We start from the raw sequence: 124317 nt of genomic DNA, 5'->3' as shown, positions 1-124317 counted from the left end.
AAGGTGTGATACTCAAGATTTGTAACAATTAACCAAAAAAGCTAAACGGTCCGACCTAGATTATTTCATTGTTATTCAGATTCTCAAATTTCGTTCCGATTGATTAAGTTTTGAAGGAGGAAAAAGTCGAGAGCGGAACCTCGATTTTAAAGATTTTTTGAAATATCTTTTGACTGAGTTGTTCTTAATGGACAATTTTTTTTCGATAAATCTAGTTAATAACACTTGTATATTTAACTAAAATTCCCAAGTTGAAAGGGGGGCTCCTTTGCATCTTAGCATTTTCGCTACCGTATCCTCTTAATCGATTTTCGTTTTAATATTTTGTTTCACGGGTACAAGTACAAATGTTATAAAAAAGTACAAAATGACGACAACAATGTATAAGGTACAATCTGCAATTTTTTTTTTCAGAAAATTGCACCTTACCCACCAACGTACAAGGTGCTATCTGCTACAAGAAAAAATCGCAGATTGCGCTTTGTACGTTGTTGTCGTCGAATTTGTCACCTACTGTATTAGCAGGGGGAAATTAGCTAAAATTACGGCATAATTAATGGAAGGTTTTTTTAAATTGAAATATGTACGTTATAGACCGAAGTTATTTTTCATCAACCCTCCCCACTCCCCCCTCCTCTGCGTCACCCCTCTACCCTCCCTTAAAGTGCCGAAAATGCGGTTTTTCTCGATTTCTGTCAAAACTGTTGAAGATACAGAAAAAGCGCGTAGGAACGAAGTAATCCTTAATAAATTTACTACAAATCATTCATTAACACTTTGGTTCTAGCACTTATAGTTTACGCGTGATCCGTCACGAAAGTTGGTCCTTTGCTGCAATCTTCTTTAGTGAATGTTAAGTTTTCGCCCAAAATGCATACGAAATCGTCGAAATTTGTTTGATATAACTAAAATATTGTAACTCATGACTAAAATAAAATTAAGGGGAAAAAATCACTACCATGGGTGGAATTTCCAATATGTCTTGGAATTCCAGTAACTATTTAAGACGTAATATTTTCACGGTAGTAGTCGCTAGGAGTACCATTGATCTATATAGTGTATCTATGACTGGGGATGAGCTTTTGGTAGCTGTTGGTAGAGCCCTGGAGTATCAATCCAGTAGCCGTGAGTTCAAGTCCCACCCATGGTAGTGATTTTTCCCCCTGAAATTCATTTTCAGTTTATAATATTTTAGTAATATCAAACAGATTTCGTAAGCAATTTGGGAGAAAACTTAACATTCACTAAAGAAAATTGCAGTAAAGGACCAACTTTCGTAATGGATCACGCGAAACCTATAAGTGCTAGAACCAAAGTGTCAATAAACGATTTGTAGTAAATTTATCAAGGATTACTTTTTTCCTACACGCTTTTTCTGTATCTACAACGGTTTTGTCAGAAATCGCGAAAAACCGCATTTTCGGCTATTTAAGGGGGGAAGAGGGGTGACGCAGAGGGGGGAGGGATGGGGAGGGTTGATGAAAAATAACCTCGGCCTGTAATGTACTTATGCCAATCAAAAAAAATCTTCCATTAATTATGCCAACATTTTCATACATAACTTTCCAGAAGCAACGGACTATATACCTACGACCGAACCTCGCTCGGAGTTCCAACTCGAAAATTTTCGTTTTCCGGGACCTAAGAAGCTAGATCGATGTTTCACCCCCGAAAACTCCCACAACCAGTGAAATCGTTAGAGCAGTGGCCGAGATCGCAGGTATATGTATGTATAATAATATACATATAGGTACCTATGGCACATCTCGGACACTGGCGATCAAATAATGCGCGTTCCTAGCACACAGTCTAAGCTCGTGTAAGTGAACGCGTACTATGCTTGTATGTGTGGGATATGACAGGTCGACTGGTCGCGTTTTTTGACAGGTGGTAACTGTGAGGTAACCGAGAGGGGGTGGGTGGCACTTTCAGCGGGGAGCGGGAGTGGCCATACTGTACGATAGTACTCTTTATTATACTGTGCCTATGGTACCGTACAAGAATTGCTCGTTGAAGGTATTGGATATTTTTAATTTTTTTTACAGTTTGGAATAATTTACGTACCTAACTCATGAAAATGTTAATAAAAATGTATCTTATGTATTTATGGTTATAGTAACTGTTTGTGGCGCTGATTACTTTCTCCATACAATAAATGTCATTTTGTATGACTTTCACGATGATCATGATGGTAATTACAATTTTGATCGTCGTCCTCCTTCCGTTATCCCGGCATCCACGGCTTATGGGAGCCTGGGCTCCGCTTTACGAGAGCGACTGCCATCCAACCCGAAGGGTAACTATGCCTTGTTGGAATTAGTCCGGTTTCCTCACGATGTTTTCCTTCACCGAAAAGCGACTGGCAAAATAAAATAAAAATAAAAAAATAAAAATCATTTATTTCAGACAATACAGTCCATAGTATGTTAGTTACAGAAATACTTAAATTACTATGTTAGTACTTAAACTAAGATGTTGGGAGGTCCAGTGCCTAACAAATGCACTATCCCATCTACCTGCCACTACAGCTAAGAGACTGTGGCGACTGTCGCGCACTCTGCGGAGCGTCGCGGCGCAGCGCTTGCGCAACGTCGAGTGGAACCCGTCCACATGCGCGTCGGCGAACATGCCCGACGCGCTGCAGTAACGCGGCAGTCTCAACAGTACCCTGAACGCATCATTGTACTGTACACGTATGGCATTTATAGTACGCTGCGTATATTTCGTCCACAGGCTGCAGGCGTACAGCGAAGTACAGTAAGCGCGAAAAAGTGTTATTTTAACTTGCGCTGTACACCTGCTGAACCTACGGGCGATCATATTAGCCCTAATAGCTAACGCTCTGCGCTCTCGCTCAATGTCTTCGTCGTCACGAAGGTCTTCGGTGACCAAATGCCCAAGATACTTGAACGTATAAACCCTCTTTAATTGTTCTCCATTCAAACGAATGGGTGGGACGTATGATGGGCATTTGCTCCCCGCCTTGAAGATCATGTACACACTTTTTTCGACGTTATATCTTAGGTTATGTTTTTTGGCATAAGACTCGCACTTTTCAATGAGTATTCTTATACCACCGACCGACGGGCTCAGCAATACCATGTCATCTGCATAACTTATGTTATTAAAACACACCCTATCTACATGACAACCAACATGGGTATTGCTGAGCTCACCGATCAGGGCATCCATATACAAATTGAACAGCTTCGGAGAGGTCAATCCCCCTGCCTTACCCCACACTCGAGTCCGTACTCGTCGGACATTACATCACCCCACCGCACACTATTTCTCTGGCCAGAGTACCAACACCTAAATATGCGCGTGAGTTCTCGTGGGAAATGCACTTCGTCAAGTTTTTTCCAAAGTAAATTGTAATTAACAAGATCGAAGGCTTTACTGAGGTCTAAGAAACACGCATAGATAGGTGTCTTCCTACGCGTATAGTACTCTACAGCCTGCTTCAAACAAATAATAGCACTTTCCGTCGATAAGCCGGCACGGAAGCCGAACTGCGCATCGTGCAATTTTAAGTACTTATCTAACTGTACGTTGAGCAGGCCGTCGAGCACCCTCGCTACAATTGTGGCCAGAGAAATAGGCCTATAATTAGAACTATCCGAAATGTCACCCGTTTTATTTTTAATAATAGGTATTACAATCGCTTTCGTCATAGGCAACGGTAGGTAAGAGTGACATATGCATAGATTGTAAAACATTGCTAGTACTCGAGGCAGATGAGGACCGGCAAACTGCAAGTGCTCGATGCTCAAATTGTCGTGACCGGGTGACTTACCCCTTTTCATACCCTTAATTATTTTGGCAACATCCGTAACGCTGAACCGTGTGTGCGAGTCCCCGACCAGTTCTCCAGCATCGAACACCTGCTGCGGCTCGACCTCAAAGCAAAGATCAAAAGAAATTTCGCACATATGTTCCGAAAAACTCATTGGTACGAGCCGGGGTTCGAACCTGCGACATCCGGATTGAAAGTCGCACGCTCTTACCACTAGGCTACCAGCGCTTCCAGATGGTACAATTTTGATAAAAAATGTCTATTTTTGCAAAATGTACAAAGCCCAAACAACATGTAAACCGATATGACACGTAGTCCACAAGAAATTATAGCGAAATGTGAACTTTATCACTGTACTACAAATGTCTGAAAATCACTAATAAATTACCTAATTTACCTATGATTTGATCCGTAACACACAGTGCAGACGTCCAGACACAATTAGTATTACACCACGGATACCAAATGTAACAACATTTGTAGTGGTATTAAATTCTGTGCCCTATTTTTAGGTAAAAAGGTTAAAACTGTGTTTAAATATTTTTGTAAATTCTATTTCAATAACTTGCCATATTGTTAACCGGATTGAATGTCTGATAATCCAAATGATCAAATTACATGAGTAAGTAATATTTACCTAACTTTCCATGTATTTTGTCACTATCAGTTGATTGACAGTATGTTACGCCAGTTTTTAGTGTTTCTGGCAATATGTGCCTTTACCACGGCTTTTTTACAAGACAAGGTGAGATTCCATCGATTTTAAAACTATTTTAGCGTCTTTTAAGCGTTGTCGAAAATTTTGAAATATTAAAAATAGCTTGAGTCAACGGTTGCGTCGAATACCGACGCTCAAAAGATGTTATTATTATCCTAAACTAAAATAAATAAACCGGACCCGCCCAGTATCACTTGCGCTTTGACCGTTGGCCTGAGATGTCCCTTCTTACAAGTAGAGGTTGGACTTTGAAGAAAATATTTTAAAGAAATGTATGAATCATTTGTCTCATATTTTACAGATAGCAGAGGACACTGCAAAGAGAATTGCACCCAAATTCAAACGCAAATTGACGAACGTTCTGATGAAACCGGTCGGAAGCTCAGTTCGGTTAAAATGTGCTGCTGATGGTATGACATTTATGTCTCCTAACCACCCATAACCATGCATTTCTGGGGCTAAAAGGAAGTAATGTTTTCGGCAAAAACGTGCTTACATGAAAGTAAATGGAGGATTGTGACATTTGTTTTGAAAAAGTCAAGTCATAAACTAACCTAACCACAAAATTAAAATTTTGAAAAAACCCCCGACCGACATAGAAGACCGATTTTCATGAAACATAGCTAAGAACACTCCCGACTAACTCAGCTTTCAAACAAAAAAAAACTAAATCTAAATCGGTTCATCCGTTCGGGAGCTACAATACCACAGACAGACACACACACAGACAGACAGACAAACAGACAGACAGACAGACACGACAAACTTATAACACCCCGTCGTTTTTGCGTCGGGGGTTAAAAACCAATTTCGTCAGCAAAAAATTCGTTCTCTTGTTTATTAGTTTTTTTTGTTCTTCTTTCTGAAATTGACATTTAAAAGACGGAGTTAAAGTAGAAAGTAAAAATACTTCGGTAAATTACTGAATTAGGCTAGGACCTTTTTTTATAAAAAAAACATTCATCATTATATTACCGGTCCGGCCAAGTCGGTAGTGACTCTGCTTGCTAACCCGCGGTCCTGGGTTCGAAAACCGGTAAGGGCATTTATTTTTATGTGATGAGCACAGATATTTTTTCTGAGTCATGGATGTTTTCTATGTATATAAGTATGTATTTATCTATTTAAGTATGTATATAGTCGCCTAGCAGTAGCACCCATAGTACAAGCTTTGCTTTGTTTGGGGCTGGCGTTGATTTGCGTAAGGACTGCAAGGTGTCCCCCAATATTTATTTAATATTTGTTAAATATCTCATTCATCATCATTAAGTATTCTCATTATCTATTTTTCTGATTCTAGGCAATCCAACGCCCAACATAACTTGGTCAAAAAACAATGGTCCTATAATAAGGAGATACTTTCAGCCCAGATACGGGAAATGGTCGGTATATTTCGAGGAATTAGGAAAACCTGACGATGGGAACTACACATGTCTCGTATGCAACGGGTTGGGCTGTATTAGCAACACATTTGTTCTTACTGTCGTTGGTAGGTATTTTTTTTTACTAGCTTTCACCCTCGCTCGCATACAAACGGATTGAAGACTATGTCACTCTCCATCCCTTCAAATCATCATCATCCTTCTTGCGTTATCCCTTCAAATATCTCCACTTAAAAAATCACGTGAATTCGTCGCTCCGTTTTGCCGTAAAGGACGGACAAACAAACAGACACACACTTTCCCATTTATAATATTAGTATTGATTTTGCTCCCTGCCGGCGTACCTGATGTTTTATCATTTATCGCGCGACCATGTTTGCCTGCCTGGTGACACAATACTATTTAACCGCCGCCCCAAATCTCCAGCAAGGTGGTTCTCAATTCGTCTGTATGTTTATTTTTATTATTTTTTTATTTTTTTTAATGTTTGTTCCACGATATCTCCGTCGTTACTGGACCGATTTTGAAATTTTTTTTTTATTGAATGTATATGCATAAAAATTGGTCCCATTTTTATCAGAACTCAGTTCTGATGATGGGATCCTGGAGAAATTGAGGGAACTCCTCAAATCTGAAAGGCATATTAGATATGGTGATTTTTGTGTTTTTATAAGAACAGCATACATTTGGTGCAGTAGAACTGCTGATGATGGTCAGAACGAAACTCCTCAAATCTGAACGGCACACTTATAGTGACCTTTTTATTTTTATAAGAACAGCATGCACTTACGTCCAGAACAGTGACAGTTGGTGCAGTGGAATTGCTGATGAAGATCAGAACGGAACTCCTTAAATCTGAACGGCACGCTTATAATGACTTTGGTATTTTTATAAGAACAGCTTGCGTTTATGTTCAGAACAGTGACATTTGGTGCAGTGGAACTTCTGACGATGATCAGAACGGAACTCCTCAAATCTAAACGGCAAATTTATAGTGACTTTCGTATTTTTATAGGAACAGCATGCATTTAAGTTCAGAACAGTCACATTTATTTGTTAGGAGATTTGTTCTCTTTGTTATGCTTACATATTGAGTTTTCAAATTTTGTCAAGCTCGATTTCTTATAATCGGATATCGGATTCATGAGGAATTGAGGAAAGTCTTCAAACCTTAACGGTATACGTATATTTCATTTGTATTTCCATGAAATAATCAAAGATTTACACTAAAAGCAGTTTAAAAAAATACCTACACATTTCTACATAATCCAACATTCGGAAGTACCTTTCACCAGAACCACAAAAGTGGCGTGATTGTATGGTTGTTTTTTTTTCACCAGAACCACAAAAGTGGCGGTTTTTTTTCTTAAAAATTATTTCAATGTAAAAAGTTGAGCAAGTCAGATTGTTTTATATTTATAATGTTATAAGTAGGGCCCGTAACTTTCATGCCGATGATATAAATTTGACGTCACGCTGCATATGGGAGGATTCAAGAGTTTTATTTAATGAATTAATCATTAATCAATTTAATTTAACACCAACCAACCTGTAATTTACTTTTAATTAAGTTCGCAAAAAAAAATCATCAATTTCAGACATAATAAATGAATTTATTAGTGTGAGAGATACACTTTCGAAAATGACATTTTTACATATTATCGGCTACGCTTCTACGAGCGGTGAGACAGTCGGGTTCTTGGTAAGAAAAATATTCAAGTTAGTGCCAAGTGATTGACGGCACATGTCAAAACAAATAACATTAGGAATTGGTAAAGTGCACACGTAAACACGTGTTCAGCAATTATCTTTGTTTTTTTAATAGCTCTATAACCGCAAGAGTTAAGACGCTAGTTTCTTAGAGAAATTGATTGTATTTGATGTAATTAATCTTCCCTTAAAGTTAACGGAATTCAATAAAAACAGGGGTATGTAGTGTGACGTCAAATTGATGTCATCGGCATGAAAATTACGGGCCTGGCCCCGTAGCCGAATGGCATTTCTCCGACGCGAAACGAAATCGAAACGCCGCGAAAGCTAGTCTGGCTCTGTCGCGCCAACACGCAAGAGCGATAGAGATAGATATCTACTAGCGTTTCGTTTCGTGAGCGTTTGTGCCATTCGGCTACGCACCCTGGTTATGTTATAAGCAACGAAATCATTTTTTTTTCTCATAGAACGCTACCCCTCGAAGCCAATTATAAAACACGGATATCCGGGAAATATAACAGCTCTTGTCAACGATACGATAAAATTTTCGTGCCCAGCCGTAACCGATTTTTAACCTTATTTGTACTGGGTTAAGGCCTATGATAATTTCACTATTGCGGACATAGGACTGTATGAACCGACGATACCAGGAGTTGAAGTAAAGGTTAGTTTCATATCATACATACATACATACATACAATCACGCCTGTATCCCATAAAGGGGTAGGCAGAACACATGAAACTACTAAAGCTTCCGTGCCACTCTTGGCAAATAAGGGGTTGAAAGAAAACGAAACTGTGACATTGCAGTGACAGGTTGCCAGCCTCTCGCCTACGCCACAATTTAACCCATATCCCATAGTCGCCTTCTACGACACCCACGGGAAGAAAGGGGGTGGTGAAATTCTTAACCCGTCACCACACAGGCCACTATTCATATCACTATTCGAATAAGTGCGTTTTCACATTATCCGATCCGATATCGGATGTCGGACCGATATCCCTTACATTACAGGCGCCATCTTGGATTTTTTCCATTGAAATCCTGCCGTCATCCGATATCGGATCGGATAATGTGAAAACGGACTAGCAGTGGGCAAAATTGCTTTTTGTCCACGAGATCAAAGCAATGCTTTCGTATGTCTAGTCTAGCGGACGTACTATTACCCTATCGCATCGGTGTGTCTCTACCGCACTTAGGGTCCCCCCACATGTAGCGTCTCGCGAGCGTAACGTTGGAACTGTATGGCAAAGCCTGACGGCGCGTCGGCGCGACGTCTACGCAACGTCGATGCGGTGTCTCTTTCCATACAGCTGGCCCGACGCTACGCTCGCGAGACGCTAGATTTGGGGGACCCTTAGTCCGTTTTCACATTATCCGATCCGATATCGGATGTCGGACCGATATCCCATACATTACAGGCGCCATCTTGGATTTTTTCCATTGAAATTCTTCCGACCTCCGATATCGGATCCGATAATGTGAAAACGGCCTTACACATAGTGCGTAAAGGCCAGCCTGACGTGTATAGGCCTTATCACGAACCGTGCTTGCCCTCTCTGTGTTCATCTCTGAAAATTTTGTGAGTAAATTCAGTAGGTAGTTTTTTTCCGTCAGTTTCTTCAATTTCATAGTTTATTTTTATATTCCAGAGTGACAACCCTGCAGACGAGTTTGATACGCTCACTGTGGCCAACGTAACCCTATCGGACCGAGGCTGGTACGCCTGTGTTGCCATTAACTCACTCGGAACTACCACGGCTATGGGATACTTGGCTGTCTTGGAAAAAACTAAATGAATCGATTAATTTAAGAAATGCATGATATTATATAACAGGGGTAGGGCATTATGTATAATGCCCGGGCAATTTAATGTTTTTTTTTTTATATTGGGGATGTGTAAGGTTACACAGATCAACTTAGCCCCAAACTAAGCAAAGCTTGAACTATGGGTGCTACGCGACGATATACATACTTAAATATTGTAGATAAATACATACTTATACACATAGAAAACATCCATGACTCAGGAACAAATACAAATATCAAATAAATGCCCTTACCGGTGATTCTCCAGGATCTAGCAGGCAGGGTCACAAATAAATGCCCTTACCGGGAATCGAACCCAGGACCGCGGCTTAGCAGGCAGGGTCACTACCGACTGAGCCAGACCGGTCGTCACGTATTTAATAGTCATTATCAAACTGCCCAGTCGCAATGGCCCCTGGCCACTGCCACTGGAATGCCACTGGCCACTGGAATGGTGGCAATTCATAATGCCCGGGCATTATGTATAATGCCAGATTTATCCCTTGGTCCATAACATTTATGTGTAGCTTATCTTCAAAGTTCGGTATCCATTCTGCCATTTTCTGTCCAAGTTTAAGGTTGATTAAGTACTTATTATATAGTCTGTGGTTATACCTATGCTGTACTATCAGCTGGAAAAGTGCATGGAGAAATTATGAATGAATTCATTGATAAATTCGCCATGCACTTTTGCAGCTGATAGTACATTCAAATTCGCCGGTTTATATTCTGGTAAAGTTATAAAAATAAAAACGCGTTCAACATCGGTAATGAATTTATTTTAAGACATGATTGAATATGTAAAAATAGAAATATATTTTAATATGTAAAAAATATCCGTATTTTTTTAGGACAGTACCTTTAAATATTTTTAGCTTTCATTAGCTTTATCTTAGAGTAAAAAAATACTTAGTACCAACTCGTAACTACCTAATTAATGTGTTTGTTTCGACTTACAAGTTGAAACTTACAAAAAATGAAATTCGAATCCAATGGCGTCTATCGAATTTCCGTGAGCTTAGAGCGTTTTCACATTATCGATCTTACATAAGTGTATATTGGATTATTGGATGTAAAGAAAATGTCGAAGGCAAAAATCAAAGATTTCATCGTAGTCATCGATCAACTACTAGCCGGCGTATCATACTTCCAATTTTATCACTTATCTATGTGGATGTATTTAGGATATCTGTTATACATCCTAAGTATATGGGATCGGATAATGTGAAATGCACCTAAGATAAAGTATGGGATTGGCAATTTATAAATTGGTCAAAGTCTGATTAAAAATGTCAATGATTGAGTGATTTCTTACAGGCACTTCTATTTCCAATCTAAAATGCCTAGATTATTTAATTATAAGTTGGAAAATCGATTATTTGGATTTAACAGACTCGTTTCACGAAATTGATCATTTCAAATATCGATTTGAAGATGAACGCTTATCTGTTTGCGTTGGTTATTTTAACCACTTTAAAAATAAACTGGGTAAGATCTCGTTACTGATATTTTTCAGTGAAATATTTTTTTTATAAAATATTTTTCACGAAACTGTAGCGATGGCGGCAAATCAGTATTCTAAATCCATTTCAAATCCTATAAAAATGCACGAATAAAGCGCATGGTTTTTAGTCTGCGAAAATAATAAGCAAGTCACCGGTTTCAACCGGTATTTTAGTGACAAAATCCCGTATGTGAGATTCAAAAATCAAATTCACGTAAAAGCGCCATCTAGCGTAGCTTAGAGTAGTTACAATATGGATAAATAAAATCTATCGTTCTTTTGAAAGAGCCTTAATTGAAAACTCTATAGGGAAAATTCGGGTAATTTCAACTAAAGCAAACCAGAAATGACTATTGTCAGGAGGGCGCTGTTATTCTGTATACGCGGTGACGGTTCAGTTTAGTATGAAGAAAATAGTTCTAATGAAATTCCGCAAGATGGCGCGTAGTCCTATATTTCTGGTCAAGCTTTAATCTAAATTTTTCATGTTTTACTTTTTATAGAGTGCCATATGTGTCCAGTCACATTTTGATTCTTTTCCCCTCACTAACTCGGAAACACGTGTTTTGTCCTTTAATACCAGCGGTTAAAAACGCATTTTATCCACTAGTGGGTAAAGTAATTTGACCTTGAATAAAGTCAAATTAACTGCTTTAAAATTGATAATAGTAGGTGAATCTAGTAATAAAGATGATTTACCACCTGTGGAACTACTGGAAGCAGTGATAAACGCACTTTTTGCGTTGTAGTTTCCTCGCTATAGTGAGGGGAAAAGTTTTGTGTTACACTCGGGTGCAAACGTATTTTACTTCTCGTGTGTTAAAAAACTCGCAAGTTCAGGATTCTATTCTCGAATCACTCGCTTCGCTCGTGGTTCAACTATATAATCCTTTCACTTGATCGTTTTTCAATTTCACACTCGGCGTTAAAATACAACTTTGCCCCCTTGTATAACAAATAACTATTAAAATTACCCACCAGTCAAAACCTATATTTAAAAGTACCTTATATTCAAAATACCTAAATATGTGGTATTGATCATTTAAATAAGATTAAGCAAGTATAACCTAATAACCACAAAATTAAATTTTGAAAAAAACCCCGACCGATATAGTAGACCGATTTTCATGAAACATGGCTAAGAACACTGCCGACTAACTCAGCTTTCAGAGAAAAAAACGAAATCTAAATCGGTTCATCCGTTCGGGACCTACGATGCCACAGACAGAGACACACACACACAGTCAGACAAACAGACAGACAGACAGACACGTCAAACCTATAATACCCCGTCGTTTTTGCGTCGGGGGTTAAAAATAATATAATTACAATACATAAGTTGACTTATTTTCTCATGAAATAAAACTATGGAAACGGATTAAATCGCGTATAATGAATTTAAAATACATCCCGACGTTTCGAACTCTTTACAGCGTTCGTGGTCAACGCTGTAAAGAGTTCGAAACGTCGGGATGTATTTTAAATTCATTATACGCGATTTAATCCGTTTCCATAGTTTTATTTCATGAGTAACTATCGCGGTAACCGAAGACAATATTATGACTTATTTTCTGTTTAGGGTTTCAATTTAGCCATTGCAGACTATGAAAATCCACGGAGGGACTACGATAAGATGACAGATGAACCTTTTGTAGAAGCTAATAAGGTGTGTATGTAATACTTAATGGTTCCTTTTGTACCTTTTTGGTACCTACTTAACGCTAAGTCCGTTTTCACATTATCCGATCCGATATCGGAAGTCGTAAGGATTTCAATGGAAAAAATCCAAGATGGCGCCTATAATGTATGGGATATCGGTCCGACATCCGATATCGGATCGGATAATGTGAAAACGTACTAAGGGTAGGTATGTCTTATATTTTACTTCCAATTGTTATTATACATTTTTATTTATATTATTAGGAATTAGATATCTTGATCATGTTAGGTATCATTGATCATTTAAATAAGATTAAACGAATTATTTTACAAAAAAAAAACAATCAAAGAGGGAGATGGAACCTGGAGGCGCAGGGAAAATAGGGAGCTGGAAGAGCTTATGGCGGTGCCTAACATAATTGGCGAGATCAAAGCCTCCGACACGACTCCGCTGGCTCGGCCACCTGGAAAGGATGGGAGAGGATCGTGGTGTGAGAAGAGCATATGTGGGACACCCGGGTGGAAAACGTCCGCGTGGGCGTCCCAGATATCGCTGGTGCGAGGAAGCCCTGAAAGACCTGTCCGCACTCGGTGTACCCAACTGGCGTGAAGTGGCGCAGGATAGGGCAGAGTGGCGATCTCTTGTGCCGGAGGCTTTTGGGTTGCTGAGCCAGTGAAGTTAGTAACTAAACGAATTATTAATGACATTATCCGTCGGTCCCTTGCAACCATCAATGTGCCTGATGCTCTCCTTGAGCCGACTGGCATAATCAGAGATGATGGCAAGAGGCCTGGTGGAGTGTCCTTGGTCCCTTGGAGTATGGGACGAATGTTAGTAACTGTTGGATGCTACCTGCGTAGACACATTGGCACCGTCTCACCTCCAGCGGACCAAGTTAAAAGCGGAAGAAAAGTCTTGGCAAGGAATACCTTTTTGTACCTTTTGCCGTAGAACCTCTAGGTCCATTGGGTTGTTCACAGAAATCGCGAAGCGTCTGGTTGAGGTAACTGGTGACCGAAGAGCTGGCGACTTCCTCGCACAACGTCAGCATTGCGATACAGCGAGGAAATGTCGCCAGTATCCTTGGTACAATGCCTCAAGGGCCTATTTTAGACATTAGCTAGCTATTAAGTTTATTCTTAGTTTCTTATATTATTATGTAAATATGTTCATGTAAATAAAGATATTTCAATTCCAACGAATTATTTAATTTTAAATAAGTAAGTCCAATTTATTTTTTCTTCTGTTTCTAGGGTTTCGATTACGCTGTTGCAAACGAAGATCCGCGGAGGAGCTACGAAGAAATGACAGAATTTCCTTTTGCAGAAGCTAAGGTACGTACGAACAACCAATTTGAATCATAGGCCACTAGAACCTTGTCTTATTGACACGGTGCATTATTGACCATAGAAGTCACTTTTGACGTTGACTGTGAAAAGGTTCTACTGGCCTAGGATTGAACTTGATGGGTGAACCTGCCGAATCCTTCAAACCTACACCGAATCAGACGACGCTGCCTTACGTCGTCGTCCAAGTCTAGTTTTTAATATGTGAGTGTGTTTAGTAAAATGTCCCACTTTGTCGGTTACCATTAAAGCGAGATTTACTTGTATCTTTATATGTTTCCCCGTGCACACTCACAAATGTAACTTGTATTGCAGGTGAAATACCATCGCTCTCGCTACTGCATTACCGCCTTCGGAGATACTAATTGCGTTCGTATGGAAGAGGTAAGCATGAAGACTTTAATAAAGAATTAACGTGTGTCCACTGACATTATCTACGGCACTCAAGTAATGTGAAACGTGGAAAATATTTCGATTAGTTGAAGTTAACCGATAGTTGAGATTATCCTTTGTAAGAAGCTATATTAAAACTCTCAAACATAATAATATTGAATTCCATGTTTATCCCATTATATGTACATATATACACTGGTCACATTTGGCACGCGTGTTGAGTGGATGGAACATTAATATATGGCTCACAAGTTATTAGTGCATAACATGAAAAATAAGTTTTTTTTGCAAATATGTGCCGCTCCACAACCGGTATTCGTCTCTAAGGATAGGCGAGTAAATAGCCAGTGTGTAAAACGTTCAGCCGGTGATATCGACACCTGACCTTTACTCAGACCTTCCCGGGATTTTTGCAAATAAAAAAATCATTTTTGGCACAGGCTTTTATCGCCGACTGTACCTTTCTTTCAACAGTCATGTACTGCTCTCCGAGACGTTTCTAAAAACCCCTTACTCGATGGGGATACGACGTTTCATAACAGAGTTCCTATGACCTCCTTTCGGCTCCATCATCAGATAAGCTCCATGATACCATAATATTGCATTGTCACGTGATTTACATTTGTGTGCAAAATTGCAGCTCAATCGGAAACCGGAAAGTGGGTCAAATTTAGCTTCTACATTTTGACCCAAACTAACACATTGGTAAAGGCTTACTTTGCTATTCGAAAACAGATAGCAAAATTTCATTTTATCCACAAGAGTGCAAAGTAATTTCATACAATTTTTTTTAACTTGAAATATTGAGCTGGCTGGTAGAATTACCTATAAATTAAATGATGATTTTGAATCATAAATATTGAATAAATTTATAGATTTGATTTATTTTGATGTTTTATAGTCATTTTGTTCGTGTTGGTGTGGTGAAAAATTTTGTGTTTCACTCGATCGGCGGCAAAGTTTGTTTAACCTTCGTGCATTGAAACCCTCGCAACGCTCAAGATTCCACTTTTTGAACCAGTCGCTACGCTCGCGGTCCAATATTGGAAGCTTTCGCTTACTCGGGTTTTAATATTGGTACGTGCGGTTAAACAAATTAAACAATAACTAACTATTTATTTATTTCTAGGAACCCGGGGACGCCGCAAAACTGGCGAAGCTCTACAGAATAGTAATGTCAGGCTACGACAGCAAGGCTTTACGCACCGGCCAAAACATGAAGTCTAGTATCCGCTCCATTTCCGACGTTCTAGGCCAAGATTTCAACATGAACGCACTGAAGAAACTTCTCCAACCCAAAAGAGTTCAAAGGAAGAATGTACAACCGGGAATGAAGCAAGTTCTACCGTTTTTCAGAGAGTTGCCTACTAAGATGCATCAGAAGATTGGTCTGCAGAAGTTTATAAAGCAGAAGCCGCCCCATGTTGCCCCTGTGCCTAGGAGGAGGGGGCAGGGGGGTGCCGGGTCCATGATCGACCCGTTTTCTATGACTATGAGCTTTAACCCGATGCGTAGGGTCGGTGTGGTTGGCAACTACCCGAGCGAGCGGAAATAAAGTTGATTTTTAATTTCAATAAAGGAAATATCATGTGTATTATGATTTTGTATTTCCTATAGGCTACTTGCCTCTTAGTCAAATTAGCTTCTTTTTAAGTACTGTCAAAACGAATTTCAACGTCGTTGCTAATTAATATGAAATCGAATTGAAAGACGTCACGGTCAATTCAGTAACTGTATACACCGTGTTTCACTTAACACTAAAAACCTGAAAACCGTTTGTTCAGAATCGAAAGTGGAATCGATTGAGCTATATCTTGATGAGGGTAATTTTTATTTAAATTAGTATGATTAATTATTTTTTACGTGCTTATTCAATTGTACTCGTAATACAACATTGTGTATATCGCATTGCTAGAGGTTGTTTACCTTTTTCAGTATTTAGGGGTATTAATACTGGCTGGTTACTTGGGCGATTATTTTTTCCGCTACGAGTTTGACGTTGTTTGTCAGTTTAATCTTAATGTTTATCATAAGTCATAACAAATTGAACTCTTACCTAATTACAACCTTGTCATTCTGAATATTAGGTTTAAATTTGCTTAGTGCGATTACCTGTCCAATTTGAAGTTTACTGTGACAAAGCACTTTAAAGTTTTACAATGACATCTTAGCTGTCTATTGATAAACCTTATGTCGTTGCCGTAACGTACACAAATAAATAGTTTTATGGTTTATGATGGTAGTTAGCAATTATTTTATTGAGTGTAGAGCTAAAAGTCAAGTAGAGCTGTACAGAAATCTAAAAATTCAATTTAGATGAGTTTAAAAAAATAAAAATCAGTTGGGGTGTCTGAGGTTTTGAGTGATACCGAAAACACGTTGTATATTTCTACCTGACTTATTAAATAGAAATTGGATTTAACCCTTCAAGTCCCAGCGACATCATATGATGTCAGTAAAATATAAGGAAATACATATAGATGCTTGGGGCTCGAAGGGTTAAAAATAATGTTTTATATTTATCTGATGCTTTATTTCGTGCATGGTATTAATAGTTATTTGTTTTACAAGGGGGCAAAGTAGTTGTTTAACCGCACGTGCCAATATTGATACATGAGCAAGCGAAAGATTCCAATATTGAACCGCGAAAGTGGAATCTTGAGCGTTGCGAGGGTATCAAGGCACGAAGGTTAAACAAACTTTGCCACCGAGTGAAACACAAAATTTTTCACCACACCAACACGAACAAAATACTGACTATAAAACATCAAAATAAATCAAATCCATCAATTTATTCAATATTTATGATTCAAAATCATCATTTATAGGTAAAATCTAGCAGCTAGATTAAGACATCGAGTTAAAATTTGTATAAAATTACTTTGCCCCCTTGTGGATAAAATGCAATTTTGCTATCTGTTTTCGAATAGCAAAGAAAGCCTTTACCAGTTGCTGTGGTGAAAAATATTTTACTAGAAGTACAGTCAAGTTCCCTATTGCACGAGATTATTATGAAAACAATGTGTTCAGTACAAATGGTGTTTTTTTAAGCACTAGTGCGAAAAGTGGTTGATTATATGCCAGGTCGAAATGTCGGAGGACCCTCTGTACTGAAAAACGTCTATACAAGTGTGAAAAGGAACGTTTCGAACTTCATCTTTTCCGCACTTGTGCCGTAATGTACTATTTTTTTACACTTTGATTTTGAATCATTGGAGCGACAACAAGCTACTCGTGTCTGCGGGAATGTTTCAAAACGAAATTTACTTATCCTCTACTTAGCAGATAAAGATAAATTAGGGCCAGTTGCATCAACCACACAACATCAGGATTATACCAGCGTAGCAAATACATCTAGAGTGCGGCGGAAGGGTCCTGGATTTTCCGCTACCTTCCCCACAGACAGTCCGTTTGCTCTTACGGCCCAAAAATTCTTTTTTTTTTTTTATGGGATAGGAGGCAAACGAGCAGACAGGTCGCCTGATGGTAAGCGATCACCGCCGCCCATGGACACCCAAATAATTCATAGCCCAAATTTCAAAAAAAAAAAAAAAAAACGTCACGCAGCAGGAGTCTATGGAAATTTCTATAGAAAAAAAATGCGAACGCTTTTCGTAACACCACAGAATATATAAAAGTACAAGTACAGAAGGCTCACTCTCAACAACCTGTCGTCAACGGACTGCATGCGACATTGTGTTCCATTGCGCAGCGTGAAGGTTGTCAAACTTTGTGGGCCGCAAACTCGCGGCCGTCGAAATGTACGGAAGAAACGCGGAGTGAGCCGCCCCTGGTAACACCTGGTAAGGCCGGTAACACGGTCTTAAAAATTCATAATCTTAAAAAAAGTGTATGTGCAGTTCAAACTGACTGACAGATCTGTAAATTTGCATACAAATCTTTTCTAAGATTATGTGTCAGCCAAAATGAAAGCCAAAATGAAACAAGAAAATCACTAGCATGACATTTTATTAAAATAATTGCAAATGCTTGATTTTCACTATAAACTCTTACGGACTAAGTGATTTAAAAACAGGACCTGTGGCGTTTTTTTACTTTTACTATCTTAGTATCAAAGATTTAAGATAGCTCCAAAGAACTAACATTCAATATAAGAACACCACAATACAAAGACACATATTCCAAATTTTTCTACAATTTTGTGACATCACAAAACTGGCCATACTTATTCACTGTATAAAAGAACGCCATTGTCACAAAAAAAAGTAAAAATGTGACCAGTTGTTAACATTATAGCAACTCTAAAAATGTTACCAGTATAATATAATACACAAATAAAATAATATAAGTTCTATAAGTCGAAAAGTCAATAATTATCACACAACGTTATAAATAATTTTCATTATAATTAAATTACAAGGCAGGGAAAATTAAAAAGGGGGATTAGGGAGGGATATCTCATCCCTCCCTTAAAAACAAGTCAGTACTTAATTCGAATCTGATTCCAAATGTGACAATGAGGAGGCGCACTCAAAGATAATGACAGATGGCGCCACCTTATTAATTCATTGCACAGATAAAGAATTTCATACGTGAGAGCGAGAAGAAGATATCTTTTCTCTCACACACATATGAATGACAGTGACATGCCTAGACATTTTTTTTTGTTTCGGGAATTTAGAACTGTGCTCTACCATATCCTCGAGATCCCGGACATCCCGGAGAAATCATGCCTAGACACTAGCACAGGCGCCACCTGACGGGATAAAATGTCAGTGTGCCTCCTCATTCTATTTTGATTCGTAAATGAAATAATGTTTATTTTATACAGATTAAGAAGTTAACTAGACAACGCTGCCGTTGTTACTAAAATTACTTACTATTCTGGCACTAGATAATGTGTTCTAAAATACTTTGCAAAAAAATATATAAACTCGTATCAGAAAATAACGTCGTAATTACGGGTATAAGAGCGCTTTCACATTATCCGATCCGACATTAGATGTAATCGTAGGACCAATATCCATACTAATATTATACAGAGTGCCCGGTAATTAATGGACAACCTTTTAACTACCAAGAGAGCACCTTATACTGGTCCAGAAAATAGACTTTATGGTTTAGTAAAAGTCGCCTGGTTTTCGAGATATTCACACTTTTTAAAATTTTAATGAATATTAATGGACAACCTTTTAACCACCAAGAGGGCACCTTATACTGGTCTAGAAAATCGACTTTAAGGTTTAGTAAAAGTCGCCTGCACCACCATGCTTCCCGTGCTGGTTTTCAAAATTTTCACACTTTTTAAAATTTTAATACTACCTAAAATTTTAAAAAGTGTGAAAATCTCGAAAACCAGGCGACTTTTACTAAACCTTAATGTCGATTTTCTGGACCAGTATAAGGTGCCCTCTTGCTGGTTAAAAGGTTGTCCATTAATTACCGGGCACCCGGTATATGGGAAAGTGTGAGTGTCTGTTTGTTTGTCTGTCTATCACGGCAAAACGGAGTGACGAACTGACGTGATTTTTTAAGCGGAGATAGTTGAAGGAACGGAGAGTGACATAGGGTCCTTTCTAACGTGAACGACGCCGCGGAAAAAGCTAGTTCTATACATATAATAAGAGCGTCATCCTTTCTACATCCGATATCGGAAATCTAAAAACGCTTCTAACACAACGATAAAATTTTGCTTATAAACTCAAACATAACTAACAAAAAAATACGACTTCAAAAAACAAAAAATCTTCCATTATGCGCAGCAACTCCAGCAAGGGAGGGCCCATTTTATAATACATACATACAATCACGCCTGTATCCCATAAACGGGTAGGCAGAACACATGAAACTACTAAAGCTTCAGTGCCACTCTTGGCAAATAAGGGGTTGAAAGAAAACGAAAGACATTGGCGCATTTTTTATTTGGCTTAATAAGTCTTTTCGCAAAGTATTTTAGAACACAATAAAACTAACCCTAAATCGGTCACACCGACTCGAACGCCATAAAAAAGTGTAAAAGCTACTCACTACCTTACCTATAGGATCAAAATGAGATTTTAAAGCCTATTATAACTCTAGTTAGAAATCGATGACAATATCAACATATCATAATGATAATATCTACACGGACTTGATTTTTTAAATTGCCATTTAACACTTAATGCGTTTTGACATTATCCGATCCATCATTTGAAGTATCTACCGAAATCCTATTATCCGTACTAATATTATAAATGGGAAAGTGTGTGTTTGTTTGTTTGTCCGTCTTTCACGGCAAAACGAAGCGGAGAATTGACGTGATTTTTTAAGTGGAGATAGTTGAAGGGATGGAGAGTGACATAGGTTACTTTTTGTCTCTTTCTTACGCGTGCGAAGCCGAGGGCAAAAGCTAGTATTTTATATGAAAGGCGCCATCATTGACATCTTTCCTACGTCCGATATCGGATCGGATAATGTGTAAACGCTCTTAGTTCGCCGAATACATCAGAAGACGTCCCCAGCGTAGCAGTGACAAGCTAGATATAGCATATTAAATGCTATTTTGATCATGATGTTGTTTTAGTTGTCTACACAATTTAAATGTACTATTGCAAAATGTATCCAAAGTCTACAGACGATTTTATGTCTATATTTGTGAGTGTGTTTAGTAAAACGTCCCACTTTGTCGGTTACCATTAAGGCGAGATTTACTTGTATTTCTATATGAATAAACTGATGAAGCGGCTTTATAGCAATCGACAAAGTGGGACGCTTTCCCGTGCACACTCACATTTATGTAAAAATTAATCAAAATCTTATGTTATGGAAGGGACTAGTTCTATTTAGTTTAAAACCTTAGTGTCATCTGAAACTGTTTGAATTATTCTTATAAGCCCAAATCAGTCTATAAAAAAAGGAATTTTAAGTGTATATATTTATTTTTTTATGTAAAAAGAAACATAAAAATGTTTCCTTTTAACATAAAAAAAAACCGTTCGCAGGCGTATCTGCTTGGCTAAAATTAATGAATATGTAAATTATATCAAAAAGACTTATAACCTATAAATGCTTCGTCTGGTATCTTGGAAATGTACAAAAACATATACTATACATACTAATAATGATATAATAAAATTAATTTGAAGTTCTCAAATAAAGGAAGTTTTTTTTCACTTGTCAGCGTGGTACCTTTTCTTTGAGAACCTCACATATAATATAAAATACTATAAAAAATCTTAGAACACCAATTCAATAGTAACGAATATAGTAAAATAATTATAAAAAGACAGAAATAGTTGCAGAAACACGGATATTAAAAGTTAAATGACTGAAAATTTTGGCTATTCAATTTGCTACAATAATTTAGGATTTTCGTTATTTAGTGAACTATTTCAAGTAAAATTATAATTATTCGTTTACTTTATTACAGCATAAGCCTTGTTTGAATAAAACCTATATTTTATTCCAAATGTAGGCCAATCCATATATTTTATATTAAAATATAAACAATACTAAGTAAAAGTTTAATTTAGAGCCAATTTTATAAATAAAATTCTATACAGTTTTTCTTACCTAAATATAAACGCTTAAGTACTACTGTGATCAGGACGTGCAAATTACATCAATATCGGACGATCAAAATGTTTGACAACTACCTACTGACGGCCATTTTATATTTCAAGTACGTTGCAAAGGTAACTGATCTCATGCATTCACTCATTTACAGTTAGGACAGTTATCTCTGCAGCTTATAAAATAGTCATAGACAAATAACATTATGATGCGTATCATACAAAATATCATGTTAGCAATGACAGCTAACTGGGATAAGTTCGTCTTTGTACTTCCTCCTCTTTTTTTATATTTGATATCTTGAATATTTATGCGCACTGCCAAGGAGTGGAATTCCTTGCCGGCGGCTATATTTCCGAGCTCATATAACCCGGCAACCTTCAAATCAAGAGTAGGCATCTTCTGGGAGAGCTCACTCCATCGTAGGCCACGTCTTTGCCTTTGGCTAGTCTGTGACCAAGAGTGAGCCCATTTATAATTAAAAAAAAATATATATATATATATTTTTTATGTTGGTGCTGGTGGTACAATAAAGACGTTACTTAAAGGGTGTCCCAGAAGTAAAGAGACAACTTTTTAATGTCGTACTGGCCGAAAACAGATTTTTCAAAAAAAAGAAAAAACTGTCATGGCGACTGACATGAGCAAATACGTCAAATTATTCGGCATTTGCGTATTGGTTTCATAAGATTTTCGAAAATGAAACGAGCTGTATATGAGCTATTCGCGAAGCGAGTTATTCAATATTACGAGTGTCATGGTAAAATAGACACAATACACCATTTTACACAAGAGGGATCGAGAAGAACGAGCTTATATCGAATAATTAAACGTTTTGAAGAAACAGAAGAGCAAAATTTCAAAAGCCTACCGGGAAGACCACGTGTAGTTTCGACGGCTCGAAACTTAAATAAGGTAAAAAAGGCGTTTAACCAGGCTCCCTCGATATCTGTCAGAGCCGTGGCGGATAAATTAAAAATATCCAAGTCTAGTGTATCTAGAATTAAAAGGCACGACCTAAATATGAAAGCCTATGCAAAGCTATCTGCTCCCAAGTACATTAAAGACCAGGAGGTGCGTGCTAAAAAAGGATGTCGTAAAGTCTACGCGAAAACATTGAAAAAAATCCTTATTATTGATGATGAGACATATGTACCGGTGGACCCGAGCGATGTGCCTGGAAAGCAATATTTCCACTCAACCACTCGAGACGCTGTGGATTACACGCAAAGAGTCTTGCCAAAGGCTAAATTTTTTAACAAATATCTCGTTTGGCAAGCGATTGACCAAAACGGCAATATATCTGAACCTTATATTTGTACTGGATCTATGAACTCAAAGGTTTATCTCAAGGAGTGCATAATTAAACGATTGATTCCGTTTATAAACAAATATCATCGCACGGAAGATGTTGTGTTTTGGCCGGACATGGCGACTTGTCACTACGCGTCTGAAGTCACCCAGTACTTGGAGTCCACAGGGATTGAGTATATACTCAAGCGTAATAATGCTCCAAATGTGCCCCAAGCTCGAGGAATTGAAATGTTTTGGGCGTTATGTAAGAAAGAATATAAAAAACGAACAGATAAGCCCAAATCAATAACAGCTTTCAAACATCGGTGGACCAGATTGGCAAAAAATGTGGCAGCTAAGTCAGGAAAAGCTGTCATGCGGCGAGCAGCAATTAATCTGAGAAAAATTGGGTACAAAGGCGTCGTTGGTGCAAATTTGATATAAAATGTTTAATTTTATTATATTTTTAATTTTTATTATACGTAACTTATTTACTTTGATCAGTTATTTTATTTAAAAAATCAATTTATTATTGTCTCTTTACTTCTGGGACACCCCAATACTTACATAGATGGCGCTCTAAAGTATAATAGTAAGTAAATGATTTTTAAAGTGACTACTAGACAATTTTATTCAACTACTGTATAGCGCCATCTAATTTAGCTGTCAAAACAGAAATATTTTTAGAAATTTACGAATCTTAGTATTATTTTCTCTATTACATGATCGAACCGTCCTTAGTTGACTAAAGTTTGTCATTCACTTATACTATTAGTTAAAGTATGGACACTAAGCATATAGACAATCGTACATTGACCCGACATTTTCTATCTCCATCCTTAGCGCGTAGTAATATTGTTGTCTCGCTCATGATCAATGTCACTGTACGAGTAAGCCAACATTATTAAATATTAAAATAGGGTACTTTCCGTTACTTCAAATGAAATAATTTATGCAGTGCACGAAATTTAGCATCAAAAAATTAGACAAAAAAATATGGACAGTAATTATTTTTAAACATAATTTCTATTTAATAAGTCAAAGAGAATGATATACAGTAAATGAATTGACCATGACGTCACTCCTCACGATTTCATATCAATACCATATTAGTAAATCGTTTTGATGCGAAAAAAATGAAAAATGCCGGGTCAATGTACGAATTTCTTCCTGTCTAGCGTACTATACGTAAAAATGTCAAAATTCTATAAAACTTATCTAATATGGCTATCAGTCTTAATTCTAATCTCTTTATTTACAAAATGGCAGTATCGTTTAGCTTTCGTTCTCTTAAAACTACTTAAATTTAATTATAATATGACTTAATGTAAGAAAAGTATAATAAATGTAAATGCATCAAAATGACATAAATATCTAGAGCTACGCTTAATACTTTAAATATGATCGCGTTTCGAGAATTTGAGAAATTACTTATGTATTACTTCTGCCACACACTCGACGAGCGGCGTGGAAAGTAGGCAGAGGCATAGTGTGGGCGCGCTACTCGTCACGCCGCTCGTCCCGCCCCGAGCGCCCTATTTTGTCGGTTTTTTGGCGCGAGTCGGCGGGCCGGCAACAACCTAGTGCAATAATCGCGCGAGCAGGGCAGTGTGTGGCCAGAGAGGGCAACATCGCGGCAGCGCGAGGAGCATAGTGTGGCAGAGGCATATTAAATTAAATGATTACAAAATGGCATCAGAAATAAAGAATCTATAAATGTTAAACGGCTAAGCTAGGTTCAAATTACTGTAACATTTTTTTAAATATTAATACTAATAGGTGGCAAACAAGCACACGGCCCGCTTGATGGTAAGCAGTTACCGTAGCCTATGAACGACTGCAACTCCATTGTTTTATAAGAAATCTGGTTAAGTCTGTAAATTTTCTTAAACTTCGTTGTTATGATATTTTTAATGCAATAAATGTCTTAGATTGAACCGTAAATTCATGAAAATAAGTGCGTTTTCACAATGTTCCAATAACGGAAGTAGGAAGGATTTCACAGGAAAAAATCAAAGATGGCGGCGTAAATATATGGGATATCCGACATCCGATATCGGGTCGGATAATGTGAAAACGCTCCAAGGGTCGTGTTTATATGTGCGATTGTTCACTTTTAATAATTAATATAAAATAGTTATTGTAACTGATTGTTGTTGAAAAGGGTCTAAACGCCCGAAACAAGACATTCCAAACCGAACCTTATAATAATCTGTTTAAGAGTTGTTTTCCTGTGGAGTCTCGGCTGAAGTAACTGCTTGTAATACAGCATCTACCTCGGTACAGATCGTTTCAAATTGTGGACGCTCTGACGGGGAGTTGCTCCAACACCGTTTCTGAAAAACAACAATAGTACTATGTACGAGACTAATATAATGAGAAATTGGAGTCTTAGAGTAGCAAGAATTTGCAAAAAAAAAATAGAGGAAGTGAATCTTCGTAACATTTAACCATAGATTAAATATAAGAAGATCATTCCATCCCATACATTAAAATGCGACCGCCTAAGAACGCGCATACACTACACCGCACATAGATGGAGCCACAAAAAAATGTCTTTTTTTAGTATTTGGAATATTTTATGCGATTTCCACTCGCGAGATCTTTCAATCCTAATAGGAGAAAAAAGTGTCCCGTGGTTTTTTTCCCATTCCGTTACCATTTTTTCATACATTTTGTATGGCGGTAACGGAATGGAAGCTCTGAAAAATGTATGGAAATCTTGGGACACTCTTTTCTCCTATCAGGATCGAAAAAAAAATACCCATGTTACAAAAAAAGTGGGGTGGACAACTTTGAAAAAAAAAAAAAAAATGTCCCTACTACTACATATAGAGATTACAAACATACCAGCTCTCTCGTGAAAAAATCTACCACCATTTGGCATTAATTGGTAAATATAATGACTATCTTACCAGTAAGTTAGCAAGCGCTTCGGGCATCGAACCCGGGACCGTCCACTCGAGGGTCCCGCTCTTTAGTCGCTCGAGCACTGAGTTGTCGTTCAATTTGGCGAAAGGAAGCTCTGCCTTAGTGTAGATCTGAAATACCAATAACATTCAGCCGTTAAGATTGAATTAAAATTAAAACAACTTAACACACCTCGGACGCTAGCGATCAAATATATTAGAGGTACGATTCTTAGTATGAAGTATGCAAATCCTATATAAATAATACTTGATCTCTACTAATAACAGGTACGATTAATATTGCTTAATCTTTGATATTATTAGCGCCACCTAACGGCGAGTAGCGTTACTAACCTCCCATACTGTGGCTGCAAACATGTACGCATCTGATTTGGCAGAGTATTCTCCTTCTAAGGCTGCTTCTGCTGGTAACCAGCGGAGCGGGATCACCTGAAAGAAATAAGTGGCTCATACAGGAACAGAACACAGATAATAGGCTACTTGCCTCCTAGTCAAATCAGCTTCTTTTTAAGCACTGTCAAAACGAATTTGTAAGTCGTTCAATATGGAATTAATATGAAATCGAATTGAGTGACGTCACGGTCAGCTTATTTACTTTATATATTTCTATGTGATTTATAAAATATAAATTGGAATTAAAAATAATTTCTGTCCCTGTTTTTTTATAATTATCTGATGCTTTATTTTGTGCATGGTATAATAGTACATTACGATACAAGTGCGTAAAAAAGGAAGTTCGAAACGAGTGGCGATAAATTAAAACACGACCGAAGGGAGTGTTTTAAATCGACACGAGTTACGAATTTCCTTTTTGCACGTGTATCGTACGACGTTTTTCAGTACAGATGAGCCTTCAAAGTTTCGACCTGGCATATATATGAACCACTTCTCGCACTAGTGCGTAAAAAAATATTGTTCATCACATTTGCTGTTTAAAGGTCTCATTGCGTCTATACGTGTACTGAAGAGTAATGCACTATTTTATTCCCAAGGGAATAATGGATTTAGTTTTAAAAATTAATACAATCCGTACAATACTTCAGCCACTTCAGGCATAGGATGTTTCAATCAGCCAAGGATTTTTTTTGCACAGCAAAAATTTGACTATTAAGCTATAAAAAAATATAATACTTTATGAAAAAATGCATTTTATTTATGTTTTACTACGAGTATTATTTCAGTGTGTTTTACATTTATTATGTAAATTTCACGTAGATAAATCGTTATAATTTGCAATCTGGCAGGAAATTGTGACGGCCATCTCGATTGCGCTTGACCGCGTTGCCATAGCAACGAGCAGTACAACACCGCCATTCATTGAAGATTTTGCCTTATGGTTTTTTCTTCTCTGTGTTTTCCTCTCAAATGTAATGAAAAATATTGTGTGTAACTCAGGAGGTAAGGATTTTGTAAACTCGTGTCTATAACTCTCTCCAGCCTGCGGCTGTCGCGAGTTAAAATACTCGTCAACAAAATCCCCCTTACCTCCCTTGTTGCACAATATACTATTATTTTAAGTGCAGTCAAGTTGCCGATTGTCATAGATTCGCATACAATTCAAGATCGTCCTGCAAGTAATGTCATAGACCATATACCTGGTCATGCCGCTTGTAGTAATGTGCGGTGTCGGGCCCTCGAGACATGGCCGCCATAGTGAGTTTCAGCCGCAAAGTTGACGAGATAGCGCAGTTGCGAGCCGCGATGTCTCTGTAACGAGGAAAAATAAACGTTATAAGTTTTTAGTCCCACTTATTTTAAAATTGACAAATGTATCACTACACTCTTACACTCTTATGGCTATAGGTATGGACCAAATAGTCTTTCCAATAGCCTTAGCCTCTGCAATCGCGTTTAGTTACCTTTAAAGAGGATCGACTATTATAGAGAGTTACTGTCAAAGTAAAATGTGTAATCACAGTGCATAGACTGCCATCTCTCGACACAAGCTTAAAACTTTTGAACCTCGGCTTTGACAATTTGGCCCGTATTGTTAGCTTGATATGTGTTAAAATGTCAAATATTAATATTAGCGCCATCTAGCCGAGCGTTCTCCAAAGGTGTAACGCCATTTAGGCCACCGTACCTTTTTCTCTAGAGCTTTGAGGTACGTTTTTTTCTTAGACGTAATCCGTCTATACGGAGTTACATATGTCTTTGGTTACCTTTAAGATCCAACCGACTGCGCCAGGTTTTTTCAGTTGTCCCTTTACTTTTACTAGCTTTTCTCATCTCTTTCTTTTACAGGTTAGATATTAATTGTTGGTCTATCTGTGTGAGTCTCTGGTTGGCCAGTGCAGTGACAGCGTGAGCCAGCTGACTAAGAAGGCTTGATGTTGCGGCGACAGTGGCGCTGCGCTGGCGCCAACTGTGCTAACTATCGTATATGTAGAGTTTACTTGTGTGAGTTGCTAGATGGCGTGATGTTAGTGAACTGTTGTTGATCTGAGATGGTTTGTAGGAGTAATATGTGTGTGTGAGTTTCTGATGAAAGGTCCTAAAAGAGGCTGGGATATCACTAGTGTCTTTACTCATCACTAAAATTCGTGTCATTGACGAAGGCGCGTGCTTTGATCGGCATTATAACGCTTTTGAATATTAGATTTCATAAACAAACGCGTCATTACGAATGACATGATCCATATATGGATCTTTAAGGTGATATAAGAAACGTTTTACCTTTAGAATCCAACCGACTGCGCCAGCTCGTTTATGTGTTCCTATCATTTTTTTAATTTTTTCTTCTAAATTATACTGTGTTATATATACCTGTGTGTGAGTCTCTGGTTGGCCAACGCAGTGACAGCGTGAGCGAGCTGGCTGGCCAGCAAGGCCTGGTGTTGCGGCGACAGTGGCGCCGCGCTGGCGCCCGTGGCGCCGGTGAACTGGGCTGTTTGCTCCGCTGTGGTCGCTTGCAGGAAGGTTTTTAGGTCACCCTGTATACAAACAATAATTGTTAAGACTATTGGATAGGTGAGGTGTCTCCAATATAAATAAATATTGGAGACACCTCACCACAGTATAATAAAGAGTACTATCGTACAGTATGGTCACTCCCTCTCCCCGCTGAAAGTGCCGCCCACCCCCTCAGTTACCTCACAGTTACCGCCTGTCAAAAACGCGAACAGTCGACCTGTCATATCTCACTCATACAAGCATAGTACGCTTTCACCTACACGAATTTAGAATGTGTGCGTAGGAACGCGCCTCTTTCATATATTTGATCGCCAGTGTTCGAGATGTGACCTTACACAGATCAACTTAGCCCCAAACTAAGCAAAGCTTGTACTATGGGCGCTAAACGACGATAAACATACTTAAATAGATAAATACATACTTATACATATACATAGAAAACATCCTTGACTCAGGAACAAATATCGCACAAATAAATGCCCTTACCGAGATTCGAATCCAGGACCGCGGCTTAGCAGGCAGGGTCACTACCGACTGAGCCAGACCGGTCATCAAAACCAGTAAAAAATCTACAAAAAAACTGATACCTCGATTACGTATTTGCTTTACTTTCTCACTTTAGCGTACCAATGAGCACACCACTCCTTTCCGAATAGAACAGTAGGGCAATCATGGTCGCGCGATAGATGATAAAACATCGGGCCGTCCCTATCGCACTTACAAATAGTGCGACAGGGACGGCCTGCTATTATATCATTTATCGCGCGACCATAATTGCCTGCCTGAACGTGTATACTAATTAAAGTCGTTACATAGCTTTGGGCTACCCCCGATCTTCCCTCACGGCTGTCACGGCTATTTTAGTAGGTTAGGTTAGTTAGGTAATTTCCCGTCCTAGTGACTGTGACAGTATTTTTGTATGTATTTCATACTGAGGTATATTGTTTTGGTACTATGTTTAAGGTAGGCACTTATTAGTTAATTCTAGGATCATCGAGATTATCGAGATGATCCTACCGAGCGCGCCAGTACCGATTATATTTCTTATTGAAGTTACCTAGATTTTTCCTGCAACCTGTTTGGTTTGGGTGATTTAAGGTAGTTTAGTGGTTATAAAACTTACCCAGTCAGTGTGTTCGAGTATCATAAGATGCGACTCAGCATCGCTGCAAAGTACGTAGTAAGTCTTCATGACGAACGCGATCGAATTATTCTAGTTGGCGACGGAATTATATTACTCTAGCTTAGAATATATATAACATACTTAGAAAAATAAAGTGTGATTCAGGATCATAGTCTAGTCTAGTTTTACCTGGATGATCCTACCGACTGCGCCAGTACAATTCTGTTACTTCTTGTTGTTATTTAGATTTTTCCTTTAGCATTTAGGTAGTTAGTTAGTTTAGAAGGCTTACCCAGTCAGTGTGTTCGAGTATCATAAGATGTGGATCAGCATCGCTGCAAAGCGCGAAGAGCCGCGCAATGCCTTCATGACGAACGCGCCCGAATAGTTCTAGTTGGCGACGAAATTCTGCTCCGGCCGCCTAGAAAAAATACAAATCTATTCGTCAGACTTCAACAAACAAAGAACAATTACTTTTCTATGTGTCATTCACCAGCAAGAATTCTAACTAGCTTGTCGTAAGTGAGCTTTCATAGATTATTCATATGAATATACAAGCAATGCTCGTTTTTATTCTAAGCAAAAAAGTAGGAATTTAGACTAGATTGCAACACATACAATGTTTTAACGTGATATTAGTAAAAATGTTGAAATTTCTAAATAAAAGAATTCTATAATCTAATTCATAGTAAATAGACTTGGAATCGCGACACAAAAAGGAAAATATAATTCGGGACTCGTGCAATAAGAGTGCAATAGACGTCCTTAGACTCTTCTTGCAAAGTGAATTGAATGCGCAATTGTTGCAAACTATTTTTATTTTTCAAAACCGGTTCAGTAACGACGGAGATATCGAATAAGAAACAAAAAAAAAATTAAAAAAACATACAGACGCATTGGGAACCCCCTCTCTTGAGATATGGGCGGCGGTCAAAGACATATAGATAAAGTCTAAGAAAAAAACGTACCTCAGTACCATACAGAAAAAGGTACGGTGGCCTACGTAGATGGCATTACACCTTTGGGGTACGCTCAGCTAGATGGCGCTAATATTAATATTTGACATTTTAAAACATATCAAGCTAAGAATATGGCCTAAATTGTCAAAACTGAGGTTCAAAAGTTTCAAGCCTGTGTCAAGAGATGGTAGTCTATGCACTGTGATTACACATTTTACTTCAACAGTAACTCTCTATAATACTCGATCCTCTTTAACGGCGGTTAAAAATGGGAAAGCCCACATGGAATTCAACGCTGCTAACATCTTTCCTTTTAAAAGATTTTTTTTTCTGAGATATTTTACCAACATAAATAGTTACCTCATCCTTAGAAGTGAGAGCCTTGACTAAAACAGGGCGCAGCCGCGGCGCGGCGTTGGTAGCCGCTGAGCGCGCGCGCTTCAGTGCCGAAACGTCGAGGCGCGCTAAAGACACCTCGCCGAATTCACCGCGACCTGACAGTGAGATTACATTGTAAGAATAAGGAAATCTTACTACGCTCATTATGATAAATTTCAACTTGAGATTTGGAATGTTACCTGTTGCCATTTTTTCTAGCACATTTCATGAAAATAATTGTACAGGATTTACGAGCTGACTTTATTCACATACATCATAAATAAATAAATAAATATTACAGGACATTTTTTACACAGATTGACTTAGCCCCACGGTAAGCTCAAGAAGGCTTGTATTGCGGGTACTCAGCAACGATATATATAATATATAAATACATATACACATAGAAAACATCCATGACTCAGGAACAAATATCTGTGCTCATCACACAAATAAATGCCCTTACCGGGATTCGAACCCAGGACCGCGGCTTAGCAGGCAGGGTCACTACCGACTGAGCCAGACCGTAATCACTGTTCTTTACCCAATGTGATTTGTTCAGTAAGAAGCGTCCGCGGGGCGGCGAGATGCTCGAAGCCTCGACGCGACGCTCGGGATGCGGCCGATACCTCTGACGTGTCCGCACCTGAAAATATGCAATGAGATATTAAAATTTTAATTAGAAAATATTTGATAATGTTAGAAGGGGGCATATTGTCCCATAGCTGTAAGATAGCTGTAAGAACCGCTTTTTGACACATGACAGCGTCCACAAAACGTAAACTCGCGCAACCTAATGAAATTTTAAATAAAATCCTGTAATAATATTTTAAAAAATCAAGTACTTAAACACAATATTTCGCTTACTTTAAACATAATCTGACACATGTTACATTTTCGCGCATCTTCGTTAGTGAGTATTTTACGATATTCATTTATCACGCAGGATTTACTTATTTATTCATTTTTATTTTTAAACTAGTGCTGTGGCAGAGTCTGTCATTTCGATTCAAATGACATTTCAGTAAGTTGATAGAAATAGTATATTTGTTTAAGCGCCTCCTTGTACATACATATGGCCTAATCGATTCAACCAATTCGAAATTAATCGTTAGATTTGTCAAACGATACGTCTTAGCCACATCGCAACATACTTCAAAACAAATGTGTCAAAAATGTGAACTTACAGCTCCGGGACAATAATAATATGTTTACAGTGAGGGCCAGTATTGAGTCTCGAATGAAATGAAAGAATCATGTTTTAAGGTGCGTCTACGCTAGGCGAGCCGAACACGAGCCGAGCACGAGCAGAGCACTGTGATTCCGCCGTAGGCCATTAATCGAAAAAAGTCATGAGCTAATCCCGGTCTAAAAGGTAAGTAGGATGATTAACTAATAGAGGATCTATCGAAAACTATAAATGTCACAATAATACATTGCAGTTATCATTTGCATTTGTGCAACGAAAGTGATAACATCTAAAACCTCATTAGCAGTGCACTTCTGACGCCGTAACTTAATCAGTTTGTTATCGTGTATTATTATTATTATTTGTTTATTAACACGTGGTGAAAACATGGAATTGCAAGAAGAAGGTATGTACCTTATTTCCTAATATATTTTATGCATATATATGTGTGTTTGAATTTTATATATATTTTCTACGAGAGGTCTATCTTTTTGTAAAAAATATTCTTAACTAAAAAAACAATTTGAGTTATACTTTTACGCCGACCTGTGCCGCGGTCGAGACATACCTCATTTAAAAGCTCAATCTGTTCTTAATAAAGGCTGTAAGTTTCATCGTCGTCTGTTGTCGTCTGTTTGAGTTCCATGGGTACTGACGTATAAGTGGAGAAAGCCAAGAAAAATAAGATTTTTTCTAAAATATTAATGTCTTTGTTATAGGTAATATTACGAGATGTGCTATTTCAAGGCGTACTATATTTGATATATGGCACTCCAAACAAGGCACAGAAAACGAAAAATCTCAACATGTTCTGGATACTTTGACTGAAATGGCACCTCTATCTCAGAACATTGAAAATATAGATATGAAGATTTTAAGTATCAAAATTCGCAATTTATGCAAACGATTTTTGTGTTATTGGAAGAAGACTTAGACTTGTAGTCAGATTAAACTCATAGAAAAATATGCAGATTGGCTTGCTATGATGGAGTATATCGACGTAATTCAAAGTATTGAGCCGCGTATTTTGCAGCAGAATGATAACGTCGATTCGTTGCCTTCCTGTTCGCGTTTCTTCATGAACTCAGATATTTCTGCTGAAATAACTGGTATCAAGAAGGAACATCTAGATCGATGCTGGACTATACTGCAATGTTTGAACTCGGGATATAAAATTAATTCGAAAAAATTTAACGATTTCGCTATAGAAACAGCTAGGCAGTTGGTTCATGAAGATAACTACAAATGGTATAAAATGCCCGCTTCCGTCCACAAAATTTTAATTCACGATCACGGTGCTGATATTATTAATCACAGCTTGCTGTCAATAGGGGAGCTATCTGAAGAAGCAGCTGAGGCGACTAACAAATATATTAAAGAATATCGGCGAGACCACACACGAAAGATGAATCGCGTTTTGACGAATATAGACTTGATTAACAGGCTTCTACTTCATTCAGATCCCTTAATTTCAGGTCTTAGAAAATCACCTAAAAAAAAATGACAGTATTATCCAAATCAGTATTACATTTGTTATCTTTAAGTAAGTAATTGTTCTGTTAATAGCTTTATTATTTATAAGAATTATAAGTTTACAAATATACATTTTTATAACAAATTATAGTGTTTTTATTTTTATTTTTTTGTTTTATTTGATGTTTATTATAAACAAAAAACATTAGTACCACAATCTTACTAGTCAATGTTTCATAAAATTATTTTAACGACCTTTTTACATATATTACAGACCTATGTGTTTAATATATATTAAAAAAAATTAATAAATTTTATCAATTTATATTACTGTCATGGTTTTATAACGTTTTTAATAGATAAAAACCAGTATTTCGCGATGTAAGTATTTATGGCCGCCCTTGTTTGGGAGCGGAATCACCGTGCAGAGCTCGAGTCGAACACAATTCGTCTAGTGCGTACCGACTTACAAGCCTCGAACGAGCGCGCTCCGAGCGTTTCGTTCGTGCTCGGCTGCGTTCCGCCGGCTGTCGGCTTTTTTAACGAACACAAAGGGTAAATTGAAATAGATATCATACACGAAAGAAAAAACGACAAGGCCCACTGGTGGCCGAGCCGGGAATCGAACCCGGGTCTTCAGCTTACGCGGCTAACATAAAGGGATTTGCTTCGCGCTTGCAGTGCGCTCGTGGACGTGTTTAGTGACAGACGTCGGTCGCTCGAGCCGAGTATCATGGAAAAGTGGACTGAAGATGCTTCCTTGCAATTAATTGAGTTATATCACAATTCGCAGCCGGCATCGTCTTGGCCTTTTTTGCTGAATACTGCTATAATAATCGCTGCAATAGCAGCGGCTGCTGCAATATTATTAACATCGTCCATATTCGCCAAGTGCCGCGAGCACACTGCGGAAAACTACGTTTGAGGTAAGTGAAAGTTGTAGGTTCGTTGTACGTCCACACTTGACTCTGAGTCTGCGAACGGGGAAGCCGAGCACGGCTTCGCTCGTGCTTTGCTCGTGCTCGGTTCGTCTAGCGTAGACCCACCTTTGGTGGTAATAATATTGCCAACATATGACAGAGAACTATGCTCAGATGCCGGATAACATGCTCCATACAAGCGGATGGTTATAAATAACGTCCGGTTTCTGACGTAGTGCGCCATTTTTTGTCTGGTAGTGAATGAAAACGATAAAAAAACCATCAAGCCTTTGAAATAACGTAATACAAACCGCTGTCTCTGTCGTGAGGTAGTTTCCCGTTGGGTGCTCCGTTGGTCTTGGGTTTGTCTTCACCTTCCTCCACCAACTTCTCGCGCCCTTCTGCCATTTCTAGCTCTATCTTTTCACCTGTGATAACATAATGTTAGTATAACATTTTTTATAATAATGGTTTGGATGATTTTAGAAACTGAAAAATAAATGCTTAATTTTTTTATCCCATTCTGTTATTATTTTTCATTGACTGTACTTGGTCTAAAGGTAACGAATGATAAGGAAGAATTCATGGACTTTTGAGGCACTTGTTCAATATTAGGATCGACAAAGTTCGTGATTCCGACTTAACGTAAAAAAGTACTAACTTTAAATAATCCCCTTTCCCCTTTATCAATAAAATCTTAGAAAAGTTTTAGGTAAATTTTAAATTTATAGGTATACAGGTAAAGGTGCAGTCAAACCCTGTATAACCGATTTCCCAAATATAAGTTCTATAGATATAAAAATAAAAATCATCTAAATGTGTCTAACCTCTGTATGTATTTCGTAGTACATTTGGATTCTGTTACTTTTAGTTGTCAAATTTCCATCTAGATGTCGCTGTACCGAGTGTCAAAAAAGCTAGATCGCGGTGTTAAGATTTTTCCGAGAAACATGACGTCTAGAAGGAAACAAACCATAGTCAAGCTTTTCTATCAGTTATACCTCTATTGATTTAATACATTATTGTTTAGTCAAGTGTGAGTGTTTTCTTTTTGGGCCTTTTTACATGGTCCTACGAGTCGGATAGTTCGGCTAGTGGATTCGGTAATCTTCGGGCCACCGGACGCCGGTCAGGGTAGTGGATTGCTACCAGTGGTGTTAAGGCGAAGAAGAGCCTATGTCCCGGAGCAACGTGTGACGTAAGCAACGTGTGACGTCAGCGGTGAGATGCAACAGTGTGACGTAAGCGGATTATATGTGTGACGTAGTGAAGTGACAACCGTGAGTACTTTAAATTATTACGTAGTGCAACTGTCAAAAACTTAGTGAAATTTCAAGCAATTTGGACTTAGAAAAATTTCATCAAGTTTGGACTTAGAAAATTCGTAGCAAGTTTGGACTTAGAATAGTTTCGAAAAAAGTGGAACGACGGGGAATCCACGCCCAATTTTGCCTAGATTGTACTAAGTTCCAAACACTTAGAAAATTTCACTATGGAGGCTCTTATAAAAGTGCAACAGGACTTGTACTTGAGAATTGATAAGGCAAAAAGTAACTTTAAAAAATCACCCAAGGAACGACTTAACTCTGCAGATTACCTCAAAACAAGAATAGAAAATTTAGAATCTTTATGGAATCAGTTTATGACAACTCATACTCAAATCATTAAAGAGTCTAGTACACTTGAGTTCACCGAGTATATAACTGAAGACATATATTCTAATGCGGAAGAGTTATTCACGGATTATAAGTCGGACCTAAAGGCTGCCTTAAGCAAATTAAATATTTACGTTCCTGCTAAGAGCACTGAGCCTACCACTGTTGAGAATAAGTCGGATGTTGGGCAAGGCAAGTCAGTGATGGTCAAGTTACCAAAGATTTCAATTCCTACGTTTTCTGGCAATTATTCTGAGTGGACTAGCTTCAGAGATTTATTCACGTCGCTCATACATAAGAACAGAGATTTAGACGACGTTCAAAAATTGCACTACCTGAAAGGTTATTTGGTTGGTGAAGCTGAACAGCTTCTGCGTCACGTACAGATCACGCAAGATAATTACAGCGCATGTTGGGAGAAATTAGAAAAGCGCTACAATAATAAGAAGTATCTTTCCAACTGCATTCTCAAACGCTTCATGAGTCAGAAGAATATTATGACAGAGTCCGCGAATGCACTCAAAGAATTGCTGGATACTACGAATGAGTGTCTAAATGGATTAAGCAATTTAGGCATCGACACAACTACATGGGACATAATTGTGATTCATATAATTTGTCTGAAATTAGACAACGAGTCTAGGAAACAGTGGGAACTTAAGGTTAGCGAGTCTTCTGATGATTTGCCCACACTCAACCAACTTCGAGAATTTTTAGAAACCCGATTTAGGGCATTAGAATGTTTGGATGGGAAATCATCGAAGACCAGCTTTATCCCAAAGAAACCCAATGCACCATGTACTACTAACTTAAAAGTGCATCATGTAACCGAAGTTTCTTGTGGCTATTGTTCTGAGAATCACAAATTGTGTAATTGTAAAGGTTTTTCTAAAATCGATGTTGATGCTCGACGTGATTTCATCCAGTCCGGTAATTTCTGTTTTAATTGCTTAGGTTCAGGTCACAACGTATATTCCTGTCGCCAATCTACTAGATGCCGAATTTGCAAGCGCAAACATCATTCTTTATTGCACCCAAAAACGAACACTCAAGCAACCGATTCTCAAGTCAAACCCAATCAATCGGTTGAAGGCGATATTGTTGCCCATGCAACAACAGCTCCATCATCATTGTGTGATGAGCCCAATAATGTAACAACTTGTTTTTCGACCAGTCGTTCGTGGTCAAGTTTTCTTGCCAACGGCTTTGGTTCAAGCTCAGTCGAAAACTGGTTCAGGTATAACCCTCAGATGTTTAATCGACCAATGCTCGGAAGCCTCTTTCATAACGGAGTCTGCAGCACAACTGCTGGGACTTAACAAGGTTTACCATAAGAGCACAGTCACGGGACTAGGCGGTGAAGAGAGTTCACCTGTGAACTCTAAGTCGGTGGTAAAGGTAAAAATTTCATCACTCCTAGAACCTGACTTTGAAGTGAACGTGCATGCTCATGTTTTGGGCAAGGTAACATCGAATCGTCCGAGGAAATTTATAGACATTGATTCGTGGTCAGATCTGTCTAAATTAGATTTAGCAGATTACACATTCAACATTCCCGGGAAAATCGACTTGCTTTTAGGAGGAGAGGTGTACGGTCAAATACTGTTAAACGAAATGATCAAAGCTCCACAGGGAGCACTCATCGCTCAGCGAACGTCTTTAGGCTGGATTGTTTCAGGGCCAACTCACCTAGGTGAGTCGGAAATTCGTACAAGTGTTAGCGTTAATCACATTCATTTAGATGAAAACGAGCTGCTCAAGAAATTTTGGGAACTCGAGGCTGACCATAATACGACAGATCCCAAGCGTCATTACAATGAAGACGAGAAGAAATGTGAAGAATTTTTCAATGCTACCACTGAACGTGATAGCACCGGTAGATACATTGTGAAACTACCATTTCGTGATCAAGACCCCAGTTGCAAACGTGGAAACTTTGTGCCTATTGCAACTAAGCGTCTCAACCAATTGGAGAAGAGGTTTGCAAAAGATGCTGAAATGAAGAAACGCTACTCAGATGTCATCAATGAGTACCTTGAGTTAGAACACATGGAAGAAGTTCCTCCAGAACAGGAGAACAACCCAGATGCAGTTTATTTGCCACATCATGCTGTCATCCGAGATGACAGATCGACGTCAAAGCTGCGTGTGGTCTTTGATGCTTCTTGTCCTGGCTCCAATGGCGTTTCGTTAAATCAAGACCTGTTAGTAGGTCCAACTCTGCAACCTGTTCTGCGTCATACCATCCTTCGTTGGCGTTGCCATCCTATATGCCTAGTCGCAGACATTGTTAAAATGTACAGGCAAGTAAAAGTGCATGAAGACGATGTTGATTTTCAGCGCATTCTATGGCGTGAAAATTCGGGGAGAAGATTAAGCACTTGAGACTGCTCCGAGTCACCTTTGGTACGGCCTCAGCACCTCATCTTGCAGTGCGTGCGCTTCAGCAAGTAGCCCACGATGAAGGAGCACAATATCCAAATGCTGCTGATAGGGTCCTCAACCATTTTTATGTGGATGACTTGTTAACAGGCTGTGAATCCGTGGATGAAGGTAAAGTGGTTTACCAAGAGATGAATGAACTCTTGCAAAAAGGTGGATTCGAGTTACAGAAATGGAGCAGTAACAGTGAAGAATTAATGAGGCATATGAAAGAAAGCGATGTCAAAGAGGAAGGTAGCTTACAGCTGAAAATAGACGCTGTCATGAAAATCCTAGGACTTGTTTGGAATCGCCGAAATGACGAATTTGAATATTCGGTTCAGCTACCTCCACTCAAAGTTCCTGTAACTAAAAGAAGTGTCATATCTGACATATCAAGGTTGTTTGATCCGCTTGGTTGGTTGGCTCCAGTGATCATCGTAGCCAAGATATTCATCCAGAAATTGTGGCTTTCGGGAATCGAATGGGATGATGAAGTACCACCACAATTACTGAAGAATTGGCTAAGCTATAGGGAAAGTCTAAACCAACTTACCGAATTCAAGCTACCCAGATGGAACCATGCTAGTTCTCATGTGACTGCAGAACTGCAAGGATTCTGCGACGCTTCCAATGAAGCTTTTGCTGCTGTTGTGTACTTGAGGACAATAGACGAAGAGGGAAATGTACACGTGTCACTCATCACATCCAAGACGAAAGTGGCACCAATTAAACAAATTTCAATTCCACGTTTGGAATTGTGTGGGGCTGTACTACTCACGAAATTACTGATGGAAGTAGCCGACGTATGAGTATTAACAAGGCAAACATACACGCTTGGACTGACTCTACAGTAGTCATTTCTTGGCTGAACAGTCGTCCAAATCGATGGAAAACTTTCGTCGCAAACCGGGTATCTGAAATAATAACGTCAGTAGAGCCACACCAATGGTCCCATGTCTCGTCGAAGGATAATCCTGCAGACTGCGCGTCTAGAGGCACACAGCAGCTGAGCAAAGAAGAACTGTGGTTAGAAGGTCCATCATGGCTGAAAAATAAAGAGATTAGTTACAAGAAACCAAACATAAAAGATACAAACTTAGAAGAAAGGAACACTAAAGAATGTTTCGTGAATACTCACGATAGTAATAATGTCACAGCAGATGCTGAAGAGACTCTCATTTCAAGGTTTTCGAAGCTGTGGAAACTGCTACGCGTTCTGGCTTTCTGCAAAAGAATCTTTAAATATGCTAAAAAAGAAAAAGTGAGTTTATGGTTAACAAGCAGCGAAATCCAAGAAACTTTGAAGACTTGTATAAGGATAGTTCAAGCGAATCACTTCAAAGAAGAGCTGAAAAACCTGAAAGAAAACAAAATGATTAATAAAAAGAGTCAACTTACCTCATTGAACCCGATTGTAGACGAAGATGGTGTCTTGAGAGTTGGTGGAAGATTACAGCAAGCTGGAATCACTGAACAAATGAAGCATCCAGTAATAATTCCACATAAGTCACACTTCACAACGTTAATATTGGACAATGCGCACGAAAAAACTCTGCATGGCAATCCACAACTGATGCTCAATTATTTGAGATCCAAATATTTTGTGATTGGAGCAACCAATTCGGTTAAATTATTCGTTCGTAAATGTGTGACATGTGCTCGCTACGCCGCTGCAATGAGACATCCACTGATGGGACAGTTGCCGTCAGTTCGAGGAACTGTCAATCGCCCTTTCTTTCAAAGTGGTGTAGACTATGCTGGTCCAATAAACATGCGCACCTCAAAGGGAAGAGGCCACCGCTCTTACAAAGGCTACATTTGCCTTTTCATTTGTATGGCTACAAGAGCAATACATCTTGAAGCAGTCAGTGACTTGACAGCTCAAGGCTTTATTGCAGCCTTCAAACGCTTTACCGCACGACGTGGTCACTGCGCCGATTTGTGGAGCGACAATGGAACAAACTTCGTGGGAGCTGCTCGTGAGTTGAAGCACTTGTACGCCGAAGAAAAATCAAGCGTAGCTGTAGAAATTGCTGATCAGCTTGCCTCAAACTCCACTAATTGGCATTGGATTCCTCCACACTCTCCAAACTTCGGAGGTCTCTGGGAGGCGGGAGTTAAATCCACAAAACATCACCTCAGACGAGTGATTGGAAACTCCACTTTGACGTTTGAAGAAATGTCCACAGTTTTGGCTCAAATCGAAGCATGCCTTAATTCTAGGCCTATGTCAAGAATTAATAGTAGTAACAGTGATGATCCTATACCTCTCACTCCTGGGCATTTTCTGGTTGGAGAACCTCTAATACTTGTGCCAGACTCTAACTATGAAAGTACCAATGTTAGCAACTTAAGAAGATGGCAACTAACACAGAAAATGGTTCAAGATTTCTGGCGCCGATGGTCGCGTGAATATCTGACTCAGTTTTACCACCGTTATAAATGGGCTCATCAAACACCCGAGCCAGTGGTAGGTAGTGTAGTGTTAGTAAAGGAGGATAATTTGCCTCCGGCAAGATGGTTATATGGTGTAGTCACTGATAAGCACCCAGGTCCGGATGGAATCACTCGAGTAGTTAGTTTGCGTTGTAAAGGGAATATTATAAAACGATCTGTTGGCAAACTGTGTTTTTTGCCAATAGAAACTTAAGTTTTTCTGTTATGTTTATAATTTGTTTCTTAACAAATATAGGTTGAGATTTTATTTGGGGACATATATGTCAAATATTTGTTCTGTAAAGCTAAGCAGTGTAACAAATTTGAGTTATTTTGTTGACAATGTTAATGTCACACGTTACAATTTTCTTCCACTGTGTAATTTATTGAATTTGTTATAGTCAGTTGCCTCATGGTGGGCGGAAATAAGGACACTTGTGTTATTATTGTCCTTGGTGGGCGGAATGTCTAACCTCTGTATGTATTTCGTAGTACATTTGGATTCTGTTACTTTTAGTTGTCAAATTTCCATCTAGATGTCGCTGTACCGAGTGTCAAAAAAAGCTAGATCGCGGTGTTAAGATTTTTCCGAGAAACATGACGTCTAGAAGGAAACAAACCATAGTCAAGCTTTTCTATCAGTTATACCTCTATTGATTTAATACATTATTGTTTAGTCAAGTGTGAGTGTTTTCTTTTTGGGCCTTTTTACAAAATGTATTCAAGAAAAGATGATTTAGGGCCACTTGCATCAACGAAAGGAGGGTTAACCCGAGGGTTGACCCACGATTTTACATGGAATTTGATAGTTGACAGCCCACTAACTCTGAGTTAAGTGGTTGGTGCAAGTGGGCCTTAGCCACAGATTATTAATAAGTTACTAACGTAACAGATCCTTCAGTTGCCCTCAAAATGACATATAACTACGTTTTCTTTAACTAATACTAATAAGTTACTACGTCAAACTCAAAAGAATAGTAGGAACGCTGAATTCGAATGAACGGCTAGCGTATAGGTACTTAACGCGCGAACGCGAGCGAGTGACGTAGACCTGATTTAGTAGTTAGCGCGTCCTTAAGGGGCTGACAACACCCAAATGCGCAAAATTGATGTTACTTGCGCAGTTTTTTAAAACACACTATTAGTTTTAGTAAGGCAAGTAAATTATACGTTATTATTCATTATATTTCAACGAACATAGCCGTACTCGATACACGATTGAATGAAATCGGCTCGATAGAAAAAAATGCAAAGATTGGTCTCGAGTTCGTCATTAAACGGTTCTATGTCGTTCAATTATTCACTTAGTTGTCTTTAATTAAAATTACAATAATGAAAATATACATATCTAAAACACTAACGAAACATATTGCACAAAGTATGTTATCTTTCTATTTTATTTTAATATCTTTCCGTACTTTTGATACCTAACCGTCCTATTTTAGCGACATCGCGTTCTCACTTACTCCCATACGAATAGACAGTGTACGCTAGCGTCAAGGACATTGGGTGTTGTCAGCGTCATAACTTACGAGTCAAACGTGATGTATAAACCTGAAACTTGACCAACACTCACTGGAACTTAACACCCGTAATAAGCTCCTTATTGCATCTCCTTCTTAAATGTTCTCAATTGTATAGTTACCACGTAGACGCCTTTCACGTCTTCTTCTTCTGCAGTACAGCATCAGCGCCAGAACCAGCAGCATGTACCCTGCTGCCACCCCGGCCGCTACTAACACCGCTCGCCCTGCTCCGGATTCATTTCCACCGTCGGCGTAGTAACCCTCTACAAAAAAAACGATTAGGGTCGCCATGTAAAGCGAGAGAATGAAAAAAAGTTAATATTTCTTAAGAACTGCTTGTTATTCCTAACCTATAACGTCTAACTTGTATTTTACACGGATAAAACACAAAAATAACCTTTCCACAAAATTTAAATTAAAAAAAAACCCCGACCGTGACATAGTGAACCGATTTTCATGATTTTCATGACACTCCCGAATAATTCAGCTTTTAAAAAAACTAAATCTAAATCGGTTTCTCCGTTCGGGAGCTACGATGTCACAGACAGACTGACTAATAGTCAAATAGACAGACAGACAAGTCAAACTTATAATACCCCGTCGTTTTTGCGTCGGGGGTTAAAAAAATCACATACGAATCCTTTAGAATTTTGGTAAAAAGGCATTTGATATGTGTTACTCAATTGCGTTACTTAGAAGAAGGTCATGTTCAACAATTTATAACTACAAAAATTAGACAATAGACAATTAACGAAAGTATTACAAGGACTATAAAAACTAACGATAAATCATATGAGTAACATCTGTCAGTCTGTCAGCGGTATAAACCCTGCGCACTGCAAAATAAAAGTAAATCTTTACCTGGATGTACTGTAAGGATTAGTTCCGTGCGCGCCATACCGGCGGCGCTGCCAGCCGTACAAGCGTAGCGATCTGAGTCTTCCCGTCGCGCTGAGCGAATCCATAGAGAACCGTTGTTTAGTAATAACATTCTGCAAAAAAAGATGTTTTAGATAAATAAAATAAATAAATATTGGGGCACCTTACACAGATCAACTTAGCCCCAAAGCTTGTACTATGGGTGCTAAGCGACGATATACATACTTAAATAGATAAATACATACTTATATACATAGAAAACATCCATGACAGGAACAAATATCTGTGCTCATCACACAAATGAATGCCCTGACCGGAATTCGAACCCAGGACCGCGGCTTAGCAGACAGGGTCACTAATAACTGAGCCAGACCGGTCGTCAATGCGTCCATAAAACGTCTATTCCTTCTAAAATAGCAATCGCTTACAATACAATTTATACAAAACGGTTTTTTTTTTTTCAAACAGATCAACAAGAACCTATGAACAAAAAATCCACAGACTTAAATTTACTAACATTACTCGTATGAAATATTAAATTTGTGATCTTACCTTGCATGTGTTGCATTTACTCCCCCTTCGATGTCCACTCCATCTTCTGTTAATAAAAACCAACGTTTAAAATTCTACCATGAAAAGATCATCTATTATAGTATTTTATGCAACTGGTGGTTAAAAGAGGTCAAAAAAGGTGAGTGGCGCGGGTAACAATTTGAGGCGAAGCCGAAAATTGTTAATAAAGACGCCACGAGCATTTTTTGACTCAGTTAAACACCGTTGCATACAATACTTTTTCTACGACCAAGCACTTACTTTGAAAGAAAATTATAAATTCAACAAATACCTACTTTCAGTCATCTTAGTTATTTAGTGGACCGCCTACCATTTTGAATATGCAGTTTGAGTGCAAACATGAAAATAAAACTGTCTATGGTATGGTTCTTTGAAGCCTGGCCACTAAGACGAATCGAGCCGAGTTGAATCGAGTTCTCATACATTTGAATGCGATTCGACGCGTCGCCAATGAACGCAGCAGAAAACGAAGGAGTCTCGACTCTGCGAATTGGTTTGTTAAGTTGGTAGCAATGTATTTACTGAACTTTAACAGCTATATCATGCTACTGCTACAAAATGTTTTCAGGGTATAGACTAGATAGACTTGTCCTGACATCTTTTATGTAGGGTTTTAAAGTTCTATGCACGACCTTGTAACTCACGAATAACCAGTACAGGAGTAGAAAAAATATTTAAGTGTCTAAATAAACATACATTAACAGCGTTAATATGTTAAAGATGTGACATCAGGCGATACATGATTCGTTTTTGAGAATCGACTTGAGCCCGCACTGGCAGGGTTGCCATGTGATGTGGGGACTAAAGGACAACTCAATTGTATGAGATATAGGTTTATTTTGCTCAGAATTACAATGCACGGCAACTTTTATAGTATAAACTGAAATAAATGTCATATACAAAGAAAAAATTACCAAGGCCTCCAAAAGTGTCCAATGCTGGATATTTTCTATGAAAGTAATTTCGTTTATTCATAGAATTTATATAGTATGGTTAGGAGTAGTGTCAGTGTGGCCTGCCACACTACATGTGTTCTATGGGTCACACCCCGCCTATGACTATGTACTTACAGTAATATGGCAACATTATAGAGATATTTTGTTATTATTGTTAAAACTTACGTGATTGGTTAATAATGGTGAGATTCCGGACCCAGTGCGTCATCGGTGACGGGTCGCCAATAGCCCGGCAGTTCAAAAGAATAGACTGTCGCTCGCCGATATGCATTTCCGTGTCTGGGAGCGGCTCAATTACTTTTGGTGCCACTGAAAATAATAAGTAAATATTGAAGTCAGTGATGTGGTCAAAAAATTACACTACAATCATTGCAACTATGTGGCAATCGCAATGTCGCGCCAATACGGATGAGCGACAGATCTAGGCTATTACATGCTTCGCAGCGTAAGCAATGGTGACGTTGGATAAGTATTTTCCGCTCATGGTACAAAGATGCCTGTGTGGTGACGGGTTAAGAATTTCACCACCCCCTTGCTTCCCGTGGGTGTCGTAGAAGGCGACTATGGGATATGGGTTAAATTGTGGCGCAGGCGAGAGGCTGGCAACCTGTCACTGCAATGTCACAGTTGCGTTTTCTTTCAACCCCTTGTTTGCCAAGAGTGGCACTGAAGCTTTAGTAGTGTCATGTGTTCTGCCTACCCCTTTTGTGGGATACAGGCGTGATTTTATGTATGGTACAAAGATGCTCATGATGCGTGCGACATTTTCATGCTGAACTACTAATATGGACAGTCTTTTTTAACTCAACAAAATCAAAAAGCTAAACAAACTTAGCGTTCGCCTTCGGTAATCGTTTTTACTGTGAAGAAGTTTATGACATACCAACGACATCAAGGTGTATCTCAGCAGTAATGGTGTGGTTGCCATCAGTGGCTCGGCAAGTATAGTTGCCGACGTGGCGTTTCTCGGCCGACGCCACGTGCAGTGTACCGTTGGCCGAGCTCAGGCCTTCTGGCAACGCGTCTTCCACATTCTGGAATAAGAAATAATTCTGGAATTATTTCTTATATTAGAAGAGTTGTAAGCGGCAAAACAAAAAAGAAAAACACAGAGGAACGTCATAAAACAAAATCGAAAGGGGCGTTGCGTTGTTAGCACGTCACTGTGTTTGATCTGTGATAACGTAATTCTCTCTAATTTAGTCTAATTTTCGATAAACACATATCAATTGTGTGGTATTAAAATTACAGTTGATCCAATATTTGCAAAGATGGACCCAATTAAGAGATCTCGACATTCAACAGTGGAATTTTAAAAACCGTTTTGTATTTTGCTGACCGCCATCTCTAGAGGGTCACTAGCAGAAAATTTGTACCTTTTGTGTTTCGTAACGAAACTAAGTAACGTAACCGCTGAATTTTGTAACGATTATATTTTTATTATAGCCAATAATACTTACTAGAAACCATTGTACGGTCGGAGAAAGCCCTCCAGCCACTTTACAATGGATCTTCCCGGGAGTATTCAGCTCGATCTTCTTATTAAAAGGTTTTGGATCGAAGCGGAGCTCTTCTGCAAAAAAAAACACTTATAGTTGACAAAACCTTCAAATCAAGAGTGAACAGGCATCTTCTGGGCGAGCTCACTCCATCGTAGGCCACGTCTTTGCCTTTGGCTAGTCTGTGACCAAGAGTAAGCCCATTTATAATTAAAAAAAAAAACGTAGTCCTAGACTTGCCTAAAACAGCTAATTATACGAAGGCAGCTAAATATTTGGGAAATTGAAAAAATTGAAAATATTTGAAAAATGCAGCTGGAAATTTCATTTCCCGTTATAACACATAAGAGTCACATGACAGACTCAGAGTGCATGTGACCATTTGTGTAAAAAGTAACACATCTTCGCTCGCCATAAAAACGCGCTTGCACTCTGTTCTTATATATAAGATACGAGCTAATTTAGTTTTTATATACAATAACAATACATATCATTGTAATCCATTTGGCGTTAGCGTCTTAGTTTAACGCAATGCAAGTAATGCAACGTATTCCCTCATGCTGCTAGTTTCAGGTATTTTTAGTTCCGCTACTCGCCACGAGATGTCGCTAGCCGTCAACAGAGTAAACCGTTTAAAGTCTCAATTTACTATTGCATCGACTTACCATTAGTAGCTCGATGTTTTCTGTTTGTCTTGTGTTTGTGTAGTCTATGCCCTGCATGGTGGTCGATACCTGTAAACAAAAGATAATTTCGTTAGAAAGGCATTTATATGATGTATATTATACAGAGTAGAGAATTTTCTTAAACGATTGGTAAACAACTGGTGAATTATAACTTAGTTTTAGATCTAAAACTACAGGTAAGGCCGCTAATTTGAAAAATGTAGGGCTCTGCGGTTAATTGATTTCATAAAATGCGCGCCTTCCGACGTTGACGGAATCATTGACGAGCCATAACACTTAAAAATTGATTGAAAATGTAAGGGCTAAGGTTCATCCCACAGACAATTTGAATTTCGCGTCTTTTTTTAGTGTCATGACTTGGTTGACAGTCTATATTTAGAAGACGGGATTGTCCCCATGTTATTTATTTGACTAAACTGGAATTGCAGGTAGACAATAATGCTGAGTTTCCTTTGTTTAATTTCTATTCTTTCTTGTCGTTCCGTACGTGACTTATTATTAGATTAAGAACGCCTAGTGAGCCTTAATTATCTCAAATACAATGACTACTGAGAACCTCAATTGCGAGCATTGGATATCAGTTACGAGTAGGTACCTGCGGTCCTGCGAGAATAAAACATTTGCCATATAGGAGAAAATATCTATACACTGGTCTAGTAGTAAATTATGCATGTCGCGCACATAAGTAAATCACATACATGTACATAAATCAGTTTCCTTCTATCTCTGTGTTGTCGACAAGTTCCTTCACCACAGACTCCTGCGCAACATCATTCAACACTACGTCACATCACATCTTTGACGTACACATAGTGACGTCACGTGCTTGCTTCACTCAACGACGTTCTCAGTACAGCCGTTACTTGCCGGATGGAACAGATTATAGTATAGTTCAAAGGGAACCGAAAATCGTAACGAATCGGTAGAGTAAAACAAATTGTGAAGCTATTAGGAATAGTTCTCTGATTTTTTAAATTAACTCACAGAATTTAAAAATTTTACGTCGATTTTTGTACAGGTTTAATGGACTGTAAATCTGAAATTTAACTTGGGCGTTTCGGAGAAAAAGGGTCTTGGACAGACACACGGATACAAACAAACAGAGATGGTCGAAAAATGGTTTTATAAGAATACATTTTTCCAGTTTACGGTACGAAACTCTAAAAAAATTAGTTGTGTATATACGAAACCTGCTGTATATGAGTCCGACTCGCATTTGACCGGTTTGTTTCTTAATTTGTCACAATGTGCTTTACCATTTGTACAAAATCTAATTAGGTTGCATTGTAATCTAATGTTCAACATTGGCATATAATCTCTCTAAAGTTTTCGCAGCTCTGACAATATCTGAATTATTCTGAATTGATGTCATTTACTACTCGTGCGTCTTGCCAACACTAGAAAAAGAGGATCGAGTATTATAGAGTTACTGTCAAAGTAAAAAGTGTAATCACAGTGCAAAGACTGCCATCTCTTGGCACAAGCTTAAAACTTTTGAACCTCAGTTTTGGCCTATATACTTGGCCTATAGCTTGATACGTTTTTTTTACACCACTTCCGTGGCAAACAGGTATACGGCCCGCCTGATGGAAAGCGGTCACCATAACCTATGGACGCCTGCAACTCAAGTGGTGTCACGTGCGCGTTGCCGACCTATTAGAAACTTGTATACTCCTTTTTTGAAGAACCCCATACTGTAGTGAACCCCATGTGTTAAAATGTCAAATAGTAATATTAGAGATCTAGCTGAGCGTTCCCCAAAGGTGTAACGCCATCTAGGCCACCGTACCTTTTTCTCTAAGGCTTTGAGGTACGTTTTTTTTACATATGTCTTTGCTATATAGATAAGTAGGAGAGAGATGATATTAGAACGATATCCTTTAGATATCCTAATAATAGTGTTCGAATCGGCTCAGGAACTTGTTTATAGCCAACCCTTTGATGTAGCCGCGTTTACGTCCATGTTTATGTTAACGCTGGAACTACTTATTTTCGGAGTCGGTAAATATAGCAGCGAGTTCATGGGATGAAGTGTTGAATGAGAAGACGTTTTGAACGTGGATCCTGTACCATAGAGGTATAAGTAAGGGAAGAGTAGTTCCATAACTCTATTTGTATAGGCATAGTTATAGTGACATCTAGCGACAATCGTGCGTCAATCACGCGTCAACTAGCGTAAGGCAGCGTCCCCACTTAGGCGTCGCGTGTATCTTAGGCGTGGCGGAGACGTCCGTTGCGCGCCGCAAGACATGCGTCTTATGAGTGTGGATGGTCCGTAAATTATCAGTACTGCTACTTGTCAATAGATGTCGCGACGAACGAAGTCTAATGCTCACCAATTTTTAGCTAATATTACAATTAGTATCAATCAGTATTCTGTTTTCAATTCCTTCTGCTTGTAATATAAGTTATAGGCTGTTTTAATATTAATTTTTTGGCAGTCGAGACACTGTAGAGTGTAGACGCTATTTGACACGTGATTGACGCGTGATTATCGCTAGATGTCACTATAGCTATGCCTATACAAATAACTCGCATTTACTGATGTATGGAGTTACAATGCCCTTACTTATTCCTCTGTACATATTTTGTTTTACATTAGGCCATTTTTCAATTTTTTATATAGCTCCATATGTACTGTAAAAAATAAAGGAAGCCCAGGCCCCGTAGCCGAATGGCATTTCTCCGACGCCAAACGAAAACGAAACGTAGTCCGACTCTGTCGCGCCAATATGCGAGCGATAGGGATAGATATCTACTAGCGCTTCGTTTCGTGAGCGTTTGTGCCATTCGGCTACGCACCCTGGTGGCCTAGCGGTAAGAGTCTGCGACTTTCATCCGGAGGTCGCGATTTCGAACCCCGGCTCGTACCAAAGAGATTTCGAAACTTGTCTGAACAAAATGTCATTTGATATTTGCCAGTAGCTTTTCAGTGAAGGAAAATAGCGTGAAGAAACCGGACTAATTCCAATAAGGCCTAGTTACCTTTCGGATTGAAAGGTCAAATGGTAGTCGCTTTCGTAAAACTAGTGCCTACGTCAAATCTTGGGATTCGTTGTCAAAGCGGACCCCAGGCTCCCATGAGCCGTGGCAAATGCCGGGATAACGCGAGGAAGATGATGATGTACTGTAAAAAATATTTAGTTACTTATAATTAATAATATTGTCTTCGGTTACCGCGATAGTTACTCATGAAATAAAACTATGGAAACGGAATCGCGTATAATGAATTTACAATTGGTCCCGACGTTTCGAACACTTTACAGAAATCAACGTCGTCATCGTTTATAAACGTCGGGATGATTGTAAATTCTTTATACGCGATTTATCCGTTTCCATAGTTTTATTTTAATTATAATAGTTCTAGCAGTAAGAGTTTAAATAGAATCATTTATACTCTTACTGCTTATAACTCACAGTCTATATTATGTATGTGTCTCTATACACAATGGAACGTAAATACAGTGTGTGTTCATTGATACTTCGAAAGAGTGTTGAATATCGCACGATGCACAGATTAGATTACTCTATACAAACAGACATACAGTTTTATTTGTAGAGGTTCGTATTATCAGAAGCGGAGGTATGCTCTTTATTGAGAGTAAATATACTTTATCAGAAAGAAATCATTATTTATTATTATTAATAGCCTATATGGTGTCCCACTGCTGAGCAAAGGCCTCCCCCATGGATCTCCATCCGTCACGATTTTGAGCAATCTCTGGCCAGTCGTCATGTCATGATATGCGTCCAGGTCATCTCGCCTGGGTCTGCCAGATCCTCGCCCGTCTTGCGGCACCCAAATCGTGGCAATTTTTGCCCACCTCTGTGGGTGCATGCGACAGACATGGCCGGCCCAGTCCCATTTAAGCTTGGCGGTCTTAACCCCAATATCAGTAATGCCTGTTTTGGAGCGCAGCGTAGAGTTACGGATTCAATCAATCCGTTTTACTCCTAGCAAGCTGCGCTCCATGGCTCTTTGGCAAACCTTCAATTTGGTCTTTTGCGCCTCGGTGAGTGATCACGTTTGAGGACCGTAGGTTAGGATATAAATAAATAAATAAATATTGGGGACACCTTAAACAGATCAACTTAGCCCCAAACTCAGCAAAGCTTGTACTATGGGTGCTAAGCACGATATACAAACTTCAATAGATAAATACATACTTATATAGATAGAAAACATCCATGACTCAGGAACAAATATCTGTGTTCATCACACAAATAAATGCCCTTACCGGGATTCCAACACAGGACCGCGGCTTAGCAGGGAGGAGAGTTAATAATTAGCCTCTTGTTATACAGGCAGACGAGTCAATATACGCAATTTATCGAGTTTAGCGTCCATGCTTTACATGGCGAAGTCGGCAAAGATGATTTAAAAATTCTGCTTAGTAACATTTTACAATTTTTACACGTGCAAGGGCAAAAGTCGATATTCGGATAGAACCATACGTCCATTAGATAGGTAATAACCCAGGTAGAATGAAAGAATATAACATATGTAGAAAGTATGAATGTGCGAGTGAGACATAGATAATAAAGAACACTTCCGAGATGTCGTTGTTTCATTGAAGATCACCTTAAACATGCATGTTTGGATATGCCGACTCCTGTCTCCAGACAAACATTTAACATTTGAAACAAAGCAGAAATATTATACGGCCCCTGTTCTTTTTACCTTTCAGTGCCAACTTCATAAATACTAAAACGATATAAATATTTCATAGTAATAGAAATAAGCCATGATTAAATCATAATTATTTGGTAGAACGAGCCATAAACCGTCTGCCTTGTCTAGGATAACGAAGCAAACCATAAATCTACTAAACTCAAAACAACTTATTGTTTATGTGTCTCGACGAATTGTGTTGGCGACAGCATTTTAAAAGTCAACATTTTATACAACGTGTTTTTATTGAATTCCGTTAACTTTAAGGGAAGGTTCTTTAGGTCAATACAACTAATTTATCTAACAAACTAGCGTTCTAACTCTTAGTGCGTTTTCACATTATACGATGCGATATCGGATGTCGGAACGATATCTTATACATTAAAGGCGCCATCTTGGATTTTTTCCATTGAAATCCTTCCGACATCCGATATCGGATCGGATAATGTGAAAACGGACTTAGAATTATCGAATTATTTAAAAAAAAAAAATTACTGAACACGAGTGTGGCATGGCATCCCTTACTACTTCCTTGTGTTATTTGCTTTGACATGTACAGTCAGACACTAGACTGACTTTAATGTTATAATTAAGGTCCTCTCACACTAATTAGTTCATTTATTATGTATGGAAAGGAAAAAAAAAACGATTTTAACTAGGGCTTCCATTCCGTAATTACGTAATTACGCAATAACGTAATTCCGGATAGCTATTGAACTTTTTAGAATAACGTAATTGAAAGAATCAATTACGTAATTACGGAATTATGAACAATATAGTAATCGGATCAGATATGTGTGATATTTTAGCTCTAAATCATACAAAATTTTACTTTTTATATGAACGCATTTAGGTGTTTATAGCTGGTAACACATAAATAGAATAAACATCAAGAGTTTATGTAGTTTAAAATGTGTACGGTGTTGTTATTTAGCGTCATGATTAACTTTATTGAGAATTAGTACTCCTCGGTAAAATTAATATCAATTGCCATGTAAGTATTATATTATCTTATTAATATAGTACTACGATTCTAAAAGTTGGTTTCGGTTAGCTCACGGTCAACCTAACACGCTTCCTCACTTCGCTCGTCGTCGCACCTAACTGGGCTCTGTCCCATATGAGATTTCTGTTGCTATACTTACCTGTTACAAAATTTTAGGCATTTTTATTTTTTATTTCCAACAAAAATATGTAGTTATGTATGTGTATGTTGCTTTTACTTATTTCGAACTTGCCTAATGTATGAAAAAGGAACTTTTGCATCAAAGAGAAGTTATTGGCCGAAGAGTTGTTTGACCAAGTGAAAGATATGACAAATGATAAGATTGATAAGTCTCCCAAAATAATCTGCTTTACAATAATTCTACCAATTGAAAAGTTATTAAACAAAAAGTTGTTAATTGTTAGTTGTCAAAGTGAAACGTCGGCGAAATGTTGGTTGGCAAATGAAATTCGGCCTAAGATAGTTCTGCGAAAAGGCAGAAGACCAGTATCGAATACTACTCCATACTCATCTTTGTGCCTCTTAATGAAATCTGAATATTTATCCTATTATTATCTATACATATACATCAATAACTATGTCGTTAGGTTATAAATTTGATTGAAATTGTCGTTTTATTTTAAATACATGAATAAAAAATTAAAATTCCGTAATCAATTACGTAATTGACATATCCGTAATTTTGGAAGCCCTAATAGCGATGATGAATCTAACTGCGTGTCGAATTTAACGGAAAACAAAAAAAAAGCACGGTGTATAGAAATAACAAGCACGGTACCGTATAGCTTGGCAGAAAGGAGTGGAAATGGAATAGTGTTGAGTTCCTCACTCGTGAGGCACCTCATTTGTACCACTCATATTGTTAATTTGTCGCAGTATTTCACACGGCAAAAATGTATTGCATCACACTTCAACTCACCGCACCTCATTTTACTCGCTTGTGACAGTCGCAACACAAACACCTCACGCCTCACAAAGCATTCACGTACTTCAAATGTCACAAAAACGTCAAAACTCATCATCCACACGCGCGCCTCGCGGCCCTCAAATACTCGCTCGCAACAGTAGCAACACAAACACCTCATTCCTCACAGATCATGCACATACTTCAAATGTCACAAAACGTCAAAAACTCATCATCCACTCGCGCGCCTCGCGGCAGACGCGGCCCTCAAACTCCGTCGCGAGAGTCGACACCTCAAATGAAGTGATCAACCACACGTTCAGTTACCGAACTACAGACCTTATGGCCGGGACAAAAGGTCCACCGATAAAATAAAATGTATCGTTTGACTCGTTTGTACCGGAAATCGCTTTGTACCGGAAAGACAGAAGAGGCACTGTGACAACAACACTTCAAAAATCCTTTCAAAGTGAAACAGATAGTTACGTTTACCATAAGAGGGAGTGAGACAGACACACGCGGGCTTCAAATTTGCCTCACCAAAAATACGTTACACATGACTCGAAAGAAAACAATCTTATGCGCCGCAAGTTTTCATACATTTTACGCCTTTTTGATCCCAGGATAGTTAACTTGCTCGCAAAAATCGCGCGAAAAATCAGACGATTTCGCGTGAACCACATCTTTTGTCTCTGTCGCATTTGTGAAGTCATGAATAAATGCAGCTGAGATGCAAAATGTTGTTTTTCGCGGCAGGTCTTCATTTTTGAATTTTTTGATAGCTATTATTGTGCTAACACATTGACCAGTATAACGTGATCTACCGCAGCAATAGAGTTTGTATGGCTATTGTTATGTGTAATCACTAATCAGGGAGCTCTCTTAGACTGGACGTTGAAATGGTAACTCAAGTGTTTTGAATATTCGGAATACCAAGCATACCAACACAGAGGGCCAACCACTGAGAAGATGCGTTTACGAAGCTTGCTTAAAAACAATTACAAGATTACTGACCGAAATATAATATAAATTATGTGAAGCATGGTAGTTTAATTAAGTATTTAATCAGTAATAGAAAGAATAATTCATTTCTTAATTCAATAGAATGATAAATAAATCCGACACGAAACGTAATTCACAGGCGGTTGACGTTGACAGTAATGACAGTTTACAGAAGAAAAGTTAGTTTGTGTGTATTTGCATAAAGTTTAGTTATGTCCTACAGTGATAATACTAATAAATGAGCCAAAATGTAATAATGGTGACAACTTTTACACAATCAAATATACCTGTGATTCTGCCTTAGTGTCATTTGTGTGCAAAAAAATAGTGAAACTGAACTGAAAAGACTTACCGGCGTCGCGAATGTTGATGGTGTTTTTAATTACTATCATATTGCTTTTAAAACACATGGAGTGGTAAGTTTGTTATTTTTATGTAAAAGTGGTACTAATTATAAAACAATACGAACTTTAGTTTGTTTTAAAACATGCAGTTTTATGGTAACTATGCTAATCAAAGTATGTTATTATTAAGCTGTTAATAATATGAAACCACTGTAATTTGTAGCAGTAATTTAAATGGAACAAACTGTAAATAATATTATTCAATGGCAAAATTAGACCCAGTTCCATAAAAACATCAAATTAAGTTGTTATGCAGGCCTCTATGACAGTCCTTGAAATATTTTTTAATTTTATCTATTTTCTCTTGTTAAATGTTCAAGTACTCATTATGACTAATGAAATTTAGTATGTATAAAGGATATTTACCTAGTACACAACTACACATACTAGTTTTTGTTGCCGATGGATTTTGTCAAACAGCCGATGCTAGAAATTATATATATATACAGATCAGTACCTCACCTCATTTGAAGTAAGACATTGTAACACCTCATTTTTGGAAATGAGGTACTCATACAAACTCATTTGAAATTGATGTCCTACCCATCACTAAAATGGAATAACTTTTTTTAATCATAGCAACACTTATCTCATACAAAAGTGACTCAATAGTTGCTACATGCAAAACGATTTGCATATAGACTTTAACACTTTAAACAGCAAGTTTTAATACACATTTCTATATCCCTAAACTATGAATTCGTAAGACTACAAATTGACAATTATTGAGCACATGACCCTATTTTGTTCTTTTCGAGATGTTTAGATGACTAAATGACGTTTTAAATTAAATAATCTTTAAGATACAACCTTAGCACCCCAGCGACTCTAGCGGCGCCGCGCCGCACTAGTAATAATGGCGCCCGTAACCATGGCAACGCTCATAAAATTTTACGAGCAGCGCCCCCACGCGCACAAAACGGTACGCTACAACGCTATGTATTGGATTAGGGTTGCTATTCTGATTCCTAACCTAATGATTTTAGACAAACCAGTATAAAACGTAAGATCAACACACCACTTCTCTAGTCAACCAACGAAGTAAATTTTGTAAGACGTCAATCACGAGCGTTCATATCTGATTATTTCAACAAATATAGAGCAAAACTTCATCCCAAGATTTGGCGTAGGCAATAGTATTTACGAAAGAGACTACCATCTGACCTTCCAACCCAAAGGGTAACTAGGCCTTATTGGAATTAGTCCGGTTTTCTCACGATGTTTTCTCACCGAAAAGCGACTAGGAAATATCAAATGACATTTCGCACATAAGTTCCGAAAAACTCATTGGTACGAGCCGGCGTTCGAACCCGCGACCTTCGGATTGAAAGTCGCACGCTCTTACCGCTAGGGCACCAGCGCTTGTCTGACAGGACCCATACCTATTAATATTATATCGACCGAGGTATAATACCTAGTTGCCGTATGTACCAAGCGCCTTAAATTAATGATTAAAAGACCCGTGTGGTGACGGGTTAAGAATTTCACCACCCCCTTTCTTCCCGTGGGTGTCGTAGAGGGCGACTGTGGGATACGGGGTGAATTGTGGCGTAGGCGAGAGGCTGGCACTGCAATGTCAAAGTTTTGTTTTCTGTCAACCCCTTATTTGCCAAGAGTGGCACTGAAACTTGAGTAGTTTCATATGCTCTGCCTAGATTTGAATTTCACCACCCCCTTTCTTCCGTGGGTGTCGTAGAAGGCGACTGTGGGATACGGGGTGAATTGTGGCGTAGGCGAGAGGCTGTCACTGCAATGTCAAAGTTTTGTTTTCTGTCAACCCCTTATTTGCCAAGAGTGGCACTGAAACTTGAGTAGTTTCATATGCTCTGCCTACCCTTTCATGGGATACAGGCGTGATTGTATGTTGTTAAAAGAAGTCCAAGAACAAATAGTTCAAGTTACGCCGGTTCTCGCGAAGGGAACAACTCTATGTGGCTCAATTTCATTTCAAAACTATGTATTCGATTAGGTGAAGTGTTGACTCGAGAGCTATATAGGGTTGCAAAAAAACGGTTTTTTTTCTGGCTTGAAAAAAAAACCGTGAAAAAAACCTGTTTTTTTTCTGGAGTATGTTTTTTTTCTAAAGTACGAAATCTCAAAATTTGCAAAGTAGCTAATACTTTTATACGGTTTTTTAGACTTAATGTTAACTATTAAACGAATTTAATCAAATAACTTTAATTTCTGGTCTTATAAAAGTAACATTTACGAAATCTGTAGTTGGTAGTTATCACTATTTACTGTTGGCAACACCACCGCCTCTCCACGCTACACGCAGCATCGGGGATTCCCCAATAAACGTTTGTATACTGAATGTTAATTGAATTAAAATGTACGTTATTGTTATTGAAACACAACTCACGAAAAACCGTTATTGTCGTATTATTTGTTCATCTGAAAAAAAACCATATTTAGAAAAAAAACCATGGTGCTCGGTTTTTTTCATGTTTTTTTTCATAATTCTGAAAAAAAAACATTTGGTTTTTTTTCTATTTACAACCCTAGAGCTATACATTACGGCGGCGGAAAGTTATTCCAACATTCGGATTTAGTGGCACTTCATTTTTGTGGCGGTTTCAGCTGCGGTAGGTTTATGTGTTTTTTATAGGTTTGTGAAAGAGCAAGATCTTGTGATATGAGTGCTTGTTGGCAAGTATTGATTCAGGCTGCAAGGACTTTTTATGAAAACCTTATGAATGAAGAGTTGCGAATTAGGATTCTTTTCGTGATAGGTATTTTTGTAAACTCAAAATACACAATTTTCACGAGTTGCTCAAAACTACAGATTTATTTTACGTATGCAAACACAACACAAACATTTGTGTTTGCGGTAAAAGTCATAGGTAGGAGTTATTTTTAAGGGTAATTGAAGGATGTACTAGTAACACTCATTACCAGACTTTCTTTAAGCGTGAGAACATCAATCACTACAAGGATTATAATTCGAACCGTTGTCTATCGATAGAGACTGGCACATTTTTTTTTAAATATTGAAATTAATGCTAATTAATTTACAACGTAAAGGCCGCCAGCAGCGGCAACATTTTCTTTTTTTTTTTCATATTGTGCACCAGAAACCAGTCGAGCCCAACAAAAGTACAAAAGAGGCGTAAATTAGCCTCCCAACTTGTTAGTTGGTTTCACACACTCCTGTAAAGTGTACTAAGTGTACACAAACATCAGCCGCAACTTAAAAACGTTGTAATAGCCCAATAAAGTCGAAAACTTAATTAGACAGTGGCATTTCAGGCCATAATTAAGGCTCCCCAGGTCGTAAAATACGTCGAAAGGCGTAAAATGTCGGTTGTGACGGAATCCGCCCCTTAGGGGGTACTAACAGTACTCACCATCTCTTGAAAAAACCAGGATAAGTGTGACTTCGCTACGCGTCGTTTTCGATGGTTCCACAGTGACATTTATATTGGATCCGCGCTTGGGAATATTGTTGCGCAGTCCGATAAAGACGTAAGCACCGTTGATTATTATATTAAAGTCCGCCATTTTGTAAATCAAACGGTTTATGCGTGGCAACTTTCATTAATGGAATCGTAAAAAAGTTATGGCGAACAGTAGCGCTTTTTTGTTTACAATTATCACGTAGATCGAAATTATTTTCTCGGGGGAGTAGATAAGGAACTGTCAAGTGTGCAGTCACGCCAAATGGTAGTAAATTGTGTAATTTATAGACAAATAAAATATTAATTGCACTTATTTTTTGGGACGATTATTTTATGATTTGTTGAAACAGGCGCTTCATTCATTTTGACATTTTGACAGCACGTTTTTGTAGATGAGAATGTTAGACTAGTTAAAATACCGATTTCATAGAGTAGAAAATGGTCTTAAACTATATTACATCTAGATAGTAGAGTCCAACAACAAAATTGTATCTGGGACAGTAACAAAATGGTCAGTCAAACCTTTTTTTTTCAATCTTTATTTGGGGGCTTTTTCGTTTCATGGTCAGTCAAATCTTGTATGTGTTAGTTGGCAATAAGATGTGACTACAATAAATTTTTTAGAGCTTAGGGCAGTCCAAAAAAGTGTACTTTTTATCACTTCTGATAAAGCTCCGAAGACCATATTTAACTCAATAATGATCAAACATTACCCATAACTTTAAATTGTACAAACTAGTAGTTTATTAAGGTCGCTACAGTAGATCTTTGAAGTTAACTGATCGGTTTTCCGCTATATTATACTCACGTGAATGAAACTAAATATATTATTTCAAAAGTAAGCGCAAGTGCAAACGCCCTCGCTGCGCTCACGCTTCATTTGACACGTTCCCTTCATGCAGAGTGGTTAAGCGTGACTCTAATACTGTCGTAAACTGGCGCGCTTACCCTAATATTATGAAATGGCACTTGTCAATAAACGAAAGACAGAATTTATGACCAAACAAGAAAAAAACCGGCCAAGAGCGTGTCGGGCCACGCTCAGTGTAGGGTTCCGTAGTTTTACGTATTTTTCTCAAAAACTACTGAACCTATCAAGTTCAAAACAATTTTCCTAGAAAGTCTTTATAAAGTTCTACTTTTGTGTTTTTTTCATATTTTTTAAACATATGGTTCAAAAGTTAGGGGGGGACGCACTTTTTTTTCCTTTAGGAGCGATTATTTCCGAAAATATTAATAATATCAAAAAACAATCTTAGTAAACCCTTATTCATTTTTAAATACCTATCCAACAATATATCACACGTTGGGGTTGGAATGAAAAAAAAAATCAGCCCCCACTTTACATGTAGGGGGGGTACCCTAACAAAACATTTTTTTCCACTTTTTATTTTTGCACTTTGTTGGCGTAATTGATATACATATTGGTACCAAATTTCAGCTTTCTAGTGCTGTTAGTTACTGAGATTATCCGCGGACGGACGGACGGACGGACGGACAGACAGACATGGCGAAACTATAAGGGTTCCTAGTTGACTACGGAACCCTAAAAAGAAATGAGAAAGTTTTATTGGGCCAAAATCATTTACATCTATAGTTTGACAGCGGTTCCCAATTTTTTTTTTTTAAATTTATTTAAAGAAAAAACAAACTCAGTTAAATAGTCCCTTAAATTCAATTTTCGCCAAACAGTTTGTTGGCGTAGCGCTCAATTAATCTTGTTCTGTATTTAAGGTGCCATAGAGACACTATCTGAATGTATTATTAAGTGCCGTATATTTCCTAAATAGATACGAGAAAATAACAGCAGTAGACAATGACATGACATGAGTTTTTAATATCTTACGGAAAATGTATGTACATTTTGGTTCTAGCAAGTAACCATTTGGGGGCGCTTCTATTTATACAATTAATGTAATTTCCCTTAAAATTTACGTTGTCGAAGTATGTAATGTATTAAAAATGCATGGTAGTCACAGAAATATTTCTCTCTGATCTGTTAAAATACATCTTCAAAATGTAGCATTTTGACAGATCATGGCTAAAATTATGGCGAAAACTGGGCACTGATGACCAGAGATCTGTCTCCAGAAATCTGTTCCTATACTTCCTACTTCTCACTATACATAAACATATTATCATGTGTCTGCCAGAAGTGCCAGACAATCGCCAGTTTTTAGCTAATATTGTACGAAGGTCGTAAACTAGGACGCTTACCCTAACACTTAATGTCATAAAAGGGCACTTTGGCGTAAGTAACAAAATATTTTATGACGTAACGTAAATATGACAATGAAGGATATTACGTAGAATAATGGGGACTATTCTAAGAAACCATTTTGATTGGTTTATAATATAATTAAGTGTAAATATTTATTTATTAATATGATCTAGTTTAAGTATAATCCATTCACACGATAAGAAAAACTTTGTCTAAATAAGACTTATAGTGTTGTGTTTCTGCCGGTGAGTAAAGCTGCCAAAGCTCAACAACAATCGCATGAGTCGCATGTAACACCTTTTTAGTTGCAAGCGTCAGGATCAGGATGACCGTATGCTTATTTGCCACCGACGCAGTTTTATAAAATACATGTACAAAAAGTGAATTTAATGCTGAACTAAACTTCATTGATTCTGTTTTTTTTTTCTTAACAATACAAGTTTTGACTTTTCACATCAACACCTATACCGCCATGACACATCTTTAAAAATATGTTCCATTGTATGTTAAATCATACTCGTAGAAACACTGTTTTAGGGTTAGGGTAAGTAAATTTAAAAACCATGTTAGTAAAATATGCATGAATAAATAAATACAAATTTTGAACTAGCAACGAGCGGTAAATGTTTGAATTTTTTTTTTGTTGTTGTATCTGTATCTGTGTAATCATGTGTTAAAATAAATAGTCTAAAAAAAGCCTTAGAAAAATCAAGAAATTCCTTGCCGGGGGCTATATTTCCGAGCTCATATAACCCGGCAACCTTCAAATCATAATCATAATCATAATCATAATCATAATCTTTATTGTTTGTGAGAAATGGGTTACATTGCCAGTAATACTAATTGTAACAATTTTCGTGGAATCACCAAAACTCTACCTTTACAGGTGTACAAACAAAGCATTCCTTACACGTCTTAGTCTAACTAGGAATTATATCATGCAGTTAATACACATCATATTATTTATTCATTCTTAATATAAGAACATACAAAATTAAAAATTAAATTATAAATTGGAAGTCAAACATAATATAATCCCATTAAGTCATAGTGCTCATAATTTAATAAATTCATTTATATTATAAAAACAATTTTGTACTAGCCAAGCACGGACTTTTGATTTAAATAACTGTAAATTATATGTCTTAAAAATGTCAGGTAATTTATTATAAATACGAATACACATAATATAAGAATTTCTCGATGAAAGTGCCAATTTAACAGAAGGTTTATGTAGAGTAAACTTATGCTGTGCTCTCGTCACTCGAGGACCCATGGTCTGGAACTCTACAAACAAGTATTTATACTTGTGGACAAAAACACAGACTTCAAAAATGTACAAACAGGGGAAGGTGAGTATGTCGTTTTCTATAAAATAATTGCGGCATGAGCCCAAATGTTTTATGCCAAACATAGCCCTGATACAACGCTTCTGTGTTATAAATAAGGCATCTTTATTAATGCTGTTTCCCCAAACTACAAGTCCATATCGTAAAATTGAGTTTACATAACCATTATAGGCGAGTATTGCTGCCTGGGTTGAAACAGTTTGGCTAATTCGTCTAAGTGCAAAGATAAAACTATTTACTTTAGATCTGACATTGGCGGCATGCGCCGTCCAATCACAGTGGCTGTCAATGATTATACCTAAAAATCTTGTATTTTGCACCTCAAATCAAGGGTGAACAGCGCGAGCGAACTGGGCGAGCTCACTCCATCGTCACGTATTTGCCTTTGGCTAGTCTGTGGCCAAGAGTACGACCATTTATAATAATAAAAAAAAAATACCGTTCCGATGGTACTTTTGAGCATATAATTCTACAGAGCGGACTAGTCGTGTCTCTGCTGTTAGCTCATTGAGCATACAGTTGTGCGTGCGTGATGACACGACTCGCTTCGCTGGTCGGGCCGGTCGCATGTACACAGACATGGAAATTATGCTAAGACGCTACGGGAGCGAAAATGCTAAAATGGAAAGGAGTCCCCCTGTCAATTTGGGAATTTCAGTTAAATATATTAGTGTTATTAACTAGATTTATCGAAAAAAAAAAATGTCCATTAAGAACAACTCAGTTAAAAGATATTGCGAAAAAATCTTTAAAATCGAGGTTCCACTCTCGACTGTTCCCTCCTTCAAAACTTATTTAAACGGAACGAAATTTGAGAATCTGAATAACAATTAAATAATCTGGCTTTATTTTTTGGCTAATTGTTACCGATCTTGAGTATCACACCTTTTTTAGAGCCATATTGAAAAAGGCCGTTTTTAGAAATGTTTGATTTGCTCTAGCGTCTTTAAAATAAAAATAGCGAAAAAATCTAAACGGTCCGACACAGATAAAAATAATAACAATCTGTGTTGAAAAAATCATTGCTCTATCTTCAAAAACCAGGGAGGAAATAGTCGAGAGCGTTTGTATGGAGAATTGACCTGTATCGTATCGTCTTACATTTTAAATCAAATCGCCCGGTACAGTCAACCAATTGGAACCCTAGTCCACTCTGCAACCATGTCAAAATGACAAGCAGTAAGAGATTTATTTAAAAATATTTTAAGCGGGTTACTCACGTATTAAGTCGATATAGCGTTCGACATGTTTCGGTCCAATTTCGAGGACCTTTCTCAAGAGTAGCGACCCCGCCTTTACATGTCGAGAGCGCGACGCATACTGCAGTATGCCGACGAGTAACGTGAGTAACCCGCTTAAAATATTTTTAAATATGTATGAGTCTCACGGAAGTTTTATAGTTAAAACAGTAAGAGATTTCTTACAATCTGATTTATAACGTCACTATGACATAATTTTACAGTGGCCTAGGGTTCCAATTGGTTGACTGTACGTCCGATCTCCTTCCTTCCTATATCTGTGAGACAACTTGCGACAATTTCAAATTGTGCAGTTAAGTACCAAAATGCGACTGCAGTTTGTGCACTTAGATGTTAGTTATAACTTTAATACTTATGGGATTTGGGTAACTTGTATAAGATAGTTAGTGTTAGTACGAATTTAACTTTGCGTAACTATAACTACGTGTACTTAATTACAATTGGGAGTGTGTTTGAAACTTGGGTAACTAGCCAACGACACAGTCACTTACGCTTTGTTAGCGTATCGTACTCTTTTGTGCTTTTGAGCTCTCTTTTCATGGTACTCTTTTGCTAGAATCATTATCTGGCCAACCGAATCGTCAATTTTGGCATCATATAAATAAAAATGGGTTTATACTGTTTTTGTTATGCTATAAAGACAGCATAAAATAACTAAATAAACTTTTCTTATTACCAAAGACGCAACTTTACGACAGAAACTTCGTCAAGTATACACGAGTCATTTATTTTGGAGAGACAATAATTTGAGCAGGAAAACACATCTCATTCCTGTCACGTAGATGCCGCGGCTAGTGGTGTGCTTTGGGAATGTTCCCCTGAAGGAATGTTGAGGAATATTTCATATATGCGTAAATGAGTTCTAAAAGTTGTAATCAATATTTAATATTAAAATGGGAAAGTGTGTGTGTCTGTTTGTCCGTCTTTCACGGCAAAACGGAGCGACGAATTGACGTGATTTTTTTAAGTGGAGATAGTTGAAGGTATGGAGCGTGACATAGGCTACTTTTTGCCTCTTTCTAACGCGAGTGAAGCCGCGGGCAAAAGCTAGTGACTTTATAAATACATAGGCAGCAATGTCAGTTTCAAAAGTAGCAGTCAAGAACGAAGTATTGCGTTATCAGCCGGCTAAGCTAAACTCACAATCGTTAACGCTCAGTGGGGAACGATTCGCAACTGTCTCCGTCTAATCAATACGGAAGAGTCATACTTAGAGAGATAGGGTGCGCTACGGATTTGCATCTTGTCTAGGCACTTAACTTTACAAAAAGCCAAATACCTCTACACGCAGAAGCATTTTGGGAATACCAACATGTGGCATAACCGCGGGAATGTTCCCGTGGCCCAAGTAGGGAATGTTCTGTGGTTCCTCCTCTCATGGAGTCGTAGCCAATTAATTTCATACGGAAACACGGTATTAGTGCAAGTTTACTTGTTTGACATTGTTTATTTAACGAGATTTCCCAGGTGTATGGGAATATTCCCGGGAATGTTCCCGCGGCCCTTCCCTTAAGTCGTAGCTAATTAATTTCATGCGGAAACACGGTATTAGTGCAAGTATACTTGTTTGACACCTCCGTGAAGTTGACCGCCCCATATCGAGTGCCCGCAAATTACATATCTATATCGTTAGTTCATCGTTAGTTCACGTTAGTTCAGTATGTGAAATCGTTAGGATCCGATAACAACATCACTTTTTTTAAAAAACAAAATGGAGGGGGCCAACTTCACGCTACCGCCCCAAAACTGATTTTACGGTTTTTGTCAATTGGAATCGAAAGATAATCGTTAATAGACGTTAGTTCAGTATATAAAATCGTTAGGATCCGATTAGAAGTATTTTTTTTTTAAATGAAGTGGGGCGGCCAACTTCACGCTACCGCCCCAAACTCGATTTTACGATTTCTGTCAATTGAATTCGAAAGATAATCGTTAGTAGACGTTAGTTCAGTATATAAAATCGTTAGGATCCGATTAGAAGTATTTTTTTTAAATGAAGTGGGGCGGCCAACTTCACGCTACCGCCCCAAACTCGATTTTACGATTTCTGTCAATTGAATTCGAAAGATAATCGTTAGTAGACGTTAGTTCAGTATATAAAATCGTTAGGATCCGATTAGAAGTATTTTTTTTTTTTTTTATGAAGTGGGGCGGCCAACTTCAGGCTACACCGCCCCAAACTCGATTTTACGATTTCTGTCAATTGAATTCGAAAGATAATCGTTAGTAGACGTTAGTTCAGTATATAAAATCGTTAGGATCCGATTAGAAGTTTTTTTTTTTTTTAATGAAGTGGGGCGGCCAACTTCAGGCTACACCGCCCCAAACTCGATTTTACTATTTCTGTCAATTAGAATCGAAAGATGATCGTTAGTTGACGTTAGTTCAGTATATAAAATCGTTAGGATCCTAAGTGCAACACCACTACGCATTATTCATTTTAATATTATTCATTTTAAACCCAAAACATAGGTTGCAGCAGTAAACTATTTTTATGGCTTCTATCGTGCAAAATCGATATGGATTCGTTAGTTCATCGTTAGTTCACGACGTTTAGTATGTGAAATCATTACGATAAAATAAAAACATAAATTTTTCACTCATAGAAGATTCGCCATAAAAAAATAAAACTTAAAAATTTTAAAAACTCAACTTATGGTCCTATGTCGAAGGCCGAAAAATTACTTAGGATCGGATCCTTACGATGCCACTTTGTGAATACGTTCAAAAGACGTTGCTCAATCAAGATACACAGGTCACTTGCGGGCACTCGTAGAAGATTCGCCATAAAAGCATAAAACTTGAAAATTTTGAAAACTCAAGTTATGGTCCTATGTCGAAGGCCGAAAAAAATACTTGGGATCGGATCCTTACGATGCCACTTTGTGAATACGTTCAAAAGACATTGCTCAATCATAATACATAGGTCATTGGCGGGCACTCATAGAAGATTCACCACAAAAAACTAAAACTTAAAAAATTTAAGAACTCAACTTATGGTCCTATGTCGAAGGCCGAAAAAAATACTTGGGATCGGATCCTTACGATGCCACTTTGTGAATACCTTCAGAAGACGTTGCTCAATCATAATACACATGTCGTTTGCGGGCACTCGCTGAAGATTCGCCATAAAAAAATAAAACTTAAAAAATTGAAAAACTCAACTTATGGTCCTATGTCGAAGGCCGAAAAAAATGCTTGGGATCGGATCCTTACGATGCCACTTTGTGAATACCTTCAGAAGACGTTGCTCAATCAAGATACTCAGGTCATTTGCGGGCACTCGCTGAAGATTCGCCATAAAATAATAAAACTTAAAAAATTGAAAAACTCAACTTATGGTCCTATGTCGAAGGCCGAAAAAAATACTTGGGATCGGATCCTTACGATGCCACTTTGTAAATACCTTCAGAAGACGTTGCTCAATCAAGATACTCAGGTCATTTGCGGGCACTCGTAGTAGATTCGCCATAAAAAAATACAACTTGAAAATTTTAAAAACTCAACTTATGGTCCTATGTCGAAGGCCGAAAAAAATAATTGGGATCGGATCCTTACGTTACCACTTTGCGAATACCTTCAAAAAACGTTGCTGAATCAAGATACATAGGTCATTTGCGGGCACTCGCAGAAGATTCACCATAAAATAATAAAACTTGAAATTTTTAAAAACTCAACTTATGGTCCTATGTCGAAGGCCGAAAAAAATACTTGGTATCGGATCCTTACGATGCCACTTTGTGAATACCTTCAGAAGACGTTGCTCAATCAAGATACTCAGGTCATTTGCGGGCACTCGTTGAAGATTCGCCATAAAAAAATAAAACTTAAAAAATTGAAAAACTCAACTTATGGTCCTATGTCGAAGGCCGAAAAAAATACTTGAGATCGGATCCTTACGATGCCACTTTGTGAATACCTTCAGAAGACGTTGCTCAATCAAGATACTCAGGTCATTTGCGGGCACTCGTAGTAGCTTCGCCATAAAAAAATACAACTTGAAAATTTTAAAAACTCAACTTATGGTCCTATGTCGAAGGCCGAAAAAAATACTTGGGATCGGATCCTTACGATGCCACTTTGTGAATACCTTCAGAAGACGTTGCTCAGTCAAGATACTCAGGTCATTTGCGGGCACTCGTAGTAGCTTCGCCATAAAAAAATACAACTTAAAAATTTTAAAAACTCAACTTATGGTCCTACGTCGAAGGCCGAAAAAACTACTTGGGATCGGATCCTTACGATCCCACTTTGTGAATACCTTCAGAAGACGTTGCTCAATCATAATACACCTGACGTTTGCGGGCACTCGCTGAAGATTCGCCATAAAAAATAAAACTTAAAAAATTGAAAAACTCAACTTATGGTCCTATGTCGAAGGCCGAAAAAAATACTTGGGATCGGATCCTTACGATCCCACTTAGTGAATACCTTCAGAAGACGTTGCTGAATCAAGATACATAGGTCATTTGCGGGCACTCGCAGAAGATTCACCATAAAATAATAAAACTTGAAATTTTTAAAAACTCAACTTATGGTCCTATGTCGAAGGCCGAAAAAAATACTTGGGATCGGATCCTTACGCTGCCACTTTGTGAATACCTTCAGAAGACGTTGCTCAATCAAGATACTCAGGTCATTTGCGGGCACTCGTTGAAGATTCCCCATAAAAAAATAAAACTTAAAAAATTGAAAAACTCAACTTATGGTCCTATGTCGAAGGTCGAAAAAAATACTTGGGATCGGATCCTTACGATGCCACTTTGTGAATACCTTCAGAAGACGTTGCTCAATCAAGATACTCAGGTCATTTGCGGGTACTCGTAGTAGCTTCGCCATAAAAAAATACAACTTGAAAATTTTAAAAACTCAACTTATGGTCCTATGTCGAAGGCCGAAAAAAATACTTGGGATCGGATCCTTACGATCCCACTTTGTGAATACCTTCAAAAGACGTTGCTGAATCAAGATACATAGGTCATTTGCGGGCACTCGCAGAAGATTCACCATAAAATAATAAAACTTGAAATTTTGAAAAACTCAATTTATGGTCCTATGTCGAAGGCCGAAAAAAATACTTGGGATCGGATCCTTACGATGCCACTTTGTGAATACCTTCAGAAGACGTTGCTCAATCAAGATACTAAGATCATTTGCGGGCACTCGTAGTAGCTTCGCCATAAAAAAATACAACTTGAAAATTTTAAAAACTCAACTTACGGTCCTATGTTGAAGGCCGAAAAAAATACTTGGGATCGGATCCTTACGATGCCACTTTGTGAATACCTTCAGAAGACGTTGCTCAGTCAAGATACTCAGGTCATTTGCGGGCACTCGTAGTAGCTTCGCCATAAAAAAATACAAATTGAAAATTTTAAAAACTCAACTTATGGTCCTACGTCGAAGGCCGAAAAAAATACTTGGGATCGGATCCTTACGATCCCACTTTGGGAATACCTTCAGAAGACGTTGCTCAATCATAATACACATGTCGTTTGCGGGCACTCGCTGAAGATTCGCCATAAAAAAATAAAACTTAAAAAATTGAAAAACTCAACTTATGGTCCTATGTCGAAGGCCGAAAAAAATACTTGGGATCGGATCCTTACGATCCCACTTAGGGAATACCTTCAAAAGACGTTGCTGAATCAAGATACATAGGTCATTTGCGGGCACTCGTAGTAGATTCACCATAAAATAATAAAACTTGAAATTTTTAAAAACTCAACTTATGGTCCTATGTCGAAGGCCGAAAAAAATACTTGGGATCGGATCCTTACGATGCCACTTTGTGAATACCTTCAGAAGACGTTGCTTAATCATAATACACATGTTGTTTGCGGGAACTCGCTGAAGATTCGCCATAAAAAAATAAAACTTAAAAAATTGAAAAACTCAACTTATGGTCCTATGTCGAAGGCCGAAAAAAATACTTGGGATCGGATCCTTACGATGCCACTTTGTGAATACCTTCACAAGACGTTGCTAAATCAAGATACACAGGTCATTTGCGGGCACTCGTAGTAGATTCGCCATAAAAAAATACAACTTGAAAATTTTAAAATCTCAACTTATGGTCCTACGTCGAAGGCCGAAAAAAATACTTGGGATCGGATCCTTACGATCCCACTTTGTGAAATACCTTCAAAAGACGTTGCTGAATCGAGATACATAGGTCATTTGCGGGCACTCGCAGAAGATTCACCATAAAATAATAAAACTTGAAATTTTAAAAACTCAACTTATGGTCCTATGTCGAAGGCCGAAAAAAATACTTGGGATCGGATCCTTACGATTCCACTTTGTGAATACCTTCAGAAGACGTTGCTGAGTCAAGATACATAGGTCATTTGCGGGCACTCGCAGAAGATTCACCATAAAATAATAAAACATGAAATTTTTAAAAACTCAACTTATGGTCCTATGTCGAAGGCTGAAAAAAATACTTGGGATCGGATCCTTACGATGCCACTTTGTGAATACCTTCAGAAGACGTTGCTCAATCAAGATACTCAGGTCATTTGCGGGCACTCGTAGTAGATTCGCCATAAAAAAATACAACTTGAAAGTTTTAAAACCTCAACTTATGGTCCTATGTCGAAGGCCGAAAAAATACTTGGGATCGGATCCTTACGATCCCACTTTGTGAATACCTTCAAAAGACGTTGCTCAATCAAGATACTCAGGTCATTTGCGGGCACTCGTAGTAGATTCGCCATAAAAAAATAAAATTTAAAAAATTGAAAAACTCAACTTATGGTCCTATGTCGAAGGCCGAAAAAAATACTTGGGATCGGATCCTTACGATCCCACTTTGTGAATACCTTCAGAAGACGTTGCTCAATCAAGATACTCAGGTCATTTGCGGGCACTCTCAGAAGATTCACCATAAAATAATAAAACTTGAAATTTTTAAAAACTCAACTTATGGTCCTATATCGAAGGCCGAAAAAAATACTTGGGATCGGATCCTTACGATGCCACTTTGTGAATACCTTCAGAAGACGTTGCTCAATCAAGATACTTAGGTCATTTGCGGGCACTCGTAGTAGATTCGCCATAAAAAAATACAACTTGAAAATTTTAAAAACTCAACTTATGGTCCTATGTCGAAGGCCGAAAAAAATACTTGGGATCGGATCCTTACGATCTCACTTTGTGAATACCTTTAGAAGACGTTGCTGAATCAAGATACATAGGTCATTTGCGGGCACTCGCAGAAGATTCACCATAAAATAATAAAACTTGAAATTTTTAAAAACTCAACTTATGGTCCTATGTCGAAGGCCGAAAAAAATACTTGAGATCGGATCCTTACGCTGCCACTTTGTGATTACCTTCAGAAGATATTGCTTAATCATAAAACCTAGGTTATTTGCGGGCACTCGTAGTAGATTCGCCATAAAAATATACAACTTGAAAATTTTAAAAACTCAACTTATGGTCCTATGTCGAAGGCCGAAAAAAATACTTGGGATCGGATCCTTACGATCCCACTTTAAGAATACATTCAGAAGACGTTGCTGAATCAAGATACATAGGTCATTTGCGGGCACTCGCAGAAGATTCACCATAAAATAATAAAACATGAAATTTTTAAAAACTCAACTTATGGTCCTATGTCGAAGGCCGAAAAAAATACTTGGGATCGGATCCTTACGATGCCACTTTGCGAATACCTTCAGAAGACGTTGCTCAATCAATATACTTAGGTCATTTGCGGGCACTCGTAGTAGATTCGCCATAAAAAAATACAACTTGAAAATTTTAAAAACTCAACTTATGGTCCTATGTCGAAGGCCGAAAAAAATACTTGGGATCGGATCCTTACGATGCCACTTTGTGAATACCTTCAGAAGACGTTGCTCAATCATAATACACCTGACGTTTGCGGGCACTCGCTGAAGATTCGCCATAAAAAAATAAAACTTAAAAAATTGAAAAACTCAACTTATGGTCCTATGTCGAAGGCCGAAAAAAATACTTGGGATCGGATCCTTACGATCCCACTTTGTGAATACCTTCAAAAGACGTTGCTCAATCAAGATACTCAGGTCATTTGCGGGCACTCTCAGAAGATTCACCATAAAATAATAAAACTTGAAATTTTTAAAAACTCAACTTATGGTCCTACGTCGAAGGCCGAAAAAAATACTTGGGATCGGATCCTTACGCTGCCACTTTGTGAATACCTTCAGAAGACGTTGCTCAATCAAGATACTCAGGTCATTTGCGGGCACTCGTTGAAGATTCCCCATAAAAAAATAAAACTTAAAAAATTGAAAAACTCAACTTATGGTCCTATGTCGAAGGTCGAAAAAAATACTTGGGATCGGATCCTTACGATGCCACTTTGTGAATACCTTCAGAAGACGTTGCTCAATCAAGATACTCAGGTCATTTGCGGGCACTCGTAGTAGCTTCGCCATAAAAAAATACTACTTGAAAATTTTAAAAACTCAACTTATGGTCCTATGTCGAAGGCCGAAAAAAATACTTGGGATCGGATCCTTACGATGCCACTTTGTGAATACCTTCAGAAGACGTTGCTCAATCAAGATACTAAGATCATTTGCGGGCACTCGTAGTAGCTTCGCCATAAAAAAATACAACTTGAAAATTTTAAAAACTCAACTTACGGTCCTATGTTGAAGGCCGAAAAAAATACTTGGGATCGGATCCTTACGATGCCACTTTGTGAATACCTTCAGAAGACGTTGCTCAGTCAAGATACTCAGGTCATTTGCGGGCACTCGTAGTAGCTTCGCCATAAAAAAATACAAATTGAAAATTTTAAAAACTCAACTTATGGTCCTACGTCGAAGGCCGAAAAAAAAACTTGGGATCGTATCCTTACGATCCCACTTTGGGAATACCTTCAGAAGACGTTGCTCAATCATAATACACATGTCGTTTGCGGGCACTCGCTGAAGATTCGCCATAAAAAAATAAAACTTAAAAAATTGAAAAACTCAACTTATGGTCCTATGTCGAAGGCCGAAAAAAATACTTGGGATCGGATCCTTACGATCCCACTTAGGGAATACCTTCAAAAGACGTTGCTGAATCAAGATACATAGGTCATTTGCGGGCACTCGTAGTAGATTCACCATAAAATAATAAAACTTGAAATTTTTAAAAACTCAACTTATGGTCCTATGTCGAAAGCCGAAAAAAATACTTGGGATCGGATCCTTACGATGCCACTTTGTGAATACCTTCAGAAGACGTTGCTCAATCAAGATACTCAGGTCATTTGCGGGCACTCGTAGTAGATTCGCCATAAAAAAATAAAATTTAAAAAATTGAAAAACTCAACTTATGGTCCTATGTCGAAGGCCGAAAAAAATACTTGGGATCGGATCCTTACGATCCCACTTTAAGAATACATTCAGAAGACGTTGCTGAATCAAGATACATAGGTCATTTGCGGGCACTCGCAGAAGATTCACCATAAAATAATAAAACATGAAATTTTTAAAAACTCAACTTATGGTCCTATGTCGAAGGCCGAAAAAAATACTTGGGATCGGATCCTTACGATCCCACTTTGTAAATACCTTCAGAAGACGTTGCTCAATCAAGATACTCAGGTCATTGGCGGGCACTCTCAGAAGATTCACCATAAAATAATAAAACTTGAAATTTTTAAAAACTCAACTTATGGTCCTATATCGAAGGCCGAAAAAAATACTTGGGATCGGATCCTTACGATGCCACTTTGTGAATACCTTCAGAAGACGTTGCTCAATCAAGATACTTAGGTCATTTGCGGGCACTCGTAGTAGATTCGCCATAAAAAAATACAACTTGAAAATTTTAAAAACTCAACTTATGGTCCTATGTCGAAGGCCGAAAAAAATACTTGGGATCGGATCCTTACGATCTCACTTTGTGAATACCTTTAGAAGACGTTGCTGAATCAAGATACATAGGTCATTTGCGGGCACTCGCAGAAGATTCACCATAAAATAATAAAACTTGAAATTTTTAAAAACTCAACTTATGGTCCTATGTCGAAGGCCGAAAAAAATACTTGAGATCGGATCCTTACGCTGCCACTTTGTGATTACCTTCAGAAGATATTGCTTAATCATAAAACCTAGGTTATTTGCGGGCACTCGTAGTAGATTCGCCATAAAAATATACAACTTGAAAATTTTAAAAACTCAACTTATGGTCCTATGTCGAAGGCCGAAAAAAATACTTGGGATCGGATCCTTACGATCCCACTTTAAGAATACATTCAGAAGACGTTGCTGAATCAAGATACATAGGTCATTTGCGGGCACTCGCAGAAGATTCACCATAAAATAATAAAACATGAAATTTTTAAAAACTCAACTTATGGTCCTATGTCGAAGGCCGAAAAAAATACTTGGGATCGGATCCTTACGATGCCACTTTGCGAATACCTTCAGAAGACGTTGCTCAATCAATATACTTAGGTCATTTGCGGGCACTCGTAGTAGATTCGCCATAAAAAAATACAACTTGAAAATTTTAAAAACTCAACTTATGGTCCTATGTCGAAGGCCGAAAAAAATACTTGGGATCGGATCCTTACGATGCCACTTTGTGAATACCTTCAGAAGACGTTGCTCAATCATAATACACATGTTGTTTGTGGGCACTCGCTGAAGATTCGCCATAAAAAAATAAAACTTAAAAAATTGAAAAACTCAACTTATGGTCCTATGTCGAAGGCCGAAAAAAATACTTGGGATCGGATCCTTACGATGCCACTTTGTGAATACCTTCAGAAGACGTTGCTCAATCATAATACACCTGACGTTTGCGGGCACTCGCTGAAGATTCGCCATAAAAAAATAAAACTTAAAAAATTGAAAAACTCAACTTATGGTCCTATGTCGAAGGCCGAAAAAAATACTTGGGATCGGATCCTTACGATCCCACTTTGTGAATACCTTCAAAAGACGTTGCTCAATCAAGATACTCAGGTCATTTGCGGGCACTCTCAGAAGATTCACCATAAAATAATAAAACTTGAAATTTTTAAAAACTCAACTTATGGTCCTACGTCGAAGGCCGAAAAAAATACTTGGGATCGGATCCTTACGCTGCCACTTTGTGAATACCTTCAGAAGACGTTGCTCAATCAAGATACTCAGGTCATTTGCGGGCACTCGTTGAAGATTCCCCATAAAAAAATAAAACTTAAAAAATTGAAAAACTCAACTTATGGTCCTATGTCGAAGGTCGAAAAAAATACTTGGGATCGGATCCTTACGATGCCACTTTGTGAATACCTTCAGAAGACGTTGCTCAATCAAGATACTCAGGTCATTTGCGGGCACTCGTAGTAGCTTCGCCATAAAAAAATACTACTTGAAAATTTTAAAAACTCAACTTATGGTCCTATGTCGAAGGCCGAAAAAAATACTTGGGATCGGATCCTTACGATGCCACTTTGTGAATACCTTCAGAAGACGTTGCTCAATCAAGATACTAAGATCATTTGCGGGCACTCGTAGTAGCTTCGCCATAAAAAAATACAACTTGAAAATTTTAAAAACTCAACTTACGGTCCTATGTTGAAGGCCGAAAAAAATACTTGGGATCGGATCCTTACGATGCCACTTTGTGAATACCTTCAGAAGACGTTGCTCAGTCAAGATACTCAGGTCATTTGCGGGCACTCGTAGTAGCTTCGCCATAAAAAAATACAAATTGAAAATTTTAAAAACTCAACTTATGGTCCTACGTCGAAGGCCGAAAAAAAAACTTGGGATCGGATCCTTACGATCCCACTTTGGGAATACCTTCAGAAGACGTTGCTCAATCATAATACACATGTCGTTTGCGGGCACTCGCTGAAGATTCGCCATAAAAAAATAAAACTTAAAAAATTGAAAAACTCAACTTATGGTCCTATGTCGAAGGCCGAAAAAAATACTTGGGATCGGATCCTTACGATCCCACTTAGGGAATACCTTCAAAAGACGTTGCTGAATCAAGATACATAGGTCATTTGCGGGCACTCGTAGTAGATTCACCATAAAATAATAAAACTTGAAATTTTTAAAAACTCAACTTATGGTCCTATGTCGAAAGCCGAAAAAAATACTTGGGATCGGATCCTTACGATGCCACTTTGTGAATACCTTCAGAAGACGTTGCTCAATCAAGATACTCAGGTCATTTGCGGGCACTCGTAGTAGATTCGCCATAAAAAAATAAAATTTAAAAAATTGAAAAACTCAACTTATGGTCCTATGTCGAAGGCCGAAAAAAATACTTGGGATCGGATCCTTACGATCCCACTTTAAGAATACATTCAGAAGACGTTGCTGAATCAAGATACATAGGTCATTTGCGGGCACTCGCAGAAGATTCACCATAAAATAATAAAACATGAAATTTTTAAAAACTCAACTTATGGTCCTATGTCGAAGGCCGAAAAAAATACTTGGGATCGGATCCTTACGATGCCACTTTGCGAATACCTTCAGAAGACGTTGCTCAATCAATATACTTAGGTCATTTGCGGGCACTCGTAGTAGATTCGCCATAAAAAAATACAACTTGAAAATTTTAAAAACTCAACTTATGGTCCTATGTCGAAGGCCGAAAAAAATACTTGGGATCGGATCCTTACGATGCCACTTTGTGAATACCTTCAGAAGACGTTGCTCAATCATAATACACATGTCGTTTGCGGGCACTCGCTGAAGATTCGCCATAAAAAAATAAAACTTAAAAAATTGAAAAACTCAACTTATGGTCCTATGTCGAAGGCCGAAAAAAATACTTGGGATCGGATCCTTACGATGCCACTTTGTGAATACCTTCAGAAGACGTTGCTCAATCATAATACACCTGACGTTTGCGGGCACTCGCTGAAGATTCGCCATAAAAAAATAAAACTTAAAAAATTGAAAAACTCAACTTATGGTCCTATGTCGAAGGCCGAAAAAAATACTTGGGATCGGATCCTTACGATCCCACTTTGTGAATACCTTCAAAAGACGTTGCTCAATCAAGATACTCAGGTCATTTGCGGGCACTATCAGAAGATTCACCATAAAATAATAAAACTTGAAATTTTTAAAAACTCAACTTATGGTCCTACGTCGAAGGCCGAAAAAAATACTTGGGATCGGATCCTTACGCTGCCACTTTGTGAATACCTTCAGAAGACGTTGCTCAATCAAGATACTCAGGTCATTTGCGGGCACTCGTAGTAGCTTCGCCATAAAAAAATACAACTTGAAAATTTTAAAAACTCAACTTATGGTCCTATGTCGAAGGCCGAAAAAAATACTTGGGATCGGATCCTTACGATCCCACTTTGTGAATACCTTCAAAAGACGTTGCTGAATCAAGATACATAGGTCATTTGCGGGCACTCGCAGAAGATTCACCATAAAATAATAAAACTTGAAATTTTGAAAAACTCAATTTATGGTCCTATGTCGAAGGCCGAAAAAAATACTTGGGATCGGATCCTTACGATGCCACTTTGTGAATACCTTCAGAAGACGTTGCTCAATCAAGATACTAAGATCATTTGCGGGCACTCGTAGTAGCTTCGCCATAAAAAAATACAACTTGAAAATTTTAAAAACTCAACTTACGGTCCTATGTTGAAGGCCGAAAAAAATACTTGGGATCGGATCCTTACGATGCCACTTTGTGAATACCTTCAGAAGACGTTGCTCAGTCAAGATACTCAGGTCATTTGCGGGCACTCGTAGTAGCTTCGCCATAAAAAAATACAAATTGAAAATTTTAAAAACTCAACTTATGGTCCTACGTCGAAGGCCGAAAAAAATACTTGGGATCGGATCCTTACGATCCCACTTTGGGAATACCTTCAGAAGACGTTGCTCAATCATAATACACATGTCGTTTGCGGGCACTCGCTGAAGATTCGCCATAAAAAAATAAAACTTAAAAAATTGAAAAACTCAACTTATGGTCCTATGTCGAAGGCCGAAAAAAATACATGGGATCGGATCCTTACGATCCCACTTAGGGAATACCTTCAAAAGACGTTGCTGAATCAAGATACATAGGTCATTTGCGGGCACTCGTAGTAGATTCACCATAAAATAATAAAACTTGAAATTTTTAAAAACTCAACTTATGGTCCTATGTCGAAGGCCGAAAAAAATACTTGGGATCGGATCCTTACGATGCCACTTTGTGAATACCTTCAGAAGACGTTGCTCAATCAAGATACTCAGGTCATTTGCGGGCACTCGTAGTAGATTCGCCATAAAAAAATACAACTTGAAAGTTTTAAAACCTCAACTTATGGTCCTATGTCGAAGGCCGAAAAAAATACTTGGGATCGGATCCTTACGATCCCACTTTGTGAATACCTTCAAAAGACGTTGTTCAATCAAGATACTCAGGTCATTTGCGGGCACTCGTAGTAGATTCGCCATAAAAAAATAAAATTTAAAAAATTGAAAAACTCAACTTATGGTCCTATGTCGAAGGCCGAAAAAAATACTTGGGATCGGATCCTTACGATCCCACTTTGTGAATACCTTCAGAAGACGTTGCTCAATCAAGATACTCAGGTCATTTGCGGGCACTCTCAGAAGATTCACCATAAAATAATAAAACTTGAAATTTTTAAAAACTCAACTTATGGTCCTATATCGAAGGCCGAAAAAAATACTTGGGATCGGATCCTTACGATGCCACTTTGTGAATACCTTCAGAAGACGTTGCTCAATCAAGATACTTAGGTCATTTGCGGGCACTCGTAGTAGATTCGCCATAAAAAAATACAACTTGAAAATTTTAAAAACTCAACTTATGGTCCTATGTCGAAGGCCGAAAAAAATACTTGGGATCGGATCCTTACGCTGCCACTTTGTGATTACCTTCAGAAGATATTGCTTAATCATAAAACCTAGGTTATTTGCGGGCACTCGTAGTAGATTCGCCATAAAAATATACAACTTGAAAATTTTAAAAACTCAACTTATGGTCCTATGTCGAAGGCCGAAAAAAATACTTGGGATCGGATCCTTACGATCCCACTTTAAGAATACATTCAGAAGACGTTGCTGAATCAAGATACATAGGTCATTTGCGGGCACTCGCAGAAGATTCACCATAAAATAATAAAACATGAAATTTTTAAAAACTCAACTTATGGTCCTATGTCGAAGGCCGAAAAAAATACTTGGGATCGGATCCTTACGATGCCACTTTGCGAATACCTTCAGAAGACGTTGCTCAATCAATATACTTAGGTCATTTGCGGGCACTCGTAGTAGATTCGCCATAAAAAAATACAAATTGAAAATTTTAAAAACTCAACTTATGGTCCTACGTCGAAGGCCGAAAAAAATACTTGGGATCGGATCCTTACGATCCCACTTTGGGAATACCTTCAGAAGACGTTGCTCAATCATAATACACATGTCGTTTGCGGGCACTCGCTGAAGATTCGCCATAAAAAAATAAAACTTAAAAAATTGAAAAACTCAACTTATGGTCCTATGTCGAAGGCCGAAAAAAATACATGGGATCGGATCCTTACGATCCCACTTAGGGAATACCTTCAAAAGACGTTGCTGAATCAAGATACATAGGTCATTTGCGGGCACTCGTAGTAGATTCACCATAAAATAATAAAACTTGAAATTTTTAAAAACTCAACTTATGGTCCTATGTCGAAGGCCGAAAAAAATACTTGGGATCGGATCCTTACGATGCCACTTTGTGAATACCTTCAGAAGACGTTGCTCAATCAAGATACTCAGGTCATTTGCGGGCACTCGTAGTAGATTCGCCATAAAAAAATACAACTTGAAAGTTTTAAAACCTCAACTTATGGTCCTATGTCGAAGGCCGAAAAAATACTTGGGATCGGATCCTTACGATCCCACTTTGTGAATACCTTCAAAAGACGTTGCTCAATCAAGATACTCAGGTCATTTGCGGGCACTCGTAGTAGATTCGCCATAAAAAAATAAAATTTAAAAATTGAAAAACTCAACTTATGGTCCTATGTCGAAGGCCGAAAAAAATACTTGGGATCGGATCCTTACGATCCCACTTTGTGAATACCTTCAGAAGACGTTGCTCAATCAAGATACTCAGGTCATTTGCGGGCACTCTCAGAAGATTCACCATAAAATAATAAAACTTGAAATTTTTAAAAACTCAACTTATGGTCCTATATCGAAGGCCGAAAAAAATACTTGGGATCGGATCCTTACGATGCCACTTTGTGAATACCTTCAGAAGACGTTGCTCAATCAAGATACTTAGGTCATTTGCGGGCACTCGTAGTAGATTCGCCATAAAAAAATACAACTTGAAAATTTTAAAAACTCAACTTATGGTCCTATGTCGAAGGCCGAAAAAAATACTTGGGATCGGATCCTTACGATCTCACTTTGTGAATACCTTTAGAAGACGTTGCTGAATCAAGATACATAGGTCATTTGCGGGCACTCGCAGAAGATTCACCATAAAATAATAAAACTTGAAATTTTTAAAAACTCAACTTATGGTCCTATGTCGAAGGCCGAAAAAAATACTTGGGATCGGATCCTTACGCTGCCACTTTGTGATTACCTTCAGAAGATATTGCTTAATCATAAAACCTAGGTTATTTGCGGGCACTCGTAGTAGATTCGCCATAAAAATATACAACTTGAAAATTTTAAAAACTCAACTTATGGTCCTATGTCGAAGGCCGAAAAAAATACTTGGGATCGGATCCTTACGATCCCACTTTAAGAATACATTCAGAAGACGTTGCTGAATCAAGATACATAGGTCATTTGCGGGCACTCGCAGAAGATTCACCATAAAATAATAAAACATGAAATTTTTAAAAACTCAACTTATGGTCCTATGTCGAAGGCCGAAAAAAATACTTGGGATCGGATCCTTACGATGCCACTTTGCGAATACCTTCAGAAGACGTTGCTCAATCAATATACTTAGGTCATTTGCGGGCACTCGTAGTAGATTCGCCATAAAAAAATACAACTTGAAAATTTTAAAAACTCAACTTATGGTCCTATGTCGAAGGCCGAAAAAAATACTTGGGATCGGATCCTTACGATCCCACTTTGTGAATACCTTCAGAAGACGTTGCTCAATCAAGATACTCCGATCCCAAGTATTTTTTTCGGCCTTCGACATAGGACCATAAGTTGAGTTTTTCAATTTTTTAAGTTTTATTTTTTTATGGCGAATCTTCAGCGAGTGCCCGCAAACGACATGTGTATTATGATTGAGCAACGTCTTCTGAAGGTATTCACAAAGTGGGATCGTAAGGATCCGATCCCAAGTATTTTTTTCGGCCTTCGACGTAGGACCATAAGTTGAGTTTTTAAAATTTTCAATTTGTATTTTTTTATGGCGAAGCTACTACGAGTGCCCGCAAATGACCTGAGTATCTTGACTGAGCAACGTCTTCTGAAGGTATTCACAAAGTGGCATCGTAATGATCCGATCCCAAGTATTTTTTTCGGCCTTCAACATAGGACCGTAAATTGAGTTTTTAAAATTTTCAAGTTGTATTTTTTTATGGCGAAGCTACTACGAGTGCCCGCAAATGATCTTAGTATCTTGATTGAGCAACGTCTTCTGAAGGTATTCACAAAGTGGCATCGTAAGGATCCGATCCCAAGTATTTTTTTCGGCCTTCGACATAGGACCATAAATTGAGTTTTTCAAAATTTCAAGTTTTATTATTTTATGGTGAATCTTCTGCGAGTGCCCGCAAATGACCTATGTATCTTGATTCAGCAACGTCTTTTGAAGGTATTCACAAAGTGGGATCGTAAGGATCCGATCCCAAGTATTTTTTTCGGCCTTCGACATAGGACCATAAGTTGAGTTTTTAAAGTTTTCAAGTTGTATTTTTTTATGGCGAAGCTACTACGAGTGCCCGCAAATGACCTGAGTATCTTGATTGAGCAACGTCTTTTGAAGGTATTCCCTAAGTGGGATCGTAAGGATCCGATCCCAAGTATTTTTTTCGGCCTTCGACATAGGACCATAAGTTGAGTTTTTCAATTTTTTAAGTTTTATTTTTTTATGGCGAATCTTCAGCGAGTGCCCGCAAACGACATGTGTATTATGATTGAGCAACGTCTTCTGAAGGTATTCCCAAAGTGGGATCGTAAGGATCCGATCCCAAGTATTTTTTTCGGCCTTCGACGTAGGACCATAAGTTGAGTTTTTAAAATTTTCAATTTGTATTTTTTTATGGCGAAGCTACTACGAGTGCCCGCAAATGACCTATGTATCTTGATTCAGCAACGTCTTCTGAAGGTATTCACAAAGTGGGATCATAAGGATCCGATCCCTAGTATTTTTTTCGGCCTTCGACATAGGACCATAAGTTGAGTTTTTCAATTTTTTAAGTTTTATTTTTTTATGGCGAATCTTCAGCGAGTGCCCGCAAAACACATGTGTATTATGATTAAGCAAAGTCTTCTGAAGGCATTCACAAAGTGAGATCGTAAGGATCCGATCCCAAGTATTTTTTTCGGCCTTCGACATAGGACCATAAGTTGAGTTTTTAAAATTTTCAAGTTTTATTATTTTATGGCGAATCTACTACGAGTGCCCGCAAATGACCTAAGTATCTTGATTGAGCAACGTCTTCTGAAGGTATTCACAAAGTGGCATCGTAAGGATCCGATCCCAAGCATTTTTTTCGGCCTTCGATATAGGACCATAAGTTGAGTTTTTAAAAATTTCAAGTTTTATTATTTTATGGTGAATCTTCTGCGAGTGCCCGCAAATGACCTGAGTATCTTGATTGAGCAACGTCTTGTGAAGGTATTCACAAAGTGGGATCGTAGGGATCCGATCCCAAGTATTTTTTTCGGCCTTCGACATAGGACCATAAGTTGAGTTTTTCAATTTTTTAAATTTTATTTTTTATGGCGAATCTACTACGAGTGCCCGCAAATGACCTGAGTATCTTGATTGAGCAATGTCTTTTGAAGGTATTCACAAAGTGGGATCGTAAGGATCCGATCCCAAGTATTTTTTTCGGCCTTCGACATAGGACCATAAGTTGAGTTTTTAAAAATTTCAAGTTTTATTATTTTATGGTGAATCTTCTGCGAGTGCCCGCAAATGACCTATGTATCTTGATTCAGCAACGTGTTCTGAATGTATTCACAAAGTGGGATCGTAAGGATCCGATCCCAAGTATTTTTTTCGGCCTTCGACATAGGACCATAAGTTGAGTTTTTAAAATTTTCAAGTTGTATATTTTTATGGCGAATCTACTACGAGTGCCCGCAAATAACCTAGGTTTTATGATTAAGCAATATCTTCTGAAGGTAATCACAAAGTGGCAGCGTAAGGATCCGATCCCAAGTATTTTTTTCGGCCTTCGACATAGGACCATAAGTTGAGTTTTTAAAAATTTCAAGTTTTATTATTTTATGGTGAATCTTCTGCGAGTGCCCGCAAATGACCTATGTATCTTGATTCAGCAACGTCTTCTGAAGGTATTCACAAAGTGAGATCGTAAGGATCCGATCCCAAGTATTTTTTTCGGCCTTCGACATAGGACCATAAGTTGAGTTTTTAAAATTTTCAAGTTGTATTTTTTTATGGCGAATCTACTACGAGTGCCCGCAAATGACCTGTGTATCTTGATTGAGCAACGTATTCTGAAGGTATTTACAAAGTGGCATCGTAAGGATCCGATCCCAAGTATTTTTTTCGGCCTTCGACATAGGACCATAAGTTGAGTTTTTAAATTTTTTAAGTTTTATTTTTTTATGGCGAATCTTCAGCGAGTGCCCGCAAAACACATGTGTATTATGATTGAGCAAAGTCTTCTGAAGGTTTTCCCAAAGTGGCATCGTAAGGATCCGATCCCAAGTATTTTTTTCGGCCTTCGACATAGGACCATAAGTTGAGTTTTTAAAAATTTCAAGTTGTATTTTTTTATGGCGAATCTACTACGAGTGCCCGCAAATGACCTGAGTATCTTGATTGAGCAACGTCTTCTGAAGGTATTCACAAAGTGGCATCGTAAGGATCCGATCCCAAGTATTTTTTTCGGCCTTCGATATAGGACCATAAGTTGAGTTTTTAAAAATTTCAAGTTTTATTATTTTATGGTGAATCTTCTGCGAGTGCCCGCAAATGACCTGAGTATCTTGATTGAGCAACGTCTTCTGAAGGTATTCACAAAGTGGGATCGTAAGGATCCGATCCCAAGTATTTTTTTCGGCCTTCGACATAGGACCATAAGTTGAGTTTTTCAATTTTTTAAATTTTATTTTTTTATGGCGAATCTACTACGAGTGCCCGCAAATGACCTGAGTATCTTGATTGAGCAACGTCTTTTGAAGGTATTCACAAAGTGGGATCGTAAGGATCCGATCCCAAGTATTTTTTTCGGCCTTCGACATAGGACCATAAGTTGAGGTTTTAAAACTTTCAAGTTGTATTTTTTTATGGCGAATCTACTACGAGTGCCCGCAAATGACCTGAGTATCTTGATTGAGCAACGTCTTCTGAAGGTATTCACAAAGTGGCATTGTAAGGATCCGATCCCAAGTATTTTTTTCAGCCTTCGACATAGGACCATAAGTTGAGTTTTTAAAAATTTCATGTTTTATTATTTTATGGTGAATCTTCTGCGAGTGCCCGCAAATGACCTATGTATCTTGATTCAGCAACGTCTTCTGAAGGTATTCACAAAGTGGAATCGTAAGGATCCGATCCCAAGTATTTTTTTCGGCCTTCGACATAGGACCATAAGTTGAGTTTTTAAAATTTCAAGTTTTATTATTTTATGGTGAATCTTCTGCGAGTGCCCGCAAATGACCTATGTATCTCGATTCAGCAACGTCTTTTGAAGGTATTTCACAAAGTGGGATCGTAAGGATCCGATCCCAAGTATTTTTTTCGGCCTTCGACGTAGGACCATAAGTTGAGATTTTAAAATTTTCAAGTTGTATTTTTTTATGGCGAATCTACTACGAGTGCCCGCAAATGACCTGTGTATCTTGATTTAGCAACGTCTTCTGAAGGTATTCACAAAGTGGCATCGTAAGGATCCGATCCCAAGTATTTTTTTCGGCCTTCGACATAGGACCATAAGTTGAGTTTTTCAATTTTTTAAGTTTTATTTTTTTATGGCGAATCTTCAGCGAGTTCCCGCAAACAACATGTGTATTATGATTAAGCAACGTCTTCTGAAGGTATTCACAAAGTGGCATCGTAAGGATCCGATCCCAAGTATTTTTTTCGGCCTTCGACATAGGACCATAAGTTGAGTTTTTAAAAATTTCAAGTTTTATTATTTTATGGTGAATCTACTACGAGTGCCCGCAAATGACCTATGTATCTTGATTCAGCAACGTCTTTTGAAGGTATTCCCTAAGTGGGATCGTAAGGATCCGATCCCAAGTATTTTTTTCGGCCTTCGACATAGGACCATAAGTTGAGTTTTTCAATTTTTTAAGTTTTATTTTTTTATGGCGAATCTTCAGCGAGTGCCCGCAAACGACATGTGTATTATGATTGAGCAACGTCTTCTGAAGGTATTCCCAAAGTGGGATCGTAAGGATCCGATCCCAAGTATTTTTTTCGGCCTTCGACGTAGGACCATAAGTTGAGTTTTTAAAATTTTCAATTTGTATTTTTTTATGGCGAAGCTACTACGAGTGCCCGCAAATGACCTGAGTATCTTGACTGAGCAACGTCTTCTGAAGGTATTCACAAAGTGGCATCGTAAGGATCCGATCCCAAGTATTTTTTTCGGCCTTCAACATAGGACCGTAAGTTGAGTTTTTAAAATTTTCAAGTTGTATTTTTTTATGGCGAAGCTACTACGAGTGCCCGCAAATGATCTTAGTATCTTGATTGAGCAACGTCTTCTGAAGGTATTCACAAAGTGGCATCGTAAGGATCCGATCCCAAGTATTTTTTTCGGCCTTCGACATAGGACCATAAATTGAGTTTTTCAAAATTTCAAGTTTTATTATTTTATGGTGAATCTTCTGCGAGTGCCCGCAAATGACCTATGTATCTTGATTCAGCAACGTCTTTTGAAGGTATTCACAAAGTGGGATCGTAAGGATCCGATCCCAAGTATTTTTTTCGGCCTTCGACATAGGACCATAAGTAGAGTTTTTAAAATTTTCAAGTTGTATTTTTTTATGGCGAAGCTACTACGAGTGCCCGCAAATGACCTGAGTATGTTGATTGAGCAACGTCTTCTGAAGGTATTCACAAAGTGGCATCGTAAGGATCCGATCCCAAGTATTTTTTTCGACCTTCGACATAGGACCATAAGTTGAGTTTTTCAATTTTTTAAGTTTTATTTTTTTATGGGGAATCTTCAACGAGTGCCCGCAAATGACCTGAGTATCTTGATTGAGCAACGTCTTCTGAAGGTATTCACAAAGTGGCAGCGTAAGGATCCGATCCCAAGTATTTTTTTCGGCCTTCGACATAGGACCATAAGTTGAGTTTTTAAAAATTTCAAGTTTTATTATTTTATGGTGAATCTTCTGCGAGTGCCCGCAAATAACCTATGTATCTTGATTCAGCAACGTCTTCTGAAGGTATTCACTAAGTGGGATCGTAAGGATCCGATCCCAAGTATTTTTTTCGGCCTTCGACATAGGACCATAAGTTGAGTTTTTCAATTTTTTAAGTTTTATTTTTTTATGGCGAATCTTCAGCGAGTGCCCGCAAACGTCAGGTGTATTATGATTGAGCAACGTCTTCTGAAGGTATTCACAAAGTGGGATCGTAAGGATCCGATCCCAAGTAGTTTTTTCGGCCTTCGACGTAGGACCATAAGTTGAGTTTTTAAAATTTTCAAGTTGTATTTTTTTATGGCGAAGCTACTACGAGTGCCCGCAAATGACCTGAGTATCTTGACTGAGCAACGTCTTCTGAAGGTATTCACAAAGTGGCATCGTAAGGATCCGATCCCAAGTATTTTTTTCGGCCTTCGACATAGGACCATAAGTTGAGTTTTTAAAATTTTCAAGTTGTATTTTTTTATGGCGAAGCTACTACGAGTGCCCGCAAATGACCTGAGTATCTTGATTGAGCAACGTCTTCTGAAGGTATTCACAAAGTGGCATCGTAAGGATCCGATCCCAAGTATTTTTTTCGGCCTTCGACATAGGACCATAAGTTGAGTTTTTCAATTTTTTAAGTTTTATTTTTTTATGGCGAATCTTCAACGAGTGCCCGCAAATGACCTTAGTATCTTGATTGAGCAACGTCTTCTGAAGGTATTCACAAAGTGGCATCGTAAGGATCCGATACCAAGTATTTTTTTCGGCCTTCGACATAGGACCATAAGTTGAGTTTTTAAAAATTTCAAGTTTTATTATTTTATGGTGAATCTTCTGCGAGTGCCCGCAAATGGCCTATGTATCTTGATTCACCAACGTCTTCTGAAGGTATTCACAAACTAGGATCGTAAGGATCCGATCCCAAGTATTTTTTTCGGCCTTCGACATAGGACCATAAGTTGAGTTTTTAAAATTTCAAGTTTTATTATTTTATGGTGAATCTTCTGCGAGTGCCCGCAAATGACCTATGTATCTTGATTCAGCAACGTCTTTTGAAGGTATTCAAAAAGTGGGATCGTAAGGATCCGATCCCAAGTATTTTTTTCGGCCTTCGACATAGGACCATAAGTTGAGTTTTTAAAATTTTCAAGTTGTATTTTTTTATGGCGAATCTACTACGAGTGCCCGCAAATGACCTGAGTATCTTGATTGAGCAACGTCTTCTGAAGATATTCACAAAGTGGCATCGTAAGGATCCGATCCCAAGTATTTTTTTCGGCCTTCGACATAGGACCATAAGTTGAGTTTTTCAATTTTTTAAGTTTTATTTTTTTATGGCGAATCTTCAGCGAGTGCCCGCAAATGACCTGAGTATCTTGATTGAGCAACGTCTTCTGAAGGTATTCACAAAGTGGCATCGTAAGGATCCGATCCCAAGTATTTTTTCGGCCTTCGACATAGGACCATAAGTTGAGTTTTTCAATTTTTTAAGTTTTATTTTTTTATGGCGAATCTTCAGCGAGTGCCCGCAAACGACATGTGTATTATGATTGAGCAACGTCTTCTGAAGGTATTCACAAAGTGGCATCGTAAGGATCCGATCCCAAGTATTTTTTTCGGCCTTCGATATAGGACCATAAGTTGAGTTCTTAAATTTTTTAAGTTTTATTTTTTTATGGTGAATCTTCTACGAGTGCCCGCCAATGACCTATGTATTATGATTGAGCAATGTCTTTTGAACGTATTCACAAAGTGGCATCGTAAGGATCCGATCCCAAGTATTTTTTTCGGCCTTCGACATAGGACCATAACTTGAGTTTTCAAAATTTTCAAGTTTTATGCTTTTATGGCGAATCTTCTACGAGTGCCCGCAAGTGACCTGTGTATCTTGATTGAGCAACGTCTTTTGAACGTATTCACAAAGTGGCATCGTAAGGATCCGATCCTAAGTAATTTTTCGGCCTTCGACATAGGACCATAAGTTGAGTTTTTAAAATTTTTAAGTTTTATTTTTTTATGGCGAATCTTCTATGAGTGAAAAATTTATGTTTTTATTTTATCGTAATGATTTCACATACTAAACGTCGTGAACTAACGATGAACTAACGAATCCATATCGATTTTGCATGATAGAAGCCATAAAAACAGTTTACTGCTGCAACCTATGTTTTGGGTTTAAAATGAATAATATTAAAATGAATAATGCGTAGTGGTGTTGCACTTAGGATCCTAACGATTTTATATACTGAACTAACGTCAACTAACGATCATCTTTCGATTCTAATTGACAGAAATAGTAAAATCGAGTTTGGGGCGGTGTAGCCTGAAGTTGGCCGCCCCACTTCATAAAAAAAAAATACTTCTAATCGGATCCTAACGATTTTATATACTGAACTAACGTCTACTAACGATTATCTTTCGAATTCAATTGACAGAAATCGTAAAATCGAGTTTGGGGCGGTGTAGCCTGAAGTTGGCCGCCCCACTTCATAAAAAAAAAAATACTTCTAATCGGATCCTAACGATTTTATATACTGAACTAACGTCTACTAACGATTATCTTTCGAATTCAATTGACAGAAATCGTAAAATCGAGTTTGGGGCGGTAGCGTGAAGTTGGCCGCCCCACTTCATTTAAAAAAAAAAAATACTTCTAATCGGATCCTAACGATTTTATATACTGAACTAACGTCTACTAACGATTATCTTTCGAATTCAATTGACAAAAACCGTAAAATCAGTTTTGGGGCGGTAGCGTGAAGTTGGCCCCCTCCATTTTGTTTTTTAAAAAAAGTGATGTTGTTATCGGATCCTAACGATTTCACATACTGAACTAACGTGAACTAACGATGAACTAACGATATAGATATGTAATTTGTGGGCACTCGATATGGGGCGGTCAACTTCACGGAGGTTTGTTTGACATTGTTTATTTTGCTCCCGAGATGAAAGAAGCTATTTTTGTCCGTAGACTTTCGATCAATAACGCGCTTTGTCCAAGTTTTAAGGTATTCGGAGTTGGAAAAGCTCATACTCATACTCATTTATTTGTAAAGCCATTATACACATTAAGATTTAGTTTAAAAGAATAATGTTCATACAACAATAATACTTAAGAAAATAAATAGAAAGAAGATTGAGATAACAAAAGTTTGGTAACATTCGCATTAAAAATGGACAATAATATTTTTCTAATTAATAAAAAAAACGTCATAAGTGTAGAACGGGTGCTCAGCCAGACAATTTTTACAAGCTTTTATTCAACTTGCCTTGTTAGTATGTTAGTGTGCGTCAAAACGTAGAAGCTAAATTTGACCCACTTCCCGGTTTCCGATTTAGCTGAAATTTTGCACACATATGTAAATCACGCGACAATGCAATAATATAGTATGGAGCTGATCTGACGATGGAGCAGAAAGGTGGTCATAGGAATTCTGTCATGAAACGTCGTATCTCCATCGAGTAAGAGTTTTTAGAAACGTCTCGGAGAGCAGTAGATGACTGTTGAAAGAAAGGTATAGTCGGCAATAAAAGCTCATACCAAAAATGAAATTTTTGCAAAAAACTTATTTAAGCGATACTTCAAGATCGACACACTAGGCGATTCAACTACATATTGATATTGCGGCAATTTTATTATAGACGACAGGGCCTATGACATGTGTTAATTTGTTAGATTTCGCCAAGCAGTCGTTGATTTGTTTTTGTTTTTTATGTTATTTTCATTTGAATATTTTTAATGATACTTTTAGAAAAACCATGGCCGTAATATGCATGTCCTATTATCATAATACATACATACAATCACGCCTGTATCCCATAAAGGGGTAGGCAGAGCACATGAAACTACTAAAGCAGCAGGGCCACTCTTGGCAAATAAGGGGTTAAAAGAAAACGAAACTGTGGCATTATCATAATGCATAATGATTAATGATGGGGTAGTTCATTTAAATTTTATTTAGGAAATAAAGTAGAAATCTTGCCAACGTATGTTTCGACATACTTGTTAGGATGTCTGACTACTTCAATGCAGGATGCATTAGCTAGACTACTTAAGTCTCACGGGGATCGTTGAATATTTTAAACTATTCCCGTGATAAACTATTCTGGGAAGACAGGTAGACTATCTACAAATCCATACTTATTAATATTATAAATGGGAAAGTGTGTGTATCTGTTTGTCCGTCTTTCACGGCAAAACTAAGCGACGAATCGACGAGATTTTTTAAGTAGAGATAGTTGATGGAGAGTGACATAGACTACTTTTCGTCTCTTTCTATTCCCCCACTTCCCTAAAATGGGGGGGGAGGACATTTGCATGGAGCATTCCGCAATTTTCGAATTTAACGCGAGCGAAGCCGCGGGCAAAAGCTAGTCATCTAAAAAGGAAAGTCAGCGGAAAGTTTATAGTTATTCGTAGAACTAGATGTTTGTGGAAGAGTCGAGGCAAAGAATATTAAGAAGACGATCGATTATCTACAATAACTACAATTGTATGGATAATCGATAGTTTCATTTATCCTGGATATTGACATGACGTGAAATATCTTTACATATTTTGACATAGCTATAGCAGGCAGTTTTTCGCATACTTATACCTTTTTTATTGCTATAAAATTTAAAACAAATATTTTGTACAATTTCCAACAATGCAAATATTCAGTGTTTTGTCAGCGTGATAATAAACATTTCATAGTCGAATTAATCTTTAAACTAATAGCTGATCAGTATGAAAAACGTACACTACCGCTCATAAGTATTTAGGGAATCTCATTACTTCTTTTAACTCTGATAAATTTTGTGTTTATAGCTCCATTTTTCCTTCTAAGCAGAATTTCGACATTATTTAAACACTTGCCTGGGAAAAAAGCAATATATCAGTTGTTAACCACAAAAAATTAAAAATGCCATACGTATAAACAAAACCTCTTCTTACCTTACACCTGTAACACTGCTATTCAGCTTTAAAATGGCAGAGAAAATAGTATTAGCAGATAAGTAGGGCAATAATATCGATAAAAATAATTGGAATCTAGGCATTCACTACCCAAGGGGCGGGCAACACACACTGCGAGTTACTTAGGGTTGTGACTACTAAGAAAATATTCTGAATAGGGATGACGACTACATTAAAAAAATGTCAATTTGTTTAGTCCCTCAGTTAGATCGTTCAAAAATACTGAACACATATTTTTCGCTTTTTCTAATTAATGAAAAAATACAAAGATATAGAGCATCAAAGTTCCGGAGTGGGGGCTTGTGACGTCACTTCTAAGTAAAAATTGTACCTAGGCGTGACGTCACGCGAAACTTCAACGCACTGTACCGTAGTCATTTTTCTTTTACGAGAAAAAATAAAAAATACGTGTCTAAAATTCTTTGATAATCTAACTGACGGACTAATTAGTTTTTTTTAGTCGTCTCGCCTATTATCCTTGTAGATTTTTTTAGCCTTTGCTGGGCAAAGGCCACTCACTCCTGGCCTTTCATAATTCCCTATTCTCCATTACTTCTGGCCAGTTGTTTAGGAAGGTTTCAAGGTCGTGTCGCCATCTTTGCCTAGGCCTACTCTTGTAGTATTCTTTAAGTATACTAAAATATTTTTCACCACACCAACTGGTAAAGATCAATTTGGCTATTCGAAAACGGATAGCAAAATTGCATTTTTTCCACAAGATTGCAAAGTAATTTCATATAAATTTTAACTTCAGGTAGATTTTACCTATAAATGATGATTTTGAATCATAAATTATTGAATAAATTGATGGATTTGATTTACTTTCATGTTTTATATTCAGTATTTTGTTTATGTTGGTGTGGTGAAAAATTTTGTGTTTCACTCGGTGGCAAAGTTTGTTTAACCTTCGTGCCTTGAAACCCTCGCAACGCTCAATATTTTTTGAATCACGCTACGCTCGCTACGCTCGCGGTTCAATATTGGAATCTTTCGCTCGCTCGGGTGTCAATATTGGCACGTGCGGTTAAACAACAACTTTGCCCCCTCGTAAAACAAATAACTGAACTATGTTTTATACTATACCATAATCGTAGTCTCTTACAAGTTTTATTTAGGAATACTCCGAATACGACATGGCGCAGTCGGTAGGATGAAAACTTTTTTTTTTATGTACTTTACTATTAAGCGGTGAGTTATATGACAACTAGGAATATGTAACGCTTAGAAATTTTGTTTTAAGTCTCTGCTTTAAGGTAGTAACCAATTCCGTAATGATATAAAACGCCGCTACAAGCAAAAACATTTTTGACCAATGCACAATTGCACATCCACTGAGAATTGCAAGATCTCTTTCTACAGTACGTCCCTACTAATTGTTACTTGGGTTAAAGAACCCATCCTTTCGGCGTATTTATTATAATAAATGAAGACCTGTAAACATTATTTCATCTTAACAGCAATTAATTCCTTTCAAAAAAATATTAGATTATCCGATCCTATATCCAACATCGATTCGGACAGTGTGAAAACGCTTTAAAAACACACCATAACGTTCATCAACTAACTTATTCCATTACCACAGTTAAATAAAATTTCCTTTAATTGAATTGAACATTTCGTTGAAACCGGAAGTGCAACGTTGGAACGATATTAATAATTAACCGTTTCCGGCTGAAAGCGGCGCGCCGCGGTCTGATTTTAGTTTTAATTTTAAAAGTTCACTTTGCAGTTCGTTTTGGGATTTGTTTTTGCTTGTTCAGTACAAAAAGCCGTTACTTATATTTTATTGCAGTAATTTTCGAAATTTAATACATGCTTACATAGATGAACTAGAACTTTCCTTTGCTAATCCGCGAATAGATAACGTGCAAGTCAATCAGTGCTAACCTATTATAATTACTTGCGTATTTTTTACATGCAATTAATTTTCCCACCCTCCCACCGCAAAACCAGTCAGTTGCGGGACTTCGGACCGTCAACATCAGCTCTTGAGGATGCCTCGTAGAGAGGCGAAACACGTGTCGAGTTTTGTATTTTTGGTGGTGGGTTGTTATATTTATTTACGTATTTATTTTTATTTTTGCGGTGGGAGGGTGGGAAAATTAATTGCATGTAAAAAATACGCAAGTAATTATAACAGGTTAGCACTGATTGACTTGCACGTTATCTATTCGCGGATTAGCAAAGGAAAGTTCTAGTTTACGATTAACTTGGATTTCCGCAAAGTAACGCCTGATTCCATCGATTATTACATAGATGAAATAATTGAGCTTGTATATGTTCCAATGTTGGGCACAGACCTCCTCTAAAGCATACAAATAATAATCATTACATGATATTCATACACAGATTGACTGAGTCCCACGTAAGCTCAAGAAGGCTTGTATTGTGGGTACTCAGACAACAAAACAATATACAAATACATAGAAATCATCCATAATTCAGAAACAAATATCTAAGCTCATCTCACCACCCAATTTTTTTGTTTTTTATCGAAACATTTCTTTCTCTACAGAATATTTTAACTAAGGTGAAATACCCCATAATGGACGGTGATGCCATTATGGACAAAAAAACACAAATCCTTAAAAATAAGTATCTAAAATTAGTTTCTAAAAACTGACGGCTATGTATCATAAACTAGAGTTTTAGAGCTGTTTCATTTTGAAGTTTCAATTAATTCGGTTATTTCTGAAGGATTTGGCGACAAGATAAAATTCATCAGTTTACTGAAAAAAATATCAAGACGAATTCTTAGTAATGTTGCTAAGAGAGTTGAGTTCATGTAAAAAATAATAAAAAAATAATACTCGGAGTAAACTTGAATGCGTTTTACTTACTGCATTAGACATGAGATAAGGTATAAAACATACTAGTTTGTTGCTCCAAAGATATAAGGAAATGGCGTTATTTTGCGAGTGTCCATTACTGGAACCGAAAAACTGCCTACCTCCTATGATGGACAAGGAACAATTTTCAAAACCAAAATTTACAAGAAACAATCCTATGTTAAAATAACTCAAACTAATTGCATTTATGGTATATAATATTGACTCATTGAGTATCAGTTGGCTTTAAAAGTAAAATTTTTAACTTATTTCACTGTCCATAATGGGGGATCCATTACTGGAGAACTGCCGTCCATAATTGGAGAAAAAACACCTATTTTTAATTTGTTAACTATGAAGAAACCAATAGGAGTATCCATACTGCAATACGCTTGAAATGTAAAAGAAGGATTGGACATTCAAGATTTAACACGCTTAGCGATAGAATTTTTACATTTATGAGTGAAATATCAAAAAGAGGCGAAAATTTTTCTTAAACTGTCCATGATTGGGTCCGTTACCTTATTCCCCCCCTTTTACTCTTAGCCTAAAGGGCATGTCAAGAGGGCATCCTTATCTGTGAAGTACAGCAGTTTGAAATGGTGGTTGAATATTATGCGAAATAAACCCAATTTACTGGTTTTCATACATTTACATCGTCTTTTTTGGTTTCCCTTTATTTTTGAACGCAGCTTTGGTTGTTTAGACGAGTCGCTACTATCAGCGATAGATAGGTAATCTTTTTTTTATTATTCTTATTATTATTTATTATTTATTTATTTATTATTCAAATAAGTTACACAGCATAACAGTAAAACCAAAGCACTGTGAAACTAAAAAATAAAAACAAGGTACAGCACATAAAACAGTAAACATCAGACAAAAAAAAAAACAATATTCTATTTTCTATTTAGGCGACGACGTAACAGCGTGGCTCCGTTGCGTCGTCTGTTATAAATGGGCTTACTCTTCAAAGACTATTCAAAGGAAAATACGTGGCCTACGATAGAGTGAGTTGCCCATAAGACACCCTGTTCACCCTAGATTTGAAGTTTGAAGGTTGCCGGGTTATATGAGCGATAGATAATCATGACATATTATCTATTTTAACGAAAACTATATAAAATACCTAGGTAAGTATGATCGATACATAGATATGCGTTAATAGCATAACATGCTATTAACTAGTTTCGCTATTTATATTTTGCGACGGCACGTTGAGAGCAAAAACGGAAAAAACCGAAATTAGGGTGTACCTTCTTGCCACCCGTTTACGTCGAATGCTGTAAAGGGTTTGAAAACTTTGAAACGTCGGAATGGGTTAAATAACTTATAAATTCACTATAGGCGATATAATATATTTCTATAGTTGTTTCTCATGTTTTCTTGTACTGATGCGAATGATGACTTATTTTCAGTGATCGCAACTATGGGAGCAAAACTTTAACAAAACTTGATAAGTGGACATTATAGACTGCTTACAGCCCTGAAGATATTAATATCCTTGTAGTAAAGTATTGTAAATCTTGGATTCAGGTATAGAATCAAATTTAACACTGATCTGAAAATTATCTTGGTTTTTTTTTATTTGCGTCAGCTCTAAGGTTTAAGTTTTGCTTAACATAGTTCCGATCACTGCTTACTTTATAGACCATTTTATTTTCAAGTACCAACCCTGGAAGAACACGACGTATAACGATCTGTTTTTCGCCAGTCCAGTCACGTGCGGTCCCTCAGCCAAACGGGAATCGAACCCGGATCCGGCCCGTTTGATTGATAATATGGGGAGGTATTTAACTATAGACAATAGGTATTTGTTACCTGCCGTTTATAAGGCAATTTTGAAAACAGGGAATTGAACGAGGTAAAATCATCATTTTTAATTTTTGGTTAAATAATGAAAGATTTTTTTTCGTGTGTCAAAAGTAAGGTTACGGTGACCGCTTTACATCAGGCGGGCCGTATGCTTGTTTGCCACCGACGTAGTATAAAAGAAACCCAAAATATTACATATTTTTGTGGAAGTATATTTTCCTCGCAATCTCAGTGAAAATTAAACAACTTTGGCATGACATTCTTAATGAAATAACATGGGTAGCTTTGCTTTTATACATAATTGTATGTCACTATTTTCCCTTGTTCACATAAATATATACCCCCTACATCTAAGACAATTTATTGTGATATAAAGACGAATGTTTAAGCTGTAAAGTTTATTAATAAATATAAATATTGTGGGGACACCTTACACAGATCAACCTAGCAGATCCATGTCTCACAAACAAATATCCGTGTTCAAGTTCATCACATAAATAAATGCAGCGAGATTCGAACGCAGCGACTCAGCAGGCAGGATCACTACCGACAGTACTGACTAAGCCTGACCGGTCGTCAAATCAACAAATAAATATTTGAAAAGCAAGCATTTCTTGACAATCCTTAACCTATAAATCTATCTGACGACTTTGAATGCACTAATTGCACATACCTACCTATTGTGCACACTCCAAATGCCTAGCAAGTAGGGAATGCAATCTAGTTCTCGCGAGATCTCTTTTGTACGAGATCTCGGTCGAAAAATCGACGAGATCTCGCGAGTTTATCGAGATTGAATACGATCATAAAATGTCTTATTCGAAGCTTGCGACTGACTAGTGTGTGATGTGTGTGCGAATATGAACTATATCATTTATCATTTGACTGAACTCGCCAAATCATCAACTCTCTTATTTCGCTCGGTAACTCACATATCTCAGAGTTATATATCATGAACGCTGCAAACTACGACGATGCATATGTTCAGAATGACGAATGACATATTCGGACCGTTTCGAAAGAATGCGATGGACTCTCCTTCACATATATTCAGAGCAGAAAAGTTATTCCTGGCGTCTCTAAGGGCCGACAGTAATGAGGTTTCGATCGGACCAGTAATATTCACATTACTGTTCAATGATGCGAGATAAGAATATATAGCGCAAATTACTTATTCATTATCATTGGCTGTCTTGATTAGATTTTGATACTTACTATTAGAAAAAATTTGGATACTTGCTTTTAGAAAAGTGGTTTGCTACGTAATATCGAGCAACTCTTGTAGCTAATGTCGTGGCTATTATTGATCTTTGTAACATTTTAGAATAATTGTGACATTATCTGGGTAAAGGGACCTCATTGTCGATGGCGCTTACGTCCCGCGGCGTCGTATTTGTACACGAACATCGCTCATAATGCCGTAAGCGCCATCGAAAATAAGGTCCCTTTACCCTGATAATGATACAATTAAGTTTTCATTCAGTACAGGTGGTGCTATTTGGAAGCACGCGGCAGTGCGCAAAGTGGTTCATTTTTATATCAGGTCGAACTTTCAGAGGGCCATCTGTACTGAAAAACGATGTACGGTACGATACATGTGTGAAAAGGAAATCGTGTCGATTAAAAACACTCCCTTCGGGGCCTTCGGTCGTGTTTTAATGTATTGCCACCCGTTTCAAATTACCTAGATTTCAAATTTTAAACCTCTATCAATTAAAATCTACGACTACTACGAGTACAACCGTTTAGAACAAACATTGCAAAATTGCCAACGGCCTAAACTTCTAAAACCAATTCGAAATTCAAATTCCAAAGATGGCCGCTGTTTTTCCGCGCCCTTTGTCCAGGAGGTACGTCAGTGTTGCCAGTTTTTACGCGCAGATTGATAGGCCATTGTGTTGCGTTCACAAAAATTCCACGAATAAATTTTAAAACCTCCTATCCATTTCACTTGACATACGAATTGTGCCTTAAACTCGCAACAATAGGGTCAAATCTGCTAAATTTTTGACGTATTTGCGTTATGTACAGAATTCGCGCCCTCGAATAATTGACAAGTCTGGTGATGCTCTCCGATTTTCTAAAACCTCCGATCTCACTTTTCGTTGCCATACGAATTTAAATCCTATCTGAGGGTTACTAACCAACGACACAATCGCTTAATGTATCGTCTCTCCTTATCGCTCTTCTGCAGTGGCGCGACAGAGCCAGACTGCGTTCCGATCGCCGCGTAGCGTCAACGATTGCGACTAGGCTGGCAGTTTCCAGAGTTGAATTCCGCTAGATTAAAGAGTTTTGCAGTATTCCCGCCGAAGCGTTTCGTTTTTGCAACGTATTGAATCGTCGGATTAGGACGTTTTTAGCCGTCCGTATTGTTTCACTTCGCTATTTGGCGATTCCGTCTAGACTTTTTGGGTTGAAATATTGGTTCTGTTATTCGTTTTAGGGACAGATGATGCGGCAGTTTAGCTATTTAGTAAACCATCGACATTTTTATTTTATTCAACTTATTAACTGTGGTGTGTTTTTGAAAGAAAAGTGACCAGGGCAGGGCCTTCATTGGCCTCCAGTGATGCCCTATGCTGTAATCGAACAAGCCTACTTTGGCAAGCGACATAGTGGTCACTTTAAAATATTTCAAGTTATAGTGTTTCAATCGATTCATTAGAAGATAATTTAAAATGTAGTGTTAGAAATTAATTAAACACCACATCATTCCAGAAAACACCCTGTAAAAATACAGGGTGTTTGCACAAAACATTTTTCCCTAAAATATTTCCCGCGCTCGTTTCCGTCCTCAATGCGTCGGAGGAGTCATCAAGTGGCAGTGTCTATTTCCTAACTAGGGATGGAATAGTATCGATAAATGAGCTATCGATAACCAACGTCAGTTATACACCTAGGTATTGAGAATATTGAGAACAAGTAAATCAATAAAGAACCTAGAGAGTACTTTATCTTGTATCTGACTTTTAACGATGGACTGCGTAAGATAATAATAGTACTACTATAATAGGTACTTTCTTGCTGCAAAGAAGACAAATAACCGTTTCTGTAGACAACAACGGTGGCAGTTAGATTTAGCATACTTATGTTTCTTATCATTATGTCATATCATTAACTGATCTAAGTATTTCATCGTTTGTTTAAAAAGGTTAGAAGACTAGGTTCTGGCTACGTGCATTGAAACTTTTAAACTAAAGTATCGAATTTATATATCCAAACTTGAAATTCGCTAAAAATGTTCCGATTTGTATACGAATAACTCCAAATTCTAAGTCTGTTCGTTTTGCTTTGCAGTTAAAACAGAATGTTAAAAATCATTTGCATTCATAAATTGAATTTCGAAACGTTTTAAAGTACCGTTTACACGAAAGCTATGTAGCTGTAATGCGTGTAAGTTGTTCATTACAACTGGTGCTGTGAAATGTATATATAATGTTAATGTACCACGTTATGGCAAATAGTGTGAAGTTTTTAATGTAATAAACCAACTTTAAACTGTATTTGCCAAAACCTTAATTAATTTTTACGACCACGAACAATAATAGAGAATGTAATTTTGATACATGTTTTTGACCAAAGAAAAAAGCTTTCTGTTTTCCGTTTATCGACACGACAAAAATCACCCCGATCCCATCCCTACGTCATCGTCATCGACTAGTGTAGTGCACGCTCCGTCGCCCCCACACCATGAATACCCGAGCATTCTTTTGTACAACTATCTTCAACTTTATACACGGTGGGCCTGAATAACTCGAAAGATTTTAACCACGCATTTTTTGATGAAACAAGAGAAAAATACATGTTTTTGTACTTTGTTAAAGATGTTTTAATACTTTAACATACCATTTAATAAGTCGTAACCAAAAAATAAAGTTTTGGACTTTTTTCCATTTTTATTTTTGAGTAACAGGTTATTGCAAACTTTTTCTTTTTTTTTTACTAATGTCAATTAGTATATGACAAAACTAGAATACAAAGTACTGTAAACTTCAACTGAAAATGCGTTTTTGCCCGAGTTATGACGAAAAACAGTTTTAGAGAAAAATGTAATCTCTGAATCTGAACCGAATCCAAATATATCATAAAGACATTATAGTAGCCGAATGGCATTTCTGCGACGCGAAACGCCACCGAAACGCCTCAGAAAGGTAGTCTGGCTCTGTCGCGCCAATATGAAAGAGCGATAGAGATAGATAGCTATGAAAGAGATATTATCGTGAGCGTTTGTGCATTTAATTAGGCTACGCACACAGGAATACACTTAAAATCTTTCGGGTAACTCAAGCCCACCGTGTATGTACGCACAGCACAACCCTATCTTTCACACCCTCTTATCTTCACAACCATTCTTAGTCAAACCTCAAACTAAACTTGAAGCAAACAAAGTCGAATTTCGAACGGAGTTGTATAACTTATCAAACCTTTTTGAGATTGTCAACGGATGATCTCAGGACTAAAACAGCTTATCTACTATTATACTTATATGACACTTAAGACGTTTTTCAACGGGTGATAGTATCTTAGGACTAAAAGAGCTTATCTACTAGTATACTTATATGACACTTAAGGCGTTTTGTAATGAGTGATAGTATTGCGAATAAATGTTTGCTCGAAGAATTTGTATGGAAATATTCTAGGCGTTTTCAAGGGGTTTCTGAAGAGCCTCACAATGCATTCTGGGGCATTGTGGAGATATTAAAACTGCATATTTTATGCAAATTGGTTGCTATCTTTCAAGAACGCGATTTAATACTGGACTGACAAAGCCCATACAAAACAGCGTACCCCTGACATGTATGGGCCTTTTAGGCTTAAAACTAGATGGCGCTGTTCGCAGCCTGGAAGTGACCAAAATCATATTTTCCCCTAATATTTTTGCGTTTTTATTTTTGATAAGAAAAATATTTGTTTAAATTTTAAAACAAAGAAATATTATCCCGGGGAGGGAGGGACATCCCGGGGAGGGAGGGACATCCCGGGGAGCGGAGGGACATCCCGGGGAGAAGAAATATTACGTCATTTAATGACATATTTCTTTATTTTAAAATCATGATATCACGACAAATAGGTACACATTTTGAAAAAAAAATAATATAGAGGCATCATCAATGTAGTTATGATAGTATTTAATAGGTGGCGCTAAAAAATCGTGGTTCGATTCTTAGTGTGAAGATTGTAAATGTTCTTGGGTCATTCCATATAGGTCGGTTGACGAGGGGTGCAAATAAGGTTAAAAAAAACACATAGGTTCCTATTGAAAAGTGTAGTCATACTCGTATTACATGGACTTTTTTATCCAGTTATCTCCGTATGGGGGCTACAAAAGAAAATTATTACTATTTTACCTATATAAAGATAGAGAGCAAATGTATGTATGTCTTTCCCGTCACGGAAACTGTAGGGTATTCCGAACCTTTGAGAGGCGTGTTCGGAGCCGAAGCTAACACGTAGAAGACCTTTTGACACTTTATTACTATTTATAATAGTTTTTAGGGTGAGTTTACGGAAAAGGATTAAAGATTTTTTTTTTGGTTTGTGTCTTTACATCACTGCAGCCGAGCCAGGTATTGAACCTGCGTCTTCAGCTTACGCGGTTACCGTCCTTATCGGACCACCCGGTCACTGAGAAGGCGCGGGCGGTATTTCTTCTGATCAACGTTCTAATAACCGAAGTCCTACTGTAAACTTAAAGAACTTTTGCAACCAACTATCATAACTATATTAGCTCGCAAGGCAAATTGTAGACAAGAATAATAGACAGTAAATAGTTGTACCAACTAGTCTGCCCGAAAACAGCTAGTTTTTCAATAACTCGCAATTAAAACTATTCTACCTAGAGTGATTACAGTTTTTGTCAGTTTTGTTTTCGTTATGTTATGATTGTTTGGGAATTTTAATTTTTTCAGTATTGGAATAGTATTTTATGCAACTGGTGGTTCAAAGAGGTCAAAAAAGGTGAGTGGCGTGGGTAACGTAAGTGGATGAAGTGATTGGTTTGTTAAGTTGGTAGCAATGTGTTACAGAACTTTAACAGCTATATCGTGCTACTGCTACAAAATGTTGTCAGGGTATAGACTAGATAGACTTGTCCTGACATCTTTTATGTAGGGTTTTAAAGTTATATGCACGACCTTGTAACTCACGAATAACAGTACGGGAGTAGAAAAAATGATAAATGATATTGAGGGGTGGCTATTTTATATAAACATATATATTTACTAGCTTTTGCTCCACTTGAAAAATTACGTCACACAAGCAGACACACGCACTTTCCCATTTAAAATATTAGTATGGATTATTAAACATCTGAATAGAATGAAATAACGATACTTATAATATGAATGAAACGATAATTTCTCTAAAGATAGCCGCTCACCGCATATCCTTGTTCATTGACCGCATACAGAGAAGATAAACTGTTCGATATTAAACTAGAAATACTAGCTCGCTCCCGTTCCTTAGAAGTTGATATTAAATGGGTAAGGCAGTGTTCACACTGGCTAGACCGATTTGTGTCATTTTTTTCTTTAACATTTTTTGTTTTGGTCATTTTCGCGAGAAGAATCCAAAAAATTTTCTTCTAAAATAGGTAAATTAAATGTTTTCCTAATCAGAATCTCCGAGCCCTTTTTAAAAAGGCGTCTCAAATTTAATTTTCCACTTCGTTACCATTTTTCAAATACTGCAGTACAGCAGCTACAAAGTAGAAAGTATGCAAAAAATAGAAAATGTTGGGACCATTTTTTGTCCCTCGTTTTTTTTAAATCCCAGATCGAAAGGGCTCGTGAATCTGATTCTGAGTAGGAAAAACACAAAATTTACCTACCTTAGAAATAATTATATTTTCGGTGTTTCTTCTTGCAAAAATGGCCTTTTCCATTAACTTCGCCACGTCGTTATGCTCATTAACAAGAATCACCCGGTGCATCGCTTTTTGTTACATTCTTTTTTTTTCGTTTTCATACAGAATAAACGACTTACTAATAAGACAAGTGTGAGAGAACCTTAAGAATAATTCTCATGCGGGTGTGTATCCGTGTGATAACCCCTTTAGGTTAGAATATTAAATGACTAAGCTATGTTTAGAAATGGTTGCATTTAGCCTGAGGTCTCCGTGAATAGCTTTATACGGAATTCTAGATGGAGATCTAATTTCAGATCTTGCTTAAAGTCTAGGTACTTAATAATTACTTCTAGGATAAAACAGCCTTTGTATGCATCCTATAGTTTTAAATTGAGTAAAAAACATTTTTAGGTGTTACGTAATACGTAAACATTATAAATTACAATTTAATTTTAATATCTGGCCCCGTAGCCGAATGCCATTTGTGCGACGCCAACCGCCGATGAAATGCAGTCTGGCTCTGGTGCGCCAATACGCAAGAGCGATAGAGATAGTTTGCAATTGGCTACGGGTTCTGGTATACATATGGTTGATTTGATAAGCTCTTCTTTCTCCTTGTGTTACCTTTTGCTACGGCTCATTATAGCCTAGGGATCGCTTTGGCAACTGATTCCAGGATTTGGTGTAGTAACTAGTTTAGTTTTACGAAAGCGATTACCATCTGACCTTGAAGAAAGAAAGAAAAATAAATAATGCCCTGTTGGGATTAACCCGGTTTCTTCACTGTTTTCATTCACTGAAAAGCATCTAGCAAACATCAAATAAAACTTTCCTACATAAGTTCCGTAAAACGGGTTCGAACCTGCAACCTCCGGATTGAAAGTCGCACGATCTCGCTGCTAAAAAGTAAAAGCCAAAAGAACCTTGTAAAGTGTCATTTACAAGGTTCCTTTTGGTTCAGAAGTTCAGATTTCGAAGCTTTGTAAAAATCAAACTGCAATAGACAAGACAAAAAACTATTTTATAATTTCTAACCGTCCAGTTCGATAAACAAAAGAACGCTATGACGCGACGTTGACAAAAAACGGAAAAGCTCCAAACAATGATTTCCGGTTCCGCTCCCAATATGGCGGCCTTTCATCGTGTTCGTTGTTTCCGATTCTAGTTTTACGCGATGATTTTAGTGAAAAAGTACGGGTTATGAAATACAATGGGCAGTTTTTAGTTTGTTTTTGACGCAGTTCGTCCTCAATCTTTGATGAGTTTTGTTTCAACTTTAATTATACTTCATTATACTTTGATTATACTTATTACAAGGGTTAGTATTTTTGGTAGGTATAAGTTAAACCAAGTTAAAATGTAATGTTCACAGGAAAGACGCATCTTATTCTATAAAAAATTAATAAGACTTTCCAGTGCTTAAGAGTTTTTTGTATTCGCGGCAAATGCCTAAACCTATATTTCTAGGTTGTCTGGTAGAGATCGCTCTTTAGCGATAAGACCGCTTGTCTGAATCTATTTATAATCATTTGTTTTTCTCCACTGTATCTTTTGCTGAGGTGTGCCAATAAAGAGTATTCTATCTATCTATACACATTGAACGAAAAAAAAAAGAATCCAATCCGTAATAATGTTCAAGAGTATAATTTCATTTGTTCCATTTTCTCTCTAAATTGCACTAATGTCCCGACATCGCCGAAACGTCAACTTAAACATAACACGCATTGCGGTTATGACTCAGCACAAAGCACTGTTGAAGCCATAGCTGCTCAAAGTTTGCTAACAACACGGTCCTCAAACTTCTAAGCTCTATTAGTTTAATTGTCCATTCATTATGAAGTTTAACGAAGACATGGTACCTTTACTCTTGCTTGATATTAAGGTAATGGAGTTAGAAACAAAGAACACACAACATCTTTACATTTGTAAAGTATAAAAGCTGCATTATCTAATACTAGCTTTTGAACGCGGTTTTGCTCGCGTCAGAAAGAGACAAAAAGTAGCCTATGTCACTCTCCATCCCTTCAACTATCTCAACTTAAAAAATCACGTCAATTCGTCGCTCCGTTTTGCGGTGAAAGACGGACAAACAAACAGACACACACACTTTCCCATTCATAATATTAGTATGGATTTATAATGTCTAAATATTTTTTCACCACACAAACTAAAATATTAGAATCTTTCGCTTCCTCGGGTATCAATATTGGCAAGTATGTTTAAATAACAACTTTGTCCCCTTGTAAAACAAATAACTACAGATGTATTGCGAAACGGGTTTCCTTCGTATTTTTCCGGAAACGTTCGTAATTGTCATGCTAGTTCAGTCAATGTCAGTACATCTTGTGCTGAGACTGACTGAAATAGCATGACACGTTCGTACGTTTCCGTAACAATACCTACCGTCAACCGGGGTGACTTTAGGAAATTTTGGGGTTACTTTGATGGTATTTGAACGGCTTTAAAATTAACATTATTCATTATTTACTGAAACTGTTCATATAACTAGTTAGATCAATAAATATTCTTGTAAATGTACCATAGAAAATGGCGAATTTACTTACACTTTAAAACTAAATTTTCAAAGTCGCCCCTGCGTTTTAAAGCCACCCCGGTTGACTGTACCCATGAAGGCATATCTTTTCGCACTACATCTGTATTTCATATATTTTTCCCCTCACTAGCTCGGAAACACGTGTTTTGTCCTTTAATACCAGCGGGTAAAAACGCATTTTATCCACTAGTGGGTAAAGTAATTTGACCTTGAATAAAGTCAAATTAACTGATGTAAAATTGATAAAAGTAGGTGAATCTAGTATTAAAGATGATTTACCACCTGTGGAACTACTGGAAGCAGTGATAAACGCATTTTTTGCGTTGTAGTTTCCTCGCTATAGTGAGGGGAAAAGTTTTGTGTTACACTCGGGTGCAAATGTATTTTACTTCTCGTGTGTTAAAAAACTCGCAAGTTCAGGATTCTATTCTCGAACCACTCGCTTCGCTCGTGGTTCAACTATGCTCGTTTTTCAATTCCACACTCGGCGTTAAAATACAACTTTGCCCCCTTGTATAACAAATAACTATTAACGCAATCCGCCCTTCGGTATAAGTGTAATACATTTGACAGGTAAGGTGCATGCATAACTTGTAAATGTGAAAGAAAAACCATGAAAAACTAACCTAAAATTGTTTCAAATTACTCACGCCACACTTCTCAGATCTAAATGAAATCTAAACATCAGACTTTACAATTCTATATACTGACTCAATGCAATTTACTTAGTTATGATATTTGAATTTAGTTAGATATGAATTGCAACTTTTTGTTCGATGTTTTTAGTTTTATGCTGTCAGGCTCAGTCTATTGTTTTTATTTCAAGATATAAATTTATAACTCGAATGTAATTTTTACATACATACAATCATACATACAATCACGCCTGTATCCCATAAAGGGGTAGGCAGAGCACATGAAAGTACTAAAGCTTCAGTGCCACTCTTGGCAAATAAGGGGTTGAAAGAAAACGAAACTGTGACATTGCAGGGACAGGTTGCCAGCCTCTCGCCTACGCTACAATTTAACCCAATCCCACAGTCGCCTTCTACGACACCCATGGGAAGAAAGGGGGTGGTGAAATTCTTAACCCGTCACCACACAGGCTAATGGAACACAGGGAATGTAATTTTTATAAACAATAAAGCTGGGACTTAAATACAAGTGTTTTCAATTTAATTTCAGCGAGTGTCACGATAATATTAACTTGATTAGCATGAGTTATATGCCGTGAAACTGAGAGGGAGAATTGAAATATGTTTATTTACATAAAATCTGAGTTAGTGAGTCATGTTTGCAAATGAGCCAAAACCGTATTCGAGCTAATAAGTGGTTTGTATATTATTTTCGATCGAATTTTCTTTCAACAGGCAACTAATAAATATCAAGCGCTGGTAGCCTAGCGGCAAGTACGTGCGACTTTCGTTCCGGAGGTCGCGGGTTCGTACCCCGGCTCGCACAAATGAGTTTTTCGAAATTTATATGCGAGATGTCATTTGATATTTGCCAGTCGCTTTTTGGTGAAAGAAAACATCGTGAGGGAACCGGACTAATTCCAATAAGGTCTAGTTTACACTTCGGGTTGGAAGGTCAGATGGCAGTCGCTTTCGTAAAAACTAGTGCCTACGCCATATCTTGGGATTAGTTGTCAAATCGGACCCCAGGCTCCCATGAGCCGTGGCAAATGCCGGGATAACGCAAGGAGAATGATGATGACGCAACTAATAAATATAAAAATGTTTATTTCTCAAACATACAATGAAATATTGTCTTTACGTTCCTTAAAATGGGCTGGGAAGTGTCGCTTTTTGGGCGCAACAACTCGAGAGGACTGTAAAGGGATTTCATATTATTTTTTAGGCCTAGGCCTGCAAAGTAACTTTTTTAAGTAAGATGTCAGTACTGTCATGTCACTTTTTTTTTAATTTTTGTGTGACCTGAATACTTGTCACACTTGACGTTTGAGTGTATTTGTATTTTGTCACTTAATAAATAAAATATTGTCCTTTAGAGCATTTTTTTTTATTTCATTGTATGTTTGAGAAAAGCACTATACATGCCTCGGCGTGAAAACGGATTCCCGGCCTCGTATCCCTATCCAGCCTCGCTCGCACGCTCGCTCGGCCGTATATACCCACTTGCCCGGAAATCCTCATTTTCCCGGCCTCTAATGTAATGTACTATTTCAGACAAATTAAAAATCTATAGAACTAATACTAGAGATATTTTTAATAAACTCAGAGTCAGTTAATGTTATTTTATCTACTTAGGCATATGCTTAAGGAATTTACTTTGCAAGATTTGACATTGGCAAGAATAGTACATTACGGTACAAGTGCGGAAAATATGTAAAAACAGTGACTCTTTTCGCCTACAAACTGCCATGCAGTTTGGCGAAGATTTAAAACATGATTTTTGTGTAATGTGTTTTCAGCCATCATCCTCCTCCTGTTATCCCGGCATTTGCCACCGCTCATGGGAGCCTGGGGTCCGCTTTGACAACTAATCCCAAAATTTTGGCGTAGGCACTATTAATAGTTTTTACGAAAGCGACTGCCATCTGACCTTCCAACCCGAAGGGAAACTAGGCCTTATTGGAATTAGTCCGGTTTCCTCACGATGTTTTCCTTCGCCGAAAAGCGACTGGCAAATGTGTTTTCAGCAATAAATTAATTTAAAAAACCGGCCAAGTGCGAGTCGGGCTCGCGCACAAAGGGTTCCGTAGCAGCAAATATTTAACCAAAATTACAGTTAAATCAACCTATCTCAAAAACTATAAGAGATACTTTGATCAAACCAAAAATCGTTGAAAGAGTTAATTAGCATGCATCACCTCTATTTTTTTTAGAATTTTATACCCCGTAGTTATAAAAATAGAGGGGGGGGGGCATACTTTTTACGACTTTGAGAGCTGATATCTCAAAAACCGTTCACTTTAAGAAAAATGTTTTTTAGAAAACTTTATATCATTTTAAAAGACCTTTCCATTGATACCCCACACGGGTATGTACATCGAAAAAAAAAATTTTCATCCCTCAGTTACATGTATGGGGGCCCCACCCCCAATTCTATTTTTTACTATTTAGTGTCATAATTTTGTAGCGGTTCATACAACACATATTCCCATCAAATTTCATCACTGTAGTACTTATAGTTTCCGAGTAAATCGGCTGTGACAGACGGACAGACGGACAGACGGACAGACGGACAGACGGACATGACGAAACTATAAGGGTTCCGTTTTTGCCATTTTGGCTACGGAACCCTAAAAAAGAGCAAGTACGAAACGAGCGGAGATCGAATAAAGCACGATCGAAGGGAGCCCCTTCTTCTTTTGCTTCAACATAGGCACTTAAAGTACCACTTTTCGCACTAGTAATGTGAAGTAGCACCAAAGTATGTACTGAACATATATTATTTTTCCCATTGCACGAAGAATCGAATTTCAAGAAACTTATTTCAAAACGAAATTTTCCTCAAAGTTCCATTTACCCTGGTTCCACTACGGAAAAGGTCGCCGACGGTCAAAAGCATATCGCTCCCCTCTGTTTCAGCGCATTATCTACAATTTAATAAGGTTTGTTATGGCTGCCTTCCAAATTTAATGGATCTGAAGCAAAAGGTTGTACAGGTACCTGTACCTACATGTAACATAAAGGCCGAAATTTCCTAGAGTCTGGCTAATAAATAAAATAAATAATTAAAACCCTCATCTCTTTTTATTCTCTCATTCACTCAAAGGTTAACTGGAAGAAATCCCTCAAAAGGATAAGTTCGCTTTTGTACTATTTTATACTGATTCCTGTTCTTTAACAGTTTACTACTACTAAATATTATAGGATATTCTTACACAGATTGACTGAGTCCCACGATAAGCTCAAGAAGGCTTGTGTTGTGGGTACTCAGCCAACGATATATATAATATACAAATACTTATATACATAGAAAACATCCATGACTTAGGAACAAAATATATCTGTGCTCATCAGCATCGCACCTGCTCATCTGCATCGCATCAGCAATGCTCTTACCGGGATTCGAACCCGGGGCCGCGGCGTAGCAGGCAAGGTCACTACGCGCTAGGCCAATTTTTTTTTATTTGTCTCATTTTGCGGGTTCAATTTTCATTAGCCGGACTCTAGTATACGAAATACCTGCTAGAACGTCCTTTACGCTTAAGCGACTAAGTGGTACCTTTTGTTAGAGAACGGCGCATTTTTATAAGATGGAAAAAGTACAGCTTTTCGAATTGATGCCAAATAATGGAATCCAAACAATACAGAACCGATAGCATGGTCGCGCGATAAACGATAAACCATCAGGCCGTCCCTATCGCACTTACAAAAAGTGCGAAAGGACGACCTGCTCCTTTAGCACAACTTGTCTTGTCGCATGTATGTATGGACATCAAGCGCGACTTTAAGTATGGACTCGCGCGCGACAAGGCAAGTTGTGCTAAAGGGTCTGATGTTGTATCATTTATCGCGCGATCATACTTGCCTGCCAGGTGGCTAAATGCAATGATCGAGATAGCGATATACGATATTTAATTGACACTGTCAGTGTTATTGTAAAAAAAGTCAACTTTTCACCTGATAGCATAAACCTCCGAGCCGTGATCCACACACAGGCGACGCACGTCGTAAGACGCGGAACGGACGCCAGCGACGCGCCCCAAGCGACGTGGCGCGCGCCTCAAGCGACGCGTCGCCTGGGGCGCGTCTTACGTCCTTCCTATACGAAATGTACTGATGAGACGTTTTTTAAATTACACTCCGGCGGCGCGGCGCTGACGCTGACGTCCGTTTCGCGTCTTAGGATTAGAACATGCGTCGCCTGTGTGTGGACAGTCCCGAAGAATCTCACCCTTTTCTAAAATTTTCAATGGACTCTATTATCAAGGAAAATAAAGGTGACAGCTGGTAACTAGAGCTACCAAAAGCAACTGAGTGGATAGTTAGGTACCTCCATATGATCGAGCATTAATGCTATGTTGGTTGACATTGACGTTTAATTAAGTCATCAATTAAAAAATGTTTTACCTTCGGACCCACTGGAAACATGGAGACCTGTAACAGAAAGAAAATAATTTAAATTCTCACCCGGGCGTTAAAATAACTCAGTCATGCGTTTAGTTTTAATTTAATCCGTTTGGGTGCAGCAAAAGCGTACGTTCGAATGTATATAAAGCTCCGTATACACTGTAGAATAAGTGTAAATAACAAATTAAGAAAAAACTAGAAAAACACGCTTTTATAAATGTTGAAACCTAATCGTGGTCAAAGTTCATAAGGTACAGCGGGACAAATCTCGACTGGGCAAAAGTAACTTTACTGTTCCATTTTTTCCATGTTTTACAATGTTTGCATTATTAAATATAATGTCCACTGGTTATACATATATGGTAGGCGTGTTCAGTGGATACATGTAGAACTCATCATAGTGTAATAATGGAAAAAATGGATTAGTTACAATGGCACCCCCAGTCGAAATTTTCTCCGCTGTACATTACAGGACTTTTCTAAGAAATCAAAAATAAATACGTTCCATCATGAAGTTCTAGTTCATATACAGTTTTTAAGACCCTGTAGAAATTACAAATTTTTGACTGTTTACGTATTTTCATACATTATTCCCCCTTTAAACGTATCTAAACGTGAGCTCTGGGTAGCCAGGATAAAAAATAATAATTAAAAGTTGTCCCATCGTCCAACGAAAGTTTGCATACTCTCACTACCTCTTAGTTCATTTTATATTTCCCGTAATTCTGTAAGAAAATTCCCAATCTCAAAAACACTCAAAGGCATAATACGCCCTCTTTGAGACACATTTTAATCAAAAGGACATCTCATGAAAAACTTTTTTCGCCACGATGAGTTTATATAAGAGCACTCAACTTCCTTCAATATAGCCAAGTTTTAAAATAAAAAAAAAAATCGTTTTTTTTTTAATCTAACAGTAGCGACCCGTAACACGTTTTGAGTACTCGCGACGGCTGAGAGCGATTCGTATATTTGATTATGGCCTTTAAATGGTTGGTGTAGAGTTCGTTTTGATGCGTATGGGTTTCTGATTTTCCTATGGGTTTAGTGGGGTGCAAGTGAAAAGCGGAAAACTTTGATTTGTCACTAAAGCCGCCACACATAAAGCGTTTTGATAGCGTAGCGTCAGCGGAGCGCAATGATAGTGGTGCGCCGGGGGAACGCTGGCGTTCCGCTAGCAATCCGCGCGTATTCCGCTCGCAATCCGCGCTCGTTAGTTCCCGCCGGCGTCCGCTGGGCGCAACGCCAGCGTTCGTCCGGCGCACCGCTATCGTTGCGCTCCGCTAACGCTCCGCCTACGCTATCAAAACGCGCATGTGTGGCCGCGCTTTAAAGGTCAAACTTACCTATAAACAAAACACGTGGAAAATCTGCCTGGTGTCAACTTACCTTGGTCTGACTCTGGAAAACTTCTACCAATAACTTCATTTGCGTGCAAAGATGATTGATCTGATCAAAACTATCCCATAAACAGAAAGCTTTTATTTTAGGCATAAAGTATCTTTAGCTTAAAACTATGGATTAAAAATTCAAATAAGTGCCTTGGCACTGTAAAGGGGTAGGGTATTAGATCAGTGCTGAGTCCTATTTTATCAAAATAGATTCATAGATTTATCGTGTATTTGCACATACATTGCTTTATTATAATTTGTGCCCAGAAAAGGACCTCTAAAATGTATTTGACCTAAATGCGTGTTTCAAAAAACCACAAACACAAGAATGTCTATAAAAAAAGCTAATTATTACTTAACAATAAATCACCCAGCCGGCCATTTTTTCAACCGCTACCGCCCATAGCTTCCGCCCCTCGTTAGGAACAGGGGGAAACGTAGCTCGTAAATATGTCGGATTTTATAGTTGCGCGCCCCTGCGAGGGGCGAAGGGGGGCTACCGCGAACCACGTACGATATCTCCCATCTCTGCCTAACCTACGAATGGTTGTGTAAATGCGAGTGGGAGGGAAGAGTCAGTTCGGGCGTCGCGGTAGGCAGTCAGGGGTCGTCAATCGGTGGATTCAGTTTTCCTTGGATTGTTACCGGTGACTCGATTGCTTATCTGAGGATAATGGTCTAGGATCAGATTTGTTTAGAAAAGTCGGAAATATTGCTATTTTCTACTTCAATGCAAACGGAAGCCGCAGATGAGGTGTATTGTGAGGATTGTAAGGAGTCGTTTTATTACCACGTACCACGAGACCACTATTTCAGCTTGCCTGTTATAAAAACCTTATTGGATTTTTGCAACTTTGTTTATGTCAATTCAAAGTCATTCTGATACTGTCCTAAGTAGGTACCTAGTGTTCAACTTATTAATATGAAACACTAATATTTGTGACGACCGGTCTGGCCTAGCGCGTAGTGACCCTGCCTGCTACGGTCCCGGGTTCGAATCCCGGTAAGGGCTTTTATTTGTGTGATGAGCACAGATATTTGTTCCTGTCATGGATGTTTTCTATGTATATACGTATTTGTATATTATATATATCGTCTGAGTACCTGCAACACAAGCCTTCTTGAGCTTAACGTGGGACTCAGTCAATCTGTGTAAGAATTTCCCATAATATTTATTTATTTATTTTATTTAATAATCTGACCGATATATTCAAGCATTTTACCCCTATTCTATCTTCCCCTTCCTTGCATTATGATTCATCAGGGGTATGAATTGCGTCGGTCGAATCCGATTGGTCGGTAAACGTATGCCGTCATTTCGCATAGACAAAAGGTGCCTGTTTTGTTACTATAATAATAATAATAATTCATTTATTTCAGATTAATAATCCATAATACACTTAAACAACAAAGAACAAAATAATTGAGACATGACACACAAAAAACGAATAATACACTAAAATTAAACACTAATTACATCGATAAATAAATAAGTAATCTAACAAACAAAATATCAAAATAAAATATCACAATTCTTAGAACAACTTAAATTAAATTATTTAAATTAAATTATTATTTCAGTTTAAAATATCACAAACCGTCAGTTAGACGTCCTATGCAGCCTATCCCAGTGAAGCTGGAAAGGACCGTCCAGGCGCTCTGCCACCGTCTGAAGGAGGCTGTTCGGACTGCCGCGCAGGCGCCTCACCAAGGACGCAACGCGCTTGCGCATTATGGCATGAACTACTATGGCTATATTAAAGAAACTCACAAATAATTTAAATCAACCAAATACAATGGAAATTTTATAACGAACGGATCGTGTGACATCACAATATTCACAATGTGTCCAGACAACCAGACATGACATAACATCTTTCCCAAACTCCATTGGCAATGTCACAAGTGTCTAGTAAAACAAGTCGAATGTCCCCTGACTTCAGAAGTGGGATCAGTGTCTTAATCAATGGGAGAGGGCGCCACACTAATTACTAATGCAGTTAGCTTTTGATTTCTTTCTTTGTCTGGTGCATGGCAAAGACAGTTGATTTTTAAGGTTTATCTCATTTTGAAGTTGCTTAAAAGTCAGACATACTCTGTCAAACAAGTATGTCAGTAAATAAGAACAAAGAAAACTATAGTTATCCTTTTCTCTAGCACCCTAAAGAAAAGGATGCATATAGTTTTCTTTGTTCTTATTAACTGACAGACTTGTTTGACAGAGTATATAGCATTACATCTTTCCCAAATTCCATTGGCAATGTCAAAAGTCTCTAGTTGAATGTCCCCCTGAGTTCAGAAGTGGGATCAATGTCTTAAATGTCTTAATCAATTGGGGGAGGATGCTATACTAATTACTAATATAGTTAGCCTTTGATTTCTTTCTTTGTCTGGTGCATGGCAAAGACAGTTGATTTTTAAGGTTTATCTAACTTTAAAGTTGCGTTTAGTTACAGTCAGGTTTTAATATATGCCGTCAAGTACTTATTTAAAGGGACTCACTGATGGCACGGATAAATAAATAAATATTGCGGGACACTTAACACATTAACCTAGCCCTAAACTAAGCATAGTTTATACTATGGGTACTAGGCGATGATGATAAACGCTATGGTAAAACCTAGGATTTACCGAATCAATATAAAATTAGTCAGTATCAGTAATTTACAGGTAGAAACTAGGTTTTACCGCTGACTCCTGGGGTTTTGTCGTAATTCGGGTTTTTACAGTAACATATATGTGAGCTGTAAAATTGCATGGAGAAGGCATAGTCATGTGCTGGTGCCGACACCACACTGTTCTACGGTCCTACTTTATGATTTCTATAGCTAACTATTATGCCACTAAGCGCAATATTAAAATTCCAACCTTTTCGCAAAGATTATGGCAGTTTAAACAGAATCCAGATGGACCTTAAACTTTTTAATTAAAAAAGTAATAATCGTAAAACTCGAGCTATCTCGGGTCAATGATCGGGATCAAAAACATATAAACGACTTTGCACCTTATTCTTTTGCAATACAGCGAAAGTTTTATACATATTTATGAAGACGATTACGAAGGAATGCCATTGTTAAGATCGGCGCCATATTGTTTTTGCAGATTATGAGAAAATGAATATCGATACTGTATCTGTGGTATCATGTAAGCTTTTATAAGGCTTATTTTATACCTAACTAGCTGTTGCCCGCGGATTCGCTCGGGTTAACCCCCCCCCCCCTTCTAGGGAAGGGGGGTTAGAAAGATACAATAAGTAGCCTATGCTATCTCTATCCCTTCAACTATCTCCACTTAAAAGATCACGTCAATTCGTCGATCCGTTTCGCCGTGAAAGACGGGCAAACAAACAGATACACACACACTTCATTCCGCCGCTAGTTAATATTAATCCAAGATTAAACCGGTTTCCTTACAATGTTTGCCGCCTAAAATCGATGCATCCTTTCTGCAACCTTGCATTATCCATAGGTACTCATGCCTCGAATTATCCATGCTTCGTACTTAAACATCCTATATTACGGTCTCGGGACAATAATTATAAGTAATTCTCCTTCATTACAGAGGCCAGTTTTTGCACGGCCTGATTCTAACTAATATTCGTCTAAAATAAGCTCTAAATACGATATAGACCCATCCTTGAAATAAAAACGTCACTTTAGACACTAATACTTTGAAATCGTATCAATTAAATTGTCTTGCATCAAATGAGGCAGTCATAATTTGTATTAAATCGTTAGAAATGAAATAATAATGTCAAATCAAAGTTTTTCCACCTCAAAAGCCCATGGGGAACTTGATCCAAATTAGTCACTTTTTATTATGTCTAGAATAAAGTCGTGCTGTAATTACATTCCATCTTCAGAACGTTTTCACATTATCCGATCTGATATCCCTGTATTATCTATAAATATATATTTATGTAAAAGTGTATGTAGTCTATACATATAGTTTGCTTTTCTTCTTAGTACATCACCTTTTTGTTTTCTTTCTGCACCATTTGTATTGAATCTCTGTTTCGTTGGCCCTATGGTTGACTGGTAGAGAATGCCTTTTGGCATTAAGTCCGCCATTTGTACATTTTTGTATATTTTTGCGCAATAATGTTTAAATAAATAAATTGTCAATCAAAAACACGAAATTTTAGGAATCTTGTCGGCTATTCAACTCATCTGAAATCACTTAGTCCACGAATTTACGATTGAAGTCTGTTAACAAGCACTCTACATATAATTATGTCCCATCTTCTAAATCAACGTATGTAGATATTATCCAAGCTTCGTCCTACTAAAGATCCCACATTACGATCTCTGGAACCATAATTATACATAATCCTCCTTCATTAGCGAACCAGTTTTGCGGATTCCGAGCATTGGCGCCGTCTGATTGCAATGACCCCCACTGCGGGCTACCTGGGACGTTCCCGTACCATGGTAACAGAGGATTAAAAAACCACGATGCAAAATTTAATTTTGAAAAAAAAAACCGACATAGTGGCCCGATTTTCATGAAACATGGCTAAGAACATTCCCGACTAATTCAGCTTTCAAACAAAAAAAAAACGAAATTTAAATCGGTTCATCCGTTCGTAAGCTACGATGCCACAGTCAGACAATTATTACTCTTGGTATTCAGTGCCCTAATAATATAATAGAACAAAATACATATATCAAAATCCAAACCTTTCATTGCTGTTCCGCAAATAAAAATATTTCAGTGAATCATTAATTATTTGGAAGATCGTTATATTCTAAACTAGTATTCCTAGTAGTAGAAAAAAATAAGAGCGAATCGACTAGCATGGTATGGGCCGGTGATGCGAAGGGATGCAAGATATGTGACGAAAAAGATATCATGTTAACGTTCGCCAAATAAATCTATAAATCTATTACGAATTATTGTGGAAGGAAGTAACGGGAGAGGAAAACCATGGAAAAGGTTTTTGTGAGAGATGATATGGAACTGTAAGAGTAATTGTTTATTAATGCCTTATATTTTGATTTATCTTACTGTTATATATGATGAAAGTATTAAAGAATATCAATTGACTCATACTGGTCACTGCTTCCCGCCATCTTAGATTGTTATAAAACATGGGGAATGCAGTGTCGGTTGGTCAGTTCGAGTACAGACGAGTTGTAGTGATTCTAAGTCTTGAATTATTTATTGTAAATTGGTTGTTATAAACGAATAAAGTAACACTGTTGGTACAAGTAATAGTTTTCATCATCAACCTGGTAATATCCCTAATAAAACGAAAGCAACTGAATGATGAGATGACATAGACAGCTATGGACGATGAGGATATACACTAGGTATACAGCTCTAACCACAAATGACTGGGATAAGGGCTAGCGAATAAGTGAATCCACGTAAAAGTAACGTGAGTCACGACTTCATTGAGTGTTTATTTGAACTACAGCTGCAAATGAAAGGATCTAGGCATATATCGGGAAAGTAACACTTATTTAGAGATAGATTATCACTTGAACTTGCATCGTGAATAAATGGAACATGCCATAAAATCGTGACTTGTTACTCTTGCCGCGGATTGACCCAAATGATGAATGATGAAGTTATTTCTAAACTAGACTACAATCACAAATCCATTTATTCAGGGTTAAAAAAAATACAATAAAAAAAGTCAATGTCCAAAAACCATACCAACAAAAATAGTTCGTGATTAGCAGCGCAGGCTTCGTCAAGTGGACATAAAACAAATCAGCTACAGGCTTTGTCACCTACATACATACAAATGAAGTAATCCGGAACAGGCTTTGTCAAACTTAAACACTATAAACTACCCTATGGTCCCACCCCGGACCGTAGCTGGCCCAAATGTTCCCATGATACTGGCAGCGTTACCTCGCTGTACAGCCAGGGAAATTTGTTGAACCAGGTACGATCCGGAACGAGGCCCGAACCGGCTAAAAAGTTGGGACACAAAAAATAAGTAACACCTATTATGTTAACACTTTTTAAAAAGCAAATAAAGATTATGATTATTATGATTATGAGGATCGCAACCCCTGTCTCTAAGCCGCAATTACTACTAATAGTTTTACATTTATTTAATTAAACAGTTAAATAGTCAGTTCAGCATCAGCAGTATCAGCACACAGGTAGAAAAAATATAACAAACAATTATGACATTCTGGGAGAAAAACGCTCCATATGACGTTAAAATGGATAAAACGAGGTGTGACTGGATAATAGCCTTTATTCCATTGTGTTAAACTTCACGATTGTATTCATGTGAAAAATATATTTCTTGTGTTATTTGTGCAACGTTAGCATTCTGACAGCCGTTTATTTATATTTATGGGTTTTGTTTTAAAAAGGTTAAGTCAGAGCTGATTTAAAGCTCTGGGTTCCGTCGTAAATATAATAGGCGTATGGGGCAAACTAGCACACGCATAGTCTGATGATGGTAAGCGATTACTGATGCTCATGGACACCAGAAACATTGCTACCATTAAAAGGCTTGATGCTTATGATACCTGACTGAGATGACTGAAGGCTTTTTTTTGTTTCAAATGGCATCACGTAAATTTTACAACGTTTCATATGCGGTAATATACTATTTCGTGAAAATCATTCTAGTTCTGGGTTCTTTTAATATTATATGAACCTAATCCTAGGAATAGGTTGTAACATGGCAAACCTGCATGTTGCAGTCGCCGCGCGCACTGGCCGCTAAGAAGAAAAAGTACGGCTATATCACGCGTCTTTTGTTTTTTTTGCACAAAATTTTCTCTGCCGGGGAAGGCTAATATGCATTTCAAGTGCAATTTATTTAATTGTATTTAAAACTTGTGGAATACTTCTATAGTAAAAACAGTGTGTTTGTGTTGGGCTGCCTCTTATGCAGGTATTTATAGTTGTATAATATGTGTAAATAGTTGTAAGTTTATTCGTTTAATGTTGAAACCTAATCCAAGTCTTATTGTACGTCACTGTGCGAAAGCGAATAAGGCTTGGGCTAGGTTCCGACTGCAGATCTAAGCACGCACGATTGTTGCAGCCCTTTATTCTACTTTAAAATTTACGAAGAACTTTGCTGAACGTCGCTGCTTATACTACTCAGCGCTGGAACATCTTCAGCCTGGTTTCTATATACGACTCGCGCAGTGGCACCCGCGGACAGACCACGTTATGCGACTCGACGAAGACCAGCCTAAGAAACGTTGAGGCCAGTGACGATCTTTTACTTGTAAATACCTACTTGCGTACTGACAGATAGTACCCACTTTATTGTATATATTGGTTTTATATTATATTGTTTACTGCAAGAACCTTCGTTTAATTTCTCCGCTGCTAGCCGGCTACAAGGTAACTGTTTATTAAAACCTCTACCGTAGCTACGGAACCCTAAAACTTGCCCTGGGGCCGCAACGCCCACAACCACATTCTTAGGGTTTCTTTAAAATTGGAAACATTTCGGGGAAACTAAAGTAGGTAGTACGTAGTACCTAATTAAGTAGGTATTTTACCTACCTATATCTGTAGGTAGTTGACGAAATATAAAGTTGATACCTTGAACAAGTTCGATCAAGATCGTCTCACTTTAAATTTCGTTGTTTCGATTGTAGTTTCCGCAGATTTTTCGGACGAAGTTTCGGTTTGGACCAAAATTCAGTAACCATTTGTTCATGTTACTTGCTAACTGTACTTACCTCTTTTTAACCCCCGACGCAAAAACGACGGGGTGTTATGTTTGACGTGTCTGTCTGTCTGTCTGTTTCTCTGTCTGTCTGTCTGTGTGTGCGTCGGTCTGTGGCATCGTAGCTCCCAAACGGATGAACCAATTTAGATTTAGTTTTTTTTTTGTCTGAAAGCTGAGTTAGTCGGGCGTGTTCTTAGCCACGTTTCATGAAAATCGGTCTACTGTCGGGGGTTTTTTCAAAATTTTAATTTTGTGGTTATTCTAGTGTCTGGCCGATTTTTCACTGGTTATAGGCAATTTTCTGCATGAAAATCACGTTTAACTGAACATTCGATTTTGACCGAAACTATAGGAAAGTGAACCCTGACGACACAAATAAAGATCAAATTTCGTACATAATAGGTAGGTACATTAATTTAGTGGGTACCTGGGTACAGTCAGCCATGTAATTGGCTAAGAACCTGGGATGTGCGTGATGATACTGATGATCTACACAGACTTTTATTGATTTCATAAACTAAAATGTACCTTACAAGTACAGACAACACAAACTATTTAAGGAGATTAGAGGATTTTTTTTTAACATGCCGAAACATCTGCAAACTTTACTATGGAGCATATAATCAATTGTAAAGCAGAATAATTCAATTCAATTCAATCATTTATTCATAAATAATAATTTACATGTCACATCATCATATTACAATTTGCATTTCTATTATAGTTCGTTTTGGTATAAATAATAATAGTAGGTACTTAATCTAGTATTAAATAGTACTAACCATAGTTTTATAATTTGCTGTTCATATCACAATTAGGAAGAGACTTGAACTTACAGCCTTAAAGTACTTAAGTAAGACTAAAGGATATAAATCATATAATTAACTAACAATAAATGACAGTACTATCAACTATAAGGAGCTGATAACATATATTTATAGCAACTTTGATTACTTACATTGTTCTCCCACTTGCAGCCAACTTGATTGACGATCATATCAGACATTATTGATGTAATCATAACAACATCCTTGTTAATATATATATTTGACTTGTATACTTAGAATGCTAGTAATAATATCTCCACTACTAGCGATTTAAATTCTACTAACAGAATCAAAAACGAGTGGTCATTACCACTAGATTTAACATTATTAGCCACAGACTTTCGAACATTACTAGCCAGAGTTTTCCACAGACTTTCGAATGGCGAATTTGTGCATTCGAAATTCAAAAATCGAATCCCAGATTCAAATTCATTAAATATTAGCTATAATAAGAATTTCTTAGCAGTTACAACAGCCAACCAGTTAGCGGTTTCCCACCCATACTGAACTGACAATATTAATAATTGACAGAGTTCATCCAGGGCCCCATTTCTCGAAAGTTATTAGTTTAATAATATTAGTGTGTTATCATGGCAACCCTTACAATTTGATAGTTCATGAACTAATAATATTAGCCTAATATTGTTCGAGAAATAGGCTCCAGATGAGAAGTGCCTCTTTACCTATGACTTTTTGCAGTTTAAATAAACTTATAGGACATATTCCAATATCCATGCAAGCAGGGGTAGGGAGTTAAGGTTTCATTCAGGAATAACTGACAATGTATAAATACTTTCAACTCTTCTGTTATATTTCTTTATTGAATTAAACCTGACTATTCACAATTTATTATTCAAATGCCCTTTTCAGCAATTGAGTGTTTTGCATTAATGATACAGTTCTTTTAATTCACGAATGCACAGTTGCACCCACTGTAAATCCTTTTTTTCACATCTTACAAGTCATTTTAAGTAATTTATCCCTGTAAGACATCCCACAACAGATGGTGTGAAGTGGAGATGCAAAACTTATTATTGGCGTCAACTACTCAACTTATTAAAAAGTTGCATTCCCTACAATATTTTTAATTAAAGGTCTTTTATAATCGTCAATTCGAATAAAGCGCACAAGCAGAATGGACTCGATTATCGATAATAGGGTATTATTCATTGCAGTCGGAACAAAACACCGAGCAAACGCATCTCGCATACCTAAGCGAATATCAACTAAGAAACAATTGCTTAGTATTCATACAGGCGTCTAGACAAAGTAATATTGTCAACATCAAAGAACTAAAGCGACAACACACACTCCCGGGGAAAACTCTTTAATATCTGCAGCGAATGACCATAAAACTTAAAAATAGCACCGCAAAGGGCACTCAGGTCAGGATGCGACTTACCGGATAAAACCAACGAAAGGAATAAAACCGCTCGCAGAAAGCACATCATAAAACACTTATCACTTAAACTGGCCACATTAAAAAGTTAACATTCGATTTTCGAACTAACTACGAACATTTTTAATTGAAGACAACGTTGGAAGTGGAATGTTGGGTTTTTGGAAGCCGTAATGTAAATATTATGCACCACTGGCACCGGCGTCCGGCCGGGCGGCGCATCAAACGATGAAAACGGCGAGCGCGAGCTTTGAAAAACCGCTTTCACGGACGGCACACTAACGTAAGAAGTGGTGCATCTCCACTCACAGTACTCACACAAGCATGGCGTAAGGATTCCAGACAGCAGCTAACTTCATTGAATATTTGACAGTTCATTCACACCGATCACGTTCGGAAACCAAGTTGAGCGTTATCCTTTTCCTTTTACCCGTCAAATGTCTTACAGTGTTTCTTAATTTTGCTTCAAAATGATTTTCAAATGTGATAAATAAAAACTTGCACTACATTGTAAATATATTAAATGTACTTAAAAACCGTGACAGGGTTATTATTTTACAATAAGTTTCTAATATTCGACACCGAATTTTGTTTCAGAACGCAACTGGAGCTTCATGAAGTCACTGATAGATGTCACTGTGCACGCACTTCTGCTACTCGACGCTAGATGGCGTTAGCATTCACCAATACACACGGTAACTTTTTGTCAATAGTCATTCAGTAATCGAATTAAATTGTTTGCTTCAAAATTAATTATGAATGAAACTACAACTTGTTATTTACACATTCTTTTTATTACTGAAATGATGCTTAGCAAATGTCTGAGCGACAATCAATGGAAATACCAAAGTAGCATCAGCATACAACTTCACTGGTGTTGCATTAGGTTTGATTTTTCCCCAAGAAACTGCTTCATCGGGCCTTGCCCCAGCATCGCTTCCGTCGAATTCACTAGCCGTATTAACATATACAGCAAAGTCAGCTCCGTTTCTCATTAAATTCGCATTACAAATATGATGTTTGACAACTCCACCACCAAGAATAACCATGCCCGTGTTATTAGCCTTCACTGCCATAGTGTTTAGTCTTCTTAGGTCTCCTAAAATATCAATTACAAGACCAGGCCGCTTGTAAGAGTGGAAATACATCATATCGCCCAATGAACCATCCGTTAGAGCCGGACTGTATATTGGAATGTTATTCCGCCACGCCCAGTAACATACAGAGCTTTCATCGTTAATCCTCTCACCGAGCCTCGCAATTATTCTAGACGGTGACCACACCGTCCCTTCCCTAATCTGTTCATCCAGCATCTCATCCAAGAGTGGAGTGACCCACTCTTCAAAACGACAATAATTGTCATTTGGCACTAAGAGATTCCCAATCCTGTTAATTCCACGGATCCTTAAAGATTTTCCGCTCAAATTAAAGTCACCAACGTAAGTAGGAGCGAGGCATTTGATAAAATCTTCCTCAACACCACCGGCTGTAGTAACAATACAGTCAACAAGTTTATTTTTCACAAGAAATCTGATCGTATCTCTCAAACCGGAGGATATCATGTTAGAAGTGTAGCCCAAGAATATAGTGCAATTAGTTTTCTTCTTGATAAAAACATCCTCTTCATACGGATCGCTAGTTTCTTCTGTCAAGGCTACTGATCGACATTTGAGCATTTTATTGATTTCCGCAACAGCTTTACCGAAACTTGTGGCTTGGAAACCGGAGTTCACGTAGCTCTCCAGTAGTTTGTTGTAGTCTGTCCCGTGTTCCCAATCATATCCAGTAACTATAGGAGTTTCGGCAGGTAATTCTTGACTAGGTTGGAGTACAGCGTTTAAAGCCACGTCGGGAGCAATAACCTTGTCTTTCTCGATTATAACTCGATCCATGGTTGAAATATAACCTGTTGTAAATGTTCACAACAAGCATTCAAATTAAAAAGTAATGGTTTTCTTAATTAAAACATGAATGATTAAAATGCGTCGAAGCGAAAAAATTCTATTTGACTTTTACGAGTTTGACATTGACAGTATAAATGTCAAAAAAAGCAGCTGATGTGTGTTGCCAAGGTAATAAAATATGACTAAGATAATCTCCTATTCAGCTTTATCGTCAGCAAACAATAAGAACGGAGTCTGTTCGGAAAAAGAAGAGTCGTGGAATGTATTGGAGCCCATACATTTCACACGAGTCTTCTCTTTCCGAACACACTCTATTTCTATCTGTAAAACCGTTTCCATCTTTAAATAAAAAAGCGGCAAAAAAATATAAAAATGTAAATCAAGACATGCATGAGCGTGTCCAGCCAATATTATTTATTATACTCAAACATTTTTTATCCTCAATCAAACTTAACTTAATTTAAAAATAAAAAGTAAGTTTTAGAGCGATTATTTCCGAATATCAACAATATCAAAAAATGATTTTAGTATCCCCTATTCATTTTTAAATACCTATTCAACAATATATCACACGTTCGGGTTAAGGAAATAGTAAATCCGATGTACCATACTATTCAATATACTCTATGGTGCTAACGGCCACTGAGATTATCCGCGGACGGACGGACGGACGGGCAGACAGTCATGGCGAAACTATAAGTGTTCC

At 37.8% G+C, this 124317-nt stretch overlaps 4 protein-coding genes across 5 annotated transcripts; 2 read left to right on the top strand and 2 right to left on the bottom strand.

Annotated features, from left to right (window-relative positions):
- The first annotated feature begins 4474 nt into the window (after positions 1-4474).
- On the top strand, positions 4475-9538 carry LOC125237119 (fibroblast growth factor receptor-like 1). 2 transcript variants are annotated; one of them, XR_007178291.1, is made up of 5 exons: positions 4475-4541; positions 4816-4924; positions 5815-6003; positions 8074-8270; positions 9260-9538. XR_007178291.1 is itself a non-coding variant. In XM_048144089.1 (4 exons), exons 1-4 carry the CDS (start codon positions 4476-4478, stop codon positions 9262-9264), a joined length of 369 nt encoding a protein of 122 aa, XP_048000046.1. In that variant the 5' UTR covers position 4475; the 3' UTR covers positions 9265-9538. The 2 variants fall into 2 exon arrangements, 1 of the variants encoding a protein (XP_048000046.1); XM_048144089.1 differs by lacking the exon at positions 8074-8270.
- A 1295-nt stretch (positions 9539-10833) lies between these two features.
- LOC125237118 lies at positions 10834-15911 on the top strand. Its single transcript, XM_048144088.1, has 5 exons — positions 10834-10904; positions 12500-12586; positions 13834-13914; positions 14242-14310; positions 15449-15911. The coding sequence occupies exons 1-5, from the start codon at positions 10851-10853 to the stop codon at positions 15872-15874; spliced, it is 717 nt and encodes a 238-aa protein (XP_048000045.1). The 5' UTR covers positions 10834-10850; the 3' UTR covers positions 15875-15911.
- An 8765-nt stretch (positions 15912-24676) lies between these two features.
- On the bottom strand, positions 24677-122457 carry LOC125237025 (tyrosine-protein kinase-like otk). Its single transcript, XM_048143947.1, has 18 exons — positions 121711-122457; positions 110428-110454; positions 47623-47691; positions 46919-47031; positions 46342-46492; positions 45624-45767; positions 44482-44527; positions 43912-44042; positions 43170-43313; positions 35321-35437; positions 31972-32073; positions 31410-31543; positions 30383-30511; positions 28821-28987; positions 27650-27761; positions 26388-26483; positions 26040-26165; positions 24677-25460 (listed from the first exon to the last, which is right to left on the bottom strand). Exons 1-18 carry the CDS (start codon positions 121757-121759, stop codon positions 25341-25343), a joined length of 1977 nt encoding a protein of 658 aa, XP_047999904.1. The 5' UTR covers positions 121760-122457; the 3' UTR covers positions 24677-25340.
- Positions 122458-122479: 22 nt separating this feature from the next.
- On the bottom strand, positions 122480-123724 carry LOC125237026 (probable deoxyhypusine synthase). The gene has a single exon (XM_048143949.1). It carries the CDS (start codon positions 123597-123599, stop codon positions 122487-122489), a length of 1113 nt encoding a protein of 370 aa, XP_047999906.1. The 5' UTR covers positions 123600-123724; the 3' UTR covers positions 122480-122486.
- Between the last annotated feature and the right edge of the window lie 593 nt (positions 123725-124317).

This window comes from Leguminivora glycinivorella, chromosome 20 (assembly GCF_023078275.1).
Source record: "Leguminivora glycinivorella isolate SPB_JAAS2020 chromosome 20, LegGlyc_1.1, whole genome shotgun sequence".
NCBI lineage: Eukaryota > Metazoa > Arthropoda > Insecta > Lepidoptera > Tortricidae > Leguminivora > Leguminivora glycinivorella.
The sequence above is the reverse complement of the archived record's forward strand: the minus strand, read 5'-3'. Positions and strand labels throughout refer to the sequence as shown.

Bases quoted from the DNA above. Each gene is read 5' to 3' on its own strand.
- LOC125237026 (XM_048143949.1), bottom strand. From the start codon at position 123,599: ATGGATCGAGTTATAATCGAGAAAGACAAGGTTATTGCTCCCGACGTG.
- LOC125237118 (XM_048144088.1), top strand. From the start codon at position 10,851: ATGAACGCTTATCTGTTTGCGTTGGTTATTTTAACCACTTTAAAAATA. The intron at 10,905-12,499 runs GTAAGATCTCGT...TTTTCTGTTTAG, and splicing joins CCACTTTAAAAATAAACTGG to GGTTTCAATTTAGCCATTGC. The intron at 12,587-13,833 runs GTGTGTATGTAA...TTCTGTTTCTAG, and splicing joins CTTTTGTAGAAGCTAATAAG to GGTTTCGATTACGCTGTTGC.
- LOC125237025 (XM_048143947.1), bottom strand. From the start codon at position 121,759: ATGATGTGCTTTCTGCGAGCGGTTTTATTCCTTTCGTTGGTTTTATCC. The intron at 31,544-31,971 runs GTAAAGAACAGT...TCTCACTGTCAG, and splicing joins TACTGAACAAATCACATTGG to GTCGCGGTGAATTCGGCGAG. The intron at 25,461-26,039 runs GTAAGATAGTCA...GTTGTTTTTCAG, and splicing joins AAGCGCTTGCTAACTTACTG to AAACGGTGTTGGAGCAACTC.
- LOC125237119 (XM_048144089.1), top strand. From the start codon at position 4,476: ATGTTACGCCAGTTTTTAGTGTTTCTGGCAATATGTGCCTTTACCACG. The intron at 4,542-4,815 runs GTGAGATTCCAT...CATATTTTACAG, and splicing joins CGGCTTTTTTACAAGACAAG to ATAGCAGAGGACACTGCAAA. The intron at 4,925-5,814 runs GTATGACATTTA...TTCTGATTCTAG, and splicing joins GTTAAAATGTGCTGCTGATG to GCAATCCAACGCCCAACATA.